The sequence below is a fragment of the Muscardinus avellanarius genome, assembly GCF_963383645.1.
Source record: "Muscardinus avellanarius genome assembly, chromosome: 14".
Lineage (NCBI taxonomy): Eukaryota > Metazoa > Chordata > Mammalia > Rodentia > Gliridae > Muscardinus > Muscardinus avellanarius.
In genome coordinates this window covers 35,335,624-35,479,802 of record NC_137800.1, presented here as the reverse complement: position 1 = coordinate 35,479,802, position 144,179 = coordinate 35,335,624, and the positions used below count along the sequence as shown (strand labels likewise).

The window sequence follows — 144,179 nt, the reverse complement described above, 5'->3', positions numbered from 1 at the left end:
GAACTGGTTTCAAAACAAAAAAATTTTTTTAAAGGGCTGAGTATATATCTTGGAGGTAGAATGTCTCTAGGTTCCATCCCCAGTTAACAAAAAAATAAACAATAAAAAGATGAAGGAAGCCGGGTGTGATGGCGCACGCTTGTAATCCCAGCATTTGGGAGGCTGAGACCTGGAGGATCGCGGTTTGTGGACAGCCTCAGCTACTTAGTGAGGCCCTCTGCAACTCAGTGAGACCTGGTTTCAAAATAAAGAATAAAAAATAGGGCAGGGGGTATAGCTCGGAGGTCAACTGCCCCTGGGTTCCATCCCCAGACCCGCAAAAAAAAAAAAAAAAAAAAAAAAAAAAAAAAAAAAGATGAAGGAAAAGAAATCACCTCACTACAGCCGGATAGAGATGAAAGAAACTTAAACCAAATCTCTCTACCCAGGATTCAGAAATTGTCATTGTTTAGCAAGAGATACCGTCTGATAGTATGTGACTTTCTGCTGGTTTTGTGCAAATGAGACCTTATGAAAATGAAGCAGCCATAAGAAAGCTGGAGAACATTCCAGGAAGAGAGACCAGGAAGAGCCCAGAAGAGGCACCACACAAGCTGGATTTTAGAAACAGAAAGGAGGCCAGTGTGGCGAAAGCAGGATGAGCAAACTTCTTTTTCAAGGTGCCAGCTGGTAAATATTTTAAGCCTCATGGGCCATCCATCCAGTCTTGGTCGCAACTGTTCAGCTCTATTATTTTAGCACAAAAGCAACCTTGGACAATACATAAATGAACGCGCATGGCTGTGTTTCTTTAAAACTTTATTTATGGACACTGAAATTTGAATTGCATATAATTTTAATGTGTCACAAAATATTGTTCTTTTTTATTTTTTCCCCAACCATCTAAAAATATAAAAGCTGTTCTTGGTTCAAGAGCTGTGGAGAAATGGGCAGACAGCTGAATTTTGCTTGTAGGCTGTAGTTTATTCACCTCTGTCCTCAAACATTGCAAGCAGGGAGGAGAATGGCCTCAGATGAAATTCTGGAGAGGTAAGTAGGCACGGGCTTGACTACATGCTGAGAGAGGGTTTGTGGGCCATTGAAGGGAATGAACTTTATTCTAGTGTTTATGGGAAACATGTGAAGAGCTGTGGGCAGGAAAGTGGCATGATATATTCCAATAATGCTGGTGCATCTGAGCAGAATGAACTGTTGGGAAGCAAAAGTATAAGTGGAGGCACCAGTAGGAAGCTTATTCTCAGGCTTTTAAGCAAAGGAGATAAATGCTAAACTGGGAATTAGATCCCTTCTCATGAAGGAAATGACCTATTAGGGCAATAAGATATTTAAATATCTGATAGAGCATGTGGCATATACTTCATACTCAGTGAGTGTTAGTTCTATATAATCTCCTTTCTTTAGTGATTAAAGCTGATATTTTACTTGTTCTAAATATTTCAAGCTGGGCATGGGCACATGCTTCGTACTGAGAGCCTGAGACAGGAGGATTGCAGGTTTGAGGCCAGCCTTAGCTACTTAGTGAGGCCCTCTGCAACTTAGTGAGACTTTGTTTCAAAATAAATAATAAAAAATAGAGCTGGGGGTGTAGCTTGAGTGTAGAATGCTTCTGGGTTCGACTCCTAGTATCCTCCCTAAAATATAGATATTTCACTGGCCTCAGAAAAATGGCAATTCTACTAAACGTAGATCAGAAATGTCATCAAAATTAGTAGGCACATGTATAAGTTTTGTTAATGACTCTGTGACATACACACACACACACACACACACACACACACACACACACATTTTATGTGTTAACTTGACAGGGTTAAGTGATGCCTAGATAACTGGCCATATATTATTTCTGTTTGTGACAGTGTTCCAGAAAGAGATTGACATTTGAATTGGTAGATTAAAGAAGCTTTGCCCTCACTAATGCAGGGAAACATCATCCAGTTTGCTGAGTGAAAGCCAGAATAGAACATAAAGTGTCATCTCCATTTCTCTGTCCAGTCTAGGACATCCATATTTTCCCAGCCTTGGACATCAGTGTTCCTGGGTCTTGAGCCTTCATTTCGACTAGGACTTACACCGTCATGTTGCCGCTTCTCAGGCCTTCAAACTGGGACTCATTTATACCACCAGTTTTCTGGGTCTCCAGGTTACAGATTGCAGATAGTGAGATTTCCTGGTATCTGTAACTATATGAGCTGATATCTGTAGAAAATTTCTGTATATATAGTATACATGTGTATGTTTACATGGGTATACACTATATATTGTATATGAAAATATGGTGTATATACATTTGTAGTATTAGAGTGGTAATAATATATATTTTTAATATTTTATTGAGCCATATGAAATAGCTAACTTTTTATGATTAAAGTTTATCAAGATATCAAGATTACTAGATTTTTTATTGCTCTTAAAACACATTCAGTATTTTTCCCCTCCCTGCCTCAGGTTTATTTGTATAAATAGCATAAAAGTACACCCAACCCCTGCAGACGGCAGACCAGGGGACACCCCAGTCCTGTCAGCACACTAACAGACAGAGGCCTTTTCTCTGAAGCCTTCACAGGGTCCCGGGCACCTTTTAGAGCCTAAGTTAGAGCTGGAGCTGGGCTATAGTCACATATTACCAAGCATCTGGCTAAAATACTGTTTTAGTACACAGGTGTTCTTTCCGTATGACCACCAGCTAAACATCTGGATGTAAAATATTTTCTTTAGTTTTCCTCAGATGTTTGGTGTTATGGAATAGACTTAGGCAGTAATCAAAGTAACTTGCAAGTAAAATGCTGAGTTAGCAAATAACCTGAGGCCACTCTGGTTCGTTCTGAATGTGACTGTGAATAAGTCCACCGTCATCATCCCTTCAGCCTGTCTACTAATGAAAGCTCTACGAGGGTCCAGGAATTCACCTCTGCAGGCACTCATCTGGTGACTGTAACTTTTCCCTTTAATTCCTCACGAATCATTTCAAGTGTCACAAGGAAAGAGTTTCCAATCTGTAGTTTCAGAGTCTGAAGAACTGCTTCAGTGATCTTTTTATATGCACACATTTCTTCCACATGTTGGTCCCAGGATTCCCTCTCCCATCCCCAATTTTTAGTTGAAAAAACAAGTTGCATAACTCTACAAATATCTTCAATATATATAATTCAACAAAATCCCTCTGGTTTGAAAACAGAACTGGATTGGACTATAGGACCAAGTGAGTTTGTCAGATTGGTGCTCTCTGTGGGGTGAGAGGATGCTTAGAAAACTGAAAGCTTTTATCAAGGCTTGTTAATACTAGATAATCCACATATATAAATCTATTTTAATTACTGTTATTTATCCTATTTATTAAGGCACAGCTCAAATTATGCTACCTGCCACAGCCTTCTATGTCTTTTCTTTGGTAGTCCTTGCTATGCTTGGTTATTCATTATCTGATTAGTCTTTTTTTTTTTTTTTTTTACTTTTTGTTATTGTTGCTGCTGCTATAACAGAATACTTAACAGTGGGTCCTTATTTAAAAAGAGGTTTATTTAGTTCACAGGTCTGGACATTCAAAGTATGGTGCCAGCATCGCATGGCACCATGATGAGGGCTTTCTGATAACATCACAATATGGCCAATGGCGTCTTGGTGGGAACACATGCAAGAGGTAGAGACCAATTACAAGACAGGAGGCTAGAAGGATTCAGGGCCAGGCTTTTAATGACAATCCACTGTTGGGAACTAACCTGGGTCCCAAGAGAACCCCATTAACCCCTATGAAGATGGCATACCCAAGGACCTAACTACCTTCCAGGAGACCCCCCACCTCTAGCACATGCACCTTTAGGGAACATATTCAAGCTATACCAAACCAGAGCACTATCTGCAATTGTTTAGCTTTGTCTGTGACTAATGAAGGTATCATGTTCATGCAATGGACTCCACCAGCAACTTGCTTCCTTCAAGTGAGTACATTAGATTTGTTGGAAGGAAGCCATACTGATCCTTCAAAGTGACGAGGAAGAACTCATTAGTTCAAGACAGAGGACTTTTAGAGAAGGAGCAAGGCTCAGGGTGGCATGAGAGAAATGCCCTTCAGTCCCAAGCATTTAAAAGTTTAGGAAACTCTTATCCTTTAGGCTGTGGAGAAATGCAGAGCGGGCTAAGATGAGCCCTACCCACAGGGAAAGTGGGCAGAGATTATAGGGTATTGAAATTACTACCTATTTAAAAGTAACTCATATCCTCAAAGTGGATTCCCCATGAGTGTCCCATGGGTCTACTGGGAGAGCGTGGATGAAAAGACTCCTGCTAGAAAGCTCTTGAAGTGATATAAACATAATAGGCAGCCAAGAGATATCTTTTTATAAGTAATTACCTAAAGAACTTCATACATACATGCACACACACATACACACACACACACGTAGACTACCTACTCAAATAAAATGAAAATTGGGAATAAAAATTATTTAATTTTTTTCTATTTAGTTTTCTCTACTTTTCCATTTAGTTTTCTGTACATTTCCATCTTGTTTTAAAATTAGCATTTATTTCTCAACACACACAGGTAATCAATTTTACTAGCTTAGTATGTATACCTTTATGTTTTACTTTTTATTTACTTTTAATGTGCTTTTATTGGTGCATTATAGTCTCACAATATAATGTAAATCATGTTGGCAATGATATACATGCAAACATCACTTGATGGGCCCCCTCCTCAATTTAGAGTATTGAGATTGACATTGGTATGTTCATGTATATACACATAGTCAATGGTAGCATTTCCAATAATGAACCTCAGTCTTCCTCCTCCCTTCTCTTAGACCATCTACTTAGCTCCACTGAGATTTCTCCTCCATTATCTGGAGTCCCTCTTGTATCTTAATTATTCCCTAGTTTGTGCATATTAGGGAAAACATATGACCCTTTACTTTCTGTGATTGACTAATCTCGCTTAACATAATGTTCTCTAGGTTCTTCCTTTTCTTGAAAAATGACATGATTTTGTTCTTCTTTATTGCTGAATAGAATTCCATTGTGTGTATTTCCCATAAGTTTGTAATCCATTCATCTGTTAATAGACACCTAGATTGGTTCTGTACCAGTATTGGGAATGGCCTAGGAAGATTTGAGAAAGCTATGATTATTAGTATGTTTCAAAAATTGGGTGAGGGGCAAATCTGTGCAGGCAACTATTCCAATGTAAATTAACCTAGCTAAAAGTAATTAACAAGTCAGTAGGAGAGGAGAACTAGGCCTTTATCTGTCTAAAGACAGATCTACATGAGTAGATAAGCTAGTTAAGATGGTAGGAGGGGTCGACCTTCATGAAAGGAGACACCTTGCCATACCTTGCTGGGGGAGGTACCTTACAGGGATGTTCACTACGTCAGAATTATGTAAACAAGATGGAGGTCATGGGTATAAAAAGTCCGGTCCACGTGCTGTATCTTGGGGGTTGGTGAATTGGCCCAGACCACCCTTCCTCCATGCCATTCTGGCATGGGGCTGTAACTATTTTCTGTATTTCTATTTTCTGTATTTCTATCTTTTTAATAAACTTCTTTAAGTCTTCAGCAAGTGTTTGAGCTATGAATACTTATCCTTAGCTCAGGACAAGAACCCGCGTTTTTTTTTTTTTCTTTTTCTGTTTTTCTGTATATTGGGTTTTGTTGTGGTTTGAGGGGAAATGTGTCCGGGACCCTAACAGGGGTCCCTGGGAACAGTTTCTCCACAACCATATTCTCTCAGTTCGTAACAGGTTCCATAAATTGGCTACTGTGAATTGTGCTGCTATGAACATGGGTATGCATATATTATTTTAGTTAACCTTGAAGTTTTTAAGTTCATACTTTTTGTTGTCTGCCGCGCCTTTTTCCCAGTCTAAAATTGAGCAAGGCTCATTTTAGCAGGAATACTGCATGGCAGACATTCCCTGGAATGGGCGCACGACATCTCCTTCTGGGGAATAGTATTAGCCATGGGCATTTGGGGATTTTGTAAAATTGGCCTTGTTACCAAAAAGATACTTAAGACATATGTTATTAATGGCCCCAAATTGTTTAAAATAATTCAAGATTTACTCCCAGAAGCTTTAACATTTACATATGGGTTGCACTTAAATTTCTAAATGACCGATCTAACAAGAATTTTATAAAGACTCAGACAATAACAAGCAGAACAGCCTTAAAGGCAACCGATTCTTCCCAGGCTTTTCCCAAGCAAGTATTAACAATACATCTAAAACAGAGCCAAGACAAGTTGTTCCCATCGTCATGAGTTCTGGGAGGCCACCATCAGAAGTAGGCCATGGTAGAGTGCCTACTGACCCCCTAGTAACCTTACCCCCTTGGTTGTACAATGGGTATGTGGACAGCAGCAGAATAGATGGGTACTCAGGCACAGCCTTGGGACATGGGAAAGTATGAAACATTCCTCTCCTTAGTAGTGCCTATTAATTAAAAACAATGATGTATATCAATCAGAGAGTATAATGCTTAGTATAGGATATTATTTTGATATTACATTAGTAGTTAATAATAAATTTTTTATCTTTTCCATAGTTGCTTGTAAGAGGAAATGTTCCCTTATAAAAGAAACTGGCCATCTGTCACCTTGCCTTGATGTATTAGTTCTTTGTATACTTACTGATGTATTAATTCTAGAAAAAATTGTAAAAATAGAATGTAGCCAAAAAGAAAGTATAAAATGCTTGCCTAAACCTAAAGTAGGGAGAGCAAAAATGAAAAGTAAAGAGAGCAGCTTCACTCTCCATTGAGTCTGTGTGCTGTTTCTCCGCCGTATTTCACCAACTCCTCACTCCACCGCTCGCAGACCCTGGACTTTTGCTAGGGCGGGACCCTGGCAGTTGTCTTTGCACAAAAGATATCATAAAATGAAAACTTCTTTGCAGGCTGCTTTTCATTCTTTACAATGCATCTTCGTAGTATCATCCTTTTAAGATCAACTGATACTCTTATTGGTTCTTTTCTGTTGGTGTATAACATCCCACAGAAAGGATTAACCACAGTTTACTCAAACATTCAGTACTTATAGAATTCAAGGTCTTTTTTTTTTTAAGATTTGAAGAAGTTTATTAAAAAGATAGAAATACAGAAGACAGTTAAAGCCCCATGCCATTCAGAAGTGGTGGTGGGGTGGTTTGAATGAATTCACCAAAGATACAACATGTGGACCAGACTTTTTTATATACATGACTTCCATCTTGTTCACATCTGGTAGTACACGTCCCTATAAGGTACCCCCCCAAGGTGTACTTTCACAAAGGTCAATCCCCTCCTCCCATCCTAGCTAGATTATTATGTAGATCTGTCTTTAGAAAGAGGAAGTCCTAACTCCTCTCTCCTATGGATTTGCTAATTACTTTTAGATAAGTCAATCTAAGTTTCAATAGCTGTTTGCTTCCTGACCGAAACCAAGACCAGGTCTTTCACAAATTTGCCCCTCACACAATTTTTGAAATATCTTAATAATTAGAGCTTTCTCAAATCTTCCAGGCCATTCCCAATACTGGTACATTCTCCCCTCTCTCTAATAACTTTCTGACGCCCGTCAGGCCAAAGGTAAATGTAGAAAGTACATTTTGACTTTTACGATTTTTATTAACAATGAACATGAGCTCAATTCCCATTAATTTTTCCCTCATTTCTATCACATGAATGTACCCCTTAGCGAAGGAATAAGGACGTCGAGTCGGTCATAAACTGCTTCAAGCTGAACAGGGACAAAGTTGAGGGCCCCAGCTTTAGGCTAACATTCATGCATGTAGTTGGCATGGGGGAATCAGATGGGTCCATGCCGTGTGCATCTATGACCATCCAAAGGGGTTCAGTAGATGTTTCTCTTGGGTGCTCATACCACCATCTGACATCTGAAAGCTTCAACCCTATGAGACAACACAATACAGGTTAACCATGAAAACCTAAGCATAGCACTTAAATGAGAAGTTAAAACCTATTTTGCCAGCTGGGCGTGGTGGCACATGCTTGTAATCCCAGCATTTGAGAGGCTGAGACCAGAGGATCGTGGTTCGCAGACAGCTTCAGCTACTTAGTGAGGCCCTCTGCAACTCAGTGAGACCCAGTTTCAAAATAAAGAATAAAAAATAGGGCAGGGGTGTAGCTCGGAGATCAAATGCCCCTGGGTTCCATCCCCAGACCTATAAATAAATAAATAAATAAAATAAAAATAAAACCTGTTTTGAATTAAGCGGAAACACACAAAAGTGAGATGTATTTAGTTTATTTTGCACCACGTGAATCCAGGAATTAGTACTGTAGAGACCTGAAATAGGCTTTGGAATAAAGATTTTAGATGATTTGATGAGTACCAGGTCACCTGGACAAAACAAAATTTCCCCTTCTGCTCCGGCACTGTTTGAAGTTTACTTAAAACTTGCTGGTACGCTGACAATAGAGTAACATTGCTATCTAGGACTATGTCCCAGTCAGAAAAGACCTAGGGTCCCCTGGCCCCGACCCTGGGCGGGTGGGCAGGCGCTGGCAGTGCGCCCCTAGGCGACTCCCCTCTCCACCTGGAAGGACCCTGTGGTCCGAGCCCCTGGCCCTGACCCTGGGCCGGTGGGCAGGCACTGGCGGGGTGCCCCTAGGCGACCCCACTCTCCACCCGGAAGGACCCTGTGGTCCGGGCCCCTGGCCCCGACCCTGGGCAGGTGGGCAGGCGCTGGCGGGGCACCCCTAGGCGACCCCACTCTCCACCTGGAAGGACCCCGTGGTCCGGGCTCCTGGCCCCGACCCTGTGCGGGTGGACAGGCGCTGGTGGGGCACCCCTAGACGAACCCCTCTCCACCCGGAAGGACCCTGTAAAAAAGGAAAAGAAAAAGAAAAAAGGAAAATACCGGAGAGGGGTCAAGGAGGTGGCAGAGGCCAGGATACTGGAGATGCAGACAAAACTTATCCAAATGAACTGGAATTATTGGAAAAATTCCCCGCTAAGGAGGACTGCTTCTTCTCTACATTGTTAAGAATCTTGGACATCACCTGTAAGGAGAGAGACTTTAGCGGAGACCAAGGAGAAAGGCGGTGCTGAAAGCGGTCTCCACGTTGGCAGTAGAGACTTGTATTCAGGAGAAGCAGAAATCGGAGCCTACCAACCTTATTTATTTATTTATTTATTTTTTGGAGAAATTACACCAAAGGTTGAATGCTACCGTCGCGCATGCTTAGGAAGACTGGCAACACTCAGAGTGGAAAAAGAGCTTGGGAAAGATTTGAAATGGTGGAGGCAGTGGCAATGGCAGTGGCCAGTACTCAGGGGAGGCAGAGATCTGATGCATTACACCTGGAACCTTTGAAGTAATGACCCAAGAGGCAGAATGCTACCACCACCACGCAACCTCGAGAACGTGGGACAAATAGTTGGGCGAAGAGGGTGCTCGGATTAGAGACTGCCAAGGGGTAAGGATGGCGACAGGCACAGCAAAGCTGGGATCGGAGCCTGCCGTGAGGCAAGGCCGGTGCTGGGGCCTCCGAGGCCGGGATCGGAACCTCCCGAGCGGTTAGGCCAGTGCCGGGGCCAACGGCCGGCATCAGAGCCTTCCATGAGGCAAGGCTGCTATTGAGGCCTCTGAGGCCGGGATCAGAGCCTGCCGAGGGGTTAGGCTGATGCCAGGGCCACTGGCCAGCATCGGAGCCTTCCATGAGGCAAGGCCATTGAGGCCTCTGAGGCCGGGATTGGAGCCTGCCAAGGGGATAGGCCAGTGCTGGGGCCAGCTAGGCCAGGATTGGAGCCTGCCATGAGGCAAGGCCGGTGCTGGGGCCTCCGAGGCCGGGATCGGAGCCTGCCGAGGGGTTAGGCTGGTGCTGGGGCCAGCAAGGCCAGGATCGGAGCCTGCTGTGAGGCAAGGCCAGTGCTGTGGCCTCCGAGGCCTGGATCAGAGCCTGCTGAGAGGTTAGGCTGGTGCTGGGGCCACTGGCCAGCATCGGAGCCTGCCGTGAAGCAAGGCTGCTATTGAGGCCTCCAAGGCCGGGATCAGAGCCTGCCGAGGGTTTAGGCCAGTGCTGGGGCCAGCAAGGCTGGGATCGGAGCCTGCCGCGAGGCAGGGCTGGTGCTGGGGTCTCGGAGGCCGGTATCGGAGCCTGCTGAGGGGTTAGGCCAGTGCCGGGGCCAGCAGCCGGCATCGGAGCCTTCCATGAAGCAAGGCCACTACTGAGGCCTCCGAGGCCTGGATCAGAGCCTGCCGAGGGGTTAGGCTGGTGCTGGGGCCAGCGAGGCCGGCATCGGAGCCTTCCGTGAGGCAAGGCCACTATTGAGGCCTCCGAGGCCAGGATCGGAGGCTGCCGAGTGGTTAGGCCGGTGCTGGGGCCAGCGAGGCTGGGATCCGAGCCTGACATGAGGCAGGGCCGGTGCCGGGGTCTTGGAGGCCAGTATCGAAGCCTGACGAGCGGTTAGGCCAGTGCCGGGGCCAGCGGCCTGCATCGGAGCCTTCCATGAAGCAAGGCCAGAGCTGGAGCCTCTGATGCCTGGATCGGAGCCTGCCAAGGGGTTAGGCTGATGCTGGGGCCATCGGCTAACATTGGAGCCTGCTGTGAGGAAGGCCAGTGCTGGGGCCTCCGAGGCCGGGATCGGAGCCAGCTGAGGGGTTAGGCCAGTGTCGGGGCCAGCGAGGCCAGAACCAGGGCCTCCCATGAGGCAAGGCCGCTGCTTGAGCCAGCGAGGTCTGGATCAGTCCACCAGGTAGCCAAGCCACAACTGGGGCCATCAAGAGTGGGATGCACAGAGAAATATCGCAGAAAATTAAAACCAGATGCTTCCCCTAATCAGCAATAACTAGGAGGAAAGGGGCAAGAGGAAGTGGTTGAGCTATAGAAAGGGCCCTATAGTGAAGCAATTAAGGTGACCAATCAGAGGGTATGGAATAGGGGAGGATAGAGCCTCTTTAAAAAGCAGGAGGTACATAAACATATGTATCAAAGTTAATCACCAAACAAGCATGGGATCGAGGGAGGGGGAGGGAATGGGATGGGGCTGGATGAGGGCTAATTGGATGATGTGTGCTTGTATATCCTCTCAAGTCTTATATTCCAATGTGATGTATGATTACAATGCATCAATAAAAATAAATTAAAAAAAAAAAAAAGAAAAGACCTAAAGTATCCCCTGGCATATGAGTGAAACCAAGCTGCCAATCTTCACCTGGACATGTGTCTCTAGATTGCTTGCCTGGTGGACTTAACAAGCTATTTTTGGAATTAATTTTTAAGGAAAATTTCAAATCCCTGTATGATATGACTCAGTCTCCTGCAACTTTTTTTCTGGTAAACAATCTTGAAGCCAGTTTTAAAGAATGATTATAGACTTTGGGGTCTCCCAATTTCATTGCCAAAAGTAATCCTCTAGCCTTTCCTATCCATAGTACACCCCCGCTGATGAACTCTAGCACGTTTCTCTTGGGAATACACAAGTGGTAGGCTTATTAGAAACCTACACCCTTTTAATAATCCATATTCATCACATATGAAAACAAACAAAACACAAACACTCTGCAACTTATCACAAACACTCTGCAACTTGCTTTAACCCTCTGATTTTTCTATCCTGGTCATTTCTTTCCCATTTGGGCCAATCTTAGGATAACCCTTACAATGTGCTTTTGTAATCTCACAAAATTTCCTTTCTTTGTATTTACTAAAATATAAAGAAATACATCTATAGACTCTCTACATCTATCTTTTGTTGTTACATACAAGCAAACCAAAAAACCATACTATCTAATAATGTTGTTTAGATACCAGCAATTTAAAAACCCATTTAAAAGACTTAAGTGTTACTTTAAACCTTATGCAATTAAGAGCATTCTAAGGCATTGCATTTTGCATTTCCCTACTTTAATAATTGAATGATAAAACATTAGGTAAATATCACTAGCACCTTAAAACCTTAGTTTTGTAAAAGGAATAAAATTAAAGACAATGCATGTCACCTTTGATAATCACATCTCGCAGGGTTCTAATTGCACAGCTTTTAAGGAGTTTACATTTTAGCTAAGACTGGTTGAAATTAAAACTTTGAGCAATAACTTTAGTGCAGCCAGCAAAAAGAAAAAAAGTTGGTTTCCTGAGAGGAGCTGAAATCTCTAGTTTAACTGAGAATGGGAGAATTGGAAGTCATCTTGGAAGTCGCAGGCTGAGTATTGGGTAAAAAAAAAAAAAAAAAAAAAAAAAAAAAAAAAGTTTGGGGGCTGGTCTGATCTGCCTCTCACCGTAGCAAACCTTTTGGACCATGGGCTGGGAAAGGAGGGTAACACCTTACATCTGGCCTTCTGTGAGATCTCACTGTGATTGCCTAAGGCTCTTTAGTCTTAACTCAGGTGGTGGTAGTTGGGAGGACTCACTGGGAACCTAGGTCTGGAGACCCCAGTTCCGGAGCAGAACTGGGGGTGCTCAGCCATTTAATGGTCCCCTTTTGCTCTGTGAGCCAGGCCTTGGAGGGCCTTTTTGGCCTCATGGTTGAGGGCATTTACGCCCGAGATACCCTTGCTCTCCACCTTTTAAAACAGTACTTACTGTTTGAGTTGGTGATATAGCTTTAAACTCAGTCCGTAAAAAAGAACTACATATGGACAGATTGTATGGACAGATCAAACTCTAAACTCTCCTTCCCAGGTGGTATAAGAAGGCCCATAGGCAGAACTAATTAGAGGCTAGTCTTTTGGCACTAAGACCCTGAGGATCCCAGGCCGCTGAAGCTGTGCCTAGGATGATCCAGCTTTACTGTGGCTGGGTTTGAGTGCCGAAAAACTTTTGCATTTTGGGATCAAACTTTTACCAATTTTGGAGGACCCATGCTAGTGGAGATCCGTTTTCCACTCTGGATTTCTGGGACCCCATCTGAGAGAGAAAGGGTGGGGTTTTAGTGGCCTGTCTGGGCAAGGTCACCCCCCCTTCCCAGAGCTTCCCAATCTAAAACCAATTACCCTAGCATTTAGGATATTGCTCGAATCTCATCTTAAGACAGAGAGAGGTCTGTGTGGCCTTTGTATTTCCAGATTAGGTCCCCTGCAACCCCTAAAGCTAGTATCCCAGTTGGGGTGTCCAGCTGGGATGCCTGTGTGCATGGACTGTCAGCATGGCCTCACAGTCCACCTGAAAGGCAGTGCAGGCTTGAAGTTTAGCCACCTCCCTTCTAGAAGCCCTGCATCTGACCCTTCACCTGCCTGTCCCTTCTCTCAATGAGGCTTTCTAGCTGAAAATATTGCTGTTTAAAAAAAAAATCTTATTAATTTGCCTCCTTGAAAATATTTTCCAATTTCTGAGGGGCCTAAGAATCCCAATCTGCCAGTGGTCAGTGTGGCCTCCTCCTGAGCTTCCTCCCTGAGGGATTTCTTATGTAAATGAGCTGTATCTGCCTGTTGAATGCCAGCCAATGCCTCCTGGGTCTGGCTGTTCACTGAGCAGGCCTGCCTGTTATCTGGCTGAAACTTTTGACTTAGGTTTTTTCTTGAGCTCTTGGAAAAGCTTACCTATTCAGGCTTCCAAAAGCTGCTGGGGACTTCAGGGCTGTTGGGGGCTGAACTGCCTTAGTTTACAGACCAACAGGGTGCACATGGCTGCAGGTGCTAATGGCAACGCTTCCTAGACGCTGTCGCTAAAAGCAAGCTAGCTTACCTCCCTAGAACCTGTTTCCAACTACCGAAAAGAAAAATCACTACCATTTTAGAAATGGGTGCTGGCTGGCATCTCCTGTTTGGGGAGCTTTCTGAAGGTGGGCCATGGGTATTTATTTTTAGATTTAACTTTGTATAGGGCTTTTAAAAGAGTGTCCCATCTGTGATGTGGGCAGAATGGATGGGCACTCATTGGGCCTATCACACCTACGCTATTTAATAGGGAATTTTCCCCTCCCCTGGAGATTCTGCCATAGCTAGTTCGTGGCAGGGGGGTCTCCACGGTTCCAGAGAGCCCGTTGGCACCAGCAATCCAGTCATCCGCCAGGATCTGTTCCCATTTTGGGGAGGGTTACTGACCTTCAAGATGCAGTGGCTTTCGGGCCGTCAGCTGGAGTCACCTTTGGCTCAAAAGATAGCCTTGTATGGGCGCCAAAAATGTTACAGTTTTGAGAATATGCTATGGTTTTGGGGAAACTGTCTCTGAGGACCCCTGTTAGAGTTCCGGACATAATTTCCTTTAAAACACAAAGATAAAAAGATAAAAATGTGCGGGTTCTTGTCCTGAGCTAAGGATAAATACATATTAGCCTGGACTCTTGCTGAAGATTTGAAGAAGTTTATTAAAAAGATAGAAATACAGAAGACAGTTAAAGCCCCATGCCATTCAGAAGTGGCAAGGGGGGTGGTGGTTCAAACAAATTCACCCTCAAGTTCTTTCGAGTAATTTTATCACTGTAAAAAAAGTTTGTAGTGTTCTAATATTTTATCATCATGAATTATTAATTTTAGAAAAATATAACTTAAAATATGCAAATGAAGTCAGGTGTGTTAGCACACCCTTGTAATTCCAGTACTTGGGAGGCTGAGACTGGAAGATCATAGGTTTGTGACCAGCCTCAGCAACTTAGGCCCTGTTTCAAAATAAAAAATAAAATAGTGCTAGGGGTGTAGCTCGGAGTTAGAATGCCCCTGGGTGGTTCCATCCCCAGTACCCCCATATTCTCTCGTTTTCTTTTTACCTTTCTGTTTCTCTCTGCCTCTCTGTCTGTCTGTCTCTCTTCATATATATGCAAAAGAGAAATGATTATACTACAAAGTCAAGAAACAAATTTGGATGTACAGGGAGATGAATACATGAGAGTGTTACTAGTGTTACTTGGGATGGGGCTCCACACCATTTCTGTCTTGCAATAATAATCTTTCCAAGGTAGGTTCTTTCTTCCAATACACTCTTCAAGTGCCTTGTGATCAGGAACCAGGTCTTTTTTCCCTTGTTTCCTCCAAAATGCTGAGCACAGCTCTGCCAAGGGCAAGCAGTCCCCGACCTAGACATCTACTGTGCTCCTAGTTTCTGCTGAAAATAGCTGTTTAGATGCAGAATGAAATTTTCCTCATGTACACAATGTAATAAAATAGTGTATTCCCAGGCCAGCCCACAAGCTTTTATTTTTAACCCAGAATGAAGAAATATATGTTTATTAGTACTTCTTATTATTTCTGTAAGAAAAAATAATTCTGAATTCCAAAAGAGGATCTGGGTGCAGGGAACCCTCCTCTGGTGTGTGTGTGTGTGTGTGTGTGTGTGTGTGTGTGTGTGAAAGAGAGAGAGAGAGAGTGAGAGAGAGACAGAGAGAGGAGAAAATCCTTTTAATCTTCTTTCATTTTTCAATAGGACAAAGAAATCACGCGTAGTGTTAACAAAGACCGCCCCTGTTAGACCACTACTGTTAAAAGTTTTGATGCGCCTCCCTTTAGTTTTATATATGACCCTTTTTGTGCTGCTCTTACTGTATATATAAAATTTTATTTTTAACCTTTAATTCAGAGCATAAATATTTCGCAGTATCACACTTAAGTTCACAATAAGCAAGACTATCCACAAATATAAAGTGTGTTATGTGGTCAGGTATAAATAAGCATTGTGAACACCACAGAATTAGAAATAATGTTTCTTCAATTTCTCAGTCAGGAAAAAAGAGTTTTCAGAAAGGGTCAGAAAAGCGGGACATCGGAAGGAAAGCGGCACTTACAAGTCCCGCTAACAATCCAACTCTACTACCTCAAAACCAGCGCCTTTCAGAGCCAGAAAACACCACAGCAAAGAAATAAAAACGGTAAATACAAGGGACAGAGAAAAAGGGCTGGAAAAACAAGTCACCGGAAAAAAACCAGCCCGAAGTGCCGCGCCCGCGCGGCGCGGAGCGGCCGGAGCAGCCGGAGCGGCCAGAGCCGCAGTGCAGATTGGGGGGAGCCGCTGAGCGGAGCGGCCTGAGCAGCCGGAGCAGCCAGAGCCGCGGTGCGGAACGGCCGGAGCGGCCAGAGTGGCCAGACCCGCGGTACAGAGCAGCTGGAGTCGCGGTTCCGAGCAGCTGAGCAGAGCGGCCAGAGCAGCCGAGCGGAGCGGCCAGAACAGCCGGAGCAGTCAGAGCTGCAGCGCGGATTGGCTGGAGCGGCGGCGCGAAGTGGCCGGAGCCGCGGAGTGGAACGGCCGGAGCAGCCGGAGCAGAGTGCCCAGAACAGCTGAGCGGAGCGGCCAGAGCAGCCGGAGCGGAGCGGCCAGAACAGCCGGAGCAGCCAGAGCCGCGTCGCGGAACGGCCGGAGCGGCCGGAGTGGCCAGACCCACGGTGCAGAGCAGCCAGAGCCGCGGTGCAGAGCGGCCGGAGCAGCCGGAGCGGCCAGAACCGTGGTGCGGAGCAGCCAGAGCCGCGGCGCAGAGCGGCCGGAGCGGCGCGGCCTACATCTCCCCTAGCAACACCAGGCTCCAGAGAGAAGGGAGACTCAAAACAGAGCTCAAATCCAGAGAGGAGGTACTCTGGCCTCGCGGCCTAGGATGCAGAAGCAGTGTCTTACTGCCGGCGGCAGCGGCGAGTTCACCGGACAGCCCTAGACCAACCCACTCAACCAGCCACCAGTCGCCTGAGAGGAGGGGTGGACAGCGAGCCGAGGTGAGCAGGTGCTGAACAGCCGGGCGGCAGTCAGCAGTTTTGTTGGTGCAGGGAACATCTAAAGCTCCCAAGGGCTGGGCGCAGCACAATTGGCAAGGACTCAGAGCAGAGATCAAAACCAGAGAAGAAATACGCCGCATCACGGCCGAGGGTGTGGCAGTGGTGCCATATTGCCAGTGGCGGCAGCAGCGAATCCACCGAGTTCACTACAGCTCCATCAGCGCACTCAACAACCGTGAGTCAAATTGCGGCCCGTAGGGGAGAAATCCCAGTACTGCACTCCCAGGGACTTGCGCAGATAGTCTCCCTGGGTCGGAGATTTTAGCAGTGCAGCCCAGTGGGGGAGTGGCAGTGGCAGAGATATCATACCATAGTCACAACTCCCCACTGGAGAACGCCCAACTTGGCACCCCCCACGGTCTAAGCAGCCTTGATTGACTCCCTGGGTCTGAGACTTTGTGATACAACACAGTAAAGGAGTAGTGGTGACTGAGATACCATAGACTAGAGATCCAGAGCATCTTAAGTGAACTTGTAGTGACTCAGGGAAGAACCCAGAGAAGGCACAAACTTCCAAAATCATGGGAAAGAGAAATAACAATGGAGCAGTGAATGCCAACAACACCACAACATCAGAATCTGATAACACAGAAACCCAAAGATCTCTAGAAGATCAAATTAGGAAAATAACTTTAGAAATAATAGAGGACTTTCGAAAAGAATTTAGAGAGAGTCAAAAAGAGATAAAGGATGCAATTAATGAAGTAAAGGCCTCAATTCAAAGTATAAACAACAGATTAGACCACATGGAGAATAGAATCTCGCTTCTTGAAGATGATCATTCTAAAAATGAACGCATAGTTTCTAATTTAGAAAAAAAAACCCGACAGCAGGAATCTGACATTGAAGAAATATGGGCCCATTTCAAGAGAGCTAACCTAAGAATAATTGGAATAGAGGAGGGAAAAGAAGGTGAAACCAAAGGGATCAACAATCTCTTCAAGGAAGTAATAGCAGAAAATTTTCCAAACATAGAGCAAGAGGTCGATACACAGGTCCAGGAAACTTATAGAACTCCCTTTAGACAGGATCAGAGAAGAGGATCCCCACGCCACATAATTGTCAAAATGACTAATGTGGAAGCCAAGGAGAGAATCTTAAAGGCAACAAAAACAAAAGGCCATGTGACATACAGAGGCAAACCAATTAGAATCACTCCAGACTTCCCAAACCAAGTTATGAAAGCCAGAAGGGCTTGGAGTAACATATTCCAAACTCTGAAAGAAAACAACTTCCAGCCAAAAATTTCCTACCCAGCAAAACTATCCATCAAATTAGATGGGGAAATAAGAAGCTTCCATGACAAACAGCAACTGAAGTAATTTATGTCTTCAAAACCAGCGCTAGAGAAAATACTCAAGGAGATTAACTGCAAAGAGGAAATGGGTAATTCACGCCAGAACCAAAGAAACAAGAATTCCCATCCAGCAGACAACTAAGCAAAGAAGAATAAACAGTATCTCAAACAGAAATAAGATCTTAACATGTTGGGAATTAAAAATTATCTCTCTATAATCACACTGAATGTAAACGGCCTCAACTCCCCAATAAAAAGACATAAAGTGGCAAAATGGATTAAAAGCCAGAATCCATCCATCTGCTGCTTACAAGAAACACACCTCACAAGTAAAGATAGGAACAAACTCAAGGTAAAGGGCTGGAGCAAGGTAATCCATGCTAATGGTACTCGAAGACAAGCAGGAGTAGCAACTATGATATCAGACAAGTTAGACTTCAAACCCAAACTTATTAGAAGAGACAAAGAAGGTCACATTTTACTGGTAAAAGGAATAGTCCAGCAAGAGGAAATAACAATAATCAACATCTATGCCCCAAACATAGGGGCAGCTACTTTCATAAATCAAACTCTTTGTGACATGAAGCCACACATAAATCCCAACACAATAATACTGGGAGACTTCAACACACCACTCACAATACTAGACCGATCTTCCAGACAAAGGGTCAGTAAAGATGTCTCAGAACTAAAGAACACCATTAACCAAATGGACCTCTTGGACACATATAGAATATTTCACCCAACTACAGCAGAGTTTACATTTTTCTCAGCTGCTCATGGAACCTTCTCCAAAATAGATCACATCCTGGGACACAAAATGAGCACTAGCAAATTTAAAAAATGTTACATACTTCCCTGTGTCATTTCAGACCATAATGGAATGAAACTAGAAATCAACTATAAGAAGACCCAGAGAAACAACATAAACATGTGGAGACTGAACACCACACTTCTGAATGAAGAATGGGTCATAGAAGATGTAAGAGGTGAAATCAAGAAATTTCTAGAAACAAATGAAAATAAAGAAAAAACATATCAAAACCTCTGGGGCACTTTGAAGGCTGTATTAAGAGGAAAATTTATAGCACTGAGTGCTCACATAAGAAAAAGAGAAAATCTTCAAATAAATAGCCTTATGACACACCTCAAAGCCCTTGAAAAGCAGGAACAATTGAACCCCAAAGCCAGCAGAAGACGGGAAATTATTAAAATTAGAGCAGAAATTAATGAAATAGAGAATAAAAAAACAATACAGAAAATCAACAAAACCAAAAGCTGGTTTCTTGAAAAAATTAACAAGATTGATAAACCACTAGCCAACCTAACTAAAAAAAAGAGAGAATCAACCCAAATTATGAAGATAAGGGATGAAAAAGGAGACATTATTACTGACAGCGTAGAAATCCAGAGGATTATCAGAAACTACTTTGAAAAACTATACTCCAACAAAATGGAAAATCTGGAGGAAATCGACAACTTCCTAGATAAATACAACCTTCCTAAACTGAGTCAAGAAGATATAGAACACTTAAACCAACCAATAACAATCAAAGAGATTGAAATAGCAATAAAGAGCTTACCATCAAAGAAAAGCCCAGGACCAGATGGTTTCCCAAGTGAATTCTATAAAACCTTTATAGGAGAACTAATCCCAATACTACTCAAACTATTTCGGGAAATAGAAAAAACCGGGACTCTCCCAAATACATTCTATGAAGCCAACATCACACTATTACCCAAACCGAATAAAGACAGTTCAAGGAAGGAAAACTACAGGCCTATATCTCTGATGAACTTGGATGCAAAACTATTAAACAAAATACTGGCAACACGCATTCAAAACCACATCAAGAAAATCATTCACCATGACCAGGTAGGGTTCATCCCAGGGATGCAAGGCTGGTTCAATATACGAAAAACAATCCATGTAATTCATCATATAAACAGAATCAAAGACAAAAACCACATGATCATCTCAATAGATGCTGAAAAAGCATTTGATAAAATTCAACATCCATTTATGATAAAAACACTGCAGAGAATTGGAATAGAAGGAACATATCTCAACATTATTAAGGCAATCTACAATAAGCCCACTGCCAACATCATATTAAATGGGGAAAAACTTCAAGAATTTCCCCTAAAAACTGGAACGAGACAAGGATGTCCACTATCACCACTTCTCTTCAATATAGTACTAGAGACTCTAGCCAGAGCAATAAGGCAAGAAAATGAAATCAAAGGAGTACAAATAGGAAAAGAAGAACTTAAGCTTTCACTATTTGCAGATGACATGATACTATATTTAGAAAACCCAACAAACTCAACCAAAAGGCTTATAGAACTGATCAACAAATTCAGCAAGGTATCTGGATACAAAATCAATCTTAAAAAGTCAGAAGCTTTCCTGTACACCAACCATAAATCCAATGAAAAAGAAATTCAGAAAACACTTCCACTCAGGATCTCCCACAAAAAAATAAAATACCTAGGAATAAACTTGACCAAGGAAGTAAAAGATCTCTACAAAGAAAATTATAAAACACTGAAAAAAGAAATCGAAGAAGATCTTAGAAGATGGAAAGACCTTCCATGTTCATGGATTGGCAGAATTAATATCATTAAAATGGCCATCCTCCCAAAAGTGATCTACAGATTTAATGCAATGCCCATTAAACTACCAAGATCATTCCTCACAGACATAGAAAAATCAGTCCTTAAATTTATCTGGAATAACAAAAAGCCCAGAATAGCCAAGGTAGTTCTCAGCAACAAAAACCACGCAGGAGGAATCACAATACCTGACTTTAAACTATACTACAAAGCCATTGTAATAAAAACAGCATGGTACTGGCAAAAGAACAGATATATAGACCAATGGAGTAGAATAGAAGACCCAGAAACAAGTCCACACACTTTCAGCCAATTGATTTTTGACAAAGGGGCCAAAAACATACACTGGAAAAAAGATAGCCTCTTCAACAAATGGTGTTGGCAAAACTGGTTAACCATATGCAGAAAATTGGATGTTAATCCCACTTTTTCACCCTGTACAAAAGTCAACTCACGATGGATCAAAGACTTGGAAATTAAACCAGAGACCTTGAAGCTCCTTGAAGAGGGCATAGGTCCATTATGACCCAGATTTTCTTCTAAAAGCTTATAGTATTAAGATTTATATTTAGGTCTTTTATCTATTTTGAGTTAATATTTGTATATGTGTTAGGTAAGGGTCCAATTTTATTCTTTTTCATTTATTATTATTTTTCAACAATATTTAGTTAAAAGACTAGTATTTCCTCCACCAAAAGTTCATGGAAACCTTGTCAAAAATAACTTGACAATGTATGGAAGAATTTATCTCTAGGCTTTTATTTAGCTCCAATGGTTTATATATCTGCCTTTAGAACAGTACTACACTGTTTCAATTATTGTAGCTTTATATGGTTTGAAATCAGAAAACATACATCTTCTAGCTTTGTTCTTCTTTGAGACTGTTTTGGGTATCTAGAGTCCATATTCCATATCAGGATAGATTTTTTCTGAAAAATAAATAAATAAATGTATGATAGTTTCACCTAAAAAAAAAAAAAAGAAAAAATATTCTCTGGTAAGAAAGAAAGCAAAAAGAAATATTGAAATGTTATCTTTAAGTCATCAAAAGTTTGGTACCAGACAAATGAAACTGTTATGTGAGATTATCAATGTTAATATTGTATAAATTGCTATAATACTAGATGTCAACCAGTAAGCCAAGCGTGGGAAGGAGGGATGGGGAGGGAATGGGGTGGGGATCGTGGTAGGGGCTAACTGGGCGAGATGTGCATGTATGTCTACAAAAGTATTTTCTTTATACCACTATGATGTATGAATACATTACATCAATAAAAAATAAATTAAAAAAAAAATAAAATCATAAGTCAGAAAAAAAAATATTTGTATCTAACAATATGCCAACAATTAAAGATATGTGTAGGCTTTAAAAAAAAAAAAAAAAAAAAAAAAAAAAAAAAAAAAAAAAGAAAAGCGGGACATCAACCATATACACTGTGAAATTTGTGACCATGATTCTGCTGGTTCCACATTATTGAAAAGACAAAAAAATTAGCTGGCCATGGTGGCTCATGCTTGTAATTTCTGTACTTGGGAGGCTGAGACAGGAAGATCACAAGTTTGTGGCTGGTCTCAGGTACTTAGTGAGGTCCTCCACAATGTAGTGACACCTGGTTTCAAAATAAAGAATAAAAAAATAGGGCTGGGAGTGTAGCTTGGAGGTAGAAAACCTGAGTTCAGTCCCCAGTACCACAAAAAAAGGAAAAAAGGATAGATGAAAGTTTTCACCATGATAATAAGAACAAAGAAGAACTGGACCATGTAGACATCGATGATGGACCCATAAGGCTGGTGTCTGATGTGACTGACTAGGCCGCTCAGCTCACCAACGTGAACTTACTCAACTATGTTCATGCCGACACAACCTGGGTTGCTCATATACGTACTTCCTTCTCTCCTTCTGTCTTCTTCTTCTTGTGTTTTTTCTTATCGCCAAGGATCTAAAATGAAAGACTAACTAAAACCACAAGTGGGTTCTGTTTAGAATCCTTCAAATCTCCCTGCTGCTTCCGAAATGAAGTCCAGGTTCCTCATGCCGGATCCTGCCTACCTGTCCACTTCGTGTTCAAGTCTGAAGTCATACTTTCTTTCAGTTCCCAGAATGTGACAGACCCCTGTGCATCATTCTTCAGGCATCTGTGTCCACTATTTGCTCTACTTTGTTACCTCACTGTACAATGAATACTTCTTATGGGCTAAATTGTGTTTCTTTTCCCAAATTCACATGTTGAAGTCCTAACCTTTAGTATCTCAGAATGTGACCTTATTTGGAAAAATGGTTGATGGAGATGCTTTTAGCTAAGATAATATCACACTGGAGTAGGGTGGACTCCTAATGCAAGATGACCGATACACCTTATGTCCTTAAAGGGGGATATTTGGATACACACACATAGGGATGCTGCCCTGTGAATGTCAAGTCAAGAGATCAGGGTGTTGTGCTTACCAAACCAGAGAACATTTCTGGCAAACCATCAAAGCCAGGAGGCAGAAAACACATTCTCCTCTAAGGCTTGGGAAGAAACCAACCCTGCAGACAACTTGATCTCCTGCTTCTAGCCCCAGATAATTGTGAGACCACAAATTTCTGTCCTTGAAGCCAGTTTGTGGTACTTTGCAACACTAGCGTAGGAAACCCAAACTGAAACTTCTCTTCCTCAAGTCTTGACTTAAATCATTTCCTGGAGGAAGTTTCCTTAATCCCCTAGATGCACACTATTTTCTACCAGAGTTGTTTATATTTTCTGTAGGGCACCAGTAACTATCTGACTGGCCTGCTTGTTATTTTTCTGTTGTTCTCACCCCCCATAAGGCCTTAGCTGCAGGGGGGAGGAGAGTCTTCTGGCTCCTGATCTCAGCACCACAGTGGTGGGAGGGGTACAGAGCTGCTTCAGAGGAGACAGAGCTGTTGTGTGTGAATTGCCTTGGGTATTTCAGATTCACTCAGAGGAAGTGAGAGAATTAAAAAAAAAACTCTCAGTCTTTTGTCACTCTTTTGGTCTTCCTGATTGGCAAATTTCCAAATATTTACAAATAGAGCAAAGGTGTAGCATTCTGAGTGCTCCGAAGTTTGGGGAAGAAACACACCCAAGTCCTCAATCTTCATTTGCTCCAGCCAAGAGAATCTTACAAAGGATGGGTAGAAGTAGTAAGTAGCAAAAGATTCTTCAAAGATACTGGTGATCAGTGAATCAAGTGCCTTGTTAGAACTTAGGTTATAAATTTGAAATTTGTATTGTTAAAGTGTTATGGTGCATCTTTTAAAAAACTTCAGATAAAGCTATGGACACTTTTCCCATTTATCTTTAAGGGGGAAAGCAACACTTTATAACTTGTCACCCTAGGCAAAATGGGTATTTCATAGGAACTTGGGAAATTATGCCAAAAAAACCAAGTTTTTTCAAAGTTGAGAGTCTTCCCTTTGGGCAAGAAAAATGACCCTTCCACACACACATACACTGAAATCTTGGTACTTTTGGAGAGTATGTCTTCCTTTCCTTCATGAGAACAGGACAAAATGAATATTTATTACTAATGATTGGGCAATATATTACTCAACTTAAAACTCTTGGTTTTCAGAGTATAATTATGGCAAAATGAACCTCATTTCAGAGTTTCTAGTAAAATGGAAGGAACCACATATTTTCTAGTAAAATTGAAGGTCAAACATGCTCAAGGATTTCTCCAACATGGTGCCAGTCACCTTTGAACTTGGATTAAAGGCTTTTGAAACTTCCTCACAATTCTATTGCCTCAACTAGAGTTTTACTTGGCTCTATTTTTATTCAATTTGGACTTCACAATCATGTTCTTTGCCACGCAGGATGATTATCTATTATGGTTCAGCTGCTCTGGCAAGTGTGGAATACTCATTTTCCTTGATCTTTTAGCCCATGAAATTATAAGAGCTCCACAAAGAAGAGCCCTAGTGGCCAGGACACAAGTGGTACCAGTTGGTACTGTGGGAAACACTGCAACAGGAGCCGACAGATTGATGTGGGTAGCTGATTTAATCACAGCCACATACACTGACACTTTAGCTGGTATGCCATCACATTACACATTCCTAACAGGAATATACAGTTCTAAAGGATCTGTTGATGGAAGTGATGTCTGTGCTATTGCTGGGATGCTACCATAGAAATTAACATTTCAGTTGACCTGACTGTAAGAAAACTTCATGAAAGGCAGCAAGTTTTCATCCACTTGTTCACTGTTATATTCCCAGTGCTGTGTAGCATTCCTGGACACCCAGCAAATATCTGTCTTGAATGATTATTTTAACTACTTCTGTTCAGAAGACAAATTTCCAAAAGTTCATTAGTTCATTTTAAGGTTCACTTTGAGTGTGTGTGTGTGTGTGTGTGTGTGTGTGTGTGTGTGTATGTGTGTGTTTTACTGGGAATTGAACCCAGTGGCATTCTACCTCTTGACTCTCAGCCCTATTTAATTGTTTATTTTGAAACAGGTTCTCACTAAGTTTCTGAGACTGGCCTTACACCAGGGGTCCTCCTTTCTCAGTCTCTCAAATACTGGGATTACAAATTGTACCACAGCACCTGGCTTGAGTATATCTTTAAATTTTCTCCTTACTTAAGAGCCACTCATGCAGAGATCTATCACTGCCCTGTTCAAATAATTATTATTCTTACCCAGCTTTCCTGCAAAGAAACTAGTCCTTCTGTGCTCAGGTAGATCTCTTGGGATGTTCTACTCCATAGGTGAAATATACTATACCCATAAGAACATTCGAGTCTTACAAGATTGCTCAAGCAACAGTGTGTATATAGACAAAGCTGGTTGGTCAGACATCTGTTTATGGCAAGTGATACTTTCCCCATAGACTTCCAAAAAGTCATTGTGTTATATTAATCCATTTACCACAGAGATTTACAACTATATGCATCTCATCAAAGAGCTAAGGAATATTTCTTGACTGTGTATATCGATACCATGTGGATTTGTGAGGTCATATTTATATTGCTGTTCTGCGGTGACACGCCATCAAGAGCATACCAACAGAGTAACATTCATTTGGTTTTATGAGTTTAGGAGCCTGGAAAATTACAAGATATACCCATGCTTCAGGGAGCTCCAGGGACCCAGGAAAGGGGAGAGTCTGTGACGTCTCCCAGTTTCCTGGCTAGTCAATGAAGTGACAAATATAAGGTTGTGGGGAAAGATGTTGTAAGTTTAGTTTTAGATATGTATAATTTTTTGCATGTGAGGAATGTCTAGGAGGTACTGTGTCCAGAGCTCAGAAGTTATATCACCAAATATGAATGTTCCTCGACCTATGATGGGGTTATGTCCCTGTGAACCTAAAATGGGAATACTGTACATTGAAAAATGCACGTGATAACTATAACCTATGGCACATCAATAGCTTAGCAACTAGTACACAGTAGGGAATTGACTGTGTTCCCTTATGTCCTCTGGCTGGCCGCTGTTGCTCAGTGTGGTGACAGAGCATCAGGCCACATATCACTAGTCCAGGAAAAGATCAACATTTTAAATTTGAAGTTTGGAGTATTTATGACTTTCATGCCATCATATAGCTGAAAAACTGTAAGTTGGATGACTGTAAGTTGGGGAGTGACTGTAGGAGCATTTGAAGCTTTGGGCGTGGATGAAAGCATCCAAAGAGAAAGCATAAAGAATGAGAAAATAAAAGGGCTGAGGAGAGAATGCTCAGAAACACCATAATTTAAGGGTCTGGAGGTAGAAGAGGAGCCAGCCCAGAAACAGGACAGAAGGATGTCACATAAACAATGTGGAGAATGGAGAGCACAGTTAGCATAATTAAAAGATATAGAGGATTGGAAATGGACCGTTAGAAAAGTTAGTAATAAGAAATAAAGACCTGAGCTGGGTGTGGTGGCTCACACCTGCAATCTCAGTACTTGGCAGGCTGAGACAGGAGGATCGCAGGTGTGAGGACAGCCTCAGCAACTTAGCAAGACTGTCAGCAACCTAGCAAGACCCTGTTACAAAAAACAAAAAATAAAATTGGTTTGGGGATGTAGTTTAGAGGTAGATTGCCTCTGTGTTCAATGCCCAGTACTAAAAACATACCAATAGGTCTATCCCTGACTGGTGAGATTTCCAGTTTGGTTTTTTTTGATGCTGGGGCTTGAACCCCAGGGCATTCTACCTCCAATCTTTTTAAATTTTTTATCTGGAAAAATAGGGTCTCACTAAGTCACTTGTTGAGTTGCTGAGGCTGGCTTCTTTGACCTGCAATCTTCCTGTCTCAACTTCCCCAGTACTGGGATCACAGGTATCCACCACCATGCCTAGCCAGGTGGCTTAATTTTCTTCTTTGACCTATTCTATATTTTTTGAATTCTGTACAATAAATATCAATTCCATTTATATTAAAAGTTATTAAAATATAAAAAAGATTAGCCGGGTGTGGTGTTGCATGCTTGGAATCCCAGCATTTGGGAGGCCCAGACTGGAGGATCTCGGTTCAGACAACCTCAGCTATTTAGTGAGGCCCTAAGCAACTTAGTGAGACCCTGTTTCAAAATAAAGAATAAAAAAAAGGGCAGGGGGTGTGGCTTGGAGGTCGAATGCCCCTGGGTTCCATCCCCAGACCCGCAAAAAAAAAAAAAAAAAAAAAAAAAAAAAAAAAAAATATATATATATATATATATATATATATATATATATAATGAGCTGGGTGTGATGGCGCTTGTAATCTCAATATTTGGGAGGTGGAGACAGGAGTATTATGTAGGTTTTAAGCCAGTCACAGCTACTTAGTGAGGCTCTCAGCATCATAGTGAGATCCTGTTTCCAAATAATATATAAAATAGGTCTGAGAGTGTAACCCGGAGGTAAAAAGCCCCTGGGTTCCATCCCCAGTAACCCCCACCCCCAAATTATATATATCCTCTAATAAAGCCAAAAATATTTAATGACAACTTAAAGTGATGATTAACTCACAAGTATTTGCGTGTCTGTATGTGGATCCCCATTCTAAGGGTAAAGAAAGAGCAAGGAATGGTTCAGCTGCCACAGACAGGAAGGCAGGGGGCTTGGCAAAAGAGGGGTGGAGGGCTTGTGGGGTGCAAGGGCAGGATGACACTGCAAAAGTCACCTGCCACCAGATTAAAATGGACTTTATGGCCGGGCGTGGTGGCGCACACTTGTAATCCCAGCATTTGGGAGGCAGACAGGAGGATTGTGGTTTGCGGACAGCCTCAGCTACTTAGTGAGGCCCTTTGCAACTCAGTGAGACTCTATTTCAAAAAACAAAGAATAAAAAATAGGGCTGGGGGAGTAGCTCAGAGGTAGAATGCCACTGGGTTCCATCCACAGTACTGAAAAAAAAAATGGACTTTATGTGTCCTATCAGATAATATCTAAAAGCTGTACAGAGGTTTTCAAGAGACAGAAAAACAACTGAAAATGGGCTTTACCTAAAGTTTATTTTCCACTTAACTTGTGTAGTTGTGTGGCCACTGGCCTTGAGGAGTCCAAGGAAGGAGTCAGACAGCCTGGTTCCCAGGAACTATAATAAGTGAAGGCAGTATCCTAGGGATGGGCCAGAACCAGAGACACTGGGATACAACAGGGCAGTAGGCTATGGTTGACTGGATGGATATTATAGTACACAGCTGACTGGATGTGTAGTTCAGGAAGGAAAACATCACAATGATTGTGGGGGGAAAAATCTGATACAGCTGGGCGTGGTGGTGCATGCTTGTAACTCCAGAATCACGGTTTTGGGCAGTCTCAGCTACTTAGCAAGGCCCTTAGCAACTCCCTGAGACACTGTTTCAAAAATAAAAAGACTGGCTGGGCGTGGTGGCCCATGCTTGTAATTCCAACACTTGGGAGGTTGAGACAGGAGGATTGAACAGGTTCCAAGCCAGCCTCAGCTACTTAGTGAGGCTCTCAGCAACTTAGTGAGACCCTGTTTCCAAATAAAGTATAAAAGAATAGGTCTGGGAGTGTAGCTCAGAGGTAGAAAAGCCCCTGGGTTCCACCTTCAGTACCACAATAAATAGATAAATAAATAAATAAATAAATAAATAAATAAATAAATAAATAGGGCTGGGGGTGTAGCTCGGAGGTACAATGCCCCTGGGTTCTAACCCAGGTACTACACACACACACACACACACACGCACACACACACAGTCTGATAAACTTCTTCCTGTTCATTAAAGACCATAATTAGGGCAGTGCCCTTTCTTGACAAGGAGTTGGGACAGTGTTTATACAGGGCAGTTCAAAGCAAATGGACAGTCACTTAGGAAGTGAAGCACTGGAATCACGGTGGTCTGAAAGCTTTTCCCACCCAGTGCTCAAGTTTCCAGGACTAACCTCATGCATAGCAAGAAGTGAATAGAAAGCAGGGTAGAGAACTGTGGGCAAGGCCCTGCCTGGCTCCCCTGAAATCACACCACAGAGACAGCTACCTGCCAGAGACACGGAAGGCAGGCATCCACCGGCCCAACTAGCTTCTTTCACACTTGGGGCTGCAGGTGGAGGCTGCAGAAGTGAGATGGGAGTCCCGTGTGTACAACAAAGTTTAAAAGGATACCTTGCCTTGGTCCTTTCTTCTTCACTACCCTCTTCCCACTTCTGGAAAAATAAAACAATAGTTTTGGCACAGGGAGGAAAGGAAGGACTGATGATATTAGGTCCCCGGGTGAGCAGAGTGTCAACTTTTTTTTTACAGGTTGTAGATAGTTATTGATACAGGAAAGAGGAGAGATAGTGTTATAGAAGAAATAATGTGTGCATGTGAGATCTAGTTCTGAGACCCCAGCCACAAGATGAAGTGCTAAAGCTTTAGCTATTTCCTTGCCACACCTACATGTTTGGATATTTCCCTTTTTCTAATAAAATTCAATACTTTTGTGACAAAGAGAGGTAAAGTTGAAAAAAAAATTTTTGGTACTGGGGATGGAACCCAGGGGCATTCTACCTCCGAGCTACACCCCCAGCCCTATTTTTTATTCTTTGTTTTGAAACAGGGTCTCACTGAGTTGCAAAGGGCCTCACTAAGTAGCTGAGGCTGGCTTGGAACCTGTGCAATCCTCCTGTCTCAGCTTCCGGAATGCTGGGATTACAAGCGAGTGCCAGCATGCCCGGCTATGAAGTTGAAATTTTTTTTTTTTTTTTTTTTTTTCAGTTCTGGGGATGGAACCCAGGGGCTTTCTAACTCTGGGCTACACTGTCAGACCTATTTTATATTTTATTTGGAAACAGGGGTCTCACTAAGTTGCCGAGAGCCTCACTAAGTAGCTGAGGCTGGCTTCGAACCTGTGCGATCCTCCTGTCTCAGCCACCCAGGTGCTGGGATTACAAGTGTACACCACCAAGCCAGGCTTTAAAGTTTAATTTTTAAAGAAGTGTTTACATGTAGATAACTAGGGTCACCCAGGAAGGGACTTTCTCTGGTGGGTGGAGAAGGTTGGTGGTAGAAGTCTGGTGAAGCGATACCTGAGGGAAGAACTAGATATGACCTACTATTTAAGCAACTGACTAAAGAGAGGTTAGGCCCAAGTGGGGCGCTAACCGGTGACAGTGGCTGCACCTGTCCCAGGTGCTGTACCTGTATACCTGTATTCTTGCTTTCTCTCATTTATCTCCAGTGCACACAGCAAGCACAACTGAGGCTGAAGACGCCCAGGTAATGAAGCCAGGGGGCTAAATTTGGCCTCAGGCTGCAAGTACTACAGTCTAAACAGCCCCCTTTCCCAACTCCATCAGGACATAGGAAGTCGAAGTGCCTAGCACCTCGCCCATCTCACCGCAGTACAGCCACGGGCGGGCGTCGTGGCACTGTGGCAGTAACTAGCCTAACTAGGGGAAGGCCTTGCCTGTCGCCCAGCTCCCAGAAGTGCCAGAGGGCTGGGTCCCTCAGGCCAGTGCTAGGGACAACAACGCGAGGGGGCTCCGTCAAGCCGGCCAATTAGGCCCTGCGTTCTCGGGGGCGGGCAATGCTCCCTGGGGGCGGGCAGTACTCCTCGGGGTAGTGCTCCCCGGGGCGGGCAATGCTCCTGGGGGCGGGCAGTACTCCCGGGGGCGGGCGATGTTCCCCTGGGCGGGTAGTGCTCCCCGGGGGTAGTGGTCCTCGGGGCGGGCAATGCTCCTGGGGGCGGGCAGTACTCCCCGGGGCGGGCAGTGCTCCCCGGGGTAGTGCTCCCGGGGGGTAGTGCTCCCGGGGGGTAGTGCTCCCCGGGGCGGGCAATGTTCCTGGGGGCGGGCAGTGCTCCCCGGGGGTAGTGGTCCTCGGGGCGGGCAATGCTCCTGGGGGCGGGCAGTACTCCCCGGGGCGGGTAGTGCTCCCCGGGGCAGTGCTCCCCGGGGCGGGCAATGCTTCCGGGGGCGGGCAGTGTTCCCCGGGCGTTTCCCCCTCACCCCGCGGCTCCCCGCGGCGGGCGCGGGGCCTCCTCCCGCACCTGGGCCCGGGCGGGGACGGAGCCAGGCCCGCCCGCCCGCCCGCTGCTCCCGCGCCGCCGCTTGTTGCTCCCGCGGCCGCGACGTGGGGAAGTGAAAATGAAATTGACTTTTCTGAGAAATGATGAAAGCGGCGCGGCCTGCCAATGGAGCGCGCCCGCGAACTTCCGCACCCCGGCCGGCCGCGCCCGCCCCCGGCCTCCGCCTCCCGGCGCTCGGCCGAGACAAACACAGGAGGAGGCGGAGGCAGCGCGGGCGCGGCCGCTCGGCGCCGCAGTTTCCTCTCCTTGTTTTGCTTTCGATCTGGGCTGCTCGCAGGCCAGCCGGGGAGTAACTTTTAGTTTTGCTCCTGCGATTATTCAGCTGCCGGGCGTCCATCCCCCTTGCACACACCCTAGCAACACTTAGACCTTGCGGGATTGTATTGGTAGCGTGAAAAAAAAAGCACACTGAGAGGTAACATTCTTTTTATTTCTTCTGCTGCTGCTTCAGATAATACTTGTGACGGCGCGTGTGTTTCTCTCGAGGTGGGCATGTGTATGGGCACCGCAGGAGCTGCGTGTGCGTGCGTGTGTGTGTGTCCTGATGCCTTGACACGGTGTTTTGCAGACCGGGGTAAAAAAAAAAATAACATATGCCGGGGTTCATCAATATTTACACCGATTTTTCAGAGGAGCGGCCGGCGCGGTCCTGGATCGTCTGGTTTTGGGGGAAGCAGGTTCTGCCGCTCGCGGGGCCGCCGAGGCTGCGAGGAGGAGGAGGAGGAGGAGGTAGAGGGAGGAGGGGAGGAGGGCGGCGGAGGAGGAGGGCGGCGGAGGTTTGATTTCACTTTTGGATTTGCAGATGCGGAGAGGTGGCTCCATGGACACAGACCTGCTCTGTGTGGTTCTGCGCCCCAGGTGTCGTGTGCGTGTGTGTGTGTGTGCGTGTGCGCGCGTGTCCGCCGGAGCCGGCCTCATTTAGAACAAGATGCGCGTGTGCGCGTGCAGCCGCCGCGGCTCCTTCTCCGGGCGGGCGGCCCGCGGTGTGGACGGGCCGTGCGGCTCCGGGCCCGGCCGCCCGCCCGCCGGCCGCGGCCTAGCGCGGCCCCGCGCGGCCCCTGCCGGCCTCCGAGGGCCATGGCGGCGGCGCCCAAGCCGCCCCGTGACCCGCCGCGCAGGCCGCGCTTCCTCCCTCGCCCTCCGAGCGCGGCCCCGCGGGGCCCGGGCCCGACCCCGACCCGGCCCCGGACCCCGGGCGCCCTCCCCCGGCCCGCGGCCACCGGGGCGCCGGGCAGCACGGCCTGCCCTTGGAGGGGAAGAGGAGACGCAGCGGCTGTCCACTCGGGCAGAAGCGGCGCCGGCGGTGGTGCCTTCTGCCACCGGCCTCCCGGTGGCCGCGGCTCGCTCTGCTTTTGATGAATGGCCTCCGGAGGGTGGAGGATAGTTACATTTCCTGTTGTGGATTTTCAGGAATCACCGAGGTTGCCGTTAAGTCCGCAGTCGTTTATTAGTTTTCAGCCCCACTGCGAGTCGCATCTGAACTTAGCAGCCGGCACGTCCTGGGGCTCTGGGGGCAGGTGCAGGCGGGGTCTGTCTGCCCCTGGAAGGCGGGTGGTGGCACGCGCGCCCTTCCCTGGGCCTTGAGGGTGACCCTGTTTAACTTCATCCTCTCTCTCTCTCTCTCCTCTTTCTCCCTCTCTCATTCTCTCTCTCTCTCTCTCTCTCTCTCTCACACACACACACACACACACACACACACACACACACACATTCAGGATTCTCTGATTTTCCCAGCACCTTTTTATTCTCTTTTTGGGGGGTGGGAGGGTGGAAAGAAAGGACAAAAATGGAAACCTAAAATACCCTGGAAAAACTTGTCTTTTCTAAGACAAGTTCAACAGCAAATAGAATACTTAGGACCTAGCCCATCATCTCCTAAGAGTAACCTTGGAACATCTGTTGATTGATGTGGCAAAGTCCAGAATTTCACTCCAATTAGGGAGTGATTATAATTTATAACTTAGTCTGTTGTGTAAGAAGTTAGATTTTGGCTTCTTGAATCCAAGAGTTCTTTGCTGTTAGGATTTGTAACTGCTTCTTAAAATTAAACGTTTACATATTTCGTTCTCAATGAGTTGTCCTTTTTCTGTTGGCCTTCAGAAGTGAGAAATAAGCCCATGTATTTCAGATTTACCTGTAAAAATGTCATCACAATCAAAAGTAAAGGTTTGTAGTCAAATTGGAGGCAAATCGTAGCGTACAAATGGTTGTCATAAAGTCGTGACAGCTCTGTGAACTATGGTCCTACTTTTCTCTTACCCTGCCTCCCGAAATACTTTATTAGGCAAATATTTAATACACCAGAGCTAAAGATGTTTAAACTTGGTAATGGAAAATTTCAAACTTTGGATGTTCACCATTTGATGTGCACTTATATTCTTGTGTTACCAAGGATATTGCATTTTTACTAGCATTATCTAGTGTAAACTGTTGTTTTTAGAGTGTTTTCACATAATTTCCTTTTGATAGTGAACAGACCACTAAACTTTAAATGGGGTATCTAGGTCAAGGTTCCCTTATCTGCCCTCTGCCAGTAGGGCTTAAAGCAGTCAAGAGAATTTATTTAGACACTTGGTAAATGTCCATAGAATATATATTGTACACCAGACACAGTACTACGCTCTATGAAATCAAGACAGACAAAAGTGTCAAGAAAGACACTACAGATACTGCATTCTAGTTGGTAAGCTGACAATAGTAACGACAACAAATATATAGTAATTACCTTTGGGGGTTAGTTCTATTTAAGTTAATAATATTTCACCATATTTATAGAGCAGCTGATTATTATTAAGGCAGAAAACACTAGGGAATCATGACTGGATATCAGTCATTGACAATCGTGCATAGGATTTCCAGCAAGAAGGCGTTTTACTTCTTCAGAGAGTGTATAAACAATGCTTAGGCATTAGACATGGGATAACTATTATATGTAAAGTATCAAGAAAATACCTAACAGCAAACTATTCTTATCAGTGAATTTTCTTTTTTTCTGGCAGAAGAAAAGTTAGGTGGTATCCATGTAGACCAAAGGATATGGAAGTAATAGTGATTGGACCAGTGTATTTTTCTTCTATCAGATGAAACCTCTTCCCAAGCCTCATTGTGCTTATAGTCTGAATTTTCTTTACCGTTGTGTGAGACTTAAAGTTTTACACTTAGCTGATTCCACTATTTTGCTTCATCATCTTTAAAGGGACTTGGTTAACTTGTATTTATTGAATACTTATGTGCCCAGCATTACATATGTGGAAATAAATATGTGACAACATATGTGAAAATAAATATAATAGTGTGTATTTATAACAAAACCACACAAAGTAACATATAAAAATGAAATGCTGTGAAATATCAATTGTTATTATTAGTAGTAAAAATTCAGTTCGTTCTGACTGTACTGAACATTGTATTTCATCTCACACAGGAGTGGAAGGTCAGGACTTTTCTGCCTGTGCCTGCCCCAATTATGCCCTACTTTTGGCCTGAGTGGATCAATATTTAGTATAGAATTTCAGCTTCATACTAATGGGCTATGTCGAGGAGTGTGGTTCTCATGGTGGAAGTGGCTGGTGGACAAAGGGGGTGAGGAGGTTTGGTTAAACTTTGATTTATCTACAAAAAATGATGTTATCTATTGGGACCAGATTTAAACCTGAAGCCATTTTTTTTTTTTTAATATAAAATACCAAGGGAACTAGTCTGGAAATCCATCCCCCAGGTGGCTGGTGCTCGGTGACAACCTTGTCTTGAGGATTCCTGGCTCTCTCTGGAATCAGAGCAAACAGTCCTGTAATCTCCAGCTTTTTGCCTTCAGGGATGCTTTTAGATGAATTTCCTCCTTGTAAGCATTTTTTTTTTTTCTTCAGTACTGGGGATGAACCCAGGGGCCTTCTACCTCCAAGCTACACCCCCAGTATGTATGCGTGTACACACACACACACACACACACACACACACACACACACACACACACACACGATTTTTTGAAACAGTATTCACCAAGTTGCAAAGGGCCTAAGTAGCTGAGGCTGTCCAAGAACCATGATCCTCCTGTCTCATTCTTCCAAATGCTGGGATTACAAGCATGCACCACCAAGCCTGGCTAGTAAGCATCATCTTTTCACGAAGTATCTCTGAAACAAATTGTGTTTATTTAGTAAGCTTCTGTGTACCCATTTTTATTATCCGCTTGTGAAAACTAATATCATCAAGTTTAGTTAATCTCATGCTAGCCCAATGGAGAGAAACTGGGCAGATCTGTGTTAGTTTTGTTAGACTGCCTGGGGGGGGGGGTACTAAGGACCTTTCCTTAGAACTCTGAGTTCTGCTGGGGATCCAGGGACTCCATGCAATTATTTTAGGGGAGTAATTAATTTTCTAAGTGCAACAGCTTGTGCTTACTTTGTTGAACACAAATGTGCTGTTATTTATTAAATATTTGTTTGCAACCAGGTATGTACAGGGCTCTCTGTGGTAGAAGGTGCTTGAACTTTGAGGCCTTGACTTTTAGCTCTTTTATTAACTCTCTAGGTACTGATTCCCTTTGAAACCTTAGTTTTCACATCTATAAAATGTTGCTAAGAGCTGGGTGTGGTGCTATATACCTGTAATCACAGTACTTGAGAGGTTGAGATAGGAGGATCACAGGTTTGAGACCAGCCTCAGCAACCTAGTGAGACTCAGCAACCTAGCAAGATCTTTTTTCAAAACAAAAAAATAAAAAAAGGCTTAAGGGTATAGCTCAGAGATAGAATGATTCTGGGTTCAATCCCCAGTAACCAACCAACCAAACCAACCAACCAACCAACCAACCAACAAAACATGTGGTTAGGTGATCCTATTATCCTTAAGAGACAAGAGGTCTGTCTCTTAACAAAATGACCCAGGAGAAGGGAACTCTTAGAAACCATGCAAGACCTCATTAGATATGAGACTGCCCCTATGGGGAATGCCTATTCCCTGGTGTGTGCCCGATTTCCAAGCCCTGCCTCCCTCAAGTGCATGGAGCAGGGCAAAGGTGGAGAAGCACTGAATAAAGGATCTCTTCCCAGCGGCAAGTCTTTGATCTTTGCGTTAACTCTGAGACCATGCCATACTGTCAAGCCAGCAGAGAGAACCTATTTCCACATATTAAGCAGTGCTTTGAATAGGGGACCTGTGGTCACTCTTAGGTTGGCAGTTCTCATATGGACCTTGCTTGTCATAACAAAAATGGTGTTGATGTTATGGTTGTAATACTGTAAGTTTTACAGTTTGAAGAAGCAAGGAGAACTTTGTTTTATAGATTGGTTTCTTTGTCCAGTAAGGCCATAGAAAGTGTGTGCATGTGTGCATGTGTGTGTGTGCGAGCGTGTGTGTGTGTGTGTGTGTGTGTTGTGTTTTATTTCTGTTCTGGCTTATAGGCTTATAGCCCCCTTTATCAGCTTAGTATTCAGTTTTGATAAGAAAGAACTAGAGTTGGGCAAAGAATGTCTTTCATATGAGAAACAGACTGGGGGAGAGGGGTCATTTTGAGGGTGGGGTCTAAGCATTTGTATGTCAAGGACATGAGCAATTTAGTTCAACAAAAATCTCAGTTTAGGATTTTTCTGGTTAAAAATCTGTCCAGTAGTTTTCATTAAACAAACATTTTTGAGAGTTAACTACTTGCTATCTAATTTTCATAAATAATTTCTTTCAAGCATACTTATCTGTGTAAGAGCATTTGATACTTGCATGCTTAATGTGATCAAAGGAAAATGAGAGTTTATACTTAAATTGTCCTTATTGAGCTTATGAATGTCAGAGTGTTGGAGCATCCAAAGAAGTACTTTGCAGATAGATGCTGTCCAGGCCTCAATAGTTTAGAGTCCTACTAACTTCCTCATTTCATGAGGTTGACATTTTGAATAAGACAGAACTGCGTACAAATTGCTTTATTTCAAGTGTTCAAGTGTTAGCTAATATTATTTTTGAAAGATTTTTTGTTCTCTTTACCTGGATTTATAGTTGAGAAAAATTACAGTGGTGAGAAGAAAGTGTCCTTAACACCTAGATGGTGTCAGTGGGATGATGGAGTAGGAATGGGGAGGGTGTTGGGAAGTGAGAGTTGGGGAATGGAGGATTAAAAAAAGAAAATAAGTAAGGTGGAGAGCAGATTAGTGCCCCACTCAAGAAGGCACTTGACTTGAGTGGAGGAGAGAAGAGGCGACCAGCCGGGTCGGTTTTCTGTCTTTGCACTGATGTCATTGAAAGTGTTGTGGAGGTGAGGGGAGCAAGTTGGTAGTTAACAGGGACTCAAGGACAAGCTGAAATATGAGAGGACTCTGTGCTATTGACTTTGGAGTTAGACTTTTTTATGCTGGGGATGATAAAGTCTTGAGTGGGAAACTGGAAGACATCAGCTGACTTTATACAAATTTACATGCCTTCAGACAGAGGTATTTCTAGCACCTTGGAAACTTAACCAAGGAAACTGTTGCAGGCAGTAAACTATCTAGTCCTTTTGAAGAGATAAGAGGTTTTAGTATCCTTTTGGATGAAGGCAATTAATTTTAACTACAGATTTAATTCTTGAAGTATGTGAAGAGTAAAATATTTCTGGCAAACATTCCCTGTACCTGTATTTATATACTGTCCTCTCTCTACTCTTTTTTTTTTTTTTTTTGGTGGGGGTACTAGGAATTGAACCCAAGGGCATTTTATTTCTGAGCTTCACCCCTGCTATCGTTTATTTATTTTTTATTTGGAAACAGGATCTCTCAGTTGCTGAGAGCCTTGTTGATGAGGCTGGCCACGGATTTATGATCATCCTGTCTCATCCTCCCAAGTAGTGGGATTACAGGCTTGTTCCATCATGCCTGGCAGTCCTACCATTTTTATCATGTCCATACCCATGTTATAGACGGCTAGAGCAGTTTTCAGTAGCATTGATGAATCTGGGGAAGTTTTATTTTCCCTACACACCAATCTTTATAAGTCTCTTGTTGTAAACTGATTTAGAAATGGTGTGTGTGTGTGTGTGTGTGTGTGTGTGTGTGTGACACTGAGAATTGAACCCAGGGGTTTTCTACTTCTGAGCTACACTAACAGTTTTTACTTTTTATTTTGAAACAGTCCCACTTAAGTTGTTGAGCCTGGCCTCAAATCTGTGATTCTTCTCAGTCTCCCATGTACTGGAGTTATAGGCCTGTGCTAACATACTAAGAGTATGGCCTCTGAATTTTTACAACTGAAGAAGACTCCAAATGCCTAATTATTATCAGAAAAAATTTAGAATGGTTTCATTCTATGAATATGGAGATATTTGGGGATTATTATGAAACTAGTTTTGAGTGTAACCATTCAGAGTTCAGAGACCGAATGCCAAAGTACAGCCCTCTCCCAAAAAAAGAATTGATTAGGACAACAGTCTAATACAAACACAATGTGAGCCACACATCTCTTCAGCTTTCTAGTAGCCACATTATAAAAGTAAAAAGAAACAGATGAAATACATTTTCATAGTCATTAAATTTTAACTTATATACAACATATTGTTCAACTCATTATATAAAAATATGTGATTCATTTACAAACGTTACTGAGATAATGTCATTATCTTCACAATTCAGTGTGTCTTTTACACCTGCATCCTGTCTTAATTCAGCCTACCCGCATTTCAAGTGCTCGGTAGACACATGTGGCTAGTGGCTGTGGATGGTGTAGGATTAGGAAGTGAAGATATGAAAAGAAATATGGGGACAAAGTTTAATACAGTGACTAAACCTAAAGACTGAAGGAAAGCAGAGTAACGGTTTTAGTTTAACTGCACGGATCTCCTTTTGCCTTTTCCCACAGATCTCTTGAGCCTAAAGCAATAAAATGCTCTGAAGTCCTACAGAAGCAGCATGTGTCCTTCCTATGGCCATGACTGTAGACATCCTGAGGAGTGTTTTCTAGCCTCTTGGTTTACTGTGGAAACCTTGGTTACTTGGAGTTTTCTGTTTCTATCACCTCCCTGGGAGTTATTTGAGAGTCCGGATCAGGTCCCGTTTCTTTGCATTCCCCACCAGTACTTGATATGCAGTAAGAACTAGATAAATATTTGTTGCTGTGATTTTTTTCAGTTGCAAAGCAAAGGTTAGCTCAGAAAGCTGAGTGCCAGCTCAGGAGGGATGGCACGGCTTTGCTTTGTGTTAGAAACCTAATGGTATATGTATTAAGCACATGAACATTGAGATTTGTCACTCTAAGCTTGGACTTGTCACCTTGTACAAGGTTCAACATGTAGAAAGTGAAAATTTTCTTTGGCTTTTCTTCTGTGTACCCAGACCTTCCCAGAATCTTTTTAGTCCTTTTCTCTGACACTTGAGTTCCAATGACGATACTGATGCTTCTTGTACATATAAATAAGCTATATTTTGTGATAAATTGGAGGTATATATTTGAGAGCTGCTAGTTTCTCTATGGCTTCCTTATTAATAATTTTGTTATTGTTATGAACAAACGCTTTCAGCCCATAATGTATATGCAGTGAAATTCTTTTGAAATCAAGTGTGGTCTTTTACAGTTGCCTTCATTTGTTCTCTCTGAATATAATTGCTGGGTTGAGGCAACAGACTTATTCATAGAGCCAAGGCAATTTATTTTTACTGAAGCCTACCTAAGAAGTGCTTAGGTAGCTTTCCTCTGCAAGATTAAATGCGACCTTCACGGAATCATGTTAGCAGGGCCAGCAGCTAGAAAAATAAAGACTAAACCAAGCCTTCAGCAACAAAATTCCCAGTTGCTCAGTGGGTCAGAGCTTTCCTGATTGCTTCCTTCCAATAAAAACACTGCAGATTAGTTTTAAGTGAATTCTAGTAGGTTTAGGGATTTACAACTGACAGAAGAACACAAAAGTATAATCTCACTTTACAATTATAATCCTGAGGGCAAGTTCTTATTGATTGTTTCTTGGGATTCCAATCACATGGGGAAATTTAACTCGGATGCACTGCTCAGCTGAGCTTTAAAGTCTAGAACCTCTAATTAGGAAGGAAGAGCAGAGAAGTCAGACATAAGCCTACATCCTCAAGAGGACTGCCTAGGGATGTGGGGTGTTCTGGGACCCACACCGACCCACAGTGGTGCTGCTGCTCCCGTCCTTCTCTCTCTTGTAGAATGGAGGTGGACACTGGGGGAGCCTGCAAGGAGGGCCTCAGTAGGGAATGTAGATGAACCGTTCCTTCCACTTTTGGGTATGATAATACTGATGACATGCGGATACAGGGTGAGATGAAAATATTATAGGAGAGGATTGGATTTTTTTTCCTTTTTGTGGTACTGGGGGTTGAACTCAGGGGCATTTTACCTCTGAGCTATGCCCCCAGCTCTATTTCATTTTTTATTTGGAAACAAGAGTCTTGCTAAATTGGTAAGGGCCTTGCTAAGTTGCTGAGGCTTGCTTTGAACCTGCAATCCTTCTGTCTCAGCCTCCCAAGTACTGAGATTACAGGTGTGCACCACCAGGCTTGGCTGGATTTGCTTCCTTTACATGTGTTTTTAGTGCATCATGGTTTTTTCTCCATGACTCCTTAAAGTCGGCTTATAATTTGGCAGGTGGGGTAGAGGAGGGAGCTCAACTGAAGCAGCTGATTGTTTTGATCTTGTAGTCAGTCATGTGGTGGGTGTTTATTGTGGTAACTGTATGCTGGGGAGGCATAAAAAGGAAGAAAAGAAATCAGTTTGGATTTGAGTTAGTCAGCTAAGTTGATGGATCTTCATTCACTTATCATTGTTAGTAATCTTAAATTATTCCCATGGAGAATCAGCAATTAGGCACCAGGAGGCTAGTTCCAGCAGGGACTAGAGATTATCTGTGAACCCCTTTCAGAGTTCCTCTTCCTTGGGCCACATCAGGTTGTCACAGGAAGACACAGTGCTAATGTGGCAGATTTTTGACCCAAGGGTATACATTTTATTTTTTGAAAAGCAGATTTTTTTTTTCCAGTACTGGGGCAGAACCCAGGGGCATTCTACCTCCGAACTATACCCCCAGTCCTATTTTTTATTCTTTATTTGGAAACAGGGTCTCACTGAGTTGCAAAGGGCCTCACTAAGTAACTGAGGCTGGCCGCAAATCTGGATCCTCTTGTCTCAGCCTCCCAAATGCTGGGATTACAGGTGTGAGCCTCCACGCCCGGCTGAAAAGCAGATTTTTAATAAAATGTAAAATAGGTATATAACTCTGCTAGGTACCTCTTGTAAGTGGAGTCATTCGGCATTTGTCCTCTTGTGTGTGTTAATAAAACAGACCTAGCAGAACGTCCAAGTCCATCCATGTTGTAGCATGAGTTAGCGCTTCATTCCTTTCTAAAAAGCTTAAATAATGCCCCCACATTTTGTTATTCCGTTCACCTATTGATGAACATGAGGGTTTCCATGAGTGTGGATGTAAACATACCTGTTGGAGTCCTGCTGGCAGTTAATTTAATCCAGGAGAATTACTGGGTCATATGTCAATTCTATGTTTAACATTTTGAAGACTCAGCTGTTTTGTGCTGTACCATTTTATATCCCCACCAGCAGTGATGCACAAAGATTTCCATTCCTTCGCATCTTTACCAACATTTGTTATTTTCTCAGTGTGTGTGTGCTCAAGAGCCATCCTAATGGATGTGAAGAGTCGCTCACTGTGTTTTTTTTTTTGCGGTTCCGGAGATGGAACCCAGGGACATTCTACCTCCGAGATATACCCCTAGCCCTGTTTTTTATTCTTTATTTTGAAACAGGGTCTCACTAAGTTGTGGAGGGCCTCACTAAGTAGCTGAGACTGGCAGTGAACCCAGATCCTCCTGTCTCAGCCTCCCAAGTACTGGGATTACAAGCATGCGCCACCACGCCCAGCTTCACTATGGTTTTGACTGGCATTTCCCTAATAACTAGTGACGCACAACATCTTTTCATGAGGAGGAATGTTTATTCAAGTCTTTTGCCTATTTTTTGAATTTTTTTTTATTGTTGAGCTATCGGATCCAGTCATTCTTTTTATGATTTCCAAAATAATGTACAGTCGGAAAAACTAACCAGGATACTCCCTCATTATACTATGTGTAGAATGTGGCACAACTCAATCAGTTTCAAAATTTTAAGATGTTGTAAAGCTGATAAAAAGCACATTGGGGAATTAAGTTATGCCAGAATGAGGTAAGTCAGAGTGCACTGGTACGTGGAAAATCAGATAAAAGCACCCAGTCTTCTTATAGAATGTTAGAATTGGGATTTCTTTCTTTCTTTCTTCTTTTCTTTCTTTCTTTCTTTCTTTCTTTCTTTCTTTCTCTTTCTTCTTTCTTTCTGTCTTTTTCTTTTGCGGTACTGGGGATGGAACCCAGGGGCATTCTACCTTCGAGATATACCACCAAGCCCTATTTTTTATTCTTTATTTTGAAACAAGTTCTCACTGAGTTGCAGAGGGCCCCACTAAGTAGCTGAGGCTGTATGGGAACCTCTATCCTCCTGTCTCAGCCTCTTGAATGCTGGGATTACAAGCGTGCACCACCACGCCCAGCTAGAATTGGAAGTTTCTTTAACAATTATACTTTGCTAAGATCAAGCAACCTGCCCAGGGTTTTGTGGCTAGATTATTTAGTACTTAGTTTAGTAATAAGTTTACTGTGTAGTAAATCATTTCTCTATCTGTTGTATTTTTAATTCTAAGCTTTATGGTGAGGGAAAACAGCAAGGCTTGAACATGGAAGAGAATTAATTACAGCAGCACCTAGTAGGGTAACCTCTGTGCTAGAGACTCCTGAGAAAACTTCTGGGCTCAGAGACTCTAATGTCTCAGGGTAAGGGTGAGTTAGAAGTGCCTCAGGAAAACAATGAGCGGCTTAAGAATTTAAACATAATCCTCTTAATGGTTCAGTACTACTACTTGAGGTGATGGGAACAACTTATGGCTGTAGCAACAGGTCTTTTAAATAAAATTAACTTAAAAACATTTGTGTATTATTGTGAATTATTAACAGCATGAAGGGCAGGACACAGTGGTGTATACCTATAATCCCAGTACTTAGGAGGGTGAGACAGGAGGATCACAGATTTGAGGCTAGCCTCAGCAACGGCAGTGAGACTTTCAGCAATCTAGTGAAACCCAAAAGCAATGCTCCAAAGAAAACAAGCAAAAAAAAAAAAAAAAAAACTAAAAAGGGCTGGGGGGCGTAGCTTGGAGGTAGAATGCCCCTGGGTTTCATCTGGAGCACCTAAGCAAAACAAAAGACCCCAAACAGCATTGTGTCAATAGCTACAGTGGATGAAGAAGTCGAGTGAAATAGCCACTGTGTGGTAGTAAACTTATTGCTAGTTTATCTGTATGTTCTGCCCCAATTTTTCATTTTACTCAATCCTGTGGAAAGCTGGCCTTTATTGAGTAGCATAGCCAGACAAGACAACATATGGATTATAACCAAGGATGAATTGTAAATAATTGGGAAGGAGACAAACAATGTCTGTGTTTGACATAAGGCAAGGTATTAAGAGGAGGTGGAAAATGTTTATTCCCCCAGGCTTGGGGCCGAGGTTTAAAAAGATTCTTAAAACTGGCTGTAAGTACTGTGAAGACAAATAATGATAGTGATGAAATTAATTTGAAGACTCTTTCCTGCAAACAAATACTTTAAATAAAATGTTCAAGTCCTTCAGCAGACGTTTTTGAACAGCTGTGTGTGCAGCACTGTGCCATGAAAATGTAAGTGGAAAATTTCCAACTTACATTCTCAAAGAATATTCTCAAAGAGCTTGTAGTTTAGTTAGTGAGACAAGCAGGTAAATAACCGTCTGCAGTCACAAAAACAATGAAACACAGGCTTCGAAGAAGCAAAGCAAGCAAAAGGCTGAGAGAGGGCGAGAGGATGAATGGGTGTGCTTCACCGCCAGCTTCTGGGGGAGGGAGGCCACGTTGCTGGCTGGTGGCAATGTGAGAGCAAGGCATTTTGGATTGAAAGAGCGGCAAGAGCAAAGAAAAGAAAGGTTGAAAGGTCCTTATGTGCCTGGTTCCTGGAGAGTTCTCTGGTATGCCTGGAGCAAATGGCCACCGCCTGAGATCTGATTCAGGGCATGCATTCCTCCGATTTCCCAGTAAGGAAAGATTTTGTTCTGAGGATAGAACAGGGTAGTTTTAAGGACAGTTACAGAGGATCTGCAGTATTTCCACCCTTTACATTTTAGAAAACGATGGATAATGACAGCACCTGGGTATATCACGTCTGTGCACCTGCAGCATGTAAAAGGAGATATAAGGGTTATGCATTTGGAGTCCATAGACATGGATGAGCATTGCTGAAAGGACCAATTGTGCTTCTGATAATAACCAGGCCTGTTTTTGAGGTCTTTGGCTGATGGACTGGCCTGCCTGCCTGGCTTCCTTAGGATTGAGCCCAAGGGCATTCTACTTCTGAGCTACACTACAGTTCTACTTTACTTTTGACTTTAAAACAAGATTTTGCAAAGTTGCTGAGAGCTTTGCTAAATTGCTGAGGCTGGTCTGCAATCCTGTTGTCTTAAGTCTTCCCAAGTACTAGGATTACAGGTATGCATCACCATGCCTGGCATCCATCCTCCCCTTCTCCTCCTCCTCCTCCTCCTCCTCCTCCTCCTCCTCCTCCTCCTCCTCCTCCTCCTCCTCCTCCTTCTCCTCCTCCTCCTCCTCCTCCCCTCCTCCTCCTCCTCCTCCTCCTGCTGCTGCTGCTGGAACTCAGGGCCTTGCACATGCTAGACGAACACTCTACCACTGTGCTACACCCCCAGCCTTACTTCCAAATTGTTTCTAAGAGGAGTCATACTCATGTACAAAAATGTTTTTTGTACTCTCTCTGTTTGCTTTGATTTAGTTTATAAAGAGGATGCAGTAATTATGAACAGGTTTATAATGCTCATCTCTAATTTGGATAAGAGGTCCAAGTTGGGGAGCCGAGAGAATGGCCAGGGACTGGAAGCCATGCCTGACCAGGGCAGGGGATTTTAGGACCCAGCTTCCCCTTAACCGTGGGAGCCATTCACCTCTTCCTTCCCAAGTAGGAGTTGCTCTGAGATTTTGGGAACCACACCTAAGGGAAGGTCAGAGAAGGGCTTGCAAGCACCTCAAGTTCAAGCCTAACCCTGGAAGACTGGAGGAAGCAGAGTATGGGCTACCCCACCTTGAGGCTCCTTCCATCTGCTCCCCAAAATGCAACTGAAGTGGTAACATGTTGCTTTGGGGTGTAGAGTCCATGCTCTTCTCCTGGGCTTGACTGGCTACAGTGAGACCATTTACTGGATATTTGCTGGACTCTTCATGTCACTGTCAGAATAAGGAAAAAGGTTTGAAGGTCTTACTCAAAGGCCCTGGATATTTCTGGATTTCTTTTTCTTTTCTTTCTTTCTTTTTTTTTTTTTTTGGTATTGGGGATGGAACCCAGGGGCATTCTACCTCTGAGCTACACTCCCAGCCCTATTTTATTATACTTTTATTTTACTTATTTATGTTTTTGGTACTGGGGATTCAACCCAGGAGTATTCTACCTCCAAACCACATCCCCAACCCTACTGTTTTATTCTTTATTTTGTAACAGGATCTCACTAAGTTACAGAGGGCCTCACTAAATAGCTGAAGCTGGCATGATCTGGCAGTTAATCTCAAACTCCCAAGTATTATTTTTATTTTGACACAACATCTCACTAGGTTTCTGATTGTCTCAGTGCTTGCTGAGGCTGTCCTCAAACCTGCAGTCCTCCTGTCTAGCCTCTCAAGAGCTGGGATTACAGGCACGTGTCACCACGGCCAGCTTCTGGGGTTTATTTCAATATATCACATTTTCCTCTGTATTATAAACAACTGCCCTTTTGAACCAGCAGTGAATTCGGAGTGAAGTATTTCTCATTAGGCTCAGCAGAGTGATTCATGTATGCATGGCACTCCATAAATGTTGGTTGAATTCAGTTGTGATGATTGACTTAGTTCTCCATTTGTTATTTCCTGTCCAGACATAGACCTGCTCGGGTCTACAGCTCTACGGATGACCATGACTATGAGTTGTGTTTTCCAGTAAGGATCCAGGGCCACACAGCAAGTGGGAAAGGCATGGGCAATTTTTGGATGAGGCCTTAATGGGAGGTGGTTACCCCAGTCAGTCCACAGGGACTTTTGTTAAGGCGCAAGGACAGTCTCCTCTCTGTATTAGCCAGCTTCGGTCAAGCCTGCCAGCTGTTTCTCCAGCACATCCTCCCCTCCTCCCTTTTTTCCACGGCACAGTTTCTCCATATTAACAATGGCCCAAACATGCCATTATACTTCCTCCTCCTCCCCCTTGTTTTTCTTCCTTTTATTCAGAATGTTTTTTCTTCCTTTCCACCTGAGGATCCCTATCTTGCAGGCCCAATTCTAAGACCGTCTCTTCTTTGAAGACTTCCAGAGACCTCTTTCTCCAGGGCTTTTATATAATATAGTAAAACAGCCCACTGGGTGAATTCAAATAATTCAGCTAGATAAAATGCTGGGTCACATTACTGCAAGGTGAATGAGATGACAGAGGTGGCTATGTGGCCATGCTTGGTCATTGGGGGTGGTTGTCATCGGCACAAGCTTGGTTATCCTAAGTTGGCGCCTCTAGCATCACTCTCAGGACATCTTACCTTGTTCTTGCGATGATGTGCTCACCTCCGTCACTGGTGCAAGCCTTCCCAGGGCAGAGACCACATCTTCCTTCTCTGTGTCCTCGGGTCTTTAGGATGCGCCATGCATGGTGCTCCTTATGGGTCTTGGCTCAGAAAGGGTTTTGAATGAAATGTTGAATATATTTAATTCAGATATTTGTTTAGATGGGTATGGTGGCACAGTCTTGTAATCCTAGTACTTGGGAGGCCGAAACAGGAAAATTGTAGGTTTTCAGCCAGCCTCAAAAATTTAGTGAGCCCATGTTTCAAAATAAAAAATAAAATAGAACTGGTGATGGAGCTCAGAGGTAGAATTTAAAAAATTTTTTAGCTACCACTAAAAAAAAAAAAAAAAAGATTTGTTTACATACTTGGTTTGATTTCCTTGAAAAGTGTCATTAAAATAGTAAAATGAGCTTGGTGTGGTAGAGCACACCTGTAATCCCAGTACTTGGGAGGCTGAGACAGGAGGATCAAAGGTTTGAGGACAGCGTCAGCAACTTAATAAGACTGTTAGGAACCTAGTGAGACCCTGTTTTTTAAAAAAAGAAAAAAAGAAAAAAAGGCTGCGTGTGTATTTTGGAGTTAGAATGTCTGTGGGTTCAGTTCCCATCAATATATACAGTAAAATGATCTTTTTAGCTTGTATGTTTTTTGCAGTAATTTGCGTCTCTTGTTTGATACCTATGGCCAAGTTGCTGTCTTCCTTTGACCTCTATAACTCTTCATTCATCAGGTAGGATAGACGTAGAATGATTTCCCTGGGGCAAAACCTTTGCTATTTACAGTCTTTATGAAACTATAATTTGGAGGGAGCGATTTTTATTATTTTTATTTTTATTTATTTATTTATTATTTTTTTGGTGGTACTGGGGTTCCTGGAAACCCTTCTACCTCTGGGCTACACTCCCAGACCTATTTTATATTTTTATTTGGAAACAGGGTCTCTTAAGCCAGTGAGGCTGGCTTTGAACCAGCGCGATCCTCCTGTCTCTGCCTCCCAAGCGCAGGGATTACAAGCGTGCGCCACCACGCCCGGCTGGAGAGAGCGATTTTTAGAAAGCAGCAGGGGTCAGGTCAGGCATGGTGGTGCACGCTTGTATTCCCAGCATTTGGAAAGTGGAGACTGGAGGATCGCGGTTCGCAGACAGCCTCTGCTACTTAGCGAGGCCTTTTGTAATTTGATGAGACCCTGTTTCAAAAATAAAAACACCAAAAAATAGGTTTGGGGGTGTAGCTCAAAGGTACAATGCCCCTGGGTTCCATCCCCATTCCACAAAAACAAAAACAAAAACAAAAACAAAAAACAAGCAAGCAACAGTGGTCACTTTGGAGAGTGGGCTCCTTTCCTTAGTTCTCCCTTGGTCCTCCTACTCTCTTCTCCTTATTCTTTCTGCTGACTGCCAGGCTAAGAAAGGCATCCAGTGCCAAGTCTCTAACCCTGAGAGTCCCAGCCTCATTCTCCATCACCCAGATGTTGGTGAGACTGGTACTTGCAGGGAGGCTGCACATTGTCCTAGCTAGTTCCTTATATCCCCCAAGGAATAATGCCAAATAGAGGTGTGAAGGCTTAACAGAGTGTACTTAGGGATTTCAGGTTTTAAACCCTGGCTTATCTTTGCTGCTGGATTTGTTGTGATGGATTGCAAAAAAAAAAAAAAAAAAAAAAAAAAGTGTTCAGTTTTTATCAGCACAGTTTTGGGGTCACATGAGGTCAGAAGACTTCCTCTTTTAGGAAAAGTCCCAGACAACTCACTTATCTCTTGTTCCATCTTTCTTTGTGTGTGATTTGTTATTTTTATTTGCCATTCACTCTGAACAAAATTGAACCAAACAGAAAGTGTAGGGAAATGGCACAGTGAACACTCCGGTTTTGTGTTTTCCTTTCTGATTTGTGGGCCTGGGGGACTTCACATTCGTCTTCTTGACATAAGGAGACAGCCGCCCGAATGAGTAAGGTGTTCAAGCACACCAGTTTCCTGGCATTTATGTTTGAGGACCGAAAGAGCATGTAGAAAACACAGGTCTTATATTACCAAGAAGATGCCAAAAAAGGTGGAAACCCGGTTTTGTATACCTGGTTCTTGTTATAGTGGCTCAGTGACCAAGAATAAGCTTTGGCATGGCCTAAGCCACAGAGTCCTCTAAAGTGAGGTTGGGAATAGTACCTACCTCGTAGCTGGCAATATAACAACCTCATAGAGTTAATGTGAGGCTAATGAAATGATGTGTAGAGTTGCCAGGGCCATCGAGGTGCCCAGTGGTCATTGTTGTCCTGATCACCACCACCACCATCTCCTTAGGAATCAGGACAGCATTTTCTTGAGGCAAGTTTTGACTTTTGCTTGTATATGTTTAAGAACAATTTAGTTGGGTACATGTAGTATAAATACTGGTGTAAGTACTTTGGCCTTTACGGTCGAATGTCTCTGGGGCTCCTTCCCCTTGACCCTTTCTAGCCTTCGTGTTTTTCTTTCATCATACTCCCAGGTGGAAGTGTGGGCCAGGAATTACTGAACTGAATTTCTACCCAAGACTTGTAGAACCTAAGCAGTTCAATGTGTATCATACTTCTCACATTGCAATAATATATTTGCCCTTTCATTAAAAAATAAATGCTAAAACAAATGAAGGAGATAAACTTTCCAGACATTTTTAAAGGTAAATTTGCATTTGTGCCACTATCTGTATTTGGTCTTTTTGTTTCATACCATGGCCTCCACAGAGGAGCAGGGCTTCTGTGAATGGAATAGCAGCACCCTGTCCCGTACCAAACTCAATAAATGATGTGGATTCATTCATAGTGCATATATAAATAAATAGAAAATAAACTCATTAATCTGATACTCGTAATTGTGTTCTTTATAATAAATTTAATTTGTGAAACCAAATATTTGAAATGTCATAGAAGAAAGAACAATGACATTTCAAATGTAAACGAAACTTAGGAAAATATTTTAAAGATGTTTTGTATCTCATTTAAATCTTTTCTTATTTTATAACTGTTTTATGTATTAGGTTGGTAAAATAGGACACTTATCCGTATTGTTAGGTAAACCTGATTTAAAGGAAATATTTTATTTTTTAATTTTTTAATTTTTATTTTTTTAATTTTTTTATTGAACATAAATAGTATACATTTAAACTATATTTGGTGCCCCCCCGCCCCCGTTTTCCCTTCCCCCTCCCACCAATGGTTGTCCAGGTTAACCATGTCTTATTCATAATTTTTACACATGTTCAGGTGTAGACCCTCATTAATCAAGATCGGCCTTCCTCCTCTCCTATCTTTCCATTCAAACTTAGCTAGTATTTCCTCTCCAATATCTGGAGTCCCACTGGTATCCTTTGTGTTTCCTAGTTTGGGCATATTAGAGGAAACATGTATCTTCTCCTTCTGTGCTTGGCTGATCTCACTTAACATAATGTTCTCTAGGGCTTTCCATCTTCTTGCAAATGATATAATTTTGTTCTTCTTTATGGCTGAATAGAATTCCATTGTGTGTATTTCCCACAGTTTTGCTATCCATTCATCTGTTGATGGTGATCTGGGTTGGTTCCATATTTTGGCTATTACAAATTGTGCTGCTATGAACATAGGTATGCATATGTTGCTGTATTTCTCTGAATTCAACCCCTTTGGAAAGATACCCAGGAGTGGTTAAAGGAAATATTTTTAAATGGGAACTTAAGATTTTAAATTTTATAAAAAAATATTCAGGAAACATTTTCCCACATTATACTAAACTTTTGCATTTTTGGAATTAAAAAAGTTTATTATTCACCAAATTAGGCTTAATGTGTGCCAGATTAATTTGTAATATAAGTACAATTCAAGGAACAAGATGTTGATTTTCCTGTATAGCATGGTGACAATAATATATTCCAAGGATAGAAATAACTTAAAATCTATTACAGGTCCAAAAGCCCTTATTTGCAATCCAAAAAGCTCTGAAAACTGAAAGTTATTATCATGACTCATTTGGCAGTGTAGTCTGCCCTGAATTGACATAAAGCTATTCATAGCTTTATTTATCCCAGGCAGGATGAATGTACCTGCTTTGCTGCAGAAATAGTACTGTATTGGATTAAGAGGTTCTGCCCCAAATCCTGCGAGAGGTGCTGTGCTCTATATGATATTGTGTCATCTTTCCAAAATCCAAACGCTTTTGAATTCTGAAACATCCTTGCCCCAAAGACTTTTTTTTTTTTGTGGTACTGGGGTTCCTGGAAACCCTTCTACCTCCGGGCTACACTCCCAGACCTATTTTTTTAATATTTTTAAAATTTGGAAACAGGGTCTCTTAAGCCAGCGCAGCTGGCTTCGAACCTGCACTATTCTTCTGTCTCCGTCTCCCAAGCGCGGGGATTACAAATGTGCACCACCACGCCCGGCTTCCAAAGACTTTTTCTTTGGTGATACTAGGGATCGATCCCAGGGCATTCTACCTCCAAGCTATACCTTCAGCCCTTTTTATTTTTTATTTTTTTTGAAACAGGAGCTTGCTACTTTGCTAAGAGTCTTGCTGTGTTGCTGAGGCTGTCCTCAGACATGTCCAGCCTCCTAAGCACTAGAATTACAGGGGTGCATCACCATGCCTGTAATTTTCAATAAAAGATGACGACCTGTTTCAGTGCCATAGCTCCTCCAACCAGATGACTTTCACATTCTGGTTTTTCCAAGAACAGTCCCTCTTTATATCTTTTTTCAGGATAGTCATTAGTAAGGCCCCATTCACACTCAAAAGTGTCCTATTTAGGCCAGTAAATTATATGGTCACCATACCTGGTAATGGGCAAAGAGGTACTGGCGAGCATTAATAAGTTTCTTGTGAAGTCCTATACATAAAACCTTGAAATAGGTAAGAGTCCAGATTATATTTTACAAGCCTAAACTTATTTAAAGCATTATTTAAGCTGGGTGTGGTGGCACATGCTTGTAATCCCAGTACTTGGGAGACTGAGGCAGGAGGATCACAGGTTTATGGCCAGCCTCAGCTATTTTAGTGAGGCCCTCCACAACTTAGTGAGCCCCTGTTTCAAAATTAAAAAAAAATAGGGCTGGGGGTGTAGTTCAGAGGTAAAATGCCCCTGGGTTCAATCCCCAGAACTACACAAAATAATAGAAATAAAGTACTACTTATAAGAAATAACTTAAAAATATATGCATCTCTGACTTCATAAGCAGAATTACCCATAGTGCTTATATATATATTTCTTATGAATTAGGAATAGCAAGACATTGACAGTAACAAAAAAAAGCAATTATAACAATATACTATTAGTAAGTATTACTTACAACTTAAAATTGTTTATTTTTGGATTTCATATAATAATTTTAGACCACGGTTGATCTCGGGCAACTGAGACAACAGAAAGCAAAACCATGGGTAAGAGGGGACAACTGTAATAAGTTATTGTTTATTTATTTAGTATTGGTCTTTGCTGTACTCTAGGCCTTGGGGACAGAGCCATGAACAAAACAGAATTGGTGTCCATTTTCCGGGAGATTCTTATCTAGCGGGGCACTTAGATTTGGGGGCCTGGCTTGAGGAGACAAAGAGGCTTTGCTGGGGAAGGGGTTTGGAATTTGAAAAGCGAGTCAGAGTTAACAGTGAAAGGGGGCATGAAGCTGAGGGATGACAGGTGCAGAGGCCCGTGGACCCCGTGGTGCAGTAAGGACCATGAGCTAGAAGAAGAGCCCATGATGTGACACTGGGTTTTCAGCAGCCCAACGACAGAGCCTTATTTGTGTTTTTAAGAGTGTTCTTGTTGTAGGGTCAAGCTCCAGCAGGGTTGGGGGTGGCAGGGAGGGTCAGAATGGCTGCTTGGTACAGCCTTTGTAGAAGGAAACAGTTGTTCTCCATCCAGTGGTTTCACTTTCCATTCGTACAGTGTCTTAGCTGTTTGCGTAGACAATGGTTCTGTGTGCTCTGCTTAGTCCTCTGAGGCCAGAGCAGTGACTGCAGTCTGCAGCCAGGCGCGAGCAAGTAGAACTGAAGGTTTATTCAGACTTCTGTCCTCTGCAAATGGGAAAGGTTCCACATGAGAAACAAAAAGCAAAACCCTTACTCATGGTGGGCCTTTTTTGAGCCAAATGCTGAAAGGCTGTGGGAGTGGGAACTATTGTCAAGTTAGGAAGTGAAACTATGCTGGGAATGCCAGTTTGGGGCTCTGGTGAAAACTTGTGCAGCTTGGAAATGTCCTGCTCAGAGTTCAGTGTGGTCTGTGTGTGGGGTGGGGTGGGGGGGTCTGAATGGCAAATACCTAAAAACCTGCAGCAAGTGATGGGGCTTCTGTTGTTTTTTTCTTTACTGCCACCTTAACCTATGAGGTGAGGCAGTAGTGCTGCGAAACCAACCTTATGTTTTCAAATTTAAATGGCCACACTTATTAGTCCAGAAGTTTCTTTCACAGGAGGTAGGTCTTTGTTGCCTAAATTTGAAAGCCTTCTCTAAAGCATGCAAGGGAGCTCTTTAACTATCTTATTTTTAGTTTTTTACCCAACCTAACGTTTTAAGTGAATTATGGACCATCAAGGCCCTTCTTCCTCAGGAAATGAGCTCAGAGGCTCCTTGTTCAGACAACTGTTGTGTGATTGAGCCATCTCTATGGGTGGATGGATAACTGACTGATATATTATTTAATGCTGGGATTAGGAGTAAACCACCAGTGGTTTAGTTTAAGCACCACAAAGGGACTGTTCTAGAGTTTGTTGTGTTTGCAGAAATGCTGTTGTTTCCCCCTGCACTATAAATCACTGTGTACTTTGCTATTATCTTTGCAATTTGCTACTGCCAAGGGCTTTTCTTTGGAACCAATTTCAGACTCATGCTCAAGTTGCAAGAATAGTACAAAGAATTTTTTCCCCCTGAATCTTTGGAGTGTAACTTGCCAACATTGACTCTCCTGAACACATGGGTGTGTCTTGCCCACAACAAGAACACTCTCTAACTTCACCACAACATAACCATCCGAGTCAGGAAATTAACACTGGTACATTGATACCGTTAATCCACAGATTCCACTGAAGTATGCCGATTGTCTCCATAATGCCCCCGTGACAAGAGTCGGATCCAGAGCCGGCATTGTAGGTGTCCTGCCTCTTTAATCTTCCATCAGCTCTCATGAACTGGATGTTTTTGACAATTGCAGGCCAGTTGTCTTACTGAAGGTCTGTCAGTGTGGACTTAGACATTTCCTCCTGGTGAGAATCAGGGCATACATTTTGCAAAAGAATGTTGTAGGCATGATGTCCTATTCTTTTATTCTCAGATGCTATGTAGCTTTGATTTGTCCCTTTATTTGTGATATCCATTTGATCATTTGATTAAGGAAGTATCTAAGTATCTGTCAGGCTGTCATGGGAGAAGTGTTGATTCCTTAACTCAGGACCGGCAGGGTCCTTGGCTTACACAACGGAAAAGAACTGCAGCACATGCTAGTCAGAGCCAGATTTATTCAGGAAAGTATGAAATACACATTCGGGGGAGAATGTGGGCCACCTTAAAGTGAGAGGGCCCCTTTGGGGGTTCATGGCTCTTCTTTTAAGAGAAATATGGTGAAGGGCGGATGTGGGAAGGTACGAGAGGATGGCCTCAGTTTGGGCACAGGGTGGTTCCTGGTGGTCTGGCCATCCCTATGATCCTCAGGCTGATTGAGGGCTCTATGATCTGATAAATAGATAATCTAGAGAGTCCCCTAAATTACAGTTTTCTCAAGATATCTATCTTGTTAACAGTACACAGGGCAACTGTTTTGTTTTTTTTTTCTTTTCCGGTTAACTCCAGGATCAACAGATTTTCCAGGAATTCAGAAGAGACAGACCTGGCTGGGAAAGAGAACTGGTTTGGAGAGTAGAGGCACGAGGAACTTTAGTACCAGGTTCTTATATTGAAGTTTTGTGTTCTACCAATTTTTAAAAAATTTTCTCTATTCTACATCAAGTCTCCATTGTAAAGTTACCCTTTTTCCCTTCATAACATTACTATTTTGTGGATGGTACCTTTTTTTTTTTTTTTTTTTTTCTGGTACTGGGGTTCCTGGAAGCCCTTCTACCTCCGGGCTACACTCCCAGACCTATTTTTACATTTTCATTTTGGAAACAGGGTCTCCTAAGCCAGCGCGCACGGCTGGCTTCGAACCTGCGCGATCCTCCTGTCTCTGCCTCCCAAGCACGGGGATTACAAGCGTGCGCCACCACGCCCGGCTGGATGGTACTTTAACGTTACTCACTTATCCCATTTCTCATCAGACTTTCACGACTGCATAGCGTCCATTTCTTGATCCAACAGTTGCTGTTTTGATAGCTACAAAATGCCGATCTTTTAATTATAGCATTCTTTTATATTTATTAACTGGCATTCTACCTTATGGAAAAGCTTTCTCTCTTTTTATTTCTTTTTATTTTTTATTTTTGGTGGTACTGGGGGTGGAACCCAGAGACTTTCTACCTCCGGGCTATATTCTCAGACCTATATTATATTTTATTTGGAAACAGGGTCTCACTAAGTTATTGAGAGCCTAAGTAGCTGAGGCTGGCTTCAAACCTGTGCGATCCTCCTGTCTCACTCAGCCTCCCAAGCATGGGGATTACAAGAATGCACCACCATGCCTTAGTCTCTCTTTTCTTTTTACATATTCATGGATTTCTACATTTCGGGGGGTGGGGGGGAATACTGGGTATGCTATTTCCGAGCCTCAGAGCTACACACCAGCCTTTTTTTTTTTTTTTGCGGGTGTGGGGATGGAACCCAGGGGCATTTGACCTCTGAGCTATACTCCCTGCTCTATTTTTTTATTCCTTATTTTGAAACAGGGTCTCACTAAGTTTCGGAGAGCCTCATTAAGTAGCTGAGGCTGCCCGGGAACCGGGATCCTCCGGTCTCAGCCTCCTGAATGCTGGGATTACAAGTGTGTGCCACCACACCCGGCTTACCCCAGTCCTTTTTATTTTGTTTTGAAACAGTCTCGGCTAAATTGTTGAGGATTTTCCTAAGCTGCGGAGGCTGGCCTCAAACCTACAATCCTGTCTCAGCCTCCAAAGTACTGAGATTATAGGTGTTTGTCCACCTCAGGAGGCTGGGTTCCTACTCTTTATCATCATTCTTTCTTTTTTTTTTTTTTTTTTTTTTTTTTTTGCAGGTCTAGGGATGGAACCCAGGGGGATTCGACCTCTGAGCTACATCTTCTGCCCTATTTTTTTTTTTTTTATTCTTTATTTTGAAACAGGGTCTCGCTACATTGCAGAGGGCCTCGCTAAGTAGCTGGGGCTGCCGGCAAACTGCGATCCTCAGGTCTCAGCCTCCCGAATGCTGGGATGACAAGCATGCGCCACCATGACCAACTTCATTATTCATTGGATGCTCAAATTTTGTCAGATTTGGCCAGTGGAAGCCCCATCAGGTTGGCCTCTGTGTCCTTGTGATAGCTTCTTATGATCATTTTAGGACTGCCTTACTTTCTGGCCCCAAATTAGTAAATATTTTGTTTCGGGCCTGCCTTTACTTTCCTTGTCGCAGCCTTGGCATCTGCTTTTTCTTTTAGTAGAGAATGGTATTTAGGAACTAAGCTTTGGGCACCATGAGTGTGTGTTGCTGTGTGTTTCGGTTCTGAGGCCCTCTTAGTGATTGGGATTAGAGAACATATGTATTACATAATGTATGTATATGTGTATGTGTATATACACACACATACACATACACATACTCACACTTTTTGCATCTAAATTAATTCTTGTATGGAGCTGGGTGTGGTGGCGCATGCTTGTCATCCCAGCATTCGGGAGGCTGAGACAGGAGGATAGTGTCAGCTACTTAGTGAGGCCCTTGGCAACTTAGTGAGACCCTATTTCAAAATAAAGAATTAAAAAATAGGGCAGGGGAGCTGGGCATGGTGGCGCACACTTGTAATCCCAGTGCTTGGGAGGCTGAGACACGAGGATCACACAGGTTGGAAGCAAGCCTCGGCTACTTAGTGAGGCTCTCAGCAACTTAGTGAGACCCCGTTTCCAAATAAAGAATAAAATAGGTCTGGGAGTGTAGCCCAGAGGTAGAAAAGCCCCTGGGTTCCACCCCCAGTATCATACACACACACACAAAAAAACATAGGGCAGGGGGTGTAGCTCAGAGGTTGAATGCCCCTGGGTTCCATCCCCAGACCTGCAAAAAGAAAAAAAAAAAGATTGTAAATTAATTTCTGTATTTATTGAGGTAGACGAAAAACCATCAGTTCAAAGCTATCCCTTCTATCCAAATTCAACACGTTGAATTATTCTAATTTTCTGTATTTGTATCAGTCTTCCCCAGAAGTGAGAAGCCAGGTCCTGTTGTCCTTATTGTGTTAAATAATTTACTCGACTGCCTGCACATATTTAGCCTCATGTCCCCATGGTTGCTCTGCTGCAGTGAGGATGCCCCCTGTATCTTGTTCCTCTGGTTTCTACCCTTTACACAGGGCTGCTGCCTTCCTGCAGGAAGTCCTGTAACCTGCCTCTGGGCTGCAGTCTCCTTCCTGCACCTGTCCTCGCTGCCCACATGGGCTCCTGACTGTACACATGGGATGCTCCACCTCCTTCTGCCTCGATGGTGCTCTTTCTGCCAGTCCCCGTCACTGACCACTCATCTATGACTCCCATCAAAAATGTCCACAGACTAGGCAGCTGAAACAACAGAATGTGTTCTCTCACTATTCTGGAGGCCAGAAGCCTGCCGTCAGGGTGTGAGCACAGTTGTTTTCTGCTGGGGGCCCTGCGGGGAGACTGTGCGGTGCCTGTCTCCCAGCTTCTGGCTGCTGGCAGTCCTCGGCATTGTTTGGCTTGTAGATGAATCACTCCAATCTGTGCCTCTGTCTTCACGTGGCTTTCTTCTTTCTGTGTGTGTCAGTGTCCACGTTTCCCTCTTCTTGGAAGAATGTCAGTCATATTGGAGTTAGGGCCTACTGGGGCTTAGAACACAACCACCTCCAAATATGACTGTGAGCTGGAATATGCCACTGTAAAAAGTGCTTCTTTGGTGTTTTCAAAGCTGATTATTCTGAGACACTGCAGGCATGGAAGTAGCTCTGGGAAGCTGTGCTTTTTGGAAAATACATCTATGAAGGAAATGTACATTAGTAAGAGTGTTTATGTCTGGAAGAAGTTTGCTTCTGATAACTTTTATTACCCCAGAAACTGTATCTGCATAACAAGACAGAGTTCATTCCTATACATTTGCTCCCTTCATACCCACAACTTGTGGGGCCATCTCTCTCAGAAACCCCAAACTCTTCTTCCTTCCTGTGGCTTAGGGTCCTGTGTAGCTTCAGTCATCTGACTCTTCTTCCAGTCACATTCTTTGTGTTTCTTTCTTTTTTTGGTACTGGGGATTGATTACATGAATGTTCTACCTCCAAGCTACAGCCCAGCTCTTTTTATTTTTTAATTTGAAACAGGGTCTGGCTAAATTGCTGAGTCTTGCTAAGTTGCTGAGGCTGGCCTTGAACCTGCAGTCCTCCTGTCTCAGTCTCCCAAGTACTGGGATTACAGGTATGAACCACTCTATCCTGCTCTTCTTGGAGTCATATTTTCTGGGAACCCCATGCATGCATATGTAATTAAATATGGTTTTTCTCCTGTTAATATGCCAAAGAACTAGAAGGATAGAGGGGAGCCATTTTTTTCCTCTGTTATAGGCCCATTTATTTATTTATTTATTTATTTATTTTTTGGTGGTACTGGGGTTCGTGGAAGCCCTTCTACCTCCGGGCTACACTCCCAGACCTATTTTTGCATTTTTATTTGGAAACAGGGTCTCCTAAGCCAGCGCGCGGGGCTAGCTTCGAACCTGCGCGATCCTCCTGTCTCTGCCTCCCAAGCGCGGGGATTACAAGCGTGCGCCACAACGCCCGGCACGTTATAGGCCCATTTAAATACAGTATGACCTCATTTTAACTTGATTACCTCTGCAGAGACCCTGTTCCTAAATAAGGTCACGTTTGCAGGTTCTGGGTGGTCACGAATGCTTTTGGGGACACTGTTCTACCTACTGTGTCCACTTAGCTCCACTGAGTGAAGGAAGGCCAGGTAGAAGGGACTTTCTCAGTTGTTTTGAGAAGAATGTTCTCTCTTGCCTTGTCGTTCTTATTTTCCCATCTCAGAGTAGGGCACTCTGCTGATCTCACTGCTTTCTGGGAAAACTCAGGGCCTCAGCTGAGTGCAAGCCACAGGTCCACACACGGTGGGGACATGGGACCTCCAGACCCCCGTGCTGTAAAGCACTGTGAGCCCTTCCTCTGTCTGTTCAGGAAACATCTTTAGCTATTGGATGTGCCACCCTAGAGTTGGGCTGTGCCCCCACTTTCAGCTGCCTAGTCCCAGGCCAAAGATTTTCTCTGGGTGCATGTTGTCAGCCAAGTGTGTGCCCCAGGTCCTCTAACTGCCATTTGCCTCAAGCACTTGTGGACAGGTGCTGTCACCAGCATTACCAGAGGACACAGATGTGTCACCATGAGACTCACCTGCCCTGGGGGAGTCCTCACAGCACGGCAACCCTGGTAGTGAGTGTGTGCATGGCCCATTAGAACCCTCTTGGTTAAAAGACCCCTTCTGCCAGTACTTGGGAGGCTGAAACAGTAGGATCACAGTTACAAGGCCAGTGTGATATAACTTAGTGAGATCCTGTTTCGGAACAAAAATATAGGGCTGGAGATGTAGATCAGAGGTAGAAAGCCTATGGGCCAATCGCCAGTATCAACCACCAAAAAAAACCCACCAAAAAACAAAAAACCCACAACCCCTAAACTCTCACCTCTTCCACCATGTTTTTCCCCATTTTATGTTCTGAGCATTCCCATACCAAATAAATATGCTTCTATAATGCTAAAATTCCATTATTAGATTCTGTCACATCTTTAACATCTTCCTTTTGTCTGGGTGCCTGCATCAACTTAACTTTTCTGCTATTATAATGCTCCAAACATCTTTGATCATAAATTTGTCTTAAGAGGCTATTGATTATTAACCAATCAGATACAAAGCTAGGTACTTTATACATCTTCCTTGTCAGAAACCCTAATGAAGCTATCCTCCTTTTACAGAGGAGAAACTGAGGCAGAAGGATATTGTGTTCTACAACCTTGTACATTTGGTTCCTCAAGTGTCCTATAGCTGGTTATAAAGGCTCAGGAGGCTCCTCTCTCAGGGACGCTCTGCTCCTCCCACCAGACTGGAACAGCTTCCAGGGGTGTGGAGAGGGCGGAGGCAGCTAGAGGATTTCTGAGACTTTTAGGAGAAATGGCAGGTAAATTTCTAATGTCACAAACCTCCAGCCCACATCTCATATAAAGTATAGTGGTGAAGAGGCAGCACTTAGCCGGGGTTGGTGGCGCGCACTTGTAATCCCAGCATTTGGGAGGCCGAGAAAGAAGGATCCCGGTTTGAGGACAGCCTCAGCTACTTAGTGAGGCCCTTTGTAACTCAGTGAGACCCTGTTTCAAAATAAAGAATAAAAAATAGGGCTAGGGGTGTAGCTTGGAGGTAGAACCTCGCCTGGGTTTCACCCTCAGTATCACACACACACAAAAAGAGGCTGTACTTGCCACAGGTTTCCCCCTGCCCACTGTGATGGGCGCAGGAGTTGAGGAGGTCTTCTCTGGTCCAGCCTGCCCACAGTGGCTGTCAGAGCTGGGCTGCACTTTGGCCACCATCCTGCTCCCTGATACATGAGGCCAGTTCTGCGCCCTCTGGAGGTCATGATCCTGGCAAGTTAACTAGTTAAGAGCCAGACAAGATTGGTGGTCATTCATGTCCAAGAAATTTTTAGGGCTATCATATTAGTAAGAGTTTTGGTCACAGTTGAATCTATAGTAGCCAGGGAAAGCTTTCTCAGAAGGGTAGGTTTAAAACTGTCCCTTGAGCTGGGGTTAGGGGGGTGAGGGGGTGGCGCACACTTGTAATCCCAGCATTCGGGAGGCGGAGACCAGAGTATCATGGTTGGTGGACAGCTCAGCTACTTAGCGAGGCCCTTCACAACTCAATGAGACCCTGTTTCAAACATAAAAAGACTAAGGCCGGGTGTGGTGGCGCATGCTTGTAATCCCAGCATCATTCGGGAGGCTGAGACAGGAGGATTGCAGTTCCCAGACAACCTCAGCTACTTAGTGAGGCTCTCCACAACTTAGTGAGACCCTGTTTCCAAATAAAGAATAAAAAGGGTGGGGGTGTAGCTCAGAGGTAGAATGCCCCTCGGTCCATCCCCAATACTGCAAAATAAGTAAACAAATAAATAAATAAATAAATAGACTAAGATATAGGGCTAGGAGGTGTTGCTCAGAGATACAATGCTCCTGGGTTCTATCCCCAGTACCGGGGGGAGGGGGGGAATCAAAAACCAAAAAACAAATAACATCAACAAAAAACTGTCCCTTGAGTTGGGAGTGGTGATGCATGACTCTAATTCAGTACTTGGGAGTTTGATACAGGAGGATCACTGGTTTGAGGCCCGCCTCAGCAACTTAGTGAGACTCTATTATAAAAATAAAAAGGGCTGAGGTTGTAGCTCAGAGGTAGAATGTCCCCTGCACCTTGTTTAATCTCTAGTACCAAAACCCAAAACAAAAGACTGTCCTCTGAAAGTCAAGAGAGGTGACTTGGTATTTAGTGGTGTGGGATCAATAGGGTGCTGAGGGGTTAAGTAAGTCAGTAGAATTTTCAGGGATGGGAGTTTGGCACTTGTTTGTGAGAGGTCCTAATCCTAAAACTGATCATTTTTAGAGTAGGAAGCAAAATAGCTTAGTATTTGCTCTTCATAACACTGAAATATCATGAGTTAGAACTGGGCAAATACTAAAAGTGCTTAGTCTTTAGTGGTTCTTCATACCTTAAATAAATGTTAATGTGAAATCACCATTAAGGTAGTGGAACATTAGCTTTCTGTGGGATTTATTTGTGCTCCTGAATTAGTTCTCCAGGTTAATTAGTAACAGGCTGCGCAGGGTGCACTTTCTTCTTCCTCTGCTTTAGAAAGACACCTCAGAGACCCAGTCCTTGAGCACTGAGCCAGGTGACCCTGCTGTGTGGTAGAAGAGAAGATTAAACTGGAGAATAGACTGCGCACTGCACTTGCTGATTCTTTCTGGTCACTTTCTCAAAGGAACGAGGAGGAGAAGGGGTGGAGAGCAGGAAAATACTTTTATTTTGGAGTGTGGTGTAGGGAAAGAATTGTTTTCCTAGTGCAAACTACAAAAATAAAGCTCTGGTTGGTCGGGATATACAGTATGTTCTGTTGTTTCCCACTTGCCAGGAAAGCACTGAAAGGGCAGGAAGTGTGGATTTAAGAGGGGGCTGGGTAAAGGAGGCTCGGAAACTGCTCCCGTGTGAATGCCAACCAGACGGAGGCACTGGCTCTGTGTCTCTTTTTAATTTTTTGTCTTATCTCTGCATTGTAATTATACATCATCGTGAGATTCAAAGTGGTACAGATGACCTCACACATCCCTTGGTCTGTGTCCTTCCACTTCTCTACTTGCTCTTCTTCCCTCCTCTGTGTTAGTGAGTTTGGTAGTGATGCCATGATATATGGACATAATATTATTTTAACTGTTTCCTTTCTAAGTGTCCTACCCAACTGCATCCCCCAATCCTCTTCTATTATTCTATTTGTATTCCTCATTTATCCAATGTCTTTTTTGTTTCCTTTTTTCTTTAGCTTCTGCATATGAGAGAAAACATATGACCTTTGACTTTTTTTTTTTTGGTACTGGGGATGGAACCCAAGGGCATTCTGTCTTTCAGCTACACCCCAGCCCTATTTTTTTTATTTTGAAACAGGGACTCACTGAGTTGCAAAGGGCCTCACTAAGTAAGTAGCTGAGGCTGTTCTCAAACCACGATCCTCCTGTCTCATATATAATGCTGGGATTATAAACTTGTGCCACCACGCCTGACCTGACCTTTGACTTTCTGAGACTGGCTAATCTCATTTAGCATGATATTGTCTAGTTCCATCCATTTTCCTGCATATGACACATTTTTTTTTCTTCTTCAAGGCTGAGTAAAATTTCATTGTGTGTATATATCACATTTTCTTTATCCAGTCATATGGTAAGTCCAACATTTCATTGCCTCTTGAGGTGTACTCCAGTTTAGCCTGAACCTGTATGCCTCGCCCAAAGGCTGAGCACAGGCCCAAGGTGCTTGTTCAAGTCTGAGCTCTGCAACCTAGCAGCTCTTTGACCTCAGGCAAGACCTATGAAATGGGAGCTTCATCAGTACCTACCTCATAGGCCTGTTGCAAATCAAATGAACTAATACTCCTAACATGCTTAGAACTTGCCTAACACAGTTAAGCACTTAATATTTGCTAGCTGTTGTTAATGTTTTAATGGTGGACCATGGGGATACTCCGTCCCTGCTAGCTTGCAGGTCTAGGCCTGGATGGTAATAGTTTTTCACACGGAAGGCCCCCACTACCAAAAGGTTGTGTTCCAAAAGGCGATTAAGCATGCAGAATGTAAGGTGTGAGTCAGGCCTTTTAAAACTGAGCTTTTCTCAATAAAGGATAATTTCGATATTAGATGGGTACCTGGCTTTTCCCACAGCTCCACCTGAGATGTCCTGTGCAGATATTTTGTTTCTGCCAGACACCTGACCATTCACTGTGATTTAGGAAAATTAGAAACAGCCCAAACTATGTTTCCATCTTTGGTGACAAGGGCTTCCTCATTCATGCCAGTGGCATTGGAGATGTTTGGTGGTCACACGTGACTTCAGCAGCTACCTCGTTGGACTGCACAGATAAAGAATAAATGTGTTGTTGCAAAGTGTCTACTGGATAGTGCTGGTCTGTACTTGGGTGCCTGCTGAGTGCAAAGTACAAGACTCTACAGTCCTGTGTATTATCACACGGAGCAGTGTTAACAGATTCCCAGCTCCAGAGAGGCATCGGTCTTGGAGGATTCATAAAAATGAAACAGGCTGGAAGGTAGTGTAAGAAACATGTTAAATAAGTATTAGAGCAGTGTGTTTTATGAAGTCAAAAGAACGGGAGGCATACATGTGTAGGCTTGTCCAGGATAAGCATTGTATTGAAAAGATAGCATTCGAACAGTCTTGGATGGTTGGAGGTTTCCTGGCTGGGCCTTTCTCCAGAGCTCTAGCCGCACACATCTAATTATCTGTCCAACATCTCTTTTTGGATACACCAAAGAGATAAAGCCTATAAGCCTAAAACCAGTCTCAGTCTCCTTCCTCTTAAAATTTTCAACAATCTGTATTGCAGAGAGTGACATTACTTTTCACCTAAGTCTGAAAAAGAAGAAAGGAGCTCACAGAAGTTCAGTTAAATTTGAAAAGGGAGGAGGGAGAAGAGTTTGAAAAGAAAGGCCTGGTGGCTCGTGTTTTTTCCAGAAAATTAGAGGCAAGATCATTTGCTGTGATTGATGAGGGCAGCAGTGAATTAGAAAGTATAGGGATAGAAAGATCTGAAATCACTCCTGTGGGAAACAGGAACAGGAGCTAATAAGAGAATATTCAAGGAGATCTGCAGAGACGATGAACCATAAATCCGTCATGAGATTATTCAACCTATTGTGAATTTTTACAAAATGAGCAAATAACAAGAGGGAGGTGGTGATGCCCATGTGTAGTGAGGAAGCTGTAGATCTTCTGTGTTGGTAGGTAAATGTGGCCTGAGAATGGACATTCTAGAGACAGGAGACAAGAAAGCCAGGTGAAGATTCAGAAAGGCAAGCTGGGGAGGTGGCTTTCACTGGGCAGCAATGGAGTGTAGGGTTCTAGAAGTGCAAAGATAAAGGATACTAAAAAATATTGGAAACCTAGGGAAGGCCTTTGCAAACCATGGTAAGGACTCTGGGCTTTTTCCTAAAGGTGTCAAATGGAAAACCACTGAAAGGTTTTTAAGCTTGTGTGTGACCATCACAAATGTGTTTTTGAGAATGCTAAGCAAAAAGTGGAAATGAATAAAAGGCAGAATGACCTGAAATGGGATGCTACAGCAGCTCTGGTGAGAAAGGAGGCGCCCCTGAGCCTGGCTACACTAGTGAGCACTGGAAGAGGGTAACAGATAACAAGGTGACCAGGTAACAAGGGCCTTCAACAAGATGGAAGGAGACTGCACCACTTGGTGACTGAAGTGACTACAGGTAGGGTCATAGAAAGTCTAGAAAGGGGTTAGTATGAAGTTCAGTGCCAACATGCCTGGCTAAACACAATATATATATACATATACACATATATTTAAGGCTTACTTTCTCTTTCTGGATTGAAGAACTCATGTTCTCATTAGGCTGCACTGAGAATTCTTCCTGGGAATGACCCTTGTGTCAGCTGCTGTACCAGAAATCAGTGATGTACTGGTGGAGCTCACAGGTGGAGCTAAGTCCATTTTCTGTCTCTGTATGGTCGTGAGGAATAGCACAAGTTGCTATCAGAGGTGAAATCACACGACTTCAGGTATCAGAAATAGTCCCTGGTCAGAGACAGGGTAACTTTTGTAAAGTAGCTATCATAATATGTTCCAAAGAGACACACAAAACATTTCATCTAATAAGAAAATGATGAATAGGATGGCAAACAATGCTGAACTATAATCTGGATGGATTCTCAGCATGGGAAACTTGTTTTGTGGAACACTTTAGAATTCTAATTTTATGTGCATTTATTTCCCATTAATAATGAAATCCAGTCACCATTGGCTTCTCCCTTTTCCCCTGAGTCAGCTGGAGATGCTTGTTGAACATCTGGGGTCTGGAAGCCACTGGGTTAATTGGGGCTAAGTGGCAGTGATCACATTCTTAGTGTCATATCAAACTTATTATCCCAAATTAGGATAATAAATGAAACTCCTGTTCCTAAGCCCTGGAGATTCTTGTGAGGGTGGGGCTAGGGAGTATATTTTTTAAGTTCCCTGGGTAATAATGTTGCATAGCAGTTTTAGGATACTGGTATAAATAGAACACATAAGTACAACTATGGGTTTTGAAGTACTTGAGGTAGCCATTTGCAGCAATATCCTGTCACATCAATCATCCTGAAAAGTATATCTATGAGGAGAATTCATGGTTCAGTTGCTTAAAATCTTGGTGAGAAAAAATGGGCGAGGGACTCAGAATCTTCAGTGGATCCATGACATGCATTTTTAAGAAATTCAAAATACAAGAAATGCATGAAATAAGGATTATAGCAGTGATAATATGAATACAATACAACTGATTCCCATCACTTATTAATTTCCCTGAAGTTTAATGAAACTTTAAAAAATCAGTTCTGTGTTGGAGCAGATAATGTGTACACTGAGAAGCATATATTTTTTTTTCTCTCTAGCACTCCATTTTAAGCATCTTTCTGATTTCATGAGTGACACTTGTTGACTTCACCCTCCAGGGTCCCACCGTAGTATATAGAGTTGTTTGTATGACTAATGAAAACATGAGTTCTTCATCCAGAAAGAGAAAGTAAGCCTTAAATATATGTTTATATAAATATATATTATATACCTCCTCTGATATACAGTCATATTGTTTTAGCTCTGAACATGGTGCTTCTATATCAAGCATGTGCTGTTAAGCTTCTCTTATACGTTTATTTCTGTCTCCCTGTAGCCAGTACAGTACTGTGGGCACTTGTCTTCTTGTATCTTGCTGTCTTCTTATATCTTCCTGTTCTGCTTATATCTTCCTGTTCTGCTTTCCATTTTCTACCATTACTTTCTCCCAGCTACACACATGCACACACTCACCTGTACACACCTGGGAGGCAGTGTAGCCTGGTGCAATGCTTTTTAAACTCTTAACTGCAGTACCAGTATGATATCACATAATATAAAATTAAAACAAAATTTTATAAGGTAATGCTTTTTCTTTTTGTGGTTCTCACTCATATTTTTTATTTCAGTATATTAAAATTAAATTAAAGTGTCTATCTTAATTCAGTAATGCTGACCTTAATCCAATAAACTGATTCCATGACCCTGTTGTGGGTTGTTACCAGAGGTTTACAAAACACTGGTTTCTGGCATATTCTTTGGAGGCAGGCAGATCTGGATTTGAATTTTAGCTTTCCACTTGATAGATGTTGGGCGTGGAAAGTTGCTTCCTTTCCTCATCTGCAATATGGAGATAAGATACTATACCTCATGCGGTGTGTTGGAAGATTAAATGAAATAATGCACAGGAAGCGTTTGGTTTAGCATCTGGCTCCTAGTAAGCACTGGAACAAATGTTGTTATAGGAAAATGATGATGATGATGAGTTTCACTGTTCATCTCCAGCGTTCTCTTAGTTCATAAAATTCTGCATGGAAATTCTTCCTTTTGTCCGAAAGAAACATAATAGTGTAAGAAGCACAGGGTATCGTGCAAGAGGAACTTGTACTTGTGTGCACAGGAAAAATTACTACCAAGAAATTCTATTATATTTCTATTATTATGTTGGCACTTGTGTGTGCATGTATGTGTGTGTGTGCGCGCGCACCCACACGCACATTTTCTGTATATTTCCATGGCCACCATCCTGAACCACAGCAGTCCTTTCTTGCTTATCTCCTTGCCTCCATTTGGTGTTATAGCGAGTGCTGCTTGGCTTATGATAGTAAAACATGGCTTTTCAGAAGTCACACACTCAAAATAGCTTATGTGGACAAGCTCAGACTTTAACAGAGCTCCTTTTTTTGTTTATGTGTTTGTTTTTGATACTAGGGATTGAATCCAGGGATGTTCTACCTCTGAGCTACATCCTCAACCTTATTTTATTATTTTATTTTATTTTTTGGTGGTACTGGGGATGGAACCCTTCTACTTCTGGGCTACACTCCCAGACCCATTTTATAATTATTTTTTTGGAAACAGGGTCTCTTAAGCCAGCGAGGCTGGCTTGGAACCTGCGCGATCCTCCTGTCTCCACCTCCCAAGCGGAGGGATTACAAGCGTGCACCACCATGCCTGGCCTGTGGCCTTCCCTTTTAACTGTACTTTCCTCCTCTCTAAAATGGGAATAATAGTCTTAACTAGTGAGGGCTGATGTGTGAGTTTAGAGATGATTGATGTGAAGTATCTGGTACTTGCTCCTCATACACCAGGTGACTCTTAGGAAGCCCTGTCTCTGTTGGCATGGAATCCGTTGCTTTGCCCATTGCTAAACAGCCTCCCTTGGCCCTGCTTTGACCATTGATACCATCATTTTGCCTTGTCCAGCTTGCCAGCTACTTTCTTGCTTTGCCGCCCATCCAAAATACTCTTCCTGGGTCAGAAAGCTTTCCCTGACAGACGCACTTAATAATGATTTATATATTCCTTATGAACTAGTTAACTTAGTTGGTAATTAATCATACACCGCCTTCTCATCTCTATTGCATCGTTTTATTATTATAATTATAATATTAGCACTTAGCTTTATGTGATTTATGTCTCCTATCCCCAGCTAACAGCAGTTCCCCGAGGGTAGTGATCACATCTACATCTTTGAGTCCTCCACAGCACTTAGCACAGTTCCCTGTACTATTAAGTGTTTAAGAAATAACTGTTGATGAACTGGGTGACTGAGACAGCACATGCCATAAGACAGAGTATTGGATGGTTAGCCGTGAGAAGAAGGTGTAATGGATGAAAATACACTTGAGCTTGGTTTTGTCAGAAGGGCAAAATTTGTAGAGGTTGATAAGAGGAGCCGGCATATGGCCATGTAGGATGCTTGTTACGTGATAAGAGCCCATGCAGCTTCAAAAGAGCAGGGGTAGGGCACTGCTGTTGTCAGCAAACACTCAGACTCAAGCCCTTCCTTGTAATTTAGCTCCCATCCCTTTTCCTTCTCTGCCACCAAGTTATGACCTATCTCCTGCGACTCCATTACTGTAAACTGATGAACCATACATGGCTCTGTAGGGCAGAACATATCAGTTGAAGATCTGTTCTTGCATCCCTGTGGGTCTTTTTCTATTGTCTATCCTTCCTTCCTTCCTTCCTTCCTTCCTTCCTTCCTTCCTTCCTTCCTTCCTTCCTCCCTCCCTCCCTCCCTCCCTCCCTCCCTTCCTTCCTTCCTTCCTTCCTGTCTTTCTCTCTTTCTTCCTTTCTTTTTCGCCTTACATTCCTGCATAGAAAACACTCGAAAGATAATATGAACTCCTGTATAATGTTATCTTCCTCAAGATTAATGTTTACTTCTAATTATTCCAGATCCTTTCGATTAAAAATTGAGATTATTAAAAGTGGGGCTTTCCTTGACAGTAGTCTAATTCTGTTTAGTGTGTGTGTGTGTGTGTGTGTGTGTGTGTGTGTGTGTGTGGTACTGGGGTTCCTGGAAATCCTTCTACCTCCAGGCTACACTCCCAGACCTATTTTATACTTTTTATTTGGAAACAGGGTCTCTTAAGCCAGCAAGGCTGGCTTTGAACCTGCGTGATCCTCCTGTCTCTGCCTCCCAAGCGCGGGGATTACAAGTGTGCGCCATCACGCTCAGCTTAATTCTGTTTAGTTTTTAAAAAGCTTTGGGGCAGCCAGGCGTGGTGGCGCACGCTTGTAATCCCAGCATTTGGGAGGCTGAGACCGGAGGATCGCGGTTCGCGGACAGCCTCAGCTACTTAGTGTACTTAGTGAGGCCCTCTGCAACTCAGTGAGACCCGGTTTCAAAATAAAGAATAAAAATAGGGCAGGGGGTGTAGCTCGGAGGTCGAATGCCCCTGGGTTCCATCTACAGACCCGCAAAAAAAAAAAAAAAAAAAAAAAAGCTTTGGGGATTACTTTCAGGATCCCCTCTTCCTGGTTGGGTACTGATCTTTAATCTTTGTCTCCTTGTCACCTGAATATGCCCAAAGCTCTGTTTAGCTTCTGAGCCTCATGTCCTCCTCTTTGGGAGTCAGCAGATAGCCACTGTGCTAGAAGAGCAGCCTCAAATATCAGGCTTACCATCCGGGATTTCTTCTTTCTTCAAGACTTTACCTTCCTAATTTTTTTTTTTTTTTTTTTTTTTTTTTTTTTTACTACCTTGTTAGTGCTCTGATGCTTTTAAACAGAGTTTAAAAAATATATTCTGTCCATGTTAGTTATTCACTATGGGAGTTAGTTCTGTATTACTTACTCAGTGTGCTGTTACCAGAAGTGCTACCAAGGATTGAACCAAGACCTATATTATCTTAAATCCAGCAGGAATATTTAGAAGACTCTAGAACAGAGAATTAATATGATTTAAGTGGCCTTTAGGAATTCAAACATGGCAGTGTTGTGTAAGACAGGGGTCTGAGAAAGGCTCTTTAAAAGTAATGAAGTGGCCATCTTACAGAGGACCTTCTGAGTAAGATCAAAGGTGGGTGAGTGAGCCTGAGCTTTTCACACTTGATAGACCAGAATGAGTCTTGTCTATCCCACTTACAACAGGCTGCCTTTTAGCAGTTCCCCAAACTATCTCCTCATTTCGTATAAGAAATAACCAAGTCTGTACCTCCTCAGGTTATAAGAATGAAATAACATCTCATATAAAACTCTGGTGTTTTATATGGAAAATAACTGGCTCATAGTAAGTGCTCAGTATATAGTAACAGTTGCCTCACTATTCCAAGACCCCAAACCTCAGGTACTTAGGTGAAATTCAACATCACTGTTAATGGCAATAATCAGGACAATAAGATTGTCAACTTCATGGGGGCCCACTTGTGCTATGTACATCACAATGAGTAGCTCCCAGGTTTATGCAACCCTGGCAACCAGTGATATTCAAAATACAGCAGTTCCCCCTTATCTGAGGCTGTGCTTCCTGTGGTTTCAGCCAACCTTGAGTCAACTGTGGGCTGAAAATATTAAGTGCAAAATTCCAGGAATAAACAATGTATATGCTTTAACTTACACATTCTTCTGAGCAATTTGATGAAATCTTTTGCCTTTCTGCTCTGTCCTGCCTGGAATGTAAACCCCCGGTTTGTCCTGTGTATGCATGCTGGGTGTATTACCTATTCATTTGTCATTTGGGAGCCATCTCAGTTACCAAATCAGGCATCACAATATTTATAGTGCTTGCGTTCAAGTAATTCTTACTTTACTTATTAATACTTCCAAAAAGCAAGAGTATTGAGGCTATTTGTTTGTTTGGTTTTTTTTGGGGGGGGGGTGGTACTGGGGGTGGAACCCAGAGGCTTTCTACTTCTGGGCTCTACTCCCAGACCCATTTTATATTTTATTTGGAAACAGGGTCTCACTAAGTTGATGAGAGCCTCACTAAGTAGCTGAGGCTGGCTTCAAACCTGTGTGATCCTCCTGTCTCAGCCTCCCAAGCGCAGGGATTACAAGCATGGGCCACCACGTCCGGCGAGTCTAGCTATTTGGATATGCCAAAAAGAAGCTTTCTTTAAGGGAAAAGATGAAAGTTTATCATAGGTATGTATATAAAGGAAAAAAAAATAGTATACACAGGGTTTAATACTATCCATAGTTTGAGCATCCACAGAGGGGTCTTGGAATGGAACTCGCCCATGGAAGAGCAGGGATCTCCTGTACCCACCATGTGCTGAGTTAATTTATCGGTAGGTGCCGTGGTTTTTAAGATGGATCCCAACTCCCAATCTCAAAAGTACAATGATAGCTGATTTTACAGTATCTTTTTTCAGGCTGGAGGATAGATGTTTCAATTCTTCACTTCCTTTGAAGCAGAGGTTGCACAGGTTTTATGTTTATAGAAATAAAAAAGCTTAGCATTTTACTTTTATAAACAACCCAGTGTACAAGAATAGAAATTTACAAAAAGACATAAATCAGATTATGACTTTCATGGTACCAAAAGATTCATAGAATCATAGATAACCTTGGAAATTGTCTTTTTGAAGTGTTTCATTTTTCTGGATGATCAAAGTGTAGACCAAAGGATAGAATGACAAGCCCGAGGACACACACCAACAGTGGCAGAGTCCGGACTGGAACACAAATGTCCTGAGTTCTGTGTGCTTTGGTTCTCTTAGGCAAAACTAGCACCTCAGCATCTTTTCCACTTAGTTTTTGACTTACACAGGTCTTTTTAGGTTTCACATGGCCAGGGTATTTGTGCTCACGGAAGACTTGCCTTACAGAGAGAAGAACAATGTGTCACTTTGAATTTCAGTACTAGAAACTAGGAATTTCATGCCTAGTATGTTTACTTTCAGTACTTAGTCCTCTGTCTCTCAGTGGTTCTCATCCTATCCTTTTAATATCTAGAAATAGATTCTATTTTCATTGCCACCTAAGTGATCAGGTTATGATTATAGGCTCAAGGTAGAATTCCTCCTTTCTTCTTTCATAGAAAGAAGTAAAGATATGATATGTGCCCATCCTTTGATAGTTAAGAGAAATCAATATTAAGCAGCAAACTTTTTGCTCTATGTCATGCGGTAAGACCACTAGTAATTTATTATATTACATGTTCAGTGTGTGGGAGATGGGGCCAGAGTATAATGTCAAGTAAAATAGAGAATATGCCTTTATGCAAATTATAAGCTTTTCCTTATATATCATTGAGGATGTCCTAGCTATCAAAAAATAAATCCTGAAATAAATGAAACCCTTTATAACAGTTTTCTCTACTCTGAGAAAATATTTGCTCTGTTTGTGTTTCTTTAATATCCACATATAATTAGAAGCAGTACTGATTTAAGAGATTTTAAATTTGGGTTGATCAGCAGTTCCCCTGCCAGCTGGGCCTTGGCCTTGGCCATTCTTTTGGGTGGGGATGTGGATGACCAGTTGTTTCTTGAGGAGTTGGGACTTTGTTGATTTTGTTGATACTCAAGGTATGGTGTTGTATAGAGCATACATTGACCCAGTGGCAGGATTGACGGTGGAAGGGACTTTATTTGGTTCTGCTTTTAACAAACATGATGATGATGAAGACAAAAACATAGTCTTCATGTATGTTGTACAATTGAAGAGTTTTAATATTTTTTATAGATGATTGTAAAACCAAGGACAGTTTTACTTTTTTTTTTTTCCTGTGGTGCTGGAGATTGAACCCAGAAGTATTCTACCTCAAGGCTGTAACTCCATCCCTATTTTAAAATTTTTTATTTTGAAACAGGGTTTTGCTAAGTTGCTAAGGCTGGCTTTGAACCTGCAGTTCTCTTGTCTCAGTCTCTTAAGTACTGGAACTATAGGAATGTGCCACCATGCCCTGCTTCATCACTTCTTTTGATGTATTTGCTACATGTAGGGCAGGCACATATCAGGAAAAAGGGCTAGATCTAGACTCTTAAAGGAAAACAGAAGAAAGAATGAATCCCTGATACTTTCTTCAAGTCTACCCTATAATTTTTTAAATAAGCATCTTGAATAAAATATGAAGCGTAAGGCTGGGAGTGGTGGCACACGCTTATAATCCCAGCATTCAGGAGGCAGAGACCGGAAGATTGCTGTTCTCAGTCAATCTCAGCTACTTAGCGAGGCACTTTGCAACTCAGTGAGACCCTGTTTCAAAAAATAAAAAAAACTAAAAAATAGGGCTGGAGGTGTGTCTCGGATATGTGTGCCCCTGGGTTCCATTCCCAGTACCACAAAAAAAGCATAAAAAAATTCTTAAAATTTTTTACATGTTTACTTTATATGATTTAGTCCATTTCTTATTGCTATAACAAAATAGCTGAGGTTGGGACTTTATAAAGAAAAGGGGTTTATTTGGCTCACTGGTCTGGAGATTTAAGAGATTAGCTCCAGGATCTGCCTGGCTCTGTTGAAGACCTCATGCAGATGGCATCACAGTGGCAGGAGTGTATATGGAAGAGGGACACGGGAGATGCCAGGTTCACATATAATAACCCATTCATGCAGCAACGAATCCCATTCCACCGGACCTGACCTGCTCCAGAGAGACAGCATTACCCACCTGTGAGGGTGGAACCGCTGTTACCTCATTATCTTATAGTTACCTCTTAAAGGTTCCACCATCTCCACACCACCACACGGGACCAGGCTTGCAGCACAGAAACCTTTGGGAGACACATTCAAACCACGTCTATACCACAGAGCCATAGTATTTTAGCTAAGGAAGAGATGAATTTTGAGTTAGAAATTCATGGTATAAAAATAAGTGATACACCAACGGATGGGCGATAAGGTAAAACCTGATACACAGACTAATGGAGAGGATCTGGTGGCCAGAATCACAGAATATTCTAGGAATATGTAGGAAGTCAAGAACATCCAGGCAATTCATGTGGAAAAATTAAAGGGACTCTAGCTCCTTACTTCTCAGTGTGGTCATAGGACCTAGCAGCTCAGTATAAATGTAGGATCACAGGTTGCCTAGAACTACTGAATTGAGAGTCACAAGTGGACTGGTCTAGATTTCGTTATCAGGTTTGAACCTTTACTATTGACAAAAGGAACTGAAGAGCTTTATTTATTCGCTTAAGCTCTTCAGTTTTCTCTTCAGTCCTAGGATGTTGACTCCAGCCCCAGACACAGTTTTCTAGGACCTGCAGGGTCAGACGGGTCTTTGGTACCGTCCCTGTTGCTGTCTGGTAACTGGTTCTTTGGCCTGGAGACATTTGCATTGTCTCCTTTATGTTTTTAGTTTCTCAGATTTGCCAGAACAAAGTACCAGAAACCATGTGACTTAAGGCAATAGAAGACTGCTCCATCATAGTTCTGGAGGCTAAAAGTCTAAAATCAAGGTGTCAGCCAGTCGTGGTGGCGCACGCTTGTAATCCCAGCATTCGGGAAGCAGAGACTGGAGGATCATTGGTAGAGACAGCCTCAGCTACTTAGTGAGGCCCTCCTCAACTTGGTGAGAAAAAAATAGGGCAGGGTGTGTGGCTTGGAGGTCAAATGCCCCTGGGTTCCATCCTTAGACCCGCAAAAATAAATAAAAAAAATAAATAAAATCAAGGTGTCGGCAAGGCCATGCCACCTCTGAAGGCTCTAGGTGATCCCTTCTCATCTCTTCTAGCTGTGGTAGGCCCAGTCATTCCTTGGCTTCAGGCCAGTCTAGGCTTCTGTCTTCACGTGTCCATTTGCCCTATGTGTCTTTACATGCCATTCTTTGTGTGTCTGTATTTACAATCCCTTCTTATAAGGATGGCAGGATCCTTTGAACCTATGCCCACAATATTGCCCTCAACTGCTCAGTGCACATGTTATGTACATTTTCTGTTTAAATACACCTATATAATATACTTTTTTAAATTTAAATTTTATTTTTTACAGTACTGGGGATGGAATCCAGGGGCATTGTACCTCCGAGCTACACCCCCAGCCCCATTTTTTAGTTAGTTTATTTATTTACTTATTTATTTATTTATTTAGTGGGTTTGGGGATGAAACCCGGGGGCATTTGACCTCCGAGCTACACCCCCTGCCCTATATTTTTATTCTTTATTTTTAAAACAGGGTCTCACTAAGTAGCTGAGGCTGTCCATGAACCGTGATCCTTCGGTCTCAGCCTCCCGAATGCTGGGATTACAAGCGTGTGCCACCACGCCCGGCTTAGTCGTTTTATTTTTATATTTGTTTGTTTGTTTGTTTATTTATTTATTTATTTATTTATTTATTGGTGCTACTGGGGTTCCTGGAAATCCTACTCCGGGCTACACTCCCAGACCTATTTTATAGGTTTTTTTGTTTTTTGTTTTTTTTTTTTTTTTAAACAGGGTCTCTTAAGCCAGCACGCTGGCTTCGAACCTGCGCAATCCTCCTGTCTCTGCCTCCCATGCACGGGGATTACAAGCGTGCGCCACCACGTCCGGCGTCTTTTTATTTTTGAAACAGGGTCTCACTGAATTGTGAAGGGCCCTGCTAAGTAGCTGAGACTGTCTGCGAACCGCGATCCTCCGGTCTCCGCTTTCTGAATGCTGGGATTACTGAACCCATAGACACCATATACTGCACTATAACTCAAAGCCCCAGTGAAGCTTATTAAGCCCCATGTGTTTTCCTCACAAGGCATATCACAGCTTTCTGTGCTTAGCAACACTACACATCACTCCACAACACGCTTGAGGGCCATTTAAAATGGCAAAATGAACAATAAAAATCCCACAAACTAGCTGGGTGTGATGACGCACTCCTGTAATCCCAGTGCTTCGGAGGCTGAGACAGGAGGATCACAGGTTCAAGGCCAGCCTCAGCAATTTAGCGAGGCTCTCAGCAATCTAGCAAGACCCTGTTTCAAAAATTTAAAAAAGGATCCGGGCGCGATGGTGCATGCTTGTAATTCAAGCATTTGGGAGGTTGAGACAGGAGGATCATGGTTTGCGGACAGCCTCAGCTGCTTATTGAGGCCCTTTGCAACTCAGTGAGACCCTGTTTCAAAATAAAGAATAAAAATTAGGGCTGGGGATATAGCTTGGAGGTAGAATGCCCCAGTACCTCAAAAAAAAAAAAAAAAAAAAAGGAATGGGGTTGTAGCTCAGAGGTAGAATGCCCTTGGGGTCAACCCCCCCATAACACACACACACACACACACACTGTGAAAAATGTCACTTAATAGACCATGAAAAGGACACTTGTTTGTACTAGGAGAGCTGTCTTGCTGGGTTTCAGCTAATCGCATGCAAATCAGGTAACTTGCTTTTTGCCCTTTTGTGTGTGTCTGCAGTGAGCACAAAACACCATGCGGATTGATGTTGTGGTTACAAATAAATTTTATTGAGTAGGTCAGTTCAGATTTACAGAATTTGGGTAGAATAACTGTATCTCCCCTCACAGGCTATAGTTTTAATGTCAGAAGGCTTTTTGAAATAGTTCAGGTGATAATTTTTCCCCCACATGGATTATTTGTGACAAGATATGGGAAGAAACATCATTTATTATGATTAGGAGATGGAAGCAGGCCATTTTTCAGGCCTCTTGTGTTTCCATATTCCTGGGGTTATTTGGGCCCAACACCAGCACTTCTGCATCTTATTTTGTCCCCTTAGGTGAATGAGAGTCTGCTGCTGTCTGCTCCTGACTACCGTGGCTGTCTGTCTTCTCCTCTTTCCTCTGCCTCACCTTGTGTCTTGAGATCTGTGTAGGTTGGTGGTCACCACCCCATAAGTCAGAGCCTGCCCAGTGGTCACCTGGTATGACCTTCTGTGTATAGCTTTGCCCAGCACTCCCAGAGCACTAATGCAAGTTTTTGTCATCTTGTACACATATTCTTCGTGTTGGCAATTCCCTTGTTTACGGTGTCCTGATAGACTGAAATCAAGGGAATAACTTATCTTTTCTAGTTTCCGGAAGCTTATTTTCAGTACATGATCTTTGAATGGGTAGATGAATGAAACAGCCTGGGGCCCATGAAAAACTGTACTGGGAACTCTTCATTGGCCGTTCCTTGTCCTTCCATAATGTCTCTGAGGTTCATCTTACTGCCTCAGAGAACGGTGGCTTGGAGCTTACGGGGCCAGCCTCCCTCACCATGGCTGACTTTCAGAACTTCCTGGTCCTTGAACTGGACCTTTCCTGTGTAGAACGCAGCATTTGGACTTTGTAGGATTATAAAAAGACCTATATGAGGTACTACAATTTACTTAGGAAGAAAAGGTATGGGTAGTTAAGTTTGTAGGTAAAAGACTTTACTTATAATGGCTGCCCTAAAGCAGTGCTTGACTTTCAAATGAATGGTGTGAGATTTGGGAGTGTTAGAGGTGTGGAAGAGGAAGGATTATTGGGACTGGATTGGTCTGGAGAGGTCTGTGGAGAAGGAGGGTGGAGGCTGAGTTTCAGAGGTTAGCGAGCCAGGAAGAGAGGAGCGGAGTGCTTGGGATGAGCAAGAGTGGGAGGCGTCCACGGCAGTGAGTGAGGGACAGTCCGCTGGCTCCCCCAGGTGAAGGAGAGGCCTCACTTGTGCTTTGGCACGAGCTGGGTCAGGCATAGAGGAGAGAAGTTCTTGGTGAGCCAAAGAGAGAAGTTAGGAAGCATAGATCATCTGAGCCCACATTCATACACATTCATCCAAATAGAATTTTCAGAGAAGAAAGGAGTTACAGAAATAAGGCAGCTAGGGGTGAAGAGAGGGTTATAATGTCACATTGTCCACGAAGTCTTGGGAAGTGGAGTCTTGAATCAGCATCCTCTTTGCTTTCAGATCTCAGATTAAATGTTAGTTTAGGCATACATAGGGAAAAGATGAGTGTTAGGCCTTTGGGAAGATGCTTTATCAATGATTCCACTCTTTATTTTGGTGGACAAGAGGACTGTCTCAGAAAGGAATCTGGAAACAGTGGGGAGAGGCACTGAGTGGGACAGCAGTGGAAAGAGGTTCAGACCATAGGATGATGTTCAAGGGGAAAGTAAGTTAGAGGAGAAAGGGCTGCTGTCAGGTGGGAGGGGTACTCTGGACTGCTCAGGGGCCTGAACAAGATCTTGTTGGCATTGGCAGAAAGGCAGAAGCACAGGTGATGAAGGGGCAAGAAGCTGGTGAGCTCCGAAGACAAGAGTGAGTCAGGAGAGGATGGCTGGTTGATGAGAAACCTCAGAGAACCAAATGAACTGATTCCTTTAGAGCTTTAAGTGCCAACATTGGAGGTTCAAAACATTTATATAACCCAGATACCCCAGAAGAACCAATTGCTTATCATAACTCTTTCCCACCAAACTGTTCTGCTCTGGCCACTCTTGGCTTTTGGAAGGATAAACTTAAAGGTGTTGTGAAATACCCACCCTCAGAATGGAGTGCCTGATACCGTGAAGCTTTTTGCTTTAAAACAGCCAGGGTAGAAGCAGGTGAAGTGTAGCTTGAGAAGTGTCTGGGCCCTCTAACTAGCTACGTGTCTGCCAGCAGGCCAGGCCTACCATGTCCTTAGGCCCCTTCAGCTGTGGTCTGGTCCAGAGAATGGCAAGGCCAGGCCATTCTACCGCCCTGCCGAGGCAGGATGAGCACAGTGGGTGAGCAGGGACAGGTGGCTAGAGGAAAGCACCTTTGGGTACACTCACCCAGCCACCCGGCCCCAAGGAAGAGGAAAAACAGGAAAGAACCAGGCAGAGGTGTGGAACTTGGTAGTCTTGACAAGGATAGTCAGTAGCAGAGATACCTAATGTTGTGTTTCTCTTCTGCAGAAGGGTACCATGCCGGTGGAAAGGATGCGAATGCGCCCCTGGCTGGAGGAACAGATAAATTCCAACACAATACCAGGGCTGAAGTGGCTCAACAAGGTAAGAGCACCGTGTGCATGCGGTTCCACGACAGAGCTCTCTACATCGCCAACTGCCGCCTTGGTCTTGTTAGCTGCAGTCACCTTTGGTATTTTGTGTGACTTTATGGGAAGCCCCTGGCTGTGGTTTCCTTTAGTGGCTTTCACCCCCTTGCTGCTCCAGATTCCTCTTTTGCTTCTCTTCGGTTTCTGTGATTAAAGGACATAGAAGCTGGGTGTGGTGGCGCACGCTTGTAATCCCTGTGGTTGTGAGGCAGAGACAGGAGGATCGTGCAGGTTCGAAGTCAGCCTCACTAGCTTAAGAGACCCTGTTTCCAAAATAAAAATATAAAAAATAGGTCTGGGAGTGTAGCCCGGGGGTAGAAGGGTTTCCAGGAACCCTAGTACCACCACCACCACCAAAAAAAAAAAAGACATAGAAGCCCCACCGTTTTATATTGGGAGAGAAACATTGTTTTGATTTATTATTATTATTATTATTATTATTTTTTTTTTTTTTTTTTTTTTTTTAGTGGTACTGGGGATGGAACCCTTCTGCCTCCGGGCTACACTCCCAGACCTATTTTATATTTTATTTAGAAACAGGGTTTCTTAAGCCAGAGAGGCTGGCTTTGAACCTGTGCGATCCTCCTGTCTCCGCCTCCCAAGTGTGGGATCCGCCACCGCACCCGGCTTGATTTTATTTGTAATGTTCTCTCTGTATAGAACTTTTGGGTGTGTCCTTTAAAAACATGTCTTTATCTTGATATGAAATCCTGTTTGTGCACCCACCTGCCCTAAAAAAAGTAGTTGTTTATAATTTGTAGTTTCCCCCAACAAACATGTATATACATAAATACTCCCTTCCTTTGGTAACCTCAAAACTACCAATTAATCTTGACTGTTAAGTCAGGAGCAGATAATGTATGTAAAAATAAAAAAAATCTAAAAATATATAGCCATAATCTAAAAAATCATGCCTTTTTTAAGGAGGCCCAAGGGAGAAGTTTCTCTCCTACTACCAGGAACAATTGTAATTCTTCTGAGTGAATGTCTTTTTCCTCTCCGCCAGCCCCCACCCCTTTTCGTTTTTAATCTTAAGGACACGATGAATAATTTAGCTGGTCAGGCATTATCTTTGTACCAGGTACAGGAGCTTAGAGCCAGATTGCAGATTGTGGCTTCTAACAAGTGAAAAAGATATTGCAGCTTTTTTTTTTGTTTTTTTTTTTTAACAAATATCCTTCCTGGCTTCATTTTATCTTTTCATCTATCTATTAAATTGTACTTTTTCTTTTCCCCTTGTCCATTTACTTTGACTTTCATGTTACTGTATTTAAATACGTACCTAAGCCAATCCTTTCTGAAACAAGGTGGAGTACAGAGACAATAGAAATATATAAACTATGTGCTTATTTTATGTGTGTTGGTACCTCAAGGTCTTGTGGCAAACAGTGCTTGCTGTATCTATTGTGTTTTAGATATGTAATTAGCCTCCTTCAGAGAAACAGAAAACTAGGTCAGTTCTTTGCCTGCTCAGTTCACAGGGGTACATTAGGAAGCTTAAGGAAAGGGAAATGGTAGTAAAAAGGATTTGAAGAGGTATAGAGTTCTTAATAGTAATAATAAGAACCTACAGTGCCATCGTGTCCCCTGTATCAAGCAGGGCCTTGACGTCCTGCAGCCAGTTGCCCACTACAGTAGGTTGAGTGATTACCCCCCCCGCCCCATGTGTCTACATTCTAATCTCCAGGCCTGTGAAGGTGAACTTACTTGGAAAAGGGCTCTTAGAGATGCAGTGAAGTGCTTCAAGTTGTGATCATTCTGGACTGCCTGACTGGGCCCTAAGTCCAGTGACAGAAGAGAAGCCACTAAGACAGAGGAGCCTGGAGTGCCATGGCCACAGCCAGACCTGGGGGAGGAAAGGAAGGGCTCTCCCCAGGGTTTCTGAAAGGAGTGCAGCCCTGCTCTCACGTTGATTTTTGGATTTCTGGCTTCCAGAATGATGACAGGCTAGCTTTGTTGTTGTGAGCCACCCAGGTTGTGGTCTTTTGTTATAACAGCCCCAGGAAAGCGTGTCCTCTAAGGGTTGTTTCCTTAGTGCAACTCTCCATAGAGAACGACTCTTGTCCATCCACTTTGTCCATGTTTCTCTAATGTAGAACCAGAAGGCAAATAGATATCTCTTCTTCCTCCTCCCCTCTTCCTCCTCCTCCTCCTTCTTTCTTCTACACTGGGTATTGGGTTCACGGCATTCTACCTCCAAGCTACATCCTCAGCTCTTTTTTTGTTTTTTGTTTTGTTTTTAATTTTTGAAATAGCTTTTCACTAAGTCATTGAGGGTCTCACTAAGTTGCCAAGGCTGACCTTAAACCGGAGGTCCTGTTCCAGCCTCCCAAGTTGTATGGAATTATAGATGTGTGCCATTACACTCACCAAATGGGTTTCTTTTTGCACAGTTAATACTCAGACCCATGCAGGTTTCCCTTCCCTGCTGGTCTTCATTTAGCTTTTGGAAGGAGCAGAGAAGGCAACCTTTCTGTCATCTTGTGAGCTCTTGGGATAAAGTAAGACATCTGAAGGAAGTGGAGTCTCTGAGTCGTTGCTGGCCATCACCGCCTCGGCTGGCAAGGGAATCCCTGGGCTGCCTGGTGGCTGGGATTCCTACGAGGCAGATGGCCCACTGGGACCTGGCTGCAGCAGGCAGGGGACTGGCTGTGTGTGCACAAGGCAGTGCTGTCACTGTACTGCAGGCTTTGGTCGGGTCAGGAGGTTTTCTTTCCCTACCTGTACTCCCACAAGCATCTTTTTATAGGTTTCCAGCTAACTTGGGCCTGTTGGCATTTATCTGTCCACATAATGGTTCATTGAGAGCCCAATATTTTCTTCCCATTTCCATTCACGAGCATTCTGCCTAAGAATCCCTATTTATATTTTCTGTGGTTTGAGGTCATTCCAAAGTCTATTCTCACACTGAAGACCATAATGACTAAGAAAATAGACAGTCTTTGAGACTTTGGGATTCATTTATGCCTGAGTCGGTGTCTTGGTCTGCTTTGTGTTGCTATAACAAAATTACAAACTTTATTTGGGCCACAATATTGGTGTCTATTCTGTTCAAAGGGCATGGTGCTTGTGTCCTGGTGAGGGCTTCCTTGACTGCTTACCAGTATGGTAGAGAAAGGGAAGAAAGCCAGGAAGAAAGGGACCTGAGTGGGGCCTGGCTTGCTCTCTTTATAATAACTCACTCTTGAAGGAGCTAGTCCTCTCCTAGGAGACCTGATCCACTTCTGTGAAGGCAGTACATTCGCTAGAGCAGAGCCCTGGTCATCAGATTATCCACTACTAGACACCATTTCTTCAAATTTCTACCACCTCAACACCTTTGCATTGGGAACCAGGGAAACTTTAGGGTACACACTAAAGAAACCATAGTAGTTGGTATTAAGCATGTGTTCTTGTTTATGGTGAAGTGCTTCTGGCTGGAAGCCCACGTGTACAGTGCATGGCTGCCTTCATCGTCCCTGCGTGCTCAGTGTGAAGGCCTAGTGGCTGGGAAGTAGGAGGCACTCCGTAAGGATTGTTTTGTTAAGGCATGGTTGTGTACTTGAGGAGGAGCAGGATTGGTGGCTGTGCTCTGAATCTGTTAAGATTATCTTAGGAACAGCGGCTGTTGCTCTCCTCAATGAAGAGTCTATCCAGGCCAGTACATTCTCAGGAGGAAACAAATGAATGATTAATTGCTGCCTTATTTTTTTCCATTTCCTGCTTCTAATAAATTTGGAAGAGGGTGGTAATGGAATGGGTTCTTGAGTTTCCTTTAAGAGAATAGTGAGAAAATTTGGCAAAGTAGTAATATATCTAGCTTATGATTGGGGCCATCTACTTTTTTTTTTTTTTTTTAATTTTATTTTATTGGTGCACTGTATTCATACATCATAGTGGGATACAAACTTTTGTAGACATACATGCACACATCGCCCAGTCAGCCCCCACCCGATTACCACCCCATTCTCTCCCCATCCCTCCTTCCCATGCTTGGCTTAGTGGTTGACATCTAGTATTATAGCAATTTATCCAAAATTAAAAATGATAATCTCACATAACAGTTTCATTTGTCTGATACCAAGCGTTTGATGATTTAAAGATAGCATTTCAATATTTCTTTTTGCTTTCTTTCTTACTAGAGCATATTTTTTTCTGTTTTTTTAGGTGAAACTATCATATATTTATATATTTATTTTTCAGAAAAAAATCTATCCTAATATGGAGTATGAATTCTAGATACCCAAAACGATCTTGAAAAAGAACAAAGCTAGCAGATATATATTTTCTAATTTCAAACCATATAAAGCTACAATAATTGAAACAGTGTAGTACTGTTCTAAAGGCAGATATATAGACCATTGGAGTTAAATACAAGCCTAGAGCTAAATTCTTCCCTATATTGTCAAGTTATTTTTGACAAGGTTTCCACGAACATTTGGTGGTGGAAATAATAATCTTTTAACTAAATATTGTTGAAAAATAATAATTACATGGAAAAGAATAAAATTGGACCCTTACCTAATCCCACATACAAGTATTAACTCAAACTAGATAAAAGACCTAAATATAAATCTTAAGACTATAAACTTTTAGGAGAAAATCTGGGTCATAAAACCTCACAACATTGAAATTGGCAGTGATTTCTTGGATATGATTTCAATGGCACAGGCAACAGAAGAATATACAAACTCCCTAAAAAATAAAAAAAATATTGTATATCCAAAGACAATGTAAACAGAGTTAAAAGTTACTAATAGAATTGGATAAAATATTTCCAAATGCTATATCTGAAGGTATATTAATATTCCAACTAGAAATCCTAAAAATTAACAACAATAAAGGCAAACAATACAACTTAGAGATAGGTAAAAGACTAACATAAATAATGAATCTCCACAGATAACCAATCTTAGTTGTCTGTTGGATGGAAACTCTTGTTTCTCTGGTTCTGGTGAGTGTTACCTATTTCTTCTTTGTAGTTAATCTCTTTGAGTATTTTCTCTAGCGCTGGTTTTGAAGACATAAATTCCTTCAGTTTCTCTTTGTCATGGAAGCTTCTTATTTCTCCATCTAATTTGATAGAAAGTTTTGCTGGATAGGAAATTTTTGGCTGGAAGTTGTTTTCTTTCAGAGTTTGGAATATGTTACTCCAAGCCCTTCTGGCTCTCATGACTTGGTTTGGGAAGTCTGGAGTGATTCTAATTGGTTTGCCTCTGAATGTCAGTTGGCCCTTTGTTTTTGTTGCCTTTAAGATTCTCTGCTTGGCTTCCACATTGGTCATTTTGACAATTATATGGCGTGGGGATCCTCTTCTCCGATCCTGTCTAAAGGGAGTTCTATAAGTTTCCTGGATCTGTGTATCAACCTCTTGCTCTATATTTGGAAATTTTTCTGCTATTACTTCCTTGAAGAGATTGTTGATCCCTTTGGTATCACTTTCTTTTCCCTCCTCTATTCCAATTATTCTTAGGTTAGCTCTCTTAAGATGGGCCCATATTTCTTCAATGTCAGATTCCTGCTGTTGGAAATTTTTTTCTAGATTAGAAACTATGCATTCATTTTTGGATTGCTCATCTTCTAAGAGCGAGATTCTGTTCTCCATGTGGTCTAATCGGTTGTTTGTGCTTTGAATTGAGGCCTTTACTTCATTAATTGCATCCTTTATCTCTTTTTGGCTCTCTCTGAGTTCTTTTCGAAGCACCTCTATTATTTCTACAGTTATTTTCCTGATTTGATCTTCTAGAAATCTCTGATTTTCTGTTTTATCAGGTTCTGATGTTGTGGGGTTGTGCACATTCATTACTCCAGTGTTATTCCTCTTTCCCATGATTTCGGAGGTTTGTGCCTTCTCTGGGTTCTTCCCTTGGGTCACTATGGCTTCACTTAAGGTGCTCTGGATCTCGAGTCTGTATTATCTCAGACCCCACTACTTCTTTACTGTGTTGTATCACAGAGTCTCCGACCCAGGGAGTCGATAGAGGCTGCTTTAAACTATGGGGGGTGCCAGGTTGCACGTTCTCCTATGGTGTGATATCTCTGCCACCACCACTCCCTCACTGGGTCAAGTCCCAGGAGGCACAATACTGCGATTTCTCCTCTGTGGCCCACAATTTGACTCACTGTTCTTGAGTACGCAGATGTAGCTGTACTGGACTCAGTGAATTCACTGCTGCTGCCGCCGCCGGTGGCAATATGGCGCCTCTGCCACGCCCTCGGCCATGAGGCTGGCGTATTTTTTCTTCTCTGGTTTTGTTTTCCACTCTGAATCCCTGCAGCGTGTGCTGAGTTCAGCCACTGGGAGCTTTAAATCCTCTCTGCGCCGAAAGATCCCGCCTGGCTGTTCCGCAGCGGCTCACCTGGCTTGCTGTAGCCGTCCGTTGAATTCGCCGCTGCCGCCGGCAGTATGGCGCTGCTGCCGCGTCCTCGGGCGCGTGTGTCTCCTCTGTGGCCCTGAGCTCTGTTATCAGTCCGCTTTCTCTCTGGAGCCTGGTGGTTTTTTTTGTTTTTCTGGTGATGGTGTTTTCTGGCTATGAAAGGCGCTCTTTTTGTGGTAATGGAGATTGGTTGTTAGCGGGACTCTTAAGCCCCGCTTTTCTCGGTCGCCATCTTCCCGGAAGTGCCATCTACTTTTTATGAGTATTTACAAGTGTGTATGGTAGTTTTGGATAATATAATGACTAGAATGAATAGGATAGCAAATTCCCAAATGTTTACATTTAGATTTATTAATATTTTATTGTATCATGTGTGTGTGGTATTTTATTTTTATTTTTGTGTGACACTGAGGATTGTTCCCAGCAGCATTCTACCTTTGAGCTATACCCCCAACCCGTTTTATTTTATTTTATTTTATTTTATTTTATTTTATTTTATTTTTGTAGTACTGGGGATGGAACCCAGGGGCATTCTATCTCTGAGCTATACCTCCAGCCCTATTTTTTATTCTTTATTTTGAAACAGGGTCTCACTGAGTCGCAAAAGGCCTCACTAAGTAGCTGAGGCTGTCTAAGAACCCACCATCCTCCTGTCTCAGCCTCCCAAATGCTGGGATGATCAGAGTGCCCCACCATGCCCAGCCCTTTTTATTTTTTATTTTGAATCAAGGTCTTGTTAAGTTACAGTATGCTGGCCTTTGACTTGTTATCCTCCTTCCTTAGCCTCCCAAGTACTGGAATTACAAGTGTGTGACACCATGCCTGACTTATATGTCATATTTTATTTATTTTTTAATTTTTTTTCGGGTCTGGGGATGGAACCCAGGGGCATTTGACCTCTGAGCTACACCCCCTGCCCTATTTTTTATTCTTTATTTTGAAACCGGGTCTCACCGCGATCCTCCAGGTCTCAGCCTCCCGAATGCTGGGATTACAAGCGTGCGCCAACACGCCCATCTTCTATGTCATATTTTAAAGCCACCCTCTGACAGTACACATCTATAAGACTTCAGAACATTTTCATGCATATCCACAGTGCCATTATCAATTGGACAAAGCTTGTCGTTTTTAATATCATCACTGCCCTATTCATATTCAAATGTCTTGAATATTCCCCAAATGCCTTTTAAAAATATTTATTTATTTATTATTGTACTGGGGATGGATCCCCGGGACATTCTACCTCTAAGCTACTCCAGCCCTATTTTTTATTCTTTATATTGAAACATGGTCTGACTAAGTTGCAGAGGGCCTCTCTAAGTAGCTGAGGCTGTCCGCGAACAGCGATCCTCCTGTCTCAGCCTCCCAAGTGCTGGGATTACAATAAGCGTGCGCCCCCACGCCTTGCTCCCAAATGCCTCTTTTCAGTTGATTTGTTCAAATGAAAACCCAGATGAATCCCCCAGGTTGTGTTTGGTTTTATGACCAAGCCTTCTCTGATCATAAATAGTGTCCTGGGCTCCTTGTGTTTTCCTTCTTGCCATTTACTTCTTGAAAAGTCCAGGTTCCTTCTGCCTTGGCCAAACACTTGCTCCTGATTTCCTTGGGCCATTTTTTTTAGGAAGGGAGGAGGTAGCCACCTTCCAGGTCATTGCTGCTCCCCTAGCTCTGTGTAACTCTCACCCTGGTAACTGATGTACTTAATCCATTTTGGAGATCACATGGACCCAGGCACCAGGCCACTCCCGAACACAAGGACCTTTTCTCTGGTTTAAAAGAGGTCTGTGATAGTGTAAACATCAGGCTGCCTGTGCGTAGGGTAAGAAGAAGTCCAAACAGAGAGCAAGCTCATCTGAACATCTTAATAACCGGGGAGGGTGGGGGGCAGAGGGAGATAACAAAGCCAGTATCCTGGGGGTCCAGGTATGTTTGTTCTTTACTGTGCTGAAGAATCTCAGGTGCTTTTGTGAGCTCAGCAGTGCTCATGTCCTCTGCCCCCAGTGGGACAGAGGTCTGTATGTGTACACAAGAGAGGACTATGGTGCATGCAGTCCTTCCACACACTGTGTCCATCTGCCAGTGCAGGACTGGTCACTGGGGATCCTGAGCCACCAGGCTCTTAAAAGATGCCCCGGGTGTATCTACAAGGACAAGTAGCAACACCAGCACTGTCCCTTAGAACGCAGGATCTATGCTGAGAATGTTTACTCATCGGAATCTTTCAGTGTTAAAATGAATCTCACCCTTTTATCATTCAACAAGGTTTTTTTTTTTTAAGCCATCTGTGATTTTTTTTTTTTTGTAGTTGCCTTTTCTATGCAATATGAAAATCTTGTCAGAAGCACATGCAGGTTTTTGTTTTGTTTTGTTTTGAGAATTGAACCCAGAGACACTCTACCTCTGAGCTAAACCCCCAGCTCTATTTTATTTTTTGTTTGAAACAGAGTCTCACTAGGTTGCTGAGAGTCTGGCTACTTGCTGAGTCTGCCCTCAAACCCTCGATATTCCTGTCTCAGCCTCTCAAGTACTAGGATTATAGATGTGCACCACCATACCCAGCTCAGTTGTATTATTTTGTTTTAGTTTACCATTTAAACTATCTTAAAGTCTGCAGTTTGGTGAAATTAAGTAGAGTCACATTGTCATACAATCATCCCCACCATGTAGCTGTAGAGCTTTTTCATCCTAAAGGAAACGTATACCATTAAGCAGTCACTGCGCCTGTTTTTCTAAACCTCCAGCTCCTGGCAGCCACCAAGCTGCTTTCTGTCCCTGTGACTGTTCGTTCCTTCTGTGGATTTCTCATGTAAATGGATCATTTCTCATTTTTCCTTTTGTGTCTTGCTTCTTTCTCAAGTGTTTTGAAAGTTTATCTATGGTATATGTAGCAGTACTGATTCCTTTTTGTGGCTGAATAATATTCCATTGTATGCATATGCAACATTCTGTTTATCTGTTCATCAAGTGATGGACATTTGGGTTGTTTCCATCTTTAGGTTTTATGAGTAATGGCTCATTTATGCATCACTTTTTTATTTGAATACCTGCTGTAATTATTTGGGTATATATCCAAGAGTCCAATTACTGTATCATCTGTTAATTATATGTGTTAGATTTTTTGGGGGGTGGGGGTTTGGGGGTGGAACCCAGGGGCATTCGACCTCCGAGCTACACCCCTGCCCTATTTATTTATTTATTTATTTTGAAACCTGGTCTCACTGAGTTGTAGAGGGCCTAAGTAGCTGAGGCTGTCTGTGAACTGCGATCCTCCGGTCTCAGCCTTCTGAATGCTGGGATTACAAGCGTGCGCCACCACGCCCCGGAATGTTAGATTTTTATGGAATGGCCAAATTTTCCCATAGCGGTTCATTATTTTACATTCTCTCCAGAAGTGTAGGAGGGCTCTAGTTTCTCCATGTACTCAACCATGCTTTTAAAGTTTTCTGCTTTTTTGTTAATTCCAGCCATTCTGGTGGCTATGAGGTGTTTGTTGTTTTGATTTGCAGTTCCTTAATGATTAGTGTCATTAGCATCTTTTTATGTACTTTTTGTCTCTTTTGAGAAAGATCTGTTAGGTCTTTTGCCTATTCAAGAGAATCCATAGTTTTGTTTTTGTTCTTGTTTTTCCCAGTGCTGGGGATTAAACCCCGCACCTCTACCACTGAGCTATACCTGTACCCCTCCATATTGGGTATGGCAAGGTTCAGTAGCTGCTTGTGTGATTTCACGATTTTTGTACGATTTCTGTGAGACATAAGTGCTTGGCTATAAAGACCCACTGTACCAGTACCAGCTTTGTGCCTTGCAAGGCAGATTTTCAGTTCTGTCACCCCAGAACTCTTTTATTTGTTTGTTTGTTTTGGTGGTACTGGGGTTCCTGGAAGCCCTTCTACCTCCGGGCTACACTCCCAGACCTATTTTATACTTTTTTTATATTTGGAAACAGGGTCTCTTAAGCCAGCGCGGCTGGCTTCGAACCTGCGTGATCCTCCTGTCTCTGCCTCCCAAGCAAGGGGATTACAAGCGTGCGCCACCATGCCCGGCCCCAGAACTCTTTTGATATAGAAAAATTATGTCAAATTCTTCAGGATCTTTATCTTGAAACAGAAAGCTTTGATTTTGCGGAATTTTCAGGAAGTTTCTTTCTCTGAAATCACTTTCTTTTCATTTCTGTTCATTTTTATGTGAATAACAAAAAGCTGTGTTAAGTGATCTTATTCTGATTTCATGTACATTTAAAAAATAAAAATTCACTTGGCCCTTTTCTGGCCCTCAGCTCTTTGGCCCACCTGAGACAAGACCCTGGTTTAGTTCTAGATGACACAGAATGAACAATGAATTTATGAAAAACTGTCTTACTTTCAGTTCTTCTTTATTAACTGACTTTTAAAAATATTGTAGAATTTTCCCTTGTAACAGTTTTTGGCAACTCTCCAACATTCTGAAGTATTTTTAGTTCAATCTTTCTGACCAGTGCCATGGAGAGGTGCCAAGCCCCATGTGGGACTGCTGGGACCCTTTCTAGATTTACCTTATGAGGCGGAAGTGGTGGAAAATCCCTACCCACACGTCCTGTCCTTCCCCATGCAGATGCCTGCACCTAGCAATCATCAGAATTACCCAGGAGCTTCCAAGGAAATCATTTCCTGGGATTTAATCTCCACACAATTTGAGTCTGCAGGTCTGTGACAGGAAGGGATCTTCTAACTCTGGAGACATGTGTGCTGTGACTATGGGGTCATGTGACCTTAGTTTTGAACTTAGACTATAAGTTTTGAACTTTTTGTAACTTAGTTTTGAACTTGTAACTATAAGTTCCTTGGCTAAACAATTTAATTCTGTCTCTTGGTTTCCTCAACTGTGAAATGGAAATTATTACATAAACCTAGCTTGTTAGGTGATTGCAAGAAACAGCTGAGCTCCATGTGGTCCTGAGTTGTCAGAAGCACAGTACCAGGGAACCTTCTTCAGAATGCCTGACACTGTCAGGGCCCACGGAGCCAGGCTTCTGCTATGAGTGTGGCTTTGTTTCTGAGCATTAGTTTCTAATGGTTTTGCTGGGGTTGGTTTAAGCCATTTGGAGTTACTTCTCAAGCTGTAACAAAAATAAAGTCTGACATAAGGATTGTATTGAGGAACTTTTCCCCAGAAAATGAGTGTCCCCTCACAGTCTCCACACCTGCACTTGTACTTCCCACTGCTCCATGCAAGGCGGTAGGCCACTAGGGATTAGGACAGTAGACAGAACCTTCTGTTTTGCACAAGCAGATGGAGATTATCTGATTTTGGTGCCAGTATCCTCAGGTACAATCAACTTCCCTGTAGCTGCATAAGTGGGTGTGTGTTATTTTGGAAAGTTGTCTAATTTTTAATTTACCTAAGGCAGCTGGAGTTTACTATTTGCCAAATGACAATAAAAGGTTACAAGAGTAAACATTAAAAGTTTCAGTTGGTGGTAAATAATCTGTGGTCCTATAAAGGAAGAGAGGTTTAAATGCTGGAACTCACTGGCATATCCCAGGTCATCACCTTTGACTTTGCTCTCCAGGCTCCATGAGACTCTCACTGTCTCCTGGGGTAGACTGTCAACATCTGGCACCCAATGGGGAAAGTGAGTTTGCTTTACAGTCCATTTTACCATAGAGACTCAACAAACCTGGTGGTACTTTGTAGGTAATCTTACTAGCTAGAACTTCAGAATCTTCTGCTGTGGCTGTCCAAACCCTATGACTGAATTTCTTCTTTACCCTTTTGTTGTTCCAGGAAAAGAAGATTTTCCAGATCCCCTGGATGCATGCAGCCAGACACGGATGGGATGTGGAAAAAGATGCACCACTATTTAGAAACTGGGCAATCCATACAGGTACTAATTCCTCTGCATTGTTTATAGAGGCGGGTGCTATCATGTATTTCTGTTTTTGCTGCACATATAAAAATCTCCTGGCATATAAAATCATGGCTATAGCCTCGTGGAGATAGCTCTGAAAACTCCGTGCCTTATTTCCAGACACATTCGGGCTTCATGGGTACAAGCTACATCTCTCAGAAGTGGTGGTCCAACCACCCCATAGACTCTTAGGCCCTAAGTTTCCCAAAAATGTGGTATTCTGAAAAGTTTTCTAGTGTTACCAGGGGAATATAAACTCATTTGTTCGGTAGCTATTGACATGGGTTGAGTTTATCTCCCCCAAAGGTAATCAGGAATATATTTATTTGTTACAGAATTTAAATAGGAAGCTATTTACAGGAATTGACTTTTTAATTAATGGTTGAAAATCAGAAATTATGCCTACTTTTTGGCTTTCCATCCTTTCAGTCGTCTGTTTAACTTAACATCAATTTTCATTCTGCTGCTTAATTTCTCTCTTAAGCAGTCTGGTAGAAACTATCCCCACTTGTCTTCATTTGCTCCAAACTATCTTGGTTTAAAAACTTTTTTTTAAAGTACTGTATTGTTTAGGGAATAACAACAAGAAAAAAGTCTGTATATGTTCAATACTGACAGGTTTTTTGTTTTTTTTTTTCCCTAGTATTTTCTATCTACAGTCCCAGGCAAACAAAAATGGTTGGTCACTATAGAAGGAACCTGGAATGAAAGGGTTCTCTCTACCTGGTCAGAAATACTCTGTTTCCAGAAATTTTTAACTATAATTTCTCTCTCTCTCTTTTTATTAAACCTTTGTCTGTTTTGTTAGGAAAGCATCAACCAGGAGTGGATAAACCTGATCCAAAAACATGGAAGGCAAATTTCCGATGTGCCATGAATTCCTTGCCTGATATTGAAGAAGTTAAAGATAAAAGTATAAAGAAAGGAAACAATGCTTTTAGAGTATACCGGATGTTGCCCTTATCTGAACGGCCTTCTAAGAAAGGTAAAAATATTGCTGACTAAAATTATGATCACTTTCTATTTACTGCGGGACCTTCAAGATGTGTTTACTTCTGCATTAGTAGTCACTGCAAGGGCAGAATGTCTGATCATACTATAGTTGATAATTCCGCTCTTCCCTTACTTGGAAAAACAATTATCAAGGTACCAAAGCCATAAAATTTTGGAATTTTGATCATGTACAGATTAAAGCAACAGGTTCACTGAGAGTTTCAGAAAGGATTTAATGTAAGGGAAAGGTTTCTCTCTGTGCCCTTCATGAGCTAATCCCAAACTACTCTTTTGTTGCCACAGGAAAGAAACCAAAGACAGAAAAAGAAGACAGAGTTAAGCACATCAAGGTAATCGTTGGTTGTTCAGGGAGAAAGCTAAAGTCATGACCATGTAATTTATATTCTACTTCATAAAAACAAGTAATATGCTGGGCATGGTGGCGCACGCCTGTAATCCCAGCGCTTGGGAGGCTGAGACAGGAGGATCGCACAGGTTCGAAGCCAGCCTCAGCTACTTAGTGAGGCGCTCAGCAACTTAGTGAGACCCTGTTTCCAAGCAAAATATAATAGGTCTGGGAGTATAGCCTGGAGGTAGGAGGCCCCTGGGTTTCATCCCCAGTACCACAAAACAAAACAAAAAACAAAAAACAGAATCCTACTTAACCTTTCTGTGCCTCTGGATTCCACCCCCAATATCACACACACATAAAAAAAGTAATATGATTTCTGCAGAGTGTTCAGTCTTTCTTCTCTTGCTGTTGTGTTTTATGTGCTTTACATGTCTACTCTTTGATGCATACCCATTTGTAGACATAGGTTCACATTGCCCTCACTTAACTCAATGTCACTGAGAAGTCTATGAATGAAGTCACAAATTACCACTGTGAGTGACAATCTGAAGCCTCTCTGATCACTACAGCTCTTGCCAGCTAGTCACTTGACACCAGCAACCAGCTATATCTGATACTATGAAATATATTTCAGGCTGTTAAAATATTTTTTTGTGGTCTTGGGGATGGAACCCAGGGGCCTCTACCTCCAGGCTATACCCCCGACATATTTTATTCTTTATTTGGAAATAGGGTCTCACTAAGTTGCTGAGAGCCTCACTAAGTAGCTGAGGCTGGCTTCCAACCTGTGCGATCCTCCTGTCTCAGTCTACCAAGTGCTGGGATTACAAGAGTTTGCCACCATGCCTGGCTTAAAATTTTAATATATACTAAATACTATGTACTTCTTTTACAATGTATTACGTATATTTTATATATATTCCATCACTGGCTATTGGGTTGGGATATAGTAGTCAGCTGAAGCACTGTATTAGTATAGTTCTCAATTGTTGTTTTCTGCTGAAAACAACATCTTTCATGACTCCCAAGGGCTTTCTAGAATGATTTGGGGTGTGTGTGTGTGTGTGTGTGTGTGTGTGTGTGTGTGCACTTTTCAGTAGACAAGGTAATCTGAACTCTGCTATGGTTGGAGGATCTTTGTGCATGGATTGTATAGCCCTTGTTTTGTATTGAGAATAGCCAGATTAATCCCATGCACAACTGAGAATGGGCTTTCGTGGCTAAGCAAACAGCAGACAGTACAGTCACAGGCTCCTAGACCACTGAGAGATGATCTCATTCACTGGCTTCCACTTGCAGAGGAAGAAACTGAACTGCAAGCACTGAGTGGCATATGACCAAGATCAGGAGGTTATTTGGAACTGAACTTAAAGCCAGGTGTGTGGCACCTGCCTTTAATCCCAGTACTTAGGATGCTGAGGCAGGAGCATTTCGAGTTTGAGGCCACCCTCAACAACTTATCAAAACCCTTTTTCAAAATATAAAATGAAAAGAAAAGGTCTGGCGGTGTAGCTCAGTGGTAGAACACCTCTGGGGGTTCTCTCTCTCTCTCTCTCTCTCTCTCTCTCTCTCTCTCTCTCTCTCTCTCTCTCTCTCATACACACACACACACACACACACACACACACACACACACACTAAAAAACGTGAATTTGAAGTAGATGATAAAAATTCTGATTTATAATCTGGGATAACTGTTGAAGGAAAAAACCTAAATTGTTCAGACAGTATAATTTTTAAAAACAAACCAGTAAGTAAGTTAAAATTATTGAGAAAGGAGCCGGGCATGGTGGCACACACTTGTAATCCCAGCATTTGGGAGGGTAAGACAGGAGGATTGCAGTTCACGGACAGCCTAGTTACTTAGTGAGGCCCTTTGCAACTCAGTGAGACCCTGTTTCAAAAAATAAAGAATAAAATATAGGGCTGGGTAGCTCAGAGGTAGAATACCTCTGGGATCCATCCCAGTACCACCACCAAAAAATAAAAAAAATTACTGAGAAAAAATACAAAATAGTTTATTTCAGATATGTGATTAGACTTGAGAAAGTTCAGCTTAGCATCCCTTGTTATCCACGGGGGGTTGGTTCCAAGACCTCCCATGGATACCAGAATCCTCAGAGGCTTAGATCCCTCCTATAAAACGACGCAATATCTGTATAGAACCCACACATATCCTCCCATTGATAAAGTCCATTTCTAGATCATTTATGCTACCTAATAAAATATAAACACTACATAAATAGTACATAGGGAATATATAAATATGCATTTAGGGAATAATGACAAAAACGTCTGATTATATTTAGCACAGACATAAATCTATTTCCGATCTGTGATTGGTTGAATCTACAGATGTAGACCCTTGGATACAAAGGATTTAGATTTGGAAGGAAAACTATTTAAGTTTCAGAGATAGTTACCTCTACAATGGAAAATTTTATATATTTTAGCTGGAGGCTTCTAACAGTGATACTTCCAGTTTCATTTTTGTTCTTTTTAGTTTGGGGCCTATTTTAAATAAAGTACAGTATTAAGGCCTGATTTTGTTTTAACTTTTTTTCTTCTTCAATACTGGGAATGGAACCCAGGGGCATTCTACCTCCGATCTACACTCTCAGCCCTATTTTTTATTCTTTATTTTGAAACAGGGTCTCACTAAGTTGTGGAGGGCTTTACTAAGTAGTTCAGGGTGTCTGCTAAATGTGATCATCTTGTCTCGGGCTCCCAAGTACCGGGATTACAAGCGTGGGCCACCATGCCCGACTTGTAGCTTTTTATTATGAAAGTTTTATACACATTGGAAGGGAACAGAAAAGTAAAATTTACTCCCTAGATCATCTCCCCAGTGTCAGTACTAATTAGTTCCTGGCTATAGCTGCTTCATTAACATTTCCACGCATAACTTTCAGTATGGAATCATAGATATTTAACCCATTCTGATTTAGAAAAACAATTTTTTGTCTTAGCTTAATATTTTGAAGGAAATTCCAAATAATATATTATTTCTTCCATAAATATAAGTACACACCTTTCTTTTTCCTTTTTTTTTTTTTTTTTGGAACCCAGGGGTATACCCACAGCACTGTTTTTTTTTTTTTTTTGTGTGTGTGTGTGTTTTACTGGTACTAGGGATTGAATTCGGGGGCATTCTGTCTCTGAGCTGCACCCCCAACCCTTTTATTTTGTTTTGAAACACGGTCTCACTATGTTGTTGAGAGTCTTGCTACTTGCTGAGACTGTCCTTAAATCTGCAGTCCTCCTTTCTTGGCCTCCCAGGTACTATGATTGCAGTACATATCTTTAAAAGAAAATACTTTATAACAATACTTGTATCATTCTTGTACCTGAAAACATTGATAGTAATCCCTCAGATATCACCAAATACCCATCCAGTGTTCAGATTTCCAGTTACTTCATAAATGTTATTAGAACTTCTATATAATTTATCTGAATTAAGAACCATATAAAGCCCACATGTGATTCTTGGATATGAATTGAGTTTTTTTCTTTTTCTTTTAATCTATAGGGTTTTTCTACATCACTGCTTAAAAAATTTGTTTGTCCTTGCACTTGTAAAAAACTACATGTTAGCCATATCAAATTTCCCACAGTGTGGATTTTTTAAGCCCCACATTTTTCATTAGTATTGTTTAGTAAAATATAAATAACTTTTCCACAAAAATATGATTTTGAAGAGTTTGCTACAATCTCAAGTATGATTATTTATTATATTTACTACTGTTTTTCTAGCTCAGTAAATGGCACAGAACAAATAAAACACGTTTTACAAATGATGCATGATGCAGACCAGGTGTGGTGGTACACCACAGTGTACCTGCGATCCCAGTTCTTGGGAGGCAGAAGCAGGGTTACAAGGTCAAGGCTAGCGTCAGCAATTTAGCGAGACCTTTAGCAACTTAGCAAAACCCCTTAAAAAAAAACCCAAGCACAGTGGCACATGCTTGTAATCCCAGTACTTGGGAAGCTGAGACAGGAGGATTGAAGGTTCCTGGCCAGCCTCAGCTACTTAGTGATGCTTTCTGCAACTTAGTGAGACCTTGTTTCAAAATAAAAAATAAAAAATATAGGGCTGGGAAGCCAGGCATGGTGGCCCACACTTGTAATCCCAGCATTTGGGAGGCTGAGACAGGAGGGTTGTGGTTTGCGGATGGCTTCAGCTACTTAGTGAGGCCCTTTGTAACTCAGTGAGACCCTGTTTCAAAATAAATAATAAAAAATAGGACTGAAGGTGTAGTTCAGTGGTAGAATGCCTCTGGGTTCCATTCTCTGTATTAATAAATAAATAAATAAATATTTTTTTTAAAGGGCTGGGGTATAGCTCAGAGGTAAAATGCCTCTGGGTTCAATCCCCAGTCCCCAAAGAAAAACAAGCCAAAAAATCAAATGAATGATGCATGAGCAATTTTGAATAGATACATAAATATATGATGTGTGGTATAGTAAGAGGTTTTACATTAAGATACATATATGATATAATCTCAGTTAATACATGTGATATACAGTTAATCGCAGTTAATACATATGATATAATCTCAGAGATACAAGAATGGAGTAACATGTCCACTTGTCAATACATTATGCCCAAATATAACCACAGTATTCCATTGGATGTCAGATGCCTGTGATTAGAAGATGCGCCATTATTGTATGTATCTCTGAGGAAGAAAATCCTCCAGGGAAGCTGTGACCCTCGGTTGATAAAAGGCGTGTCTATTTCTGGGATGTGGGAAAGTGAGGAAGGGTTTCTCCTAGAAGAAGCACATGAGATGTTCACACAAGTGAAGGGTACCTCCAGTCAAATCAGCATTTAGGTGTCTTCCACATGTCACTGACATGAGCAAGTTTTGGCCAGGCACGGTGGCACATGCCTATAACCCCAGTACTTGGGAGGCTGAGACAGCAGGATCTCAGTTTGAAGACAGCCTCAGTAAGTTAGTGAGACTCTATTTCAAAATCAGAAGATAAAAATAGAACTGGTGGTGTAGTTCAGGAGTAGAATGCTCCTGGGTTCAGTCCCCAGTTTTTTAAAAAGATGAAGCAAGTTGAAGCAGCTCAGCTTGGGTAGGGCTTGGCCATGTTGGCCCAGGAAGTGAGTGAGAGGTCCCTCTGGTGCAATATGTGGATCAAGCTCCCTCTCAGCAAAGTGTCTGCTATGAAATCCTTGTGTGATTAAGCTGTGGTTAACGCCTGAGATGTGTCATTCACGGGATATTGCTCCTTCACCAGAAGGCAGAGGATTCGTGAGCAAGACTAACTTTTAAATTTCAGGTACTTGCATATGTCTTGCAGGGTAGCAGTGAAACGTGGATACAGCCACTGGGCTTCCCAAGTTCTGTGGTTCATGGCTGCTGAAGTCACTGTGCTGACTAAGTGGATCTGTAGACTGTTTCTAAGGTTAATCCTCAGGTGGCCTGGAATGGTATAGAAAGGGCGTTAGCCTCATTGAACTGTTAATACCTCACTTTCTGCTTAATGTCAAAACACCAAGCCTGGCGTGGTGGCGCACGCTTGTAATCCCAGCATTTGGGAGGCTGGGGCTGGAGGTTTGTGGTTTGCGGCCAGCCTCAGCTACTTAGTGAGGCCCTCCGCAACTCAGTGAGACCCTGTTTCAAAATAAAGAATAAAGAATTGGGCAGGGGGTGTAGCTCAGAGGTCAGATGCTTCTGGGTTCCATCCCCAGACAGGCAAAAAAAACCCACCACCACCACCAACAACAATAACAACAACAAAACCACCAAAGTTCCAAGTTCATATCCTGTGCAACCATACAGCTGAATAGACTGGATAGATATTTTCTATTAAGAAAACTCAGTGTATGCCTACTTTAGCAACTAGCTATGGACACTTGATGTTGAAGCAGGCTCTTCCCAGTTTTTATTTCCAGTTGAAGTTTTAATTGTCAAACAATGTCTAGGCCATGCCAGCCAAGTACCAGAAATTCTCCTGGGTCACTTGGATGATGTGTCTTTGCTCTGTGTAACCCCAGAAAAGAGTTTCCCCCAAATCCAAGGCCATGTAGAAAGTGTTGAAACGATGCCTTGATGTTCTCTGGTACTTTTTCTGTGATTTTATCCTTTGTACTCAGTGAGCCACATTTTGCTTGACCTCAGCAGGGCTAGGGGTGCAGCTCGGACATAGCATGTTCCTTGGTTTAACCCCCACTACCACGAAACAGAGATTAGAAAGGAAAATGAGCGAGCAGTTCTAGACTGTACATCTTAGTGCACATCTGTGTTCCAAAAGAAAATGGAACAGGGTACCGTCTGGGAATTCAGACAGGGCTAAGAGCAATAAAGATAAAGGGAGTTTGGTTGGCCTTTCTTAGTCCCTCCGAGTGGTAATCATTACTTCATTTGGTTCTCCCTGTGATGGACAGACCGTTTCCCTTTTATATACCAAGGGGGTAGCGAAGGGCATGCAGAGGTCATTTCCCCAAGGTCTTGTTGCTTCAAGAAGCTCTGAGACTTGACTCCAAGGCAGTTGACCTGAGGACCTTTGCTTTTTCTTTTCACCTAGGGCCTCACAACTTGGAAGCTGTGGGATCTGAGCCAGGCCTTGGAGTGGACAGGTGGTCACTCGCCAGCACTAGAAACTTCACGGATAGAGGCCTAGGGATTAGAGTTGTTTGATCTTTCCTGGCTATATTAGAGCAGGAGTTTGGTGAGAACAATGGGAGATGAAGACAAGCAGGTGAGGTGGATATAACTAATCAGCTCAGCCTCACAGGATTGTTTGAAGTTAGAGTACATGTACTTTGGAACTGTGAAGTGCTTCCAGATTAAAGCACGAGTATTAGATAGAATTATAATCGAGAGGTAGACCTGCTCTGTATTAGTTCTGAACACAGACCTATGGGTGAAAGTGACAGAGAAGCAGACTCTTGTTCAGTAAGACTTTCTAATAGAGCTGGCAGCTTTAACAGCGACAGGAGCTGGATTGAAACACAGTGTGCTCTGCAGGCGCGGTGGCACACACCTATAATCCCAGCACTTGGGAAGCTGAGCTAGAGGGTCTCAGGTTCCGGTCCAGCCTCAGCAACTTAGTGAGACTCTCAGAAACTTAGCAAGACCCTGTTTCAAAATAAAAAGTAAAAAGGGGCTAGGAAAAAAAAGGGCTTTCAGAGGTAAAACTAGAACACCCACAGGTTCAATCCCCAGTACTGAAAAAGAAGAGGAAAGCAGTGTTCACCTGTCACTGCTCAAAGACCAGCTGAATGACCAGCTACCGGGGCTGTGATAGCAATCCTTTGGTCATTTGGAAGAAGTCTTCCGTTTTTAAACTTTACTCAGATGAAAACACATGCTAGACCCAATTGAAAACCAGATAAAAATCAGCTGCCCTGGATAAAGCAGGTTATTAAGTTTTATCTCACCTGCTCTGATTCCTCCCCCTACTGGAAGCTCTTGAGGGGACCGCTCAGAGCATGGTTGGGAAACTGGTGTGCTGAAGAACCTCTGTGAATGATTTCATGAGGTGAAGCACAGTTGAACTCCTCAGAGTAGATTTTTAGGGCATGGCAGAGTTGGTATTTGAGGGAGGTCTTACCTGTGGTGATTGGGAGGGATGGAGTGGAAAGGTTAAGGCAGACCATGGCAACAAATGCAGACAAAGATGGGGCCATTGGAGTGGAGTGGTGGTGACATTTCCCAGAGTGTGGAGGGGCACATGGAGGCTGAAGACAAGAGTGGATTAAGAGAGGCCTCAGCGAAGGAATGGTGCTTGTTTGGTGAGAGAAGGGTGAGTTTTGCTTTGAATGCTCAGAGTGAAATGGCAGAGGATCTCCGGAAAGCAAATGTAGCTCTGCTAAGTCACTTGCTGGAGAATGACTTGATAGACCTTATAAACAGGTGCCTTGTCCATGAGAGAAGCTTTGAGAAGTGAAGACAGGTCCCAGGAGGCAGAAGGAGAAATCAGTGAGCCAGGGGAAAGCCAAAGGGAGTGCTTCAATGAGAGAAGGAATGGAGGTAGAGTGAAGGTGGCCTCGTTCCTGGGAAGGAAGGTGTTTCTAGGACTAGGAGGAAGCTCTGGCCTGTTTTTACTAGATCTTCTGTTCTCTCTGGCCTTGTAGTGGCTGTCACCATGGTGTAAGCACCTTCCCAGGTCCAGTTCCTGTACTTTATGAAGCTCAGCTTTCAGCCTGAACTTTTTGTGAGCAGAGAGACCTAGAGATGCCCTTGGATTTGATAGCCTTAGTTGCCTGGAAGGAGACTCGTTTTGCACAGATGGATTAAGGGCATTAAGGGGCGGGGAGTGATTTTACTGCCATTACGTTGGCCCTCAGGGGAGGGAGATCTAGGTAAGGTACTTGGCACAGGGATGAGACATAATGAGCCTGGAGCAGAGGAATGAGAAGCTTTGCACAGCAGAGGCCCTGAGCTGTTCTCTAACTTAGGTTCCCCCAAGCCCCATCCAGCAGGTTTCCAGTCTGGAGACCAAGCAGAGGCAGACTGTATTTATAGGTGTAAAGAAGGCCACTCTTTCCTTGATCTCACTCTGGTGCTGGTCTGCTTTTGCTTAAAATCTCTCAAACTGTAGACCAAACCATAGAATCTATATTTATGAAAACTGTCCTTGAGCCTAAATATTTAGTAGAGTTAATTCACCATGGAGGAGTCTGAACCCTAGCATGATGTTTTGTTTTGTTTGGAGCAAAGCAAGACGAGTAGAAACCAAGAAAGATATAGGCTCCTTGATTTCTAACACAGCCTATAATTGAAATGAGTAAGGGACCAGAGAGGAAGAAGTGGGTTCAGGATGAACCGGGCCAGGTTACGGTACTGTGTGCAGAGTGAGGCGTGTTTGAGATCCGTGGGTATGAGCGTCTGAGGACCAGGAAAGGCTGCAGGCAAAGGCCACTCATGCCAGGCACCATCTCCATGCACATCGTACATGGAGAACTGTATACCTCTTTCTCAACTGGAGATCTCTGGATTTTTAATATAGTTTAAGATTAGGTGTCCCTACTTCTAATCATTTCAAATCATTTTGAGTAAGTTTAGTGAAGACTTTTCTCTCAGGGGCCTTCTGTCTTGCGCCTTGGATAGAGACCTTAAGGGGAGGTGCTGACTGTATTTTACTATACAGCTTACCAGTGCCCTGGGTTCAGTCCCCAGTGCTTATTTCTCCAGAGTGATGGTACCAATGAGATGATTTGAGCTGAAGACTTTAAAACAGACAGTAGTATGTTTTTTGAGTGGAGGTGGGAGGAGTAAAACAAGGTCATAATATCTCTCAATTTCCATTGGTAGAATATACTATTTTACGACAGAAGCAGACAGGATACAAGGTAGGGATGAGGGAGTAAACTAGATCCAGACAGTTCTGTCCTAGTCTCTGCTTGAATGAGTGCAGGATTGACCGACACAGAGAGCTCCTGGAATTGAACCGTATTGCATGACCAAAGAGAGTTCACTTCCTGTATCTCATCAGGCTAAACAGGCTGATTGGAAAATTAGTCTCTGAGTCATGATTTTCTCAAGTGTAAAGTGATAGAAGTATCAATTGCGACTAATTAAACTGTAGATCATGTAAAACACATAGAAATCTTCATTTGAGAAGTCAGAATAATTTAGGTTTTTAATATCTGCAAGTCTGGCTGCCTTGTTACTTGTTACTCTTGCAAGAAGTTGAGAAACACACACACACACACACACACACACACACACACACACACACACACACAAGAAACTCCTAAGAATGAGCAGTTCTTTCTATGATTTCTTCAACTACCTATAGTTAGTTCCTTTTGAAGGAATTGAAGAAATGGATGTGGGATAATGGAATGTGAGGTATGGGTGGGGAAGGACTGAAAAGGGGCTACTAAAGAAGAAGTCCTCAAGAAAGGAAGGCCATCAGCCAGGCGTTGTGGCCCATGCTTGTAATCCCAGCATTCGGGAGGCTGAGACCGGAGGATCGCTGTTCATGTACAGCCTCAGTTACTTAGCAAGTCCCTTCGCAACTCAGTGAGACCCTGTTTCAAAATAAAGACTAAAAAAATAGGGCTGGGGGTGTAGCTTAGAGATAGAATGCCCCAGGGTTCTACCCCTAGTACTGCAAACAAAACAAAACAAAGGAAGGCCATCAGAGAGGTAGAGGGAGTTGCAGCAGCATTAGATGATGGCGGCTGTCGAAGAAGGGGAATATGGTCCTTCCTGTCAAATGTCAGGGTCAGGAGAAGGGGACTTGGGAAGAGGCCACTGGGTTTGGAGAACAGAGTTTGATTGGTGACCTTTGATAGCCATGAGCATTTAGTTAGTGTCATGTATGTGTTTGTCCTGTTTTGTCTTCACATCATGCCTATGACATTGATCCTGTTGTTGTTTCCATTGTACAACTGTCCCCAAAGCCCAAAGAGAGGCTTAAAGAAGTTAAGAATCCTGCCACCAGGGAGGAGCAGGGGAGCCAGTCTTTGTCCCCTGGTTTGTCTGAGTTCAAACCCCGTGTTCTTATCACCTTCTGGAAGCTCAGTTTTGCAAATGGAGTAGAAGCGAGGCCATAGGTTCCTACGAAGTGCAGGTGAGGAGGGGGTACAGGAGGGAAGACAGATGTTTGCTCAGGAATCTAGCTTTAGGAAGAAGGGGGAAACTGGTGATCAGGTGATAGGCAAGTGGGTTATTTTTTTTTCCTCCCAGAAAGGACAGACTTATTTGGAACTTATAAAAGAAGGAAAAGTACAAGGTGTTGGATGGAAAGGGTAAGAATTCTGCCTGGTGGGGCTGTTCTTGGGGTCTTACTGATGTTTGACCTTTAGTACATCTGGCAAACCATGTGTGATTTTTTTTAAAATTGAGCTGAGCAGTAAAGTGATATCTTTGTAGTCATTGTCATGGTGGTCGTTTGCCAGATGGGATGAAGGGGGAGAATGATTTCTCTCCTTACCTATTTGGGGGAGGGGGTTATGGATTTTAAGTAGTGCATAAATAAATTTATAATTTTTATTTTATTTAATTTATAATTTTCTATTTATAGTACTTTAATAAATAGATTTATTACCTGTCCTGCCTGAGGTCCACTACACTTGACTGTTCAGTGCATCGTTTTCTCTCCTTTGTGATCCTTTGTTCTTGGGTCTGGAACTCTCTTCCATCGTGGATTCCCAGGAATTGTTCTGTGTGGCTTTTGCGTGACTTATTGCTATCATCAAAGCAAATGCAGTCTTCCTTTGAGGAAATACTTTATTAAACTGCTGAAAGTCAGTCTGTACCTCAGGACTGGCTTTCCTGGAGTTGGCTGGCACTCACAGGAGGTAGAGGGTTTAAATGCAATTGAATAAAGCAAAAATTCTGAGATACAGCCAGGCACTACTGCATATGTTTGTAGTCCCAGTACTTGGAAGGCTGAGACAGGAGGACCGCAGATTCAAGGCTGATGCAGAGTAACTTAGCAATGCCCCATTTCAAAATGAAAAATAAAAAGGGCTGGGAGTGCAGCTCAGAGGCATAAGGCCCTGGGTTCAACTGCCAGTACTGAAAAAGAAAAAAAAAAATTAGAGCTATACTAAGGAAAAGAATGTGTTTTCATTTCACCAGTATGTGTGTATAGCCTCTCAAACTGGTATTGAGGCCATCGAAAGATGTTTATGCAAAGCCACAGGTGTGGGGCTGCCTAGCTATGCGTGGGCCAGAGAGGGAGGCCCTCTGTGGGTGTGGCCCGAGTTCCAGCCAGCCGCCCTGTGCAGGATGCTCAAGTGGCCAGAGTCCACAGCAGGTCATGGCTGAGGAGGTGCCGCGCCACACCTCCACTGGGTTCCTGTTGTAGGCCAGTTGTTGAGGCAGAGCTTCTCCTAAGAAACACTTATTGCAAAAGAGGTGGCATGACTCCTCTCCTAGAGAAAATGCCTGGAGTTGACACTTCTGAGCACTCCCTCAGAAAAGGAAGACTTAGAATCTCTGCAGTGCAATACTTTCCATGGACAGTTCTACAACTCTGCTTAACCCCAGAGCTATTTGTCTACCCTGTAAGCATTTCCTGAAGGCAAGCCAGATGTGGTACAATTTTCTTGAAGGAAAAATGAAAGAAACCCAGCAGCTCCTCTGTGCAGAAATGAGTTGCTTCAATTCAGGCTAGCCTAAAGAGATAGAGGATGTGTGCAGTAGATGAACATGAATCAACCCTAGCATTAAGGAAATGAGACAGAGGGTAAAATTTAAGCTGAGAAAAAGGAGGGGGAAAGGAAGTGTTCTCAATTCTTTTTTCTTTTCTTCTTCCTAGCAAGAACCAGTTGAGTCATCTTTGGGGCTTAGTAATGGAGTAAGTGATCTTTCTCCTGAGTACGCGGTCCTGACTTCAGCTATAAAAAATGAAGTGGATAGTACGGTGAACATCATAGGTAAACTGTTTTGACATCTTATTTTTTTATACACACGAGCAGCCCTCTGAGGTCTGAATTTGGTAAAATGGAGATCTTGAAATAATACAGTCAGTAGGAGAAGGTTTTGGAATCATTCAGAATCTACGTCACACTCTTCAGATTTCAGGGCTGAAAAATCAAGGCTTCTGAGGATGATAAGGAACTTGGATGGGTCAGCCCCAAGAAGGCCAAGAGTGACTTCTGGGAGAAATGGTTCTTCCCAGGCGGCTAATGATTGCTGGTTCTTAATCTTTCACTATTTAGTCACACAGACAAAAGTCTGAATTATTTAATTCAGGAACCAAAGAGAGAGAAGCTGTCTTTACGTGTTCTTTCAGTAGCTGCGTGGCGTACTCACCCCAGAGGTGGTGCTTGTTTTGTAGGTGAAGAAACTGAGGTACAGATTCTTGTTACCAGAGGGCACAGTCGGATTCAACAGATACTGAGTGCCTACCAGGCTCGATACTCCCAACAGGAAGCAGAGGGGGGCAAGCAGGCCTGGTTCCTGTTTTGCTGGAGGGACACAGATAGTCGACCCATGAACTCACAGGCAGCCGTGGCATTTCCCATTTGGGGTAAATACTGCCACACAGAAGAACAGAGAGATGAGAGAGAATAACCTGAAACCAGATCGAGACTGGGAGGTCCCGGAGGAGCCAGCTTTCCTTGCAGCCCACTGTGTGAGGGCCAGCAGGGGCAGGCATGTTGCCAGCAGGACCCTGGGTGGGAACAGACCTGGCTAAGGGGGCCAGTGGGGCTTCACTAGGGAGCACATGAGGTCCCTTCAGAGGGGGCCAGGAGGTGGGAGGGGAGGTTAGGCTTTATTCCAAATTTTCTGGAGGATGTGTTTTAATTTTTTTTAATTTAAGTGTCACATGGACAGCCAAGTGCCAGGTTTCCCCCCCCCCCTCTCTCTCTCTCTCTCTCTCTCTCCAACCACCGTTCCTCAGAGTTTTAGGCAAAGGGATGACAAGCTATGAATTTACCTTAGTAACTGCTGTGGTGTTGTGGTGAATGGATGGTGGGGACCCATGAAAGAAGAGGAATAGCAGTATTCCTGGCTAGCTTTTGTCCCAGAAGACCCAGCTAGGGCTCTGTGGCCCTTGGAGACCTGTTGGTCCATTCAACTGCCCTAATAGGACTTGTGATGCTAAAAAAAAAAAAGTCAAAGAGATCAAACAGAGCTATAAACACAAGCCTGTGGGTCGGCTACCTACATTTCTGCATTCTCAGTTGGAGAGCCACAGGAGGCCACAGTAGGTACAGATGGCAGTGTCTCCTCATTCCCCTTGGTTTGGGAGTTTTGGGGGTAGAATCATGGATGCAGAGAATGCCTAAAAACTGACAGAAGGCTGGGTGTGGAATGAATAAGGGAGGCAGATATGGCCCGGCCTTTTCCCTTTGTCCAGACTTCACACTTTAGAAAGGTGTTCTGTCCCAAAGGAAATGTTGAGCTGAGAGGAGTCTTGGAGCTAAGCATCTTCTCATCTCTGGTGAGGAGGCTGAGGCCTCTGAGGGAAGAGACTCTACCAGACACCCAGCTCTCCTCCCTCTCTCTCCTGGCTTCTTCTTTCCACAGCCACCACCACATGCCTGCCCAGGTGTGTGCCTCCCCTGCCCTCCTCAGTCTCCATATGCCTTCTCTTTCTCTGCAGGCATTCTCTGCATGAGCCCTTTAAAAATCAGGAAGGTGTTAGTCAAAAGTCCATGCACATTTTCTTAAGATTCAGCTTATTTTGAATGAGTTGATTGGTTTGGGGTCGATCCCCCTTCATTTAAGAGGTCAAGTCAGCCTCAGATGATATGCCAAACTGAACAGAGTTGTCTTTACTTTTTAAAATATTATTTACGTATTTTCAGTTAACAGATAATGTTTATATGTTTATGGGTTACAGTATGTTTTTGATTTATATATATATTGTAGAAAGGTTCATTTAAGCTCATGAGTACATGTGTTACCTCACCAACTTAACTCTTTTTAAAGGGTTAAGATTTTTTTTTTTTTTTTTGGTGGTACTGGGGTTCCTGGAAGCCCTTCTACCTCCAGGCTACACTCCCAGACCTATTTTTTAATACTTTTTTATTTGGAAACCGGGTCTCTGGCTTCAAACCTGCGTGATCCTTCTGTCTCCGCCTCCCAAGCACAGGGATTGCAAGCGTGTGCCACCACATCTGGCAAGAATGTTTTTTTTTTTTTTTAATTTATTTTTTTAGCTGTTTTACTATGGTCACCACGCAGTGCAGTAGGTTCTGGAACTTACCCCTCTAGGCTAAAGATGACTTAGAGCAAACACCTTCCCTTTCCTCATCCCTCTCCACGTCAGCTTCCTACAAGCACCTTGCTGCTCTCTGTTTCTATGAATTGACCTTTGGGGACTTTACCTATAGGAGAGATTACACAGTGTTTATGCCTGGCTTATTTATTAGCATAGTGTTCTCGTCTTATTTACTTATTTATTTTCTATATCATTTTGGTTGAGTCGTCCCCTTATAAGTTCTGTGGGGTTGGTTGTTTTCTTAGCATAGTGTTCTCGTCTTATTTACTTGTTTATTTTCTATATCATTTCGGTTGAGTCATCCCCTTATAAGTTCTGTGGGGTTGGTTGCTTTCTGCCTTTCTGTATGGCTGCTGGTGCTGTGTGTGGCTCTGATGACTTTAATACTCTCTTATGGGCCAAAGACAACGACCAGATTTGTTAGGGAATCACCTATTGGATCAAATGATCATCTTCCTGGTATTAATAACAAATTAGTGATGACTAGCAGCCAGATGAGTCTGAATCTATCTTTCTCATTAGTTGGTAGCCTGTAGGAAGTAATATAATTATACATGAAGTAGATCCATGAAGTATTTTAAAGAGAAAGGTAATTTGTCATGGTTGGTCACATCTCAGGCTTTCGCCCGGAGCCTCTCGTGTGATTATTAATGGGCCATCTTTGGCTTTGTGCTCTCTGATCAGAGATGAGAAACACAGGGATTTGGATCTCGAGACCTCTGTATATTCAGGGTGCTCTCTCTACCTCACAAAATACCTTAAGAAAGACACCATTCCTTGCTTTTAACTAGTTTGTTACCAAACTCGGTCTTCATTTGAACTTTCTGTTCAAGCCCCAAGATGAAAGCAAGAATGTGTTCTCATCTTGTTTTGTGAACATATGCTCATAAGGTTAAAATGGGAAGCCGAGGCTGGGCGTAGTGGCGCACGCTTGTAACTCCAGCATTTGGGAGGCTGAGACCGGAGGATCACAGTTCGCGGACAGCCTCAGCTACTTAGTGAGGCCCTTTGTAACTCAGTGAGACCCAGTTTCAAAATAAAGAATAAAAATAGGGCAGGGGGTGTAGCTCAGAGGTCCAATACCCCTGGGTTCCATCCCCAGACCCGAAAAAAAAATGGGAAGCTGAAATTAGTACTTATGATGATATCGATGTTGTCCAAATGCTCATTAGCTAGGGACATGAACTTAAAACCAGTGACTGAATTCACAGGAGGCCAGCCACCAGTCTGTTTTTATTCCAAACAGAGTGGGCTCCTTTCATATGCGAATAGTAATCTGTATAAAATGGAAAATGTCTTGTTGGCCTGACAAGAGACTCTTGCTTGATTGGTGCAATGTTTGACATTTATTTCTGCCTCAACTCACAGCAGGAACACATGCGCACACACATACACACGTACACATGAGCATGGGTTGCCTGAGGGCTGCGTTCTGCTCTTGTCACTTTGTCCAGAACAGCTGGATGTACTTTCCAGACTTAGCCAGCTGTGTATACCAAAAACAAGTGTGATGTCTCCACACTGCACCATGTCTTCTAAGGTTCCTTCACCCCTGTGTGGTTCAGTGACCAGGCTTGGCACCCCAAATACCTACCCTTTCTTTCCCTTTAAAGATGTAGGGGGGCGCTCCTTATTTTTATTTTTCCTTGTTTTTAGCATTGAATTGTTGTGTGTGTGGTGACTTCTGTGTTTAGGAAACGGAAGAAGCCAGCAGCATGTTGAATTGTTCTGGCAGTACCCCGTTGGCCTCCTGCCCAGGTTAGCAGCGCTTCTGCTGAGCTGTACCGAAACAGACTCCAGGCCAGTGCAAAAAGTTTGCAGGTGCGGACGGACGTTCTGTCTGACTTGCCTAGGCAGTACCTTGTAGCCCATTGTGTTGCTTGATAAAAGGTAACCCCACCCTTCAATAAAGCAAAGATCGCCGGGAAACAAGAGTGACTATTCATCACTCTCAAGTACACAGAGCAGTCCAGAGTGACTAGACATACAGCCATTAGGAAGCAAGGATTTTGGATTTCGTCTTAATTTTGGCTGCCCAAAGTGCCTCTCTCGGGACATTCTTTTTGGCAATTGCTTCTAATTTATCAAACTTTATCTAAAGTGAAACTGAACCAAATAAGCCAGACACAGAAAATCAAGGGTCCTTTGTTTTTTTCTTATATATGGAAGCTAGAGAGAAAAAAAGAAAAGAAATGAAGGAGGGGGATGTCTCATGAAAATAGACAGGAGACCAAAACAGAATAGAGGAAGGGGATGAGAAGGGAGGAGGGCAGGGAAAGGGAGGTACTAGGGAATAAAATTGACCAAATTATGTATGTGTATGTACAGATACATAATAGTGAATCCCACATTCACTATTTTTATATGTTTAATTCACTAATTTTATAGTATGTTTAATCATAAAACGCCAATTTAGAAAGAATAAAGTGATGCTTAAGTAGATTTTTGCCTCAGATTAGAAATCCAGGTGTTGCTGGGCGTGGTGGCACACGCTTTTAATCCCCATGCTTGGGAGGCAGAGACAGGAGGATCGCGCAGGTTCGAAGCCAGCTGTGCTGGCTCAAGAGACCCTGTTTCCAAAAAAAAAAAATGGTCTGGGAGTGTAGCCCGGAGGTAGAAGGGCTTCCAGAAACCCCAGTACCACAAAAAAAAAAAAGAAAGAAAGAAAGAAAGAAAGAAAGAAAGAAAGAAAGAAAGAAAGAAAGAAATCCAGGTGTCAACACAGAGGAGACTGAAGGACCCGGAGAACAAATTAACAATTTAGAGACCAACTTTGGAGTCCCATGAAGGCCTGTGGTTAGAACACACAGTTGGCAGCCTCTAGTGGTAGACTCTATGGTTTGAGGATGGCTAATGATGATGGCAACATCCAACTGGGCAGGTGCGCCTCCATCTTTTACATTCCTGTTGTCTCCTATTGTTTTGCCAGTTTCCTGGTGCTTAAGATGTGAATGAATTCTATAAAATGAAAAGTAACTTCGGGTGGCTGTTAGATGGAGGGCACCTTCCCTTAAGGGGTCTTCCATGCGCCTTTGTAGAGAGTTACCAGTTACATCCTGTTACTTCTGGGAGTACTCAGCTGGCCCCTTTATGAACAGGGGTCAGAGACAAGGCATCCAGACCCTTGGAAAACTCTTAGCAATGTGAAACTCCAGGTGAGGTGTGAGTCAAAATAGGACACTGTCTTCGGACACAGAGCAGACGCCACATTTCATTTCTGCTTGGTAGATTGGGCCTCAGTAAGCCTGGGAACATGAGTGGGACAGTCTCTGTGAGTCAGCTGGGAGCCCTGAAGAGTGGACTTTGACTGGTTTTTCTTAGTCTTACAAGTTTTAATTTTTTTCTTTTTTGCCATACTGGAGATTGAACCCAGTGGCATTTTACCTTCGAGGTGTCCCCCAGCCCTATTTTTTATTCTTTATTTTTTGGTACTGAGGTTCCTGGAAGTCCTTCTACCTCCAGGCTACACTCCCAGACCTATTTTATATTTTTATTTGGAAACAGGGTCTCTTAAACCAGCAAGGCTGGCTTCGAACCTGCGCGATCCTCCTGTCTCCGCCTCCCAAGTGCGGGGATTACAAGCGTGCGCCACAACGCCTGGCTTACTCTTTATTTTGAAATAGGATCTCAGTAAGTTGCAGAGGGCCTCACTAAGTAGCTGAGACTGGCCATGAACCTGTAATCCTCCTGTCTCAGCCTCCCAAGTACTGGGATTACAAGTTTGTACCACCACACCCAACTAGCTAACAAAGTTTTAATTTACTCAAGAAACCTGTTGTCTTTTTATGGGATATATATGTATACATATACATATACATATACATATACATATACATATACATATACATATTCCCCTTCTCCCTGTTCCTTGCAATCTCCATCCCACTGATAATTAACTATCAAATCCTCTGAACTTTCCTCATCCTCCTCAAACCCATCTCCTCCTAGTTCTGACATTTTCTGTTCATACCATGGCTCTCACCTGGGCTCTGCTTGCATTCTGCTCTCTCCCATTCATTCCTGAATCGCACAGAGTGATTTAATACGCCAGTATTCCCACGTCACATTGTTCCCAAGGCAAAGACCCCAATTCATGTCTGGCTTCACCTGGTCCATGTCACCACTTTTTTTTGGTTGTTGTTGTTTTGGTAGGATTGGCTACCTCTGAGGTATACCCCAACCCTTTTTTAAGTTTGAAGCAAGGTCTCACTAATTTGTTGAGCCTGGACTTAAAACTGTGATCCCTTGTGTCAGCCTCCCAAATATTGGGATTATAGGCATGAGCCACCACGCCCAGCTCCCACCCACAACTTTTATACCTGTTTTTGTACTTGACTCATTCTGAACAACTTAGCCCATCTGGCAGTCTGTAGGAAGTGAGGCTGGTCGTGGCTTTCATTACTGTGGAGCAGCCACCAAGCCACTGGCAGTTCCATTGCTAAGGGGAGCTGCCAAACTAACATGCCTTGCCCAGATTTCTACTCCTGGATGATTGACCTGGAGACACTGATGAACTCTCCACCGCGTCCTGACCTCAGCATTGTTTACTCCCCTGTGTGGTAGCACAGGTGTGCTGTTTCTCACGGGAGGCAGCCATACTCTCGCTCCACCCTCTTGCCCCTTGCACCTGCCTCCACCTGCCCAGGTGGGGGTGGCCCGCAGCCAGCCCCCTGGAAGGCAGACCCCTGTCTCTGCAGTTATGAAACCCCTCACAACTGTCTCTCCTACCATAGCTCTCAAACCAGGGTGGCTGTATTTTAGAAAACACAGATCATGGCTGGGTTAGAAGTTAAAGGAATTGGGTTCTACAGCTACTTCTGAAGTTTTTTTTTTATTATTATTCACCATGTAATCTGGACAAATCCCCTAATGTCACTTTATATGTAAATCGGGAATAATACATAGATGATTATTTATAAAATGGAGATAATAATATTGATGCTGCCTGCCTCACAGAATCATAAGGCTGAAAGAAGACATACAGATCAATCATTCTCTGGTAGAAGATAGCAAAATGTGATTATGATGTTATCAAAATCAAATTAAAGTACATTAGAGTAGGAAAAGTAACCTCCATCTGTGCTGCATCATTGATGGCTTCCCTGATGGGTCAAAGAGAAATGACTGTGTGGTCAGTGCCGAGGGCCTGATTTTATATACCTTGCTGGTCGCTTTGCTTCCTGCCCCTGAAGCCACCTGGGTGACGTTGGCAGTTTACCTGGCCTGTGGGTTTCGGCTTTACAAGCCACCTCCAAGGGCCTCTCTGTGGCTAACAGTCTCCTCTTCTAAGCATTTCCTCTGAAGCATGGGAGCGAGCTGCTTTCTCAGGTGGAACCCTGCACTGAGTCAACAATTGTTAATAAAGTAAGAATGACCTTTTAAGCAATCAGACCGGTTCATCAGCAACCAGCTATGAATAACGTTGTTGTAATTCTCAGCAACTAGATTCAGATAAAATTACGCCCCTGTGGGTGCATTTGTGTGGCGCGCTGACCTTACAAAGTTGGAGGAGCCTGGTGAATTTCTACCTCCTTTCTTCATTTAAGAATCTCCCCGGCACCCAGTAGAGATGTTGAAAAGAATTTTACTGTTGGTTAAGATTGAATGAGATGAGCTTTAAAAGCTTTTACCCTAAGAACGGTTTAGAAAGCCAAGAGTAGCTCCTTTTAAACTTCATTACCTCTTTTTGTTAGGGAGACTGTCACCAGGGTCACGTGGAGCTGACCTTCGAGTCACTGGCGGTGTGGCCTAGGACTAGCCATGTAGGTCTCTGCTGCTGTTGCTTGGCTGCCTTCCTGGTACAGTTGGGGTGGTAGGTGGGTAGGAGGAGGTGAAGGTATATGCACAGAGCCAGACGTGGTGGAGGCTAAGACAGAAGGATTATTGGTTCAAAGCCAGCCTCAGCAACTTTGTGAGGCCCTTTGCAATCTAGTCACACCCTGTTTCAAAATAAAAAGTAAAATAGGGCTGGGGTATAGTTCAGAAGTAGAATGCCCCTGGTTCAATTCCCGTACCCCCCCCCCCACACACACACATACACACACACACTTATATGCACAGAAAGTTAGATTTTGTTGTTAATATATATTATCTATCAGGTTACTGTTCAGCACCCAGAGGAGTGCCACCTTGGGAGACTGATTAGTGATGGGGTGTCTTTGTATATCCAGAGAGCATCTCAGATGTTGGGGTTTCCCTGCTTCTCTAGTGGGCTTTGACTTGAAAGTTGGAAAGTTTATAAAGTGCCCTCAGTGTTGTTTAGGTAGGGAAGTGGCCATCCCTTCCTGGGGCATAAGCACCACATACCCATGGGGCACTCAGAGATGATGAAATTATAAATCTGGGTATCTAGACCTTAGCCCAGGAAACAGAAGCTATTCTGCCCTAGTTTCCAGCATGCAGGATACACTTCAAATTTGAGTACAGATGCTTATTTACTTTTTTGTCATGTGTATTAAGTCAAGTGAAATTAAGTGAGTAGTTCTGTAAGTTTTGACGGGTGCATTCAGTTGTGTAGCCTCCTCCAGAAGGTTTTCATCACCCCAAAACATTTTCTCTTCCCAGCCCCATAGCAATGTTATAACCTATTATGTGTATTTCTTTTAAACCTATTTTATCTAGGTTTAGAAAAGCCCACTTTCCAGAAGTGGTAGAATTTTCTAGAAAGCATGATTCGCCATGCCCCATAACCGCAGGTTGTCACGAACTCCCGCAGGACTCTGGCCCCAGTCAGGGAGCTTCCTCCCTCCGTTCAGGCATCTGTGTAGTCAGCAGAGATTGGTTGAGCTCCTCTCCTGATGCCAGCCAGGAGCACGGGGTGTGATGTCACACCAAAGTTTCTGTTCCAGCTCTCAGGAACCATGACTGGGTTGAGGAGAGATGATAAGTAAAAGTACAGAATTAAATGAAGATAGAGAGCTAGTAAGAAAGTCAAGAAATGCCACATAGTCTTTCAGGCTGAGTGAGAGGTGCTCAGAGGAAAGACAGGCCAGGCTGTGCTGGCCAGGCCAGGCCCCATGTCCCGGCGGCGCCACCACCCAAGCCTTGTGTTCCTTGAACTGAGAAGAGACTTCACTTCCTCAGCTTTCATCGCACTGCTTCTCCCTCCAACCTCGCCCTTCTTCTTTTTTTTTTTCTTTTCCTTTTCATTTATTCCCTGCCTTAAGCTTATTCTCTAGATTATTATGTGCTGGCCCATTGCCTAGTCGACTTCTGACAACCCGACCCTTGTCTCCATGGATCTTTTGCTGCCCCTCCTACTACCCGATAACAGTGCCTGTGCCACACAGGTGCCCCATCAACCTTTGTTAGTTGAGTGAGTGAGCTGGATAGTTGGGTGGGGCAGAGCGGAAGCAAGAGAGAGTCCTGGTCAGTATAAAGGGACAGATGAGCTGCAGCCACTGTGTATATTCCTAGCTGGCTTGCTGTCTCTCTGTTAGGAAAAATGGGTTTGGGAGTAATGGAAGTTAATGTGGCTTAAGTGAAATTTATGTGAGACCCTCATTGCCTTAGTGTGCTGGGGCTTGGTTGTGGCTCTCCCTTCTCACGCACACACATGAACACATAAACACACATAATGTGCACTGCTTGGTTTCTGTCACCACCCACCAATTGATTCTTAGGACTTGGGATGGGATAGAATGGGACTTTGTCTAATTTTCCTGCCATTTTATTTACTAGGAAGAAAAGGCAGAAGAAATTTGAGAGAGGTCACTGTCACACTCAGTTTGTGTCCACTGACCTACATAATTGATGCCCTCACACTCAAATAGGATAGTCCAAAGGATGGAATTAGAATTTGGGAGTCTGCCTACTATATAAATAGCCTGCTTTCCTTTCCTTTAATTATATGACTGCCAGGAAGACCTAAAAGGCTCCCCTTCCATTCTGCTTGCTGTGGCTTTGTGAACTTTTTTTACATCATATCAGATCCCCAGTCCCTTTTCCAACCTTCTCTGCGCCTTCCTTTCTCTATTAAAGATGCTATGAATTCCAACTAAGCTCTGAAACCTTCCCTGAGCAGAATCAGATAATGTTCTCATCGCCCCCCAAAAGTAATTAAAGCAGGAACTTACTTAGAAATGAGAGTGGTCCACTCAATAAGACACTTTGAGTGATTGAAACAGGAGCCCATCCAGAATGGCTGACCTCTCAAGGAGACTGGACTGTGGTCCCTTCCTGCCTAACCAGAACATTCTGCACTGGTAGCAGGTGAGGAGATGGCAGAGTGTAGAACACCGCGTAGGACCCAGGCTTTGTGGGTTTGGACAAGTCATTTGCCTCTCTGTGCTGGAGTTCCTTCATCTGTAACAGAAAAATGATATTTTCTGTCATTCTCATGGGTTGAGATGCTAGAACAACTTGCACACATATGAATATAACATTGATTATGGTGGCAAAGGGCTTTGAGGACCTGGTGGAAACATTATTACCATGCTATTTTCATCTCTTATTAATTGGAGTCTATTTTCAGGGACATTTCATCTAGTCAGCCTCTAAAACACAGTATAATGTCAATTCTTTTTAAAATTAGGACAGGGCTTTTGGGATATTCGAATAAACACAAAATGGAATATCACTAGTTATCTATCAGAATACCTAAAATAAAAAATTGTAACAACACCAAATGTTGGTGAGGATATAGTGATGTTAGATGACTTAGATGTTGCTGGTGAGAATGCAAAATGCACAACCACTCTGGGAAAGTTTGGTGATCGCTTGTAACAAAACCAAACAAGCAGTCCCACATGAGTTGGCAGTGCACTTTGGGCATTCATCCTAGAGAAGCTGAGACTTACGTCCATACAGAATTTTAACACAATTGTTCACAGCAGTAGCAGCCTTATTTGTAATAGTCAAAGACTGATAACAACCCAGATGTCCATCAGTGGATGCATAGTTAAACAGATGGTTATATCCATACCATGGAATACTACTTGGCAATAGAAAAGACAAATATTGATACAAACTTGGATGATTCCAGGGAATTCTGCTAAGCAGAAAAAGCCAATCCCAGAAGGTTACTATTAGTTCATATATGTAACATCCTTGAAATGACAAAAATTATAGAAAAGGGAAACAGGCTAGGGACAAGGAGCTGGATGGGGAGGTACTCAAGAAAGGTAGGTTGGTTATGGATATCCTTAGTATTGTGCATGTGTTGACAGGTACATGAATCTACATTTGTAATAATATTGCATAGAGCTAGCCATGGCTATACACAAACACACGCAAAAGAGTAAAATTGAAGAAACTGGAAGAATATCAAGGATTATTATCAATGCCAGTATCCTGGTTGTAGTATCAGAATAGTTTTGCAAGATGTTACCACTGGAAGAAACAGTGAAGGGCACGCACATGGCTTCTCTAGATCTCCCTTACAACTCTATGTAAGCTTACAGTTGTCTCAAGATGAAAAGTTTAAATTTAAAAGATACTGAAGCAGTTTCAAAGCCAAGGTTGGTCAGAATTCATCTTAAGAGGGTTCTGGGGAGTTGGTGCTACTAGTGTTGGTTAGACTTGGGGGAACTGAGGCCAGGTGTGGTGGCATACAATTGTAATTCAGCATTCAGGAGACAGAGACCAGAGGATCACAGTTCGCGGACAGCCTCGGCTACTTAGTGAGACCCTGTTTCAAAAAATATAAAGACTAAAAAATAGGGCTGGGGTGTAGATCAGAGGAAGAATGGCCCTGGGTTCCATCCCCTGTACTGAAAAAAAAAAAAAAAGAATTGGGGAACTGACTATTTCATTAGCTGATCATTTTCAGAATCGGAGGAAGAGTATGCATAGACCCCTGCTCCCCCACTGCTAGAAATGACACAGTAGGGTGGGACTTCATGTTTTTTTCATATCATTAAATTTGATGATGACTCTGTGGGCCATAGAGTCTAAAAAATAAGCATAGCATCTTCCTCCAGAGTGAGAACAGGGGACAGAAATAGGTCAAGTTCAAAACACTGTTCTTATCCAGCCTGGGGCTGGGGCTGGGTTGAGTTTGGAACTCTGCTGATCTGGGTAGGACGTTTCCACCTAGATGCAACATTGGGAGGCATGCCAGGACAGATCTGGGGAGCCAGGTTACTGCAGGCAGCTTCTCTCGAGACATTAACCCAAAAGTCAGTTCTGTTCTTCAGCTTTGTGGCAGGTGGCATGTGGTGGGCAGGATTCTGACTCTGGGCTGGCAATGTCTCCCTGTTGGTCAAGATTTTCTTTCTTGAGGGCGTGTTGCTGGAACCATGAAGTTGGAAGACTCTGGTGCATGATGACTCCCTTTTCTTTGAAGTTGTAGGACAGTCCCATCTGGACAGCAACATTGAGGATCAAGAGATTGTCACTAATCCACCAGACATTTGCCAAGTTGTGGAGGTGACCACTGAGAGTGACGAGCAGCCGGTCAGCATGAGTGAGCTCTACCCTCTGCAGATCTCTCCTGTGTCTTCCTACGCAGGTAAGTGGGCAGGAGGGAAGTGTGGAAAAGACCCAGGCTCTCCTTTAGTCTAGCATCACCCTGCCTCACCACACAACAGAGAATCTCTTTCCTGTCCTGGGAATTATTCTTGGTAAAGTAACTCTCACTTTTATTTTCTTGACCAGCATCTTTTTTTCTGTGTACTGAGAATTTAATCCAGGAGAATTCTACTGCTGAGCTACAACCCCAGTCCTATTTAGTTTTGGAACAGGGTCTCACTTAAGTTGCTCAGGCTGGTCTTGAACCTGAGATCCTCCTGTCTCAGGCTCCCAAGCACTGGGATTACAGGAATGCACCATTATGCCCAGCTTAACCAACATCTCTGGCACTTTTGTCTTCAGTTAAAAGACATGGTCTTAGCATTTCTTTATTCATAACACATTTATTCATGACCAATGACTAAATAGATTTCTTGGGGGGATGTGTTTCATCAGAGTCTAAATTATTTGCATATGTTACCAGAATTTTGACAGGATGTTTTAATGGAATCTCAGTTTGGCTCACTAGGTGGGACCTTAGAAATCATCATTTCCACTTCCTTCACTTACTCAAGGTCACACACCCATGAAGTGTTCAGGCCAGGACTTGAACTCAGCTTTTCAGACCCAGGTCCTTGATAAGTTTATTCCCATGACTCCAGGTTCATTTGTCACTTCCATGTATTTTGTCCCTTTTTTCCATTTAGTAGAGGTTCTATCTGGGGCATGCCACTGAGCCTGTTTCTCATTCTAATTCCCCAGGGAATTGGTCCCAGAACCTCAGGAATTAGTCCCAGAACTTCAGGAATTGGTCCAGACAGAGTCAAAGGATTAGAAACAGACTCAGAAAACGATGTCTCCCTTCTTCACCAGCATTACCTCATCTTGTCCTCCCGTCCTCATGATCTCCATTTAATTTTTTGGAATTCAATCATAATTAGAAAATTTAAATTCAGAATCAGTGTTACTCCCCGCAGATATTGAAAATGAAAAGCAGAGGACCTACATGGGGAACTGGAGTTAGCTCTCATAAATGGTCCTTCTGAACGTTCTTTACCCACTGCCAAACAGAGTTAGGGTGCCACCCCAGGCCCGGCACAGGATCAGCATGACAATTAGAGTTGATTCAAATGACCAGTTGTTGGTAAATTATCATCCACTAAATTAATCTCAAATTCTCCAATTGCCAGCTTTTTAAAAAATTGTGGTAAAATGCACATAACATGAACTTTGGTTTTTTTTTTTTTAAGTCCACAGTTCAGTTCACTGAGTGCTCTCCTGTGGTCCTGCAGCCACCCCCACCATCCATCTCCAGATCTCTTTTTACCTTGCAGAACTGAAACTCTGTACCCACTGAACACAGATTCCCCATTTCCCCACTCTTCCCCAACCCTTGGCAGCCACCAATCTACTTTCTGTCCATGAATTTAGCTACACCAAGTAACTCTTATGAGTGGAATCAACACACACACACACACACACACACACACACACACACACACTATACATTTTTTGGGGGGGACTGGGAACAGAACCCAGGGGTGTTCCACCTCTGAGCTACATCCTCACCCCTATTTTTTTTTTATTTCGAAACAGGGTCTCACTAAGTTGGTGAGGCTGGCCTTGAACCTGAGATCTTCCTTTCTCTGCCTCCCAACTACTGAGTTCACAGGCATACGCCACCATGTCCAGTGTATTGTCCTTTTGTGACTGGCTTATTTGACTTAGCATATATCCTGCCTTGGTTTTATGTTAGGAACTGAAAGGAATGTGAGGAGAACCCTGGCTTATAGACAGCTTCTCATCTGTCAGACAGGACGAGCTTGTCATTAGTTGTTCATTCATCAAAATATTTTGAACTAGCCTGGTGTGGTGGCGCACACTTGTAATCCCAGTACTCGGGAGGCTAAGACAAAAGGATTGCAGTTTTGCTGCCAGCCTCAGCTATTTAGTGAGGCTCTCCACAACTTAATGAGACCCTGTTTCAAAATAAAGGATAAAACATAGGTCTGGCGGTGTAGTTTGGAGGTAGAACGCCCCTGGGTTCAGTCTCCAGTACAATAAAAAAAAAGTCAGCGCCAGTCTCTTTCTTTTTAGTTTCAGCCAGTTCCCAGTAGCCACTTTGCCTGTTGCATGTTTCTTATACCCTGAGAACTATATTAAAAGCTTGGAAACCAGGCGTGGTGGCGCACGCTTGTAATCCCCGTGCTTGGGAGGCTGAGACAGGAGGATCACACAGTTTTGAAGCCAGCCTCAGCTACTTAGTGAGGCTCTTAGCAATTGAGTGAGATCCTGTTTCCAAAGAAAATATAAAATAGGTCTGGGAGGATAGCCTGGAGGTAGAAAGCCTCTGGGTTCCACCCTCAGGACCACCAAAAAGGAAAAAACAAAAAAGCTTGGTACTGGGTTGACTTGCTTTATTATCAAGAGAATAAACCTCTCAGCTCTTTAAAAATGATGAATCTGGGCCGGGCGTGGTGGCGCACGCTTGTAATCCCCGCGCTTGGGAGGCGGAGACAGGAGGATCGCGCAGGTTCGAAGCCAGCTGCGCTGGCGTAAGAGACCCTGTTTCAAAAATATAAAATAGGTCTGGGAGTGTAGCCCAGAGGTAGAAGGGCTTCCAGGAACCCCAGAACCACCAAAAAAAAAAAAAAAAATGATGAATCTGCCAGGTGTGGTAGTTCACGTTTGTACCCCAGTTCTTGGGAGGCTCAGACAAGAGGATCACGGGTTCAAGGCTAGCCTCAACAAGGCCCCTCAACAATCTAGCAAGTACCTGTTTCCAAAGAAAAAATAAAATAGGGCTGAGGTATATCTCAGAAGTAGAATACCTCTGGGTTCAAACGCCAGTACCCTAATAAAAAGAAGAATCGTAGGCTGATGTGAGTAAAGCAATTTGTCTGGGATGAAAAACTGGCAGAGCAGGTAGAATCCATGTGTAGCTAATGACCAAGGCCTGTCCCCAACCCCTCACCATCAGTGCTTCCCTGGACACAGCCACACTCTGTGGTCTCATCTGATTTCCACAAGGCCTCACCAGAAAAGGTAGAGCAGAATATGTTTTAATTTCATAGTAGCAGTAATTGACTTATGAAGGACTAAGCGACTTTTGCTTATATTTATATATTATGGCTAATAATTTGTGACTTCCTTCTCTATCACGTTGGCCTTGGCATTATTATACTCCATGTGAATGGATGGGGCTTTTGGGGGGGTTGAGGGGTGTTAGAGCATAAGAGTACTCTTATGTTTATCTGTTGAGCAAGGTTTTTCTGAAGTCTCCTTGAGGATTCTGGAAAGACCTCTTCTTGTTGTTCTGCCAGTAGTGGCAGTTTGCTTTAGCAGAAGAATCCCTAGAACAGCCGATCCATGCAGAGTGAAATGAAAATTTCATTACCCTTTTCAAGATATTTGCATAGATTTCAAAAGCACGATTTCAGTGCCAGGAAGGCCCGCAGCGGGAGGTTCTGTTGCAGCCTGGCTTTTCAGCCTGCCCTTTGGTTCTTTCCATTGTTCTCATTGTCTGAATTCTCCAGAATCTTTTAGAGGGAGTCTTAGGGGATGGAGCCAACATGTTCCATCAGTGCTGTTTTTCTAGAGCTTACAGACACTGAAGAAATTGATCTGTTAACAGCCATGGCTAGTTTAATAAGCCTTTTAGCAGGGATTTTAATGTTCTACTAGGAAGGGCAGCTTTCTGTGTTCACCTTTCTTATTTTGATGTTTTTCAATAGAATAGGCCATTTGTGTTTTATAACAGAGTTCCTTTGTTTGGGCTATTCAAACTGAATTTCAGCCTCCTCTAACCACCTCCAATCACCTGTTTTGGAAATTGCTAGCTGGAGTCTGCTATTTTTCCCCCTACTGATCACGGAGATGTAATCCCAGGAGTATTATGAAACCACATGCTTGCAAATCTGTCTTCTCTTCTATGGTCTAAATATCATGGTGAGAGAGAGGATATTTCTTTGATTGGAAGTACTTGGAATTGTATGTTTTAAGATAACATAAAATTCTAGTTTGATTTGTGAAATTTTTATGAGGGAGGAATGTTCCAAAGCCCAACCTGGGAAGCTCTCAGTAATAGTGACTTTATTTACTTATTTATTTGTGGTGCTGGGAATTGAACCCAGGACCTCACTTAATGTTAGGCCAGCATTGTACCACTGAGCCACACCCCAGCTTCTATTTTATTGTAAAGGTCTACTATGCATTGCTCTTTACCTGATCTTTTCACCAGGATTTTACTAGTCTGTTGATGGTTTAGTGAAAGAAAAGTGCTCTTGTATTTGGGGGGAGAGGAGGAGGAGAATAGGCTTGTGAAGAAAACATAATACAAAGAATTGATTGGTTATAGTTGAAATAATAGAGATTAAACTGACCAGCAACCATCAGTGAGGACTTTGGGTCCTTATGGATATCACACCAGGCTTGCATGTGGTTGAGTGGGACAAAACTTAGCTTTGAGGCTAAGAGGATTCTAATTTAAACCATTCAGTTAATCTTCCATTAAACATGATTGAAGACATGATTAGTAAAAGAAATCCTTGTCAATCTTATTCTGTCCAACAAGAGTCTTCCAGAAAATATACTAGATATCATATTGAAACGGGGGTTTCATCTGAGCCCCCCAAGATGGAAAGGGGGGGTTACCTGAGAAGAAACCTGGAGTTTCATCATAGATGAAATGGAGTTTCTTGAGAAGAAACTCAGCATCTCCATACAGGGTTCTTGTGAGCGAAGAATGACACCTGCAGACCTCAGGAAGGGGAGTAAAAGGTTTATTGGAAGCAACAGGGAATGGGGAAAGGTGGCTGGACACCCCCAAAGGGGCTGGAACCCTGGGGTCCAGCAGCTGCCTTCAGGACAATACTTGAGAGTAGCCAAAGCTGAATTGCCTTTAGTTGCAGGCTGCTTTCTTCCAGAGTCCACGCGATCTGCCAGAAGAGAATAGAAAAAGAGGCAGAACACCACTCGGGATGTTGGATCTTCTGGTGTCCAGTAGTTGCCTTTAGGTCACTACCTGAGTGTCGCCCGAGCCAAGTGCCGTCAGGTGCAAACTACTTTCTCCCAGAGTCCACGCGATCTGCCAGAAAAGAGGTGCAGGTCACCTCTAGGGACCCTGGTCAGCCTTGATGTCCAGCAGAGGCCTTCAGGTCACTACCCAAGAGTTGCCCGGGCCACGTGCCATCAGTTGCACTCTGCCTTCTCTCAGGGCTAACATGACCTGCGAGAGAGAGAACAGCTCCCCAAAAGGGGAGGGGGTCACAAGAAGGAAAAAACCCCAATTTGCCATCCAACTAAGGCAAAGGCCTGACCGATTGCGAGTCCTCTTTTGGTTAGGGTGACTTTGGGAATTCGGGGAAGCAGCTCTCAGGATTTGCATAGGGTATTTGCAAGTGTTTGAAGAATCTCCTTTCAGCAGAAGTGAGAGACTTGCTCTTGGGTTTGGGCTCCTGGGTTTGTTGATTAGTAAACCAATGGCTTTGTGAAGCTCTGGTCCTTCTTATCTCTGAGCCTTTGGAATTTCAGGTATTTGTCACCCCTCAGGAAACTCAGGAAATTAACTTTTTCTACCGAGGCCTTTTCCCTATCCGCCTATTTCCTTTCTATCTCCTCCTTTCTGTCTCCTCATATAGTGTAAAAATGCAATACATAAAGTATACAATCCATCTCTCCCACGATATTCCTGACTTGGTTTGGCAATACGTATTCTCAGGGAGGTGTTAGGTTAAGACTAGCACCATTTTAGAACTGCTGCTCTTGAAGAACCTTTGAGATCCTCTGACACAAATTGCTCTCTCCCCTCTTACCCAGCTGCTTTCAGAAAAATAGAACAGAAAGGTTAAAGGCATTACTCATGTCCTGTTATTACTGCGTAATTACTTTCAGTTTATTTAGACTCTGCTTGTGAAGCAACTCTGTTTTTTTATTCCATTGTTTTTGAAGTTAAAAAAAATCCAAACCAATCAAAAGGGAAAATGAAATAATGTGTGTTGAAATTTAGGCAGCAACATTGATCTGGAAGCAGCCGTTGTAGTGAATTCATTTTTCATATAAGAAGTCACCTTGAAAGTAGTAATGGTAGAGTAAAACCAAGAGAACAGAGAAAATGAGCACTTTGAGCCAACTGTTCAGGATCCTGGAAAGGAGGGTCTGGGGTCCTCAGGTTGAGCCTCAGGCATGTCTATCACCTAGGCTGAAGACACTAAAAGCCAGTTTTGTTTTTGTGTATGTATGTATGTATGTATGTATGTATGTATTTTGCAATAACTGGGGATGGAGCCCAGGGGCATTCTGCCTCTGAGCTATACTCCTAGTTCTATTTTCTTATTCTTTTTTTTTTTTTTTTTTTTTTTGGTGGTACTGGGGTTCCTGGAAACCCTTCTATCTCTGGGCTACACTCCCAGACCTATTTTTTTAATATTTTTATTTGGAAACAGGGTCTCTTAAGCCAGCACGGTTGGCTTAGAACCTGCACGATCCTCCTGTCTCTGCCTCCCAAGTGCGGGGATTACAATCGTGCACCACAAGGCCTGGCTTTATTCTTTATTTTGAAGCAGAGTCTCACTGAGTTCCGGAGGGCCTCACTAAGTAGTTGAGACTGGCTGAGAACCTGCAATCCTCCTGTCTCAGCCTCCCAAGTACTGCGATTACAAGCATGTACCACCATGCCCGGCTTCAAAGACAGTTTTATGTTTTTTTTTAAATAATAAAAATATGTATTAGCTTTCTATCACCGTGACAAAATATCTGAGATAAACAATTTTAAAAAGAGAAAAGATTTATTCGAGTTCATAAATAAATGGAGTTTCAGTCCATGGTTACTTGGTCCTGCTGCTGTGGGCCTGTGGCCAGAGGGAACACTATAGAGAGAGCACCTGGTGAGCCCGCCAGGAAGTCAAGGGGGAGGATCCTGGGTCCCCTGCGAGGACACACCCCCGAGGGCTCACCTCCTCCTACAGGGCCCCACCCATCTCCTAAAGCCTCACTGCCTCCTACTGTGGCCGTCATCTGGGACCAAGCCTTCCACCCAGGAGCCCTTGAGACATTGATCCAAGCCATAGCCTCAGTTTGCTAATGCACAGTCTTCAGCACTGCTTCAGAAGCAGTTGGTCTTAATTTAACAGTGATGCTCTTCAACCAGCATTTGTGCAGCTGAAATCAAGTTCAGAACACGTGTCATCTTTTTCTTATCTGTAACTCTTTCCCTGAAGCTGAAAACTGGGCACTTTGTGAGAATCAGCATTCTGCTCACTCATAGTCTGTGCAAGGCCTCACCTAGGAGTCTTAACCTAGGATCTGACTTACCATACCCTCTAACAAATGCAACTTGGGCTTGGTAGGGTCCCAGAAATTTGATGTCAAAGGCTCCTTTTCAAATCACCAACCTTCAAAGCGTGCTCTGTGGCCTTTTTTTTTTTTTTTTTTTTTTTTTTTTTTTTTTTGGTCTTTATTTTGAAACAGGGTCTCACGAAGTTGCAACTTAAGTTGCGGAGGGCCTCAATAAGTAGCTGAGGCTGTCCATGAACTGCGGTCCTCCAGTCTCAGACTCCCAGATGCTGGGATTACACACATGCACCACCATGCCCGGCTTTATTTTTTATTTTGAGACAGGGTCTCACTAAATTGTGGAGGGCCTCCCTAAGTTGGTGAGGCTGACCTCGAACCTGTGATCTTCTTGTCTCAGCCTCCCAAGTACTGGGATTCCAGGCCTGTTGGCATATGTTAGTTTTTACTTGAAGGGGTCGGCAAGGGAAGACCAAGGCATTTCTGGAGGGTCTTCAGGCCTGAAGGGGGCTTGGCATGTGTGGGAGGAAGGGAAACCTTGGCCCAAGAGCACAGACAAAGCTAAGCATGGAAATGGGAGGGGATCCTGACGTTTGGCCTAGGCGGAGCCGGGGAAGCGGAGCTGCAGTGCTCCGAGTGGGCCCCTAGAATCAAAAGCACAGTTTTGCTTTCTCCTCTTGCTGACTCAGTCTGCGACTTTGGCGAGTTGCTCAACATCTCTGTTCCTCATTTTCCTTCTCAGGAAGTGGCCATCCTGCCTCCTCAGATGAACGAGCCTGGGGCGTGGTTTGGAGAGCGGCTGCCTTACCTGTTGTGTTCATTTGTTTCTGCCTGGAAGCCCCTGCCTGGTGCTCTCGCTTGGTCTTCCTGGCTTAGCTCTCTGTGGAGGAGGCTGAGCCCTTCTCGGGGCAGCCGTGGCTCCCAGCTGGGGATGCCTCAGCTGGAGCAGGGTGGAAGCCTGTCCTTTAACTGCTTCCGGCCCTCCCTTAGCAAGCACCCAGGCCTGTGCAAAGCCAGTGGAGAACAGTGGCTGAGAAACAGGAGAATGCCCCCGTGGGGCCCCTGGTGTGCTTGCTGTTTAAGGAATGCACCTGTGGCATGGGGTGGCCATGTGCTCTTCAGCTTTAATTCACAGACAGCCTCGTCTGTGGCTAGTGCTCAGGTGGCCGGATGAACTTGGTCTGGGCTGGAGCCATCTCACGGCTGCTCTGCCAGCCTAGACCTGGCGAGGTGCTCCTCCTCCGCAGCAGAGTCGCGCTAGCCTGCAGTCAAGGTGTTGGCTAGAGCGGCTGTCTCATTTGAGGCTTACAGGAAGAAAAGGGTCAATTCCAAGCTCACAGTTCCTTCCTCACAGGTTTTTGAGCCAAGATCCTTGAAGTAGCCCCAAGTCCTTTTCCGTGGGAATCTTCCCAGTGTGGCCAGCAAGCAAGGGAGTCTCCTCAAAATAGGACATGCAATACTTAGATTCCATCATTTTTATATTCTGTTGCTTAAAAACAACTCCCAGGTCTCATACACACTAAAAAGAGGAGTCCCCGAGAAAATGAAGGCCAGGTGAGGATCTTGGGGGCCACCCTAGCTAGCATTTGTCCACCCAGGTGGAACCCATCACCCTAGAAATCCAAGATAAAAGTACTAAGGAGATGGGAGATAAAGGAGGATCTGAGAAGGGTGGGAATGAGGAATTGGGACTTCCATGTCATAATTGACATGATTGGAGGAGGGACCAGTGTGGGACATTGAGAGAGGTGTAGGGATGCAGGGGTGCCACAGGGACAACGCCCCGTGGAGCCTGTGAACACAGCCTGGCTTCTGGAAAATGAGCCTCCCCCTAACTGGAACCCACTCTTGGGGGCCCAAGTGAGAGAACTAAAGCTCCCTGTGAACTGACTTGGTGAAGCATGACTGGAATCCCAGTACTTAAGAGGCTGAGACGGGAGGATCTCAGGTTCCCTTGAGGCCAGCCTCAGCAACTTAGCAAGGCTCTCTGCAACTTAGTGAGACCCTCTTTCAAAGCAAAAAATAAAATAGGGCTGGAGCCGGGCGTGGTGGCGCACGCTTGTAATCCCTGCGCTTGGGAGGCTGAGACAGGAGGATCGCACAGGTTCGAAGCCAGCCTCAGCTACTTAGTGAGGCTCTCAGCAACTTAGTGAGACCCTGTTTCCAAATAAAATAGAAAATAGGTCTGAGAGTGTAGCCTAGAGGTAGAAAGCCTCTGGGTTCCACCCCCAGTACCACAAAAACAAAACAAAACAAAAAAATAAAATAGGGCTGGGAGTGTAGCTCAGAGGTAGAATGCCCCTGTGTTTAATCCCTAGTACCCAAACCCAAAACCTTACTCCAGCATCTCCCACATAGAAGTGTTTGACCTTGCCAAGGGGAGGGAGATGAGGAGTTATGTTCCCCATTTCTTTTTATCCTGCCTGAGCCTCAAAACAGCTTGAGTGACAGGAATGATGGTCCTGTGTTTTTCTCTCTGTGAACAGAAAGCGAAACTACCGATAGCGTGCCCAGTGACGAGGAAAGCACAGAGGTAAGCCTACTTCGTGTGTGTGTGTGTGTGTGTGTGTGTGTGTGTGTGTGTGTGTGTGAGAGAGAGAGAGAGAGAGAGAGAGAGAAATATACATAACCTAAAATATACCACACTTCTGGATTTTGAAAAGAGGCCATGACAGCAGGAAGAGGAAATTGAAGTTGAGGACAGGAAATGTTGATAATCTTATCACTGTAAACATCCCAATTTGCCAGCAAAAATAGACTTTCCTGGCCAGCCAAAAGCAATGGCTAGAAGTAAATATCAGAAAGAGCTAAGCAAAATGATCTCCACGCGTACTCTGGTCCCCTCAGGTCTGTGACCTTGCTGGTGTGTGCATCCACGCTGGATTACCAGTCTGTCTGCCTCCCACTTCCTGACTTCCCTCCTATAGGTGGGGCTCACATAATAGCAGGAAATGGCCATAGTGTGGATGGAAAGAAAAAGGGGGGTAAGAGGAAGAGAGCGAGGTGGGTGAGGGAGAGAGGGACAAGCTAGCTGTTGCTTGAATTCGTCATTTCCCAGCGTACTCAACACAATTAAGTGATGCACGGGCGTTCTGAGAAGATGGTAGGTGCCCACATTCACGTCAGCCTAGCTTCTTCAAGGTCAGAAGGCAGTCTTCTCTGAATGGAGCCAAACTTGAGGCCAGCTGTTTGATGAACACACTGGATCGCTAAGCTGCACCCCTTTGAAAACATTCAAGGGACATTCACTGTCTCTTCCTAAGTTCCTCATTTTCCTTCCTCTGAAAATACAGGTTGACTCAGAGCTCTAACTGGGCCAGCACCGAGGAACCGAGTCACCATGACAAACTGTCCATCATGGCCTGAAGCCCTCCAGTGGTCTGCCTGGGTGGTCAGAGCATGGGGAAGCCAGAAGCCAACTGCCCCCCTTATCCCTGCCTTCATAGAATATTCTTGGCCAAAGTTTCAGGGCATAGCAAATGGGGAGTGATTGAAAAGGGGAAGAGAAACCACTTCTCTTCCCCTTTTGAATATGAATAGCTTTGGTATGAATAGCTGGGCATAGATTTCAGTTGAAAGACATAGAGTCGCTAAGCTTTTGTTCATTCCACCTTTCTTAAAAAATTTAGTTCAAACTCATGAGAACTGAGGCTGGAACCCAAGACCTCATGTAAGCTAGGCAAGTATTCTACCATGGAGCTACACCCCAGCCCCTTTTAAAATTTTTACTGTGAGACAAGGTCTTGCTAAGTTGCCCAGGCCAGCCTCAAACTTGTGATCCTCCTGTTTCCAGGAGCCTTCCAAGAAATTAGGATTATAGGCGTGGGCCACCATGTCCAGCCTCAGTGCTACGTTTTTAAAGAGCTGCTCAGTTAGAAGGAAAAGAACATACATATCTTGCTTGTTCTCTTTGCAAGGGGAGACCGCACTGGCGGAAGAGGAACATTGAAGGCAAACAGTACCTCAGCAACATGGGGACACGGAGCACTTATCTGCTGCCCAGCATGGCGACCTTCGTCACTTCCAACAAGCCCGATCTGCAGGTCACCATCAAGGAGGAGAACTGTCCGGTGCCTTACAACAGCTCCTGGCCTCCGTTCTCAGACCTCCCCCTCGCCCCTTCTGTGACCCCAGCGCCCAGCAGCAGTCGGCCAGACCGGGAGACCCGGGCCAGCGTCATCAAGAAGACGTCAGATATCACCCAGGCCCGTGTCAAGAGCTGTTAAGCCTTCAACTCGCCCTGGTGGTTGTTGGGATTTCTTGGCTTTGTGTTGTTGTTTGTTTGTATTTTATTTTTCTCTCTGACACCTACTTTAGACAAATCTAAGGGAAAAAGCCTTGACAATAGAACATTGATTGCTGTGTCCAACTCCAGTACTGGAGCTTCTTTTTAACTCAGGACTCCAGCCCCTTGGTAGACTCGTGTCTCTAGAGCCCGCTGGATCTCCAGGGCTACTCCCTCAAGTTCAAGGACCAACAGCCAGACAGGCAGTGGAGGTGCTGCATTGCCTACGGTCAAGGCCAGCATGGTGCAGTGGATGCCTCAGAACGACGAGAAAATGTGAACTAGCTGGAATTTTTTATTCTTGTGAATATGTACATAGGGCAGTACTAGCAACATTGCGGTCTGCTTTTGCACCTTATCTTAAAGCACTTACGATAGGCCTTCTTGTGATCTTGCTCTATTCCACAACACATTCAACGCCCTCTTCTGCCCATAAATAACCCGCCTCCCGTGCCCGCCCCTCCCCTTCCTTTCCTTTCCTTCCTCTCCACCCCTCAGAGGCTGTGTTTTCCACATCGTGGAGGAGAAGAAAATGAACTTCTCCACAGATGTCCCATTTTAAGACTGCTTGAAAAAAAATCTTTCTAATCTGCTATGCTTGAATGCCACGCGGTACAAAGGAAAACTATCATGGAAATATTATGCAAATTCCCAGATTTGAAGACAAAAATACTCTAATTCTAACCAGAGCAAGCTTTTTTATTTTTTATACAGGGGAATATTTTATTCAAGGTAAAAAAAAATTCTAAATAAAATATAATTGTTTTTTATCTTTTCTACAGCAAATTTATAATTTTAAGATTCCTTTTCTTGTTTATCAGCAGTTATTACATCCTTGTGGCACATTTTTTTTAATTTTGTAAAGGTGATAAAAGCTTTTATGAGCTCATGTAGCAATCAAATTATCCTGTGGATTGATAATAAATGAATATGATATATAGTTACATTTTTCACGGGTTATCACTCTTGGCTTTGTGTCTGTCTAGAGTACAGTCATGGGACAGGGCCGACAAAGTATCATTTTTTTCTTGGAGACCCCAATTTTTTTCTTAGCCAACCACAAACAACCCTGGAAGGCCCCTATTATAAGGCTAAAAATTTGTCTTCTTCTATGGACTGCCCACACTGCTGGGCCTCAGACTGCATGTTCCACATGAGTTACCTTCTTTGTTCATTACAGTTGTAATCATAATAGGGATGCATCTCTGTTTCATATGAGGAAATAGAAACCTGAAATGAAATTGGCTTTCCTCAGGTCACCTGGGCAGTGAGAGTCAGGGGTGGGAGTAGAGCCCACAGCTGGTGTGACCACACAGGAGTCCAGGGGAATACTCCACTGTTGTATGCTACTGGGAGCAGATTCCACCCACTTCTGGTTTTTTTTTTTTTTTTTTTTTTTTTCTGTTCTCTCCTATAGGTTTATACATGTCATTGAAGTTTTGTTTATATCCCATATTGGGTGCATGGATAAGACATTTTTAATAACCAGAAATAGTCGTTGGGTTCTGACCTCATTAGTCACTCTTCTAAGACCCGGGGCCTTAGATCTTCTGCACTGAGCAGTGTGACCAAGAGCACCAGTCTCCATCATCCATTAGGTATTTCAAGGTGTAGGCCTGCCCTTGACAAAGCCACCATCCTAACTCTCCAGCCTAGCTGCCTCCCTGCCATCTCTGGGTTGGTGAGGAGATTGCTTGGTTAATATTTGAAAAGGCTTCTATTTATGAAAGGACAAAGGGCTGATTTTCTGCCTATCTCTGCATGTGTGGTTGCAGATATCATTAGCAGTTATAAAGTTATCCACCCTGAACAGAAGCCAACCAAAGTGCGTTACTGGTTGGGTTGCACGGTGCTTGCTTGCTTCTGTGAGCAGCACCTTTGCGGAAGGTGTTTATGTTGATTCCTTGGTGAAAGGAGGAGTCATAAGGTCCTAGGCAGGCGAGTTTAGGTGTTTCTACCTTATATCAAACTTCTGATGTTCAGTCATCCTGTTTTTTTTTTTTTTTAAGATAACACTAATAGAAGCTGGCCCTGCAGACTCGTAGCCTGGTGATCAAAGGGTCTGAGGTAGCTCTTTCTCTGCCCCTTTCCTCTTTCTGCCACACAATGAGCGTGCAGCTTGTGTCCTTTGTCCTTAGTTCTCTGGGCCCCCATCCCATACCATTGCCTCTATGCTGCTACCCAGGCAGCCCGCACCTCGGCAGGTGGATGAAAACTCAAGATTTGGAGACACACAATTTAAGCCTTAAAGCTTCATGACCAATAAGTCCAGAAAAGACAGAATCGTGCTTAAAATATTAATCAGTGAGGCTGTATTGTTTCTAAGTGATACTTGCTAGTAGTATAGGAAAATAAGTGAATCACAATGCCTAGTATAGCCATGAGGAAGGAAAGTAAGTGAGACTGGGTCATCTCAGGGACTCCAGATCAGATCCTGTTGTCACTTAGAGGAAGTACTGGGGACCCATGCTTCATTTTAGTTGGCACCTGTGTGAGATGATAGTGTTTTATGATGGGTTTGGCTGTGTGTGTGTGTGTGCGTGTGCGTGTGCGCGTGCGCGTGCGCATGTACACATGCATGCATGCACACACGAGTGTGTGTGTATTTAAACAGCAAGTTAAATAAACTGCCCCGGAACAATTTTTTCCATTCTTTGTAGCCAGTACGTTGGTCACTACCTTGATAACAGAGTTCATAGTACAGCTGTGGACTGTGAATACAGAGATAGGTACTTCCGCCCGGCCCTAAGGCTGCGAGAGCCCAGTGTACACAACACACCTTAACTCAAAAGGCTTCCAGAACACCATTTGCAAGTAAATCCATACTCAACCATAACGTTTTTTTCATGTTTAGATGAAATAACTGCCAAAGGCGGTGTTTGGTCTATTTAAATATATTTATAGGCCGGGCATGGTGGCACATGCTTGTAATCCCAGCGCTTGGGAGGCTGAGATAAGAGGATCTCACAGGTTCGAAGCCAGCCTCAGCTACTGAGTGAGGCTCTCAGCAACTTAGTGAGACCCTGTTTCCAAATAAAGTATAAAATAGGTCAGGGAGGATAGCCCAGAGGTAAAAAAAAAAAAAAAAAAAAAAAGTCCCTGGGTTCCACCCTCAGTACCACAAAAATATATATAAATAAATAAAAATAAAATAAATAAAGAGACTAAAAAATTAGGACTGGGGGTGTAGCTCAGAGGGGGAGAGAGAAAGAGAGAGAGAGAGGGAAAGAGAGGGAGAGGGAGAGAGAGCAGAGAGTGGAAATATACATGGATAAGAAATACAAATTCTTTGGACATCAAGGTATCAAGGTTCACGGACAGCCTCACTTAGGCCCTTTGCAACTCAGTGAGACCCTGTTTCAAAAATAGGGCTGGGAATGTAGCTCAGAGGAAGAATGCCCCTGGGTTCCATCCCCAGTGCTGCAAAAAACAACACAAACAACCCCGAGATAATACCCTTTTTTTCTCCCAGATGCAAAGTGTACTACACTATTTTGTCACCACTACTGAGACAGAAATTCTAGGAATGAGGAACATTAGTGATTTGGTTTCAGGACTCTGAGTGTTCAAATTTGTGCTTTCAGAAGTATTTTGCATGTGAATGAAAAAAGTGTAAGCCCCAAATGGCCTCCTGCCCCTAAATCTGAAAGATGGAACATTAGACTCTCCAGTTGCTAGAGGCCATTCTTCAAGTGTTGAATGTATTAGGCTTTAAAAGCTCCCGTGTTATTCTAGCTTTGAACAAACAGACCCAGATAAAAGGTGAATAAGAACTCCACTTTTCTGCCAAATTCCTACTGGAGAAACAAAAAGCTAGGAGAAAGAAGGCTGGCGAACATAGCCAAGACCGGTTCCCGGCACAGCAGAGGTCATGTATCCAAGGTCTCAGTGCCAGTTTTGGTTTGGAAAGAGAATGGAGGCAGAAGCTGATTTTCAGCTGGTGATGATCACTACTTACCTCATTCTGAAACTCCATCCTATGACATTCCCAGAGCCAGGAGGCCCAGACCCGCGAGACAAGAGCCTGACCTGCCAGAGGAACTGGGAGCAGGTCCCCTCTGTGTCCAGCTCCCTGAGGGCATCATTAGTGTCTGCGGGCCTTCCTCAGGACTGGAAGCCTCTTGAGGCGGTGTCTCAATCACATTCCTGCCTCAGCAGGTGAAACAAGATCAGGTACCCATTAGGCTTGCAGGATCACTTCCCCTGAATCCTCCACCCTCAGTGAGAAGAGGGCAGAGCTGGCTGGGTGTAGTGGCACACACCTGTAATCCTAGTACTTGGAAGGCTAAGGCAGGATTACAGATCTGAGACCCTCAGCAATTTAGCAAGACCCTATTTCAAAATAAAATAGAGCTGGTAGTAGAACACCTCTGGGTTCAATTTCCAGTAACATAAAATATATTAAATAACTAAATTTAAAAAGGACAGAGCTTTGATCCTGTTATGCCCCTTTAGCAATGAGGGCAGCTACAGATCTGGAGAGGGAAGCTCTGCTGTCTGCAGATTTAGGAAATGTAGGAGGAGAGTGGGCGAGATGTTCCCTCCTGCGGCTGCCTGGCCTGTGGGCCCCTGCCAGCCCCATGGGCACTGGCACCCACCTTTGCCTGGGCTCAGACATTGCTGGCCCTGCTATGAGGACAAATGAATGTTGTGTAGAGGTTTTCTTCTGCGGCCACACTGACAACAGGTGCAGAGGCACTGTTTCTCCACTTCTGAAAATAGTGCCTGGAAGGAAGGAAGTGGCCAGGCCTAATGACCAGTTTTAGCAAAAATGTTAAGTCTGTCCAAGAACCTGGGTCCTGCTGTGGAAGGATCGAGATGCAGGCCATTTATTTTCAGGGTTCACATACTCTGGCAAGAGCACATTCTGGAATCCTTTGACCAAACTTCTTCAGAAGAAAAGCAGTATGTGTGCTTTGTTTCTCTGAGCAAGCTGCCCTTTGGAGATTTGGTCAGTTTCTCCCTATCTGCTTTACAAATATGTTCAGACAGAGACTGCTGGCTCTGTGGAATGTATTGTCCAGGATTGTGCAATCACTGCTCAGTTAACCCCTTACATTCACTTGCTGGAGAAATAGCCCTCTTACATACAAGGGCCCATACCATGAAAGTGGTTGGTTTTAGGAAGACAGTTGTTTTTGCAGGTGCAAAAACAATTTCAGGGCAATAGCATCTCTAAGTTTCATAATAGCATCTCTTTGTTTCAGTTTTGGTTGAGAAGAACATTTGTAAAACCTACACACCCAAACATCCGTCCACATGAATCCGCAGGGAAAGAAAATGCCCAAGATGGTCCATCTGCCAGAAGGTTAGATCCTATATCTGAGAATGTTCTCAATTCTTCAAATTCTCTCTAGTGCACCAGTTCAAAGGCACTGACATTTTGAATCCACACATTAGGCTGGGATGCATTGCCTTTGTTTTAGAATATAAGCAGCTAGACTGGGGTCCTTATATTTTGTTTGGTTTGGCTTAGTACTGGGATTGAACCCAGGGGCATTCTACCTCCAAACGATATCCATAACACCTTTAAAAAAAAAAAAAAAAAAAAAAAGGCCTTGCTAAGTTGCTGAGGTTGGCCTTGAACCCGTGATCTTACTGTCTCAGACTCAAGTACTGGGATGACAAGTGCGTACCACCACATCTGGCTTTCTCGTGGCTAGTGAAGAGCAAGCCTTTATTCATTCCTGAGTTAACATCAATAAATATTCTCCAAAGCGTTTACTTTTCTGTCTCCCAGCAATACTTCTTAATGCTGTGAATCTAAAATTCATCTTTATTTGTAACATCTTTTCTCTGGGAAATACATGGATCATGTTTTTAATGCAACTATGAAATACAGAAGAGATTTCACAAGCTTAGCTCAAAAAAATTAGCATAGAGCCAAATCAGAATTTTAGCAAAATAATGCAAAATATAGCCCAAAGCCATTGCTCAGATTTTACCTGGCGGTTTCAGGGATCACATGACTGGGATACAGGAAGGAAACTGCAGGCTGGTTTAACAGATTCATGCTTTCAAGCTTTTATCTACAAGATTTATTTATTATTTTTATTTTTGGTACTGAGGATTGAACCCAGGGGCATTCTACCTCTGAGCTACTTTCCCCAGCCCTGTTTTATTTTTTATTTTGAAGCAGGTTTCACTAAGTTGTGGAGGGCCTCACCAAGTTGCTGAGGCTGGCCAAGACCCTTCAATCCTATCTCAGCCTCCCAGGTACTCCCAAGTAATACAAGCTTACGACATTACATCTGGCTGTATGATTGATTTAAGATAATATAATGTCAAGTGCCTTTCTTTAGCAGTTCATATATTTTGGAGGGTTTTTTTATTTTTTATTTTTTGCAGTTCCAGGGGCATTCTACCTCTGAGCTATACCCCCAGCTCTATTTTTTTAATCTTTTATTTTGAAACAGGGTCCCACTAAATTGCAGAGGATCTCACTAAGTAGCTGAGGCCAGCCGTGAAGCTGCGATCCTCTTGTCTCAGCCTCCCAAATGTTGGGGTTACAAGCATGCACCACCACACCAGGCTTTATGAATTTAATTCAGGTAATCTATTATTTTGGTTTGTCCAGAACTGAGAGGTCCCAGAATATGGAACATTTATTGTTAACATTAGGACCATCTCAGGCAAACTGTAAGGAGTTGGTTGCCCTAAATATAATGTTGAAATCAGAAGATTCTGGTCATTTTGCAGTCTTTTAAGGCTGTTAAAAATCCAGGATAAGTCGGGCATGGTGGCCCATGCTTGTAATTCCATTACTTGGGAGGTTTAGACAAGAGGATCACAGGTTTATGGCCAGCTTTAGCCACCTAGGAAGGCCCTCTGCAACTTAGCAAGATCCTGTTTCAAAATAAAAATAAAACAGGGTTGGGGGTGTAGCTTGGAGTTAAAATGCCCCTGGATTCAATTCCTAGTAAAGGAGGAAAACGAGGAAGAAAAGTGAGTAGATGCTTTCTTCTAATGGAATTTAAATTCCAGTGGGGGCAGTCAACCAATAAATAAAAGTATTGGGAAGGATTGATAATAAATGCTATGGAGAAAATCGAGCTAGATAAGGAAAATGTTCACAGCTTTCATTTTAGCATTTTCAGGATCCACTGCAGGGTTGGCAGTTGTAAAGACCAGCAGCGAGAGGGAAAGAAGCTAAACAGTGTGTATCAGCAGGGCTCAGTTGCAGGAAACAAAAACCACGAGCTATTTTAAGCAGAAAGGCATCAACTAGTGAGAAGCAGGTGCTTGCAACTTGGCTGGGAAGGATGGAGGAGCCAGCTTTAGAGTTGCTTCTACCGCTGCCACCATGTGAAGGTAGGAAATCCAGGGCTGTCGCTAGAAATATAGACTCTGAGAACATGTCGCTTTAGTTCAAATCTGCTCATGAAAAAGTCCCTGTCGCCTCCGCCTTAACTATCTCTCAACAACCGTGTCATTAGTGAATGAACAATGAGTCACAGCTTCCAAAAGTCTCATGTCTCCACCAATCACCTTTGCCCATGGTTACCACCAAATCCACAGGAAGGTGGCTTCTGTCTCGATTCTGACTTGCAGACCTCTTGCAAGTGCGTGCTGTTGGTTCAAAAAGCCCGGCTGCAAGTGAGACAGAGAAATAGGGTTTGAGATTTCCAGCCTCTGTATTAGAGGAGGGCAGCCCAGGAGGTGAGAATGGAAGCCAAACACTACTGAGGACATTTGTCACACCTCAAGGAACCACTGCATGAGAATACCAAGGAAGTAAAAAGCCCACGGTAAGAAAACCCAGAGAATGGCATCCGCATACCACACACTTGTGCACGGAGGCAGCCCTGTGTAGCGGAAAGAGAAGTTTTCTGAAATTAGATCAGCCTGCATTCAGTTCTACCATTCAGTTCTTACCTACTAATGACTTTTTAGGCAAATTGCTTCATATCTTTGAGAAGCAGTTTCTTTTTGTAGATAATGGGAATATTAATCCCCAAAGGATAAATGCTAATAATGTCTGGGGCACACTGCAAGGCACACAGTTATGTCAGCCATACAATTTGCATGTATGGCTGAGATCCATATATGTGGTCCTGGGGGTGGAACCCAGGGGCTTTTCTACCTCTGGACCACACAACCAGACCTATTTTATATTTTATTTGGAAACAGGGATCTCACTAAATTGCTGAGAGCCTCACTAAGTAGCTGAGGCTGGCTTCAAACCTGTGCGATCCTCCTGTCTCAGCCTCCCAAGCGCCGGGATTACAAGTGTGCGCCACCACGCCCGGTTTGAGATCCATATTTGAAGTACTGATTTCAAATTACCCATCAGCTTTCAGACTTAGATTAATTCAAGAGTTTGCCAATGAAAATCCCAGACCTCAAACATCTGACCCTAATCTCTATAAAACTAAAATTCGACTGTCCCTACCCCCCATATCCTGGGCTAGCCTTTTTGAGCAAGCCTACTCCTTTGTTAAGTGGCCTTGAAAAACAACAAAAAATAAACAATAAACCCAGAATTGATTCCTTTCTGGTAGAAGTTGAAGAAGATCAAAACCTGCTGGACCTTATTAAAACAACGTAGATTCGAACAAAATTTTAAATGCCTTATAAAACCACCAGGTAGAATTAAATTAATTTTGATGATTGAAGTGCTTCTCATTTGCTTCATTCTGGGTCAGCAAATGAAATTTCCACTGCAGAGTGGTTTGCATTATAATACCCACCAGATTCATGGACTGTGTGACACTTTGACTCAAAAATGTTGAAACTAAGAATATTTAGCATACTTATAAAACAAAGCACCAAACTTCTAAGCTTTTGTGCTTTGGGGGTCTCTTCCTACCCTATCCTAGAATATTTTTTCTTCATTTTTGGTACTGGGGATTGAACCCAGGGGAATTCTACCTCCTAGCCACCCCACCCCCCCACCCCTCGCCAGCCCTTTAAAAATTTTTTTAAATAAATTTTTATTAGTGCATTGTAGTCATACATCTCAATGAGAAAAAAACTTGTGGAGATATACCTGCACACATCAGCCAACCAGCCACTACCCAATCTCTAACCCCTCCCCTCCCACTCCCACCTACCCATGCTTGGCTTCCTGAATGACTTTGGTATGCTTAAGTACATCATGTGCTTTAAAGAGTTTCCCTTATCCTCCCTCTTATCCCCTCAGATATGTCACCTTCATTGCTCCTCTATAGGGTCCCTTCTTCATCTAGAGTTCCTCCTGTTACCCATTTCTCCCTAATATTTTGCACATTAAGAAAAGCATCTGATTTCTTATTTTTTTCTGTGTGACATTTCACTGTAAATGCCATACTTTTGTTCTCCCTTATGGTTGAGCAAAATTCCATTTTGTACATATCCCATAGTTTTGAAATCCACTCATTCGTTGAAGGACATTTTGGCAGATTCCAGAGTTTGTCAATGATGAACTGTGCAGCTATGAACATGGTTGTTCATGCATTAGTTTGGTATTTTGGTTTTCATTTTTTTTGGTAGATACCCAGAGGTGGTATTGCTGGATCATATGGGAAGTTCCTTTTCCTTCTTCTGAGGATCTTCTATACAGTTCTGCAAAGTGGTTGCACCAACTTGCTGTTACGGATTTGACGGATTTGACAAGTATTGAGGAGATAGAAAGGAAATAGGCAGATAGGGAAAAGGCCTTGGTAGAAAAAAGTTAATTTCCTGAGTTTCCTGAGGGGGCGACAAATGCTTGAAATTCCAAAGGCTCTGGAGATAAGAAGGCCAGAGCTTCACAAAGCCATCCTGAGTTTCCTAATCAACAAACCCACCGAGCAAGTCTGGCATTCCTGAATGGAGACCCTTCAAAGAACTTGCAAATGTCCTATGCAAATTCTCCTTGGAATTCCAAAAGTCACCCTGACCAAAGACGAACTTGCAAGCGGTCAGGCTTTGGCCAGTTGGATGGCAAAGGGGGGACTTTCCCTCTTGGGACCCCCTCCCCTTTTGGGGAGCTGTTCTCTCTCTTGCAGGTCGTGTTGGCCCTGAGAGAAGGCAGAGTGCATCTGAGGGCACGTGGCTCGGGCGAATCTCGAGTAGTGATCTGAAGGCCTCTGCTGGACATCATGGCTGGCCAGGCCCCTAGGGGTGACCTGTACCTCTTTTCTGGCAGATTGCGTGGACTCTGGGAGAAAGTAGTTTGCAACTGATGGGCACTTGGCTTGGGCGACACTCGGGTAGTGACCCTGAAGGCAGCTACTGGACCCCGGAGTTCCGACCGCCCCTATGGGGTGTTCGGCCACTTTTCTCTATTCCCTTCTGGCAGATCATGTGGACTCTGGAAGAAAGCAGCCTGCACCTGAAGGCAATTCGGCTTGGGCTACTCTCAAGTATTGTCCTGAAGGCAGCTGCTGGACCTAGAGTTCCAGCCCCTTTGGGGTGTTCAGCCACCCTTGCCCCATTCCCTGCTGCTTCCAATAAATCTTTTACTCCCCTTCCTGAGGTCTGCGGGTGTCATTCTTCGCTCACCGTAGACAAGAACTCGCCGGGTTTTCTCTCAAGAAACCCCCGTTTCAGTATGGTTTGGGGAAACTGTTCCCCGGGAACTCCTGCGAGGGTCCCGGACACACTTTCCCCCAACCTATAACAAAACCCAAAAACAACCAAAAACACAGGAAAAAAAAAAACATGGGTTCTTGTCCTGAGCTAAGGATAAATATACATAGCTTAGACAGTTGCTGAAGATTTAAAGAAGTTTGTTAAAAAGATAGAAATACAGAAAATAGTTACAGCCCCATGCCAAAATGGCATGGGGGGAGAGGGTGGCCCTAGCCGATTCATCCCCCCCCACCATACAGCACGTGGACCGCACTTTTTATACCCATGACCTCCATCTTGTTTGCATAATTCTGACATAGTGAATGTCCCTGTAAGGTACCTCCCCTTACCCTATAAGGTACCTCCCCAGCAAGGTGTGGCGAGGTGTCTCCTTTCATGAAGGTCAACCCCTCCTACCATCTTAGCTAGCTTAGATAAAGGCCTAGTTCTCCTCCCCTATTGACTTGTGAATTACTTTTAGCTAGGTTAATTTACATTGGAATAGTTGCCTGCTTTTAGGCAGAAACTAAGTCCTTGCACAGATTTGTCCCTCACCCAATTTTTGAAATATATTAATAATCATAGCTTTCTCAAATCTTCCTAGGCCATTCCCAATACTGATACACACACACACACACACACACACACACACACACACACACATATATAATATATATTACATATATATTATATATGTAATATATATATATATGTATATATATAATTTTTTTTAAGTAGGAGAAAACAGCATGTGTCATTTGCCAAAGCTGAGAGCCCAATTCCCTAGCAGCAATGAATTTTATCTCCCCACTGAAAGTGGAGGCTCATAGCCTCACTATGAAGAAGATCTGCTGCTCCAAGCACACCCTGACCCCCAGCGCAGTGCAGAGGAGCTGAGGTCTCCCGGTGTACCAGTATTGGGAATGGCCTAGGAAGATTTGAGAAAGCTATGATTATTAATATATTTCAAAAATTGGGTGAGGGGCAAATCTGTGCAAGGACTCAGTTTCTGCCTAAAAGCAGCCAACTATTCCAATGTAAATTAACCTAGCTAAAAGTAATTAACAAGTCAATAGGAGAGGAGAACTAAGCCTTTCTCTGTCTAAAGACAGATCTTAGGAGAGGAGAACTAGGCCTTTCTCTATCTAAAGACAGATCTATATGATAATCTAGGGAGGATGGGGCAGGGTTTGACCTTGTCCTTCAAGAAAGGAGACACCTTGCCACACCTTGCTGGGGGAGGTACCTTACAGGGATGGTCACTTTGTCAGAATTACGTAAACAAGATGGAGGTCATGGGTATAAAAAGGTCGAGTCCACGTATGATCCCTTTGGTGTATTCATTAGAGTCACCCCTCCATGCCAGTATGGTATGGAACTGTACCTATCCTCTGTATTTCTATCTTTTAATAAACTTCTTTAAATCTTCAGCAACTGTCCAAGCTATGCATATTTATTCTTATTTATTTATTTAGTTTATTTATTTAATTTTTGGTGGTACTGGGGTTCCTGGAAGCCCTTCTACCTCCAGGCTACACTCCCAGACCTATTTTTACCTGTTTTTAGTTGGAAACAGGGTCTCCTAAGCCAGCGCACGCGGCTGCTTCGAACCTGCAAGATCCTCCTGTCTCTGCCTCCCAAGCGCGGGGATTACAAGCGTGCGCCACCACGCCGGGCCCTGCATATTTATTCTTAGCTCAGGACAAGAACCCGTGGTAATTTTCTGTTTTTGGTCATTTGGGGTTTTGTTGTGGTTTGAGGGAAAGTGCGTCCAGGACCCTAACAGGGGTCCCCGGGAACAGTTTCCCCACAACCATACTCTCCCAATCCGTAACATAATTTGGCACCCACGTGGGACTAACTTTGCTTTGGGTCATCCCACTATGTCACTCTGTGGTGTGGTGCTGTGCTCTAAGCTCTAGCCTTCCCTCTTTCTAAGGGTGCCAGATCGCAACACCAGGACCTCCGGAGCAGTGAATCAGCCCAGTAGTATGGGCAGGGCTCCCTCCGGCTTGCCCCCGACATTTTTCTTTCATAGTACGTTGTTCAGAATTCCTGCACATGTGCGGCAAGAACAGTCTAATTTTGGGGAGATGTTTTCAAAAATTCAAGGTGGATTGGATTGGATCTGTCTGACTCTCCCAAATACTGGCCACTGCTGCTACCACCATTTTGGTTCATCTCCGCAAAACTTTTTCTTACATAGTATGTTGTTCAGAGTTCCTGAGCATGTGGGGCAGGAACAGTAAACTTTTGGAGAGATTTTTTAAAAAATTAAAGGTGGATTTGGTTGGATCTGTCTGCCTCTCCTGAGTACTGGCCATTGCTGCTGCCTTCTTGGTCTCTCCTAGAGTATGTTGTTGTTAAGTTTTCCTGTACATGTGTGGCAGGAGCAGTCTGCTTTCTGATCTCTTCTGGGATATCCCTCCTGTACCAGTACTGGGAATGGCCTAGGAATATTTGAGAAAGCTCTGATTATTAATACATATATTTCAGAAATAATAGTGTCAAAATGGCAGACCTGGAGAGAGAAAGGCTTGGCTTTGGTTAGGAAGCAAACAGCTATTGAAACTTAGATTGGCTTAGCTAAAAGTAATTAGCAAGTCAATAGAGGGGAACTAAGCCTTTCTCTGTCTGAAGACAGATCTGCATGATTAGATAAGCTAACTAAGATGGGACAGGGGTCTACCTTCCTGAAAGGAGACACCTTGCCACACCTTGCTGGGGGAGGTACCTTACAGGGACATTTACTACATCAGAATTACATAAACAAGATGGAGGTCATGGGTATAAAAGTCTGGTCCAGCCAGTCGTGGTGGTGCACGCTTGTAATCCCAGCATTCTGGAGGTTGAGACCTGAGGATCACGGTTTGTGGACAGCCTCAGCTACTTAGTGAGGCTCTCTGCAACTCAGTGAGACCTGGTTTCAAAACAAAGAATAAAAAATAGATCTACGGCCATACCACCCTGAACGCGCCCGATCTCCTCTGATCTCGGAAGCAAAGCAGGGTCGGGCCTGGTTAGTACTTGGATGGGAGAATAAAAAATAGGGCAGGGGGTGTAGCTCGGAGGTCGAATGCCCCTGGGTTCCATCCCCAGACCCACAAAAGAAAAGAAAAGAAAAAAAAGGTCTGGTCCACGTGCTGTATCTTTGGGGGTGGTGAATTGGCTCGGACCATACACCCCAATGCCATTCTGGCATGGGGCTGTAACTATCTTCTGTGTTTCTGTCTTTTTCTCTTTTTCTGTTGTTTTTGTTTCTTTGGGGGAGTTTTTGGGAAATTATTCCCAGGGGTCTAACAAAGATCACTGGGGACAGTTTCCCAAACTGTAACACCTCCAAAAATCACTTTTCTTGCAGTGGCGGGCACCGTGCTGCAGTATTGCCTCTAATTCCACCATTTTCCACTCTCTCTTCTATTATTTCAGATAGGATGTGATGACTGGAAATGTTTCTGTGTGTTGTCCTATTCAGCTATTAAATCAAAATCTGTTGTCCAGGGTTTCTCAGGGGGATGCATGTCCTATTCAGCTGCTACTAACCATCACTGCTGGTATCGTGGTCGCCGCTGCAGCTGCAACTGCAGCTGCTGCCATCTCCCTCCCTCTTCAATATTTTTTAATAAAAAAAAAAAAAAAACAGTACGTGTCTTTTGCAGGAGTTGGGGGCCCAAGTACTTAGTAGCAATGTGTTTTATCTCCCCGCTAAGATTGGAGGCCCACAGCTTCACCATGGAGAATGAGTTCTGCTGACCCGAGCGCACCCAACCCCAGCACTGTTCATAGGAGCGTGGTGGGAGGAGCCCCCTTGGCTCCTGGGACGTGTGGCACCAGCTGATCCAACCAAATGGAGCTCCATCTGATGTGCCCCCATAATTTTTCTTACATAGTATGTTGTCCAGAGTTCCTGTGCATGTGGGCCAGGTGCAGTCTACTTTTGGGGAGATTTCCTCAAAAGATCTGGGTGGATTAGAATGACTCTCTCTGCCTCTCCCTGATACTGGCCGTTGCTGCCACCACCATCTTGGCCCTCCTCCCGAGCATTTTTCTTACATAGTATGTTGTCCAGAACTCCTGAGTGTGTTTGGCAGGAGCAGTCTTTGTTTGGGGGGGAGATTTCTCCAACAGTTCAAGGTGGGTTGGATTGGTTTTATCCACCTCTTCCAAATACTGGCTGCTGCTGCTGCTGGCTCCACCATCTTGGTCTGTCTCTTCTTTCTTATATTTTAGTTAGGAAGTCATGGATAGAAGTGTCTCTCTATATTGTCCCAATCAGATATTAAACCAAAATCTGATGTCCAGGGTTTCTCAGAGGAATACCTGTCCTATTTGGCCTCTGCTAGCTATTGTTGCTGTGGCCGCCATCTTCCTGGAAATTCTTTTTTTTTTAACAATCATGATTATTTTATTTTTTATGTGGATCATATTGAAAATGGCATACATTCAAACTTGATGCCCTCAAGTACCCTTGCCCCACTTCCCTTCCCTCCCTTCCAACAATGAGTGTTATTTTGAAACACAATCTCGCTAAATTGCTAAATTGGCCTAAATCTTGTGATCCTCTTGTCTCAGCCTCCCAAGTACTTGTAATATAGGCATGCACCACAATGCCTGGCTTCTAGAATCT

General features: G+C 43.3%; 1 protein-coding gene across 1 annotated transcript; it reads left to right on the top strand.

Moving 5' to 3' along the window:
* Nucleotides 1-31,811: 31,811 nt before the first annotated feature.
* On the top strand, nucleotides 31,812-128,960 carry IRF2 (interferon regulatory factor 2; the record flags this gene model as incomplete). The annotated part of the gene is made up of 9 exons (XM_080710733.1): nucleotides 31,812-31,874; nucleotides 78,622-78,714; nucleotides 90,878-90,977; nucleotides 91,810-91,986; nucleotides 92,298-92,344; nucleotides 104,581-104,698; nucleotides 117,281-117,445; nucleotides 127,221-127,267; nucleotides 128,652-128,960. The coding sequence occupies 9 exons, from the start codon at nucleotides 31,812-31,814 to the stop codon at nucleotides 128,958-128,960; spliced, it is 1,119 nt and encodes a 372-aa protein (XP_080566859.1).
* Between the last annotated feature and the right edge of the window lie 15,219 nt (nucleotides 128,961-144,179).